The 113,421-nt window shown below is 47.7% G+C and overlaps 4 protein-coding genes and 1 long non-coding RNA gene across 60 annotated transcripts; 2 read left to right on the top strand and 3 right to left on the bottom strand.

Annotated features, from left to right (window-relative positions):
* Positions 1-407: 407 nt before the first annotated feature.
* HEPACAM (hepatic and glial cell adhesion molecule) lies at positions 408-25,422 on the top strand. Of its 17 annotated transcripts, none has more exons than XM_074015544.1 (9): positions 8,924-9,049; positions 12,020-12,150; positions 14,785-15,000; positions 19,639-19,980; positions 20,698-20,979; positions 21,273-21,366; positions 21,858-21,931; positions 22,221-22,288; positions 23,231-25,422. In XM_074015544.1, exons 5-9 carry the CDS (start codon positions 20,847-20,849, stop codon positions 23,531-23,533), a joined length of 672 nt encoding a protein of 223 aa, XP_073871645.1. In that variant the 5' UTR covers positions 8,924-9,049; positions 12,020-12,150; positions 14,785-15,000; positions 19,639-19,980; positions 20,698-20,846; the 3' UTR covers positions 23,534-25,422. The 17 variants fall into 17 exon arrangements, with proteins under 17 accessions (XP_073871638.1, XP_073871637.1, XP_065385250.1 ...); XM_074015542.1 differs by having other exon boundaries at positions 22,218-22,288; XM_074015539.1 differs by having other exon boundaries at positions 21,858-22,087; positions 22,218-22,288.
* LOC135967156 (uncharacterized) lies at positions 1,079-10,379 on the bottom strand. The gene is made up of 2 exons (XR_010581055.2): positions 10,151-10,379; positions 1,079-1,411 (listed from the first exon to the last, which is right to left on the bottom strand). It is a non-coding gene; the product is annotated as an uncharacterized lncRNA (long non-coding RNA).
* Positions 23,761-25,411, bottom strand: HEPN1 (hepatocellular carcinoma, down-regulated 1). Its single transcript, XM_074015545.1, is given in 2 exon segments — positions 23,761-24,842; positions 24,845-25,411. Coding segments are annotated over 2 exon segments (276 nt in total). The 5' UTR covers positions 24,914-25,411; the 3' UTR covers positions 23,761-24,635.
* A 15,168-nt stretch (positions 25,423-40,590) lies between the features above and the next one.
* Positions 40,591-54,204, top strand: ROBO4 (roundabout guidance receptor 4). Of its 13 annotated transcripts, XM_065529175.1 has the most exons (19): positions 40,591-40,698; positions 40,793-40,849; positions 41,145-41,474; positions 41,716-41,873; positions 42,069-42,189; positions 42,475-42,602; positions 42,703-42,931; positions 43,196-43,308; positions 44,018-44,186; positions 44,364-44,549; positions 44,678-44,720; positions 46,655-46,791; positions 46,895-47,158; positions 50,596-50,703; positions 50,934-51,075; positions 51,220-51,456; positions 51,611-51,969; positions 53,176-53,382; positions 53,510-54,204. In XM_065529175.1, the coding sequence occupies exons 3-19, from the start codon at positions 41,150-41,152 to the stop codon at positions 53,530-53,532; spliced, it is 2,949 nt and encodes a 982-aa protein (XP_065385247.1). In that variant the 5' UTR covers positions 40,591-40,698; positions 40,793-40,849; positions 41,145-41,149; the 3' UTR covers positions 53,533-54,204. The 13 variants fall into 13 exon arrangements, 3 of the variants coding, with proteins under 3 accessions (XP_065385247.1, XP_073871633.1, XP_005580097.3); XR_010581053.1 differs by lacking the exon at positions 40,793-40,849 and having other exon boundaries at positions 53,201-53,382; XR_012423851.1 differs by lacking the exon at positions 40,793-40,849 and having other exon boundaries at positions 50,934-51,083.
* A 2,855-nt stretch (positions 54,205-57,059) lies between these two features.
* ROBO3 (roundabout guidance receptor 3) lies at positions 57,060-73,158 on the bottom strand. 28 transcript variants are annotated; one of them, XR_012423849.1, is made up of 28 exons: positions 72,853-73,158; positions 69,459-69,785; positions 68,979-69,136; positions 68,475-68,595; positions 68,240-68,378; positions 67,815-67,942; positions 67,404-67,528; positions 65,983-66,154; positions 65,447-65,652; positions 65,147-65,228; positions 64,676-64,841; positions 64,302-64,468; positions 63,639-63,760; positions 63,222-63,447; positions 62,885-63,006; positions 62,440-62,611; positions 61,982-62,301; positions 61,379-61,402; positions 61,254-61,296; positions 60,905-61,044; positions 60,435-60,629; positions 60,130-60,268; positions 59,751-59,963; positions 59,174-59,325; positions 58,941-59,051; positions 58,569-58,730; positions 57,913-58,097; positions 57,060-57,287 (listed from the first exon to the last, which is right to left on the bottom strand). XR_012423849.1 is itself a non-coding variant. In XM_045370814.2 (28 exons), exons 1-28 carry the CDS (start codon positions 73,010-73,012, stop codon positions 57,182-57,184), a joined length of 4,374 nt encoding a protein of 1,457 aa, XP_045226749.2. In that variant the 5' UTR covers positions 73,013-73,158; the 3' UTR covers positions 57,060-57,181. The 28 variants fall into 28 exon arrangements, 26 of the variants coding, with proteins under 26 accessions (XP_045226749.2, XP_045226744.2, XP_073871623.1 ...); XM_045370814.2 differs by having other exon boundaries at positions 57,913-58,186; positions 60,905-61,080; positions 62,116-62,301; XM_045370809.2 differs by having other exon boundaries at positions 60,905-61,080; positions 62,116-62,301.
* Positions 73,159-113,421: the final 40,263 nt, after the last annotated feature.

The following is a 113,421-nucleotide window of genomic DNA, read 5'->3' as shown; positions in this document are numbered from 1 at the left end:
CTGGGATAGTGTTCTAGTCTCCTTGCTACAGTGATTGATCCAGAGCTGTGCATGTGACCTAAGCCACAGCCTTTTGCCAAGATTATTTTTTAACTAGCTCCATCAAGAGTCTTCTTCTCCTGCCTGCATGACAAGCTGCACTGTCCAATATGTTAACCACTAGATACGTGTGTTAAGTTTAATTACAATTAAATGGAATTTATAATGTATTTCCTCAGTCCCACTAGCCACATGGGCTAATTAATGGCTACTATATTTGGCAGTACAGATACAGCATACTGCCTTATTTCCAATTATTCCTGCTCCCTGAAAAATTTTCTTACATAATGCAAGAAATTCTTCCCTGTTTGTTTCAGATAGCTCCAGTTGAACTTCAGGCACTTACAACCAGATGATCTTGACAAATCACATTCCTTAGTTTGCTGGGCAACAAACCAGATGCAGAATCTTGGAGGCCTGACTTTGGCAAGAATCTTTCAACTAGACAAAGCCAAATCCTGTAAGTACTGCAACAAGGGGAAAAATTGGGGGCTGTCTTCAAGCCACCTCTGCTAACAACTTAGCTAGGGCCTTCTTTGAAGAAATGTGGTTCCTCCCCATGTTGAATCCTGTGTATCACAAATCTATCTTCTTAGTGTCCCTGGCCTAACCAGTGGGGGCTCTGTTTCCCTTGCTGACTCAGCTTTGTTTTTGACGGTCCTGTCACCTGCCTGATCCCTTTTCTCACATCTTGTTTCAGAACTCTCCTTTCCCTACTTAGTTTTTACTTCTGGGCCTGACTGAAGGCAACCTCTTTCAGGGGTACAGCATTATGAACACTAGATAGGAATCACAGCTCAGTCTAGGCTGTGCCAACTTGTAAAATGTAAAGGCAACCTCTTGCAGGCGTACAGCATTATGAACACTAGACAGGAAGCACAGTTAAGTCTAGGCTGTGCCAACTTGTAAAATGTGTGACTTGGAGCAGGTTATTTAACCTCTCTAAGCTTCACGATCCTCCTGGAAAAAATGAAGAAAAAAAAAAATCCCACTGCATAGTGTTGTTAGAAGGTTAAATAAAAAATACTCTAAAAGATAATTTGTAAAGAGCAATGCAAATATTTTATCAATTATACTTGCTTATAGATGTAGGCGCAGCCTTCCCGGCTATAATATATTTCAGCTCCTAGACAGGGATCCAGGGATCCTGTCGTCTATTACTTTTGAATGTGCCGCCTTCCTCCTCTTCCACATCCCACCACTCTTATTAATGTTTGGAACATAGAGTGTTCTTCACACAGTAGGCAATTATCAGATGCTAGCCAGCTGATTCCCATTTCTGAGCCCCCCTCTTTGGTAGGAGGGTGAACAACGGCAGAGGGTGGCGAATCCTTCCCCTGACACGGTTGGTGGGTCGACACCATCTGAGGATCTAGGAGAAGGGAAACAATGAAGCCTTTCATGAGTTGGGGTGTAATTTGTGGCTTCCCCATGATTTTTCAACCTGTTTGTATTTGAGCACTGAAGCTTTACAAGAACAGATCTCCAGAGACATTCTCCAGAATGTCCTTGCTGCATCTTAAGTAGGTCAGCAAAAGCTGGATCTTTCCAGCCCTTTAATGCCAATTAATTTCTCCTCTTTGTTCCTCTGGAGAGTGGCTGAATAGAGCACGTTTAGCAACCATGGACACAAGCCTGAGTCCCTCTCAGTTTCTGAAGGGGCCGGAATTCTATTCAAAAATCAAATATTTACTCTCAGTATAAAAGACTTTGATGTTCTCCTGTTTTCAGTAGAGAAATGGGAGCACCTCCTTGCTGCCCTTCCAAAATTTACCCAGGACCCCATGCCACCCCCGGGATCATGTATTTCTCCCAACAAACTCCACATCTTGTGGAGACACCATATCTCCGCAGAACCCTTTTCATCTGAGTAACTCTTCATGTTTACAGAAATCTGCAGCCAGCAAAACCAATGTTCAGGATGAAGGTGCCTTTTGACTCCATTTCTACTTTCTATTTGATATTTTTCAGAGGCCCCCAGAGTAGGACCACCTAGGAGAACTTTAGAAAGAAAACAAATAGAAAAAAAAGGTTCTTGGAGGGGGGCCATTCCTCACTGTCCAGGCATACAGAAAGCTTGTTTTGTTCCGAAGGGAGCTGGCTAATCTGTCTCTTATTCAGAGGTTGCTGTAGGAGCTGGGGCCTGCCTCCTCTCAACACAAAGCCTCATACAAACTCGTTGTTTCCCAGGCAATGTGCTGCAGCTCTACAAATTCTCTGACTGGTGTTTGCCTCCCGTGTCCTCTGTCCTTTAGGAGAAATCAAACTTATGGTAGAGACAACACCAGTACCATTTGCGTATAGATTTATACAACAAAAAATAAAAATGAAAATACCTTCATAACTAGGCCAGGCGTGGTGGCTCACACCTATAATCCCAGCACTTTGGGAGGCCCAGGTGGGTGGATCATGAGGTCAGGAGTTCAAGACCAGCCTGGCCAAGATGGTGAAACCTCATCTCTACTAAAAATACGAAAAAAATTGGCCAGGCGTGATGGCGGGCACCTGTAGTCCCGGCTACTCAGGAGGCTGAGGCAGATAAGTGCTCGAACCTGGGAGGCGGAGGCTACAGTGAGCAGAGATCATGCCACTGCATTCATTCCAGCCTGGGTGACAGAGCAAGACTCTATCTCAAAAAAAAAAAAAAAGAAAAGAAAAAGAAAATACCTTCACCAATACCAGCAGGTCCAAGGAGTGGGGAGAGAGGGCCGATTCATATCCAGAGCTTAGTCAGGGAGTAGGTCCTGGACAGTAAAAGCTTATACCAGGAGGAGGACTTCCTACTGGTGCATTAGGGGTTGGTCAAAAGCTTTTTTGGTGATCAGTCTGGGATCTAATCCAAATTCTGCCATTTAACAGCTATGTGACCTCAACAAGCTGCTGACCTCTCAGAAGTTTGTTTTCTTGTTTGTAAGATAGGGTTGGAAGAAATAAATAAGCAAATATATATATATATATATATAGTGGTTAACAGTGTCAAATGCAGAGTAGTACTCTCTCTGTCTCTCTCTCTCTCTCTCTCACACACACACACACACACACACACAGAGAGAGAGAGAGAGAGAGAGAAACAGAACAGGGAGGTAAGAAGCCTCAGAAATTAACCTCTCCTTACCCCTCAGAAGCAGCCCCTTACCTCATATCTGATGGCAGTTGGTGGATAAATACCCCAGCTCCCTATCCCCTAGGAGGCATATTCTTTACTACCACCCAGGGCTCGCAGGAAGAATAAGCTGTAGCTGCCCACAATAGTGATTTACTTTATATGCAGCCTTTACTGGCTTCCTTTCCTTCCAGTTTCATTCCCCCAATATACTACCTGGTTCTGCTGCAATTACCTTTTGGATAAACTATTTGACTTCTTGACTTAGGATTTGCCTCTGAGGAAACCCAAATTAAGATACCAATATTTCTTCAAATTTTTGAAGGCCTAGGTTTTCAAGATCATCCCTGACTCCGTTCTCCTGCTTCAGCTGAATTAGTCAGTTTAGAGCTCATTTCACAGTTCTACATATGCCGTCCTTTTTCCATACCATGTTGTACCAAACCTAGAACTCAGTCCTCTTTGTCAGTATAAATGCACACATGCTAATTGTATTCATTTTCTATGCTACATAACAAGTACTGCACATTTAGCCGCTTAAAACAGCATACATGTATTATTATTATTTGAGACAGGTTCTGGCTCTGTCACCCAGGTTGGAGTGCAGTGGTACAATCTCAGCTCACTGGAGCCTCAACCTCCTGGGCACAAAGGATCCTCTCACCTCAGCCTCCAGAGTCACTGGAACTACAGGCACACACCATCATGCCCAGCTAATTTTTTGTATTTTTTGTGGAGACAGGGTTTTGCATGTTACCCAGGCTGGTCTCCAACTCCTGGGCTCCAGCCATCTACCTGCCTCAGCCTCTCAAAGTGCTGGGATTACAGGCATGAACCACCTGGCAGAATACATTTATTTTCTTACAGTTTCTTTGGGTCAGGAGTTCACGCACAGCTTAGATAGGTCTGCTGCTCAGGGTCTCTCACCAGACTTCAATTAAGGTGTCAGCTGTCCAAGTTCCTTTCTGAAGCCTGGTGGCGGGGGGCCTCTTCCAAGCTCATATGGTTGTTGGAAGAATTCAGTTCCTTGTGGTTGTAGCGCTGAGGTTCCTTTTTTTGTTTTGTTTTTTGTTTTTTTTCCTTTGCTGGCTGTTGACTGACAGTTGCTCTCAGCTCCTAGAGGAGGCCAGCAGTTCCTTGCCACAGGGGCCTCTCATGCCATGGTAGTACACTAGACAATCTCTCTCTGGTTTATGTCTTCCATGTTGTAACCTAATCAAGAGGGTGCCTATCCCATCACCTTTGCCATATTTTATTGGCTAGAAGCACACACACATACTGCATTTGAGTGTAGTAAAGTTTTGAAGAAGAAGTTTTCTTCAAGTTGAAGTTTTGAAGAAGACAAAGGAGGGGAGGTATACAGTGTAACAATGCAAGCTGCTCTTAAATTTTCTTCAATTCCCCACCATCCCCTCTTCCTGTCTTCATCTCTCTTCTCTTTGTACTTTCCTTGCCCCCAAATTCCTCTTTATTTCTAACGAGGAGCAATTTATCTTTGTGTTCCTTGACTCTTAATGCTCAAGATCTTACCTTCTACTTCATATGGCATATCAAGGTAACTTTCTCGCTAAAGAAAATTTCCTCACTCATAGGAATTTTGGTGCCATTAGTTGGAAGGCTTTTTCTCGTTCTGCTACCAATAATGATTCAGGATTTAGTGGAGGAGACAGATACGACTCAATTAATAGCAGGAAGTGAATGAAGGGGAGGAGGAGGCATGCTAAACATAAAAGCCACCACTGATGGGATATTATTAGTAAGCGTGGTTTCTAAACCTCTCTTGTAGTATTATCATTATTCCCTGGAGACAGAGGAACAGGCCAGGTGGGTGGGGACACTCTTACTTCTAATAGTAGAATTACTTAAAATGGTACTTATTCACATGTCATTCATGTGTGTGTTATTTTTTCTTGCCTTTACTATTAAGTAATTTTTAAATGATTTTTGCTTGTTCATTTGTTTTTAAGTAACATTGGGAGTCCAGGGTCCATCAGTAGATAGCCGTTTACCTTTGGGCAAATTACTTAACCCTGCTACTCCTTGGTTTCCTCATCGGAAAAAATGGAGAAGTGAGACAAGGTTACCGTAAGTGTCTCTTGCTGCACAGTGAGTCCGCTGCTCTGTGACTGTTACAAGACCTTCAGTTCTTGGAAGACAGAGTTCAGTTTTACAATTTCTTAGCCTCCTTTTTCGTTTGTTTGTTTATTTATTGTTTTGGCCTGCTGTCACAGAGGTTTGCATCGGATGGTGATTCGGTTAAAATCACTAGCTTCTTCCTCCTTCCTCCCATTCTAGAGACAGATACTTCTGAGTTTCTGCTGGTGGTGAATTTGTGTTGAGGTGCTCCATCTTGAGCTGCAGGGGCTCTGTCTGGGTGCTCAGTGCAGAGGTGTGAGGACCAGCAGCCAGGGCTGCCGCTGTTGCAGGGGAGAGAAGTCGATTCCAGAGCCCCAGAGGGGTTTCCAAATAAGGAGTATTCTGAAGCAACTGTGTGCAGCGAAGGGGCCAAGAGAACTGGGCTACGCTGCTCAGAAGAGGACAGTGCCCTCAGAAATGAATCTGTCAGAGAGCTCAGGAAAGGCAGGGCCGTGGGCCTTGGCTGAGCAAGGGATGACTGCCATCAGTCAAGCAGTTTGCCGACACCATTGTTGGAGCTGCCTCGTTATGCAGAACTCAGAATTGGGCCCCATGGGGAGACCCAGAGGAATGAAGAATTACGTTCCCTGCTCCAGAAAGGCTTGCAGGCTCATGAGGAAATGGCCACAATAACCACACTTTCTGATCCAAAAATTGGACATGTGGACTAACACATATAAATATATTTTTGACATTAAAGAAATGTGACATTAATAGTCAGAATATCCCTTTAAAAAAATAAAACAGCCAGCATCATCAACAATTACATGAGACAGACACACTCAGAGGAAAAAACTCAAAGAACACAAGGAAGGATAACATAAGGTGAGCCAAGACAGCTGAGATAAACACTCTGTGTCATGTGTGAGGCTGTTACTTTATGTTTCTGTAAGTCAATTGCCTACTGGATCAGTGTCCCCACTCAAAGTGAGCCCCGGTTATTTCTGGGAATTCCCAAGGGGTGCCTCATATGTGTCCATAAACTGTAGCCTCACTCCCTTGCTCACCCCCCTCCCCAACCTCCAGTTGTCCAGCTGCTTGAGAAGCCCCTGTAAAGGAACTAAGGCAAGGGCTTATCCATTCAATATTTGGCAACTGCCTGTTGAGCACCTACTATGTGCCTGCCCTGTATTCGGTACTATGGACAGAGAGACAAATAAGACAGCTCTTAAATCAAAGAACTCTTTGTTAGGAGAGAAAGGCACATAAGTAGATGATTAGAAGTTTCTAAAGGCCTACTCATTCACTGGAAGCAAGATTGCAAAATTGCTCCTTGTGCATTCAGACGTACAAAGGAAAGGGAATGCTTTTATGTCTTTGTAGTTGCTGTGATCTTCCACATGAGCCTCTCACCCCCCAGGGTAGCAGAGGAAAATATCACTCCATCTCAGTAAGCCCAGTCTGATCCAACCATTTTCACACTGTCTTTAGGTAGCTCAGTCTCTGCTTGGACAGCTCAGGCAATTGTTCAAGCAGTCTTTCCAATTGTCCTCTCCCAACACCAGCTCCTCTCTAATAAGAGTTGGGGTAACCTTGTGGCTGAAGTAACCTTGTGGCAACAGAGGGAGATGGTGTCTGTGGACCTGTGTGGTATTCTCAGGTTTCCCACCAGTCTCTACTCGGAGTCAACATTTTTTCCTGGCCTGGTGAGCTACCTGAGGCTCCCAGCACAGCAGTAGGTGGCCCCAGCTGTTGCCTCTGGCCTCAGAATCCCCGTACATGGCAGTGCCTTTGCTCAGTCTTCTGCTTCCTGCCAGTTCTTTATCTTCTCGGCACTTCTGAGTCTCCTCAAGGGCTTCTGGAAACCTAGAAACCCTTGCAAATTCTGTGCAGGTATAAAGAGCCACCTCTGGGGCAGGGAAGTGGGGATATTGAGAACTTAGGTCCTCTTAGTCTCCCTCTAGCACATTTTTCTTTTCACAGTGCTTCAGGATAACAAGGGCAGACTTCAGGCTTTCGATTTTCCAAACACCGCATCCTCCTTTTACTCCCATCCGTAAGCCTCAAGGCCCAGCTATCACAGGCAAAGGGGCCATTTATCTACACTCCAGAAGGACTCTGAGATCCAGTCCACAGGCTGATCTATGATATGTCAAGGGGTAGATAAAAGAAATTAGAATACTCTTTTGTCCCTTACAAAGACTGGCTAAGCCTTTCATCTTACTATAGACTTTGAAATGCTATTTTAAATGTCAGAAGCCGCATATTGACTCTTTCTTTTTGTGTACTGCTATAATAACATTAGCTCTTCCAGTGGAAGAAAGGTGCCTTGAGTTGTCTAGGGAAAAGTCATAAACACCAAAATGCAAAAGGAAAAAAGAATCCCCTTTGTATATTTCAGAATGTTTTCGGAGAGTTCTGTGAAGTTCAGTGCCTCCCAACTCTTCTCCCTCTGCTGAGGCTCAGAAAGGCTATGTAATAATGCTTCAGTTCTGGAAAGTTGACCTACTCAGGCTTTATCCAGTATGTAAAAAGAATATTCAGAGAGATAATTGCTGCATTTACAAAACCAAGACCAGGGTTTAGGGATGATCAAGAAGGAAGTTGTGAAGTTTGGTATCCCAAAAATATAAAGATCCCAGCATGAATGAAAAAAGAAACAAGAAAAGGCAATTTTTTAAAAATTTAAAATGTCATCTCTGTAACAAAAGATTTGCTAGGTACTCTTCTGTACCAAATCTTCATCAATCCTCCCAACAATTCCCCTCAAGAAAGCTATTATTTTCCCCATTTTACAGATGAGAAATTGGAGGCTCAAAGAGGTTGCAAGCCCATCCCAAGATCACAGTTATTAGGCATCCATTCCCTTGGCCGCCCTCATGAAATGATGTGAACACGTGAATGGGGGTCAGAGTAGAGCTAGGGTGTTTCTCCTCTTCACAACCTTGAGACAGGAGCGGAAAGCTAGGCTGTTAAGCTGATAATAGAACCCTAGGATGCTGGCTATTAGGACATTACCTTCATTTTGCTCTGACATGTTCTAGAAAATTGGCTGAAAGCAGGGGAATGAACAGAGTGGCTTCTAGAAAGAGGTCTCCAGCATCTATGTGGTTCTATGATAGAAGAGAAAATTCCAAGCCAGAGAAAGACAAGTGTAAAAATAATAGAATTCAAGCTGTTTTCCGGTCTTCTTCCTTTGGGATGGAACAGGGGTTTTCCATTTCTTCAGCAATTCTCTGGAGTCTTTCACTTCCCAGCTTTTTAAAAGCTCTTCTCCCTCCCTTTTCAGAGCTTATTGGAGGTCTGTCCTGGCATGTACCCTCCTCCTCAGGGAGAAGGACTGTGAGGTGGAGACAGGGTAGGTTGGGACACAAAGTCCAGTTAAGTGTGTGTCCCAGCTCAGTGCTCTGAGCCCAGATCCTCATCTCCCCAGGTAGTGGGGCTCAGCACCGACAAGCCGAACTGCTGGGCTGCCGGTGTCCCCCATGTTGGAACCTGAGTTGGAGATTATCTCCTAAGCAGATACCCGCTTCCAAACTGGGGATGTAGGGCTAGGAAACTAGAAAATGCCAGGTCTGAGGGAGAGGAAAGAACAAGTCCAGCAATACACAGAGCTCTGTGTATTCAGAGGGAAGTTGGCAGGGTTGTGTTCGGGCAGAGAAACTCCGAGTGGTACAAAGGGGACGTGCCCAGAGTGGAGAAATCATGCTAATTGTCTCCACTAGAGCTGGAGAACGCCATCCAAAATGAAGAGAGAAAGGGGAGCCCTGTCCAGAGCCTCCAGGGCCCTGCACCTCGCTCCTTTTGTCTACCTTCTTCTGATCCAGACAGGTAGGAGGCCAGAGGGTAAGAAAGGGTCTGAAGAAAGGACCCGGGGCTTTTGCAGCAGAGGGAGGGGAGAGTGGAGGGCCTGAATGCCTTTGGGGCGGGAGTGGGGGAGAGCTCAGCTGCCGTGGGAAGCATCTCAGGGAATTCAGGCATTAGTGTTGAGCATATTTCTTTATTCCGTGTGCCTCCCGCGCGGCCCCTGCCCCCTTCCCCCAAAAGGCTGCATGACTTTGGAGCTCCCACGGCATTCAGTACATTAGATGGCGGGCACTGGGCCATTTCATATGGGATGACTTGTTGGCGTGGGCCAGTCCGGCATTCTTTCCAAGGGATTGTGGTGGGGCTTGAGGGGCGGGGGTAGGGGAAATCTTCTTTTTGTACCTCCCCAGTCCCCGACTCGGGCCTCTCTGAGTGTGGAAGAGTAAGGCAGATGATAGAATCTTTGGAGATAATGAGCCTCCTAGTGTGGGATAGCCATACCCACCTATCCATAATTCACTCCACTCCATAGCTGCTTACCTCCTCTACCGCCCCCTACCAATCCTTCGAGAAGTGATCTTATTTAAGTATACCTATTTATGAGTACATACACATATGCGCGCACACACACACACACACACACACACACAGTTACAGAGTGCTGAGGAATTCACAACTTAGTGGGGCAAAGAGATGCAGAGATCTTTTTACTAAACTGCAGGAACTATCGTAAGTCAATTATGCAGAGAATGCAAGCAATCAGAGAAAGGTCACCTACCCCATCCGGGAAGGTGGTGCTGGTGGAGGGGGGGTTGATACGGTAGGACACAGGGTGTGGGAATATCAGGGGGAGGTTTTCTGGTAGAAGGAATGTGTGCACTGAATTTTAAAAGATGGGGAAAAAAGGTAGGAGTATAAGTGGGTGTTAGGGTTGGGAAATGAGCAAAGGTCAACAGCTTGAAATAACATCAAGTGTTTAGTCGGAGCCCAGCAGTTCATCACTGCTGGAGAGAAAAGCATGAATTGAGTTAGGCAAGAGCTTTGTAAACCAGACTCATAATCTGGGGGTTGAGAGGTGGGGGAGTGAGCGGTTTTTAATTTGGGGACTGTCGGGGTTACACATACCTTTCAGATAGCTTACTCAGTCTGCAGGGGACCATTGCAGGGGAAACTGGAGGCAAATAAAATAAGAAAGGAAGTTTGCATTCATTTTCTAGGATTCCTGTAACAAAATACCACAAACCGAGTGGCTTAAACAATAGAAATGCATTATCTCAAAGTCCTGGAAGCCAGAAGTGGGAGATCGAGGTGTCAGCAGGGCCATGCTCTCTCTGAAGCTTCTAGGGAGGGTTCTGCCTTAGGGTTCTCGCCTAGCTTCTGGTAATTCCTTGACTTGTGGCAGCATCACTCCAGTCTTGGTATGGCATGCTCCGTGTTTGCATGTCTGTGTCCACATTTCCCCTTTTTATAAGGACACATACTAGATTAGGTCCACCCTACTCCATTATGATCCCTTCTTATTAGATCTGCAGTAACCCCATTGACAAATAAGATCACATTCTGAAGTACTTGGGGGTTAGGACTTCAACGTATGAATTTGAGGAGAACACAGGTCAAAAAGCTATTGCAATAGATCAGGAGAGAAATAAGAGAAATAACATGGACTGAAATTATAATAAAGATAGAGGGAATGAGGCACGCTGAGAAAATGTTTTAGAGGTAAAGTCAGGAGCTAGTGACCTGTAGGAAGTAGGAGGATTTAGGGAGGGAGGGAGGATTGCTGTGTGAAACCTTAAATAAAAAAATGAATATCATACATGTTTAGATTGAAATACCTATGAGGCTTCCGTATGAAGATGTTACATAGCCTGGAGTTGGGTGGCAGAGAGGTCAGGGTTGGAGAGAGGTATTTGGCAGCTGTCAGGCCATAGGTGAGAGTTAAAACAATAAAAATAGATAATATTACTTAGGAGGAGAAAAACATGGGATGAAAATGAAACATCATGTAACCTCAAGATTTGTAGAGGAAGGCAGAGGAAGAAATGCCTATTAAGGAGACAAAGAGGGAACAGTCAGAGAGACAGAAGGACTAGAAGCCTGTGGTACTGTCCAGAAAATCAAGGGAGTTGAGAGTTTTCAGGAGTAAACCAACACCACTGAATGTGACAAAGACCTGAAAGAGCCCATTGGATAAGGCAATTAAGAAGTTACTGTTGGCTTTGGTGAAATGACAATGAGCTGAAGAAATAACGAGAGCTGAAGGTATGGAGATAGTGAGTTGAGAATAGGAATGACACAAATATACAAAGCAGAGATGACCCTAAACTCTTTCTGGTCATCAAATGGTAGGGAAAAAATTACAGAAAGATCACATCAATCAGTAAGACTGGGACAAAACAAAAGGTGATCAAGGATATTGTATGTGGAAAAATGTAACTTAGTAAATACATCAAAACATTCTAAATGTGGCCAGGAGTGGTGGTTCATGCTTGTAATCTCAGAACTTTGGGAGACCTAGGCAGTTGGATGGCTTGAGCCCAGGAATTCGAGACCAGCCTGGGCACCATGGTGAAACCCCATCTCTATAAAAATGTAAAAATTAGCCAGACCTAGTGGTGCACACTTGTAATTCCAGCTACTCAGGAAGCTGAGGTGGGAGGATTTCTTGAACCAGGGAGGTCAAGGCCTCAGTGAGCCATGATCATGGCACTGCACTTCAGCCTGGGTGACAGAGCAAGAACCTTTCTCAAAAAAAAAAAAAAAGTTATAATGTAAGTTATGCTGATAGGATATTAGTTAATGACCTATGATAGATAAGAGGTAAGTGCTGGGAGAGGCCATTGTACTGCTGTGGACTAAAGAGTAATAAGAGCTGAGATTCTAGAAGGAATCCCTCCCATCCCTAATATATTATTTAGGAAAATGTCTGCTTCTGGGAACAATAAATTCCAAAATTTAAGTTCCTGGCATTAACTATGTGATAGTCCATTGTAGTTTCAGACTAGGCCTGGGAAGAGGAAGGACTCTACTCCATGAAGTTTTTCAGGGACCAAGCCAATGGAGCCCTATCAACTTTGACATGCGCTTCCAAAGATCACCATGAGGTTTATCTTCTTTTCTTCCAGGTAGAGAATTTTATTTTATTTTTTTAATGGAGAGACATACTACAAGGAAGACTTTGCTAAACAAGGTCTGTAAGTGATATGTATCACTTGCACTAGTTCTCTTTGCTATGACTCAGTCAAATGGCCATACTTCACAGCAAGGGAAGCTGGCTGGGAAATGTAGTTTTTAAGATTGGCACTAAAGGGGAGACTAGACCATGTGGCCCTGGCTCCCCAAGATTTACCTTAATCTTGTACTATGGCAGACACTACCAAGCTAGCCCTGAGGCGTCACAGAGCACACAGTCTTTAACAGTCTGGCCCTGACATGGACAAATGAAGCTTTTCTAAATTCATCATTTTTATTTCCCAATTTTTAAATTCCAATTTATGAAACGTTCAAATAAGAATTTTCTAGAGACCAGGACATTAACTGACAGACATAGGCACAGCATGCCATAAATCTAGGTAATCTGATTTCCATGGTTTTATTGTCTGGAATACAAGAGATTCCATCCTCTAGGCACCCAATAGAAACAAGTCTCTTACCTGGGTTCCATGCTCTTTAGCCCCAAGTTCACCCCCACATTGCAGGTGCTGTCATTTTTAAAATTGTTTATTAAAAATTACATACAAGAAAGTACATTTAGCATAAAGATACAGTTTGGTGAGCCTTTAAAAAGTTAACAAACCCATGTAATCAACCCCCAGATCAAGAAACAACATTTTGGCACCTCAGAATCACCCTCATACTATCTCAGTTACTACTGTCTTCCCTCTGGGATTATAGTGGTATCCTAACTTCTAATGCAAATTAATTTTGCATGTCTTTCTATAAGTGGTATCATATGTATTCAATCTTCTATGTCTGAACATCAAGTTTGTAGGATTCATCTATGTTGTTGTCTTAGTTTTTTTGGTCTCACTGCTGTATAGTATTCCATTGTATGAATATGCCACAATTTATTTCTCTATTCAACTTTGATAGACACTTTGGTTGTTTCCAAACCAACCCAACCAACTTAGCCCTGTTGGGGCTTTATGAATAGAGTTGTTACTATTATACATCCTATAATGGTACATGTCTTTTGGAGAACAGATATGGGCATTTCTTTCGGGGATACACCTAGGAGTAGAATTGCTTAATTATAGGGTATTTGTGTGTTTAGCTTTCATAGATATGGCCAAACGGTTTTCAAAAATGAATGTATCAGTTTACGCTCCTATCAACATGTATGAGAGTTTCAGATGATCCATATCTTCCCAATAATTGTATTTTCTTTTTCTCCTTTTGGCCATCCTAGTGGGTATGAACCAGTATCAAATTCTGGTTTAAGGTTGGTATGATGGCTCACATCTGTAATCCCAGCACTTTAAGAGGCCAAGGCATAAAGATTGCTTGAGGCCAGGAGTTCAAGACCAGCGTGGGCAATGTAGTAAGACCTCTTCCCTATAAAATTTTTTTTAATTAGCTGAATGTGGTGGTGTGTTCCTGTAGTCCCAGCTACTTGGGAGGTTGAGACAAGAGAATCTCTTGAGCCCAGGAGTTTGAGGCTGCAGTGAGGTATGGTCATGCCACTGCAGTCCAGCCTGGGAAACAGGGTGACACCTTGTCGCTGGAAAAAAAAAAAAAAAAAGTTTAAAATTGTATTTCTATTAAAATTAATGTGCCAATTTTCCTATTGTGTTGTTTTAATTTCTTTAAAATTGTGAACTTGTGGGAGTTTAAATTATATATTTTGCTTATGAGCCTTTTATAGTATATATGTATTGCAAACATCTCCTCCCACTTTATGGTTTGCCTTTCATTTTCATAATAGTATCTTTTGATGAACAGAAGCTCTTAATTTTATTGAGTCTAATGTATCATTTCCTTCTTTGATGGTTACCACTTTTGTGTCCTTTATAAGAGATCTGTGTCTGCCCTCAAGTCAAGGACGTAGTCTGTTTTCTTTTTCAAACGTTGTTGTTTTACCTTTCATATTTAGATCTGCAATCCATCCAAAGGTAATGTTTGTGTAAGGTGTGAGGTAAGGGTCAATTCATTTTTATCCTACATGGCCCAGCACTATTTTGTGAAAAGAACTTTTCTCCCTGCACTGCAGTATCACCTTTGTCATCATTTGAGCAATCATATTTAAGTCTGTTTTCAGATTTTCTATTGATCTATTTGTCTATCTTCATGTCAAGATCACAAAGTAAACCTCCTGGGATTTTGATTGGCATTGTATTAAACTGTAAATTAGTTTAGGAGAATTGACAGCTTAACAAGAGTGACTGTTCCAGTCCACAAACATGGTAAATCTCTGTGTGCCATCTTGATACCTATTAACTAGGTACACATTCCTGAACATCTACACTCCTTAGATTGTAGATAAAAAGCTACCAGCTCCTTTCCTTCTGGATCCCAAAAGCCTTCTTCACAGCTTCTGTTTCCTGGTTTTCTCTCACATCCCTGAATAACTGGCGCTTCAAATGACTTGTAGGCCTCAACAGGATAACAACATAAGAATACAACACAGCAGCCCCAATATCCACACAATAAGTGATGCACCTATACAGTAACAGCAAAGGAAGGGGGTGGTTTTCTCAGATCCTCATTAATTAGGAATAATATTAAAAACCAAAAGCAGAAACAATATGTTTTCCTTTTAGGAAACCGAGGTGTTCTGCCCTTGGATTATTAGATGCAGTTCTGGCTACCACACCATAAAAGGAAATAATACAGTTGGAGAAAGCCCAAGGAAGGGTATCTATGACGGCCAAAAGGATGAAGAGACTTCTTTGTGGAGACAGACCCAAACTAAACCAAAAACTTTTCAGATGAAAAGGGACATGGCAGCAACCTTTGGTGTTAGGAATATGGATAAGGTGTGTATAGACCAAGTCCTAGAACACATATTTGGCACTACCCACATTGGCACTTTTAAAAGGTAAATTTAAGACAAATACTGGCGAAAGGAAACTTTGGCTCAGCAAAGGGAACACATAAAAATGAGTGGATGGTGATTTCTCTAAGGGACTACCCTATTAAGAAAAGCCAAGGCTATCTGCAGATGCATTCTTATACCCTAAAGTTTGACATTCCCCAGCATCACAGCAGCTCAAAATCCTACCTGAGGAGTGCCCAACAACCTACTCCAGTACTGCATTGTTGAGGTTGATAAGGTACAACTTGCTGAGCTCTCATTTCCTTTTCTTCAGCCTCTGGTGGGAACAGAAACTTTCTACATTATGATGCCTTGGAGACAATGATTAAGTTAATCGCTTCTCAAGGTTGAACGGTCCTAGTCCTTTTATTTCCACTCTGGACCTTAGTTGTGAGCTATTTCCTCATTTCTGTGTCGTGCTTTGGCTCCTGTCCCAGTTCTCTGTGTCCCTTGAAAGTTGTGGAACCCTGAACTTAATACAGAGCATGATTTTGGCTACAGTTTTTGGGAAACTGTGTTTGCTCAGCAAACTGCTCTGTCAGCTTTCAAGAAAGACTCCTTCATTCACTTATGAACACATGTGATACACCCTTTTGACCCACGGACATGCCCATGTTCACAGGCATGATGAGGGGACTTATCTAAAGGAGGGTAAGGCCTCAGGCAATCTGTAGGCCATAACTCCTCCAATATTCTTATCTAGAACAAATCTACTTTAAATGGGCAGAAAGGCCTCAGGGAGAAATAGATAGCGAAAAGGCTCCTAGGACTTTGGATGGGACAGGAGAGCGTGGAAGCCAGGAAAGCTCCAGGAGGCCACAGAAGATAGAAGCGAAAGGGGAAATCCCTTCTACTTGTTTTTGAGGTTGTCACTGTCCAGACTGTAGAAGAAGGAAATGAGAATCCTCAAAGTTTGGTGCTTGGGGTCATTATACCTGTGAAGCCCGAATATCTGAGACAGGTCTCAGTTAATTTACAAAGTTTATTTGCCAAAGTTGAAGACGTATGCCTGTGACACAGCCTCAGGGGGTCCTGATGAGATGTGCCCAAGGTGGTCAGAGCACAGTTTGGTTTCATACATTTTAGGAAGACATTAGACATCAATCAACATATGTAAGACGAACATTGGTTTGGTCCGGAAAGGTGGGACAACTCTTAAGTGGGGAGAGGGCTTCCAGGTCATAGGCAGATAAGAGACAAATGGTTGCATTATTTTGAGTTTCTTTTTTTGATTAGTCTTTCCAAAGGAGGCAATCAGATATGCATTTATCTTAGTGAGCAGAGGGGTGACTTTGAATAGAATGGGAGGCAGGTTTGCTATAAGCAGTTCCCAGCTTGACTTTTCCCTTTAGCTTAGTGATTTTGGAGCCCCAAGATTTATTTTCCTTTTACACACCAATTTACTAAACTCCAGGATGCCTCTGCATATGTAACCCTCACCTACATAGCATACTACTGCACATTGGGTCCCAAGAAAGGAGGTAGATGTTCCCCAGCTATTTGATCATCACCCCAGTGGCCTTTAATAAAGCTCATGACTTTTTTCAGGACCACCTCTTGTTATACATACCAAAGCCTATTTGCCTACTCAGGGAAATTTGAAAGTTTGCTTTTCTAAATCAAGCCATGCCTTGGACCTAATTTCTTAATCACAAAAATTAAGAATTGGAAGAAACCTTATGGATCCTGTGGTCAAATGGACTTTAGTCTGATGCACAGAGCCAGGAGGGATTCCTAGTTGCTCCTTAGGTTATTGAGGGGGACAGGACTCATCCCCACCACCTCTTCTACCAAAGCAGGTGAGATGGAACCATATTTCATTTGTCCGTTTTTATTTAAGATTTTGTGGGAAGAAAGTATCATTAATTTTTAAAAGTCTGAAAATAGTTTATGTTGTTCATTTTGCTTGCCCCAAATTAAGATTTTCATTCAACAGCAAGCATATGATATTCACACATTCAGCTTTAATCAGTAGAGCTGTCTCTTCTGCTTTATTTTACTTATTTATTTATTTTTTGAGATGGAGTCTGGCTCTGTCGCCCAGCCTGGAGTGCAGTGGTGCAATCTTAGCTCACTGCAACCTCCACTTCCTGGGTTCAAGTGATTTTCCTGCCTCAGCCTCCCGAGTAGCTAGGATTACAGGCATGTGCCACCACGTCCAACCTGTTTCTTCTACTTTTAAGGTTTTATCATTCTAACATTCCTGGCAGGTAGCGGATCGTAGAATGTCAGAGCTAGGGCCAGGTGTGGTGGCCCACACCTGTAATCCCAGCACTTTGGGAGGCCAACACAGGTGGATTGCTTGAGCTCAGGAGTTCAAGACCAGCCACCTGGGCAACATGGTGAAATCCTGTTTCTACAAAAAATACAAAAAAAAAAAAAAAAACTAGCCAGGCATAGTGGCACATGCCTGTGGTCCCAGCTACTTGGAAGGCTGAGGTGGGAGGTTCACTGGATCCTGGGAGGCAGAGGTTGCAGTAAGCCAAGGTCGTGCCACTGCACTTCAGTCTGGGTGACAGAGTGAGACCTTGTCTCAAAAAAAAAAAAAAAAAAAGTCAGAGCTAAGAAGGTCCCTAGAGATCTTCTGGTCCTGCTACTTCAATGTACAGAGGAGGAAGCTGAGGCCCAGCAAAGTGTAAAAATAGCCAGTTGGGCTTTCCTTGGCCATTTCCAAAGATGAGGAGCTTACTACTTAGCAAAGCACTTTTTCCAAAAATTGATCTCATATGTTTAGTAAATAAAATTTGCTTTGATCTTCACCACCAACCTTTTAGCTTAATTGCCTCTTGGTTTGGTCTGGCCCTCTAAGCACAAGGAGAGAAATAAGGAATGAAAAGGTACAGCTCAGTTTCCTCAGCACTGAATGGCAGCAGCAGCAGAGTGAGAAATAAGGGTGAGAAAGCAAGAGGGAGCTTCAGAGGGAATGACTGCCAAAGGAAGTGGCAGCGGGTGCAGAGGGACTGAGAATCTGGCATGTATGTGCCTGTTCAGCTAAACTCAGCTCAGCTCCCAACTGGCGTCCTCTCCAGAAGACCCTCCTTCGGGTGGTAGGATTGCTCTGCAAGGCTAGGTGACGTCAAATAGCAGTGTCTTTTCAGGTCCCAAAGCTCCTAAGAGGTCTCTGAAATGCCCTCTGGATAGGGCATCCATTGGACAAGTGGTAAAATCCCAGAATTACAGGGCTGGAACAAACCAATGAGACCATCCAGCCTACTACTCCTTTTATCTATGGGAAATCTGAGCTCCAAGGAGATGGGACCCTCCTAAGTCACGTATCAATAATAGGGCCCAAAACTCTGCTCAGTTTTGTGTTCTGTCTGCTATATGACAATGACAAATATGCATATTGTACTTTCCAATCTTGTGAACTTGATAAGGCAGTTGCTGTTGGGGTTTTTTTGTTTTTGTTTTTTCTGAGATGGAGGAGTCCTCTGTCACCCAGGCTCGAATGCAGCAGCACTGTCTCAGCTCACTGCAACCTCTGCCTCCCGGGTTCAAGCGATTCTCGTGTCTCAGCCTCCCGAGTAGCTGGGATTACAGAAGCGTGCCACAATGCCCAGTTAATTTTTTGGTATTTTTAGTAGAGACGGGGTTTTGCCATGTTGGCCAGGCTGGTCTCAAAGTCCTAACCTCAGGTGATCTTCCTGTCTTGGCCTCCCAAAGTGCTATGATTACAGGCGTGAGCCACCGTGCCCAGCCTTGTTATTATTATCCTTATTTTACAAATGAGAAGAATGAGGCTTAAAATGATTATGTACCCAAATCCACATAGCCAGTAAGAGGTAGGTAGAGCCCAGCCTGAAAAAGCTTTTCTGATTCTCAGCTCTTTGTTCTGCCCATCCCAAATCCCTCTTCTAGGGGTCCAGATTGGGCTGGAGTTTGGGTGAATTCCGAAAACCACCTTCCTAGTTGCAGGACTGTTCTGCACTGAGTGGGCCTAGTAAGACACTACATGCATCTGCAAAAAAGACAAGGGAGGCTCCTGGTATAACTAGAAAGTGGTCAAGTTGTCTTCAGGCCCCTAAGCTTTCCCTTTACTGGCACTGTCTCATGACCTACTCCTTTCTTTGTGAATCTGTGTTCCGTGCTTTCTCCATCTCCTCACCCTCCCAATCCCCAATCGAGAAGATCTGACAAATTCACCCAGAGGTCTAATGACTTATAAGCTTCATGGGGGTAGGGATTTTTGTCGGCTTTGCTCATTGATATATCCGAAAGACAAAGAAAAGTGTCTGGCAGATAGGAGATGTTCAATATTTTTACGAATGGAGCTCATAGGGTGTGGGTGTGCTAGACTCTTCCACAAGAGAAAGGCAATGGACAAAGTGCCAGAGAGGCAAAGGGCCAGGTAGAAGAAGGACTGAAGGCCGTGAGATGGCTGTGAGAGAGAACAAAGGGGCAGAAGTGCACAGAGCTACTATGGGGGAGGAGATAGCACCCAGGCTTAAGAAGCCAGGATTGGCAGGGAGTGAAGAGCCAGAGGGCGAGGCTTTGGGAGATCAGAAGACTTAAAGTTGGGAGTGGGCTAAGGAGCCCAGGGTCTGACGCTTCCCTCTTCCTCATGGGCCTCTGTTCACAGACCCCCTGGAGGGGGTGAACATCACCAGCCCTGTGCGTCTGATCCATGGCACCGTGGGGAAGTCGGCTCTGCTTTCTGTGCAGTACAGCAGTACCAGCAGCGACAGGCCTGTAGTGAAGTGGCAGCTGAAGCGGGACAAGCCAGTGACCGTGGTGCAGTCCATTGGCACGGAGGTCATCGGCACCCTGCGGCCTGACTATCGGGATCGTATCCGGCTCTTTGAAAATGGCTCCCTGCTTCTCAGCGACCTGCAGCTGGCTGATGAGGGCACCTATGAGGTTGAGATCTCCATCACCGACGACACCTTCACTGGGGAAAAGACCATCAACCTTACTGTAGATGGTAAAGTGCTCTGGCAGGGAAAGAGGCAAGACTGGCAGGTGGGACTGGGGAAGGGTCTGCCCAGCGCACCAGCTAGACCAAGGGAAAACCAACCCAAAAGGCACTTGGGAGCTGAGAATGAGGCAAGTGGATGTTAGAAGTTGGCAGACAGGCACAGCACAGCTAACATGTAGAGTGATTGCCATGTGCCAGAAACTATTCTAAGTGCTTTGCATATGTTGACTCACTTAATGCTTATAATAATCTGGGGATAGTTAATATCATCATCCCCATTTTGCAGATGAGGAAAGTGAGCTACTGAAAGGTTCAATAACTTGCCCAAGGTCACACAGCTAGAAGTGATAGAGCCAAGATTTGAACCTAAACAGTAGGACCCAGGCTTAGCCCAACTAAAATATCTTCCTGGCTGGGTCAGTTTAAGACATTAAAGCCCAGGGTTCATGGGAAGGCATTTAGAAAGAGGGAATGAGGGCAACGCCATGTCTGCATTGTTCAGCATTGTACCCACTATGCCTAGTTGGTGCTCCATAAATAATCAGTGAAACAAATGAGTAAGTGATGGGAAAGGACTGGACTTAGGATGTCTGAAGTCTTCTCAGCCCACAGATTGAGTTGGAAGGTAGCGTTAAAGGTGTGTTCGAAGGCAAGGAGCTAAAAAGGGGAAGGGAGACACTTCTTAGCCAATGACTCACAGGCTCCCCCATTCCTGTGGCTTAGTGCCCATTTCGAGGCCACAGGTGTTGGTGGCTTCAACCACTGTGCTGGAACTCAGCGAGGCCTTCACCTTGAACTGCTCACACGAGAATGGCACCAAGCCCAGCTACACCTGGCTGAAGGACGGCAAGCCCCTCCTCAATGACTCGAGAATGCTCCTGTCCCCGGACCAAAAGGTGCTTACCATCACCCGCGTGCTTATGGAGGACGACGACCTGTACAGCTGCGTGGTAGAGAACCCCATCAGCCAGGGTCGCAGCCTGCCTGTCAAGATCACCGTATACAGTGAGTTTTCCTGCAGGCTTTCCTTTAGGACTCAAAGCCCCAAGAGGCAGGTGACCATGAGGGACTGAGGACATCCCAGAGAATGTCACTGGGAGGAGGGGGACAGCGATAGGCCAACTATCCATGGAGGACACCAACAGGTGGGCAGTGGGTTCTGTGCAAGCTCCACCACCAGCATCAGCAAGGCATGCAGCCTGGGGCTCCCCCTCTCTTGCGTCCATGGCAGAAGTTCTGCTTACCACACCTTGCCCCTTTGAAGTCCCTCCTGCCTCTCTGCTTCTCTCTCTCCCTAGGAAGAAGTTCCCTTTACATCATCTTGTCTACAGGAGGCATCTTCCTCCTTGTGACCTTGGTGACAGTCTGTGCCTGCTGGAAACCTTCCAAAAGGTCTGGGTAACTCTCCTGAGCACCTGAGTCCTTCAATCCATCCCAAACCTATGCCTTTCATCCCAGGGCTCTGCATCTCTTCCCAAGAGGTCCATTCTTCCATTGTGTATGCAACAGCATCTTGTGCTCCCAAGCCCCCACAACCACAGCACCAGTAACAATAGTTTTTTCGCTTGCCAACCACCTTTTCTGGGGCCAGGCACTGTGGCTGTGATTAGCCGGCTACCTTTTAAGTATGATTATCTGCAGTTTAACGGATAATGACACTGAGACTAGGATTGGTTAAATGACTTGCCCACAGTCACAACGCTAGTGACAGACTCAAGGTGCAAAGCTAGATGTGATTCATTCCAAAGCTCATGAACTGCACCCAGCCCATCTTCCTGTCACAAGGCCTCTTTTATGGCCATCAGATCCCTCCCTGTGTCCCCGCTAGATCTTCTGCTCATGTTCAATAGTTCGGCTCATGGTGGGGCTGGATTGATTCACAGGAAACAGAAGAAGCTAGAGAAGCAAAACTCCCTGGAATACATGGATCAGAATGATGACCGCCTGAAACCAGAAGGTGAGCTCCCAGCCACCCATTCACCCATCCCATCAACACTCAGATCAGTGGGCTGCTGGGAAAAGGCAGAACTGGGCGACAAGGAAAACAGCTCTGCAGGGACCCTTCCCCCACCAACTGCACGAAGACTGCAGAGGAGGGAGAGGTTTGGCCAAGGTAGGAGCCAGGATATTCAGATATGTTGGTGGAGGTTGTGGCGGGCCATTTGGGAAGCACAGAGAGTAGGTGCCGGTTGGTGGGGAGAGTCTGTACCTGGGCCAGCCACCCACTTCTCTCCCCTGTGCAGCAGACACCCTCCCTCGAAGTGGTGATCAGGAACGGAAAAACCCCATGGCACTCTACATCCTGAAGGACAAGGTGAGCAGCTCTGGGCTGGGTGCCCAGAAACATGCAGTGAGCCCCTCCCACATGCCTGGTTCTAGGGAGCCATACTATATTCCTATCCCTTTATAGCAGCAGTCCCCAACCTTTTTGGCACCAGGAACTGGCTTCATGGAAGAAAATTTTTCCATGGATGGTGGTGGGGGTGGTTTCAGGACGAAACTGTTCCACCTCAGATCATCAGGCATTGGATTCTCATAAGGAGCGCGCAACCTAGATCCCTCGCATGCGCAATTCACAATAGCGTTTGTGCTCCTATGAGAATTGAATGCAGCCACTAATCTGAGAGGAGGCGGAGGTCAGGCGATAATACAAGCCATGGGGAGTGGCTGTAAATACATATGAAGCTTTGCTCTCTGGCCTACCGCTCACCTCCTGCTCTGCCGTTCTGTTCCTAACAGGCCAGAGACCAGTACCAGTCCTCGGCCTGGGGGTGGGGACCCCTGCTTTACAGTACTCAGAATAACCCTGTGAAATATTTGTGTCATGCACATTTTAGAGATTAGAAAAAACAAGGCTGTGAGATTAAATGACTTGCTCAGGATTAAACAAATCAATGAGTGGCAGATCTAGGTTTCAAACCTAGGTCTTTGGACACCAGTTCTGGTGATTTTCCCAGTATTCCACAACTAACTCTGTCCCAGGTTGTCCACGATGGGTAGAAAGAGGACAGTAAAGGGGAAAAGCACTCAAATCATCGCATTTCAACATTTACTGAACACCTATTACGTGCTAGGAGGCCCCATGCTCAGTGTGGCATATCGCCAGGAAAACCAGACCTGCCTGCAGCCTTCCAGGAGGTGGGCGTGCAGAGGGAAACTGGGTCCCTCCCCTCAGAATTCCAGCAAGCTCTAACACCAGGCGCGCTCCCAGGCTGGGCTGACTGTCCCCTGACCCCTGCGGCGCGTGTCCTTGCAGGACTCCCCGGAGCCCGAGGAGAACCCGTCCCCGGAGCCTCGAAGCGCGACGGAGCCCGGCCCGCCCGGCTACTCCGTGTCGCCCGCAGTGCCCGGCCGCTCGCCAGGGCTGCCCATCCGCTCCGCCCGCCGCTACCCGCGCTCCCCAGCGCGCTCCCCAGCCACCGGCCGGACGCACACGTCGCCGCCCCGGGCCCCGAGCTCGCCCGGCCGCTCGCGCAGCGCCTCGCGCACACTGCGGACTGCGGGCGTGCACATAATCCGCGAGCAAGACGAGGCCGGCCCGGTGGAGATCAGCGCCTGAGCCGCCTCGGGACCCCCTGAGAGGCGCCCGCGGTCTGCGGCCAGCGGCCCGGGGGGAGGGCTGGGGCTGGGAAGCCGGGGCGCGGCGCACTAGGGGATAGGGGAGGTCCCGGCGGGGCGCGGGTGTCTCGGGTGTGGACGCGTATGAGCATGCGCAGACGGAGGCGGGTGCGCGGAGGCGGCAGTGTTCAGGTGGTGAAACCGGGGAGCATTTGCTTCCGATTTACAGGCTGTGTTCTCACTTGGTATAGGTTGTGCCCTATTAGGACCACATAGATTATTAAATTTCTGGCCCAACACCCAAAAGCGTTTTATGGAAACTAACATCAGTAACCTAACCCGCCCGTGACTATCCTGTGCTCTTCCCAGGGAGCTGTGTTGTTTCCCACCCGCCACCCTTCCCACTGAACAAATGCCTGAGTGCTGGGGCACTTTTTTTTTGGCAAGCTCAGATTAGAGAGGCCACTTTCCCAAAATCCACAGCTGCACGAAGCTAAGGAGAAGCCAGATGCCGGTTACTGGGTGTGCAGGGGCTGTTCTGAGCTGGGGGATCATTGTGAAGGCCTTCTTCCCTGGGCACCTGGTACCTGGGGACCTACGAGGTGGTGAGGGAAGGGTACAAGTATGTTTCTTTTCCCTCTGACCTAGGCCCTAGCAAGGGCAAAGAACCCGAACCTGCCAGCTTGGCCTCCTCCCAGAGCCTCCCTCAGAGGCATGTCATGCCAAGCATTCTTTCTGTCTCTGTTCATGAACAGAAGAGATGGATGGGCTTATTCGTATAGAGAAGTGAATTCCACTTACTCCCCTGGCCCAGAAAACTAGACCAAGTGAGGAACTGTTTTAGCTCATCTAACTTATACATTCGTCCTGGCTTCCTTACAAAACAAGCCTTTCAAACAATCATTGTCCTCAGGAAAGTTGTTGAGCTTCCTCCAGCTGTGAGAATAAGTCCTAATCTCCAGAAAAATGGTGGGGGGAGGAGGAGGCTTATTGCTTCCCAGCATTTCAGGGGAACATGATCCAACCCCTGGCCTCCTGCCACCCCTCTGCCCTGCTCCCACATGCTCGGGTCCCAGGGCACAGAACAAGGGCAGACTCCCTAATCACACTAACATCAAAATAAAGAGACTGGGCCGCTGTGTAGCCAGGACATGCCCATGCCACCACCTATTGAACAGTTCGTAGGAGTGGCAGTAATCTACTGTGTCAGGAGAGAGGGCAATTACCAATCTGAAAGAGAAGGAGGCCCTCTGTGTATTCCATCCCCTCCTCCTTAATGCCTCCAAGGGTCCCTGCATCCCTGGCCCATTCCCAACTTCCTAAACTCTAGCTCTGATTCTCCATCATCCCATGGAGCTATTCCAAGGCCCCCGTTACCCATCACCTACACACCAGGTCAAGTTTTGTCTCAGCCCCAGAAGCACTGACATTTCTAGTTTGCCCCCTCTGCCCTTACCCCAACAGCATGCCTGTCTCAGCTCCCTGTCCCTCGGCACTTCCCCAGGCTCATTTGAGCAGGTGTGCCTTCGCAGTGCCCCTAAACTTCCCAGGTGCCTCATCCATAATGAGATAATGAATGTAGGGGAAAGTTTCTCAGGAAGGTGGAAGAGGCAGCAGGACTTGGAGAAGGAGTACCTGCTGGTCAGCCTTGAGATGCACAGGTGAAGGTGAGGGTGAGATGAGAGCATGCTATACCTGGTGCTGAATCCCTGAGGGGCCAGCTTCCCAGGCTTAAGCCAAATCTGCCTTAAATTGGGGGTGGGGAGGGGTTAGTAAGGAATTGGGGTTTGTTTGTTTTTGTGTTGTTTTCATCTTCATCTTTGTATTACTAGCATCCAGCAGAGTGCCTAGCACATACTGGATGCTCAATAAACTTTTGATGAAATGAAATGACAACTTTATTCCACGTAAACAAGGGTAACAAAACAAGCTGCTTAAATACACCAGTCATTTCCCGTTTTTTCTTCTGCTTTTCTTTCACATCCTTTACCCTCTTTCCAAACCCCAAATTGTCCATTCCAGAATCACTTACCCATTCATTCATTTGCTTATTTGGATGTTCTTTTATTTATTCAACAAACATTTGTTTATCTACCATGGACTAGGCCCTGTCCTAGACACTGCTGATACAGCATAACTATGTCAGGAAGACAAATCAGTAAACAGATGATTACAATATAGTGTGTAAAATGCAATGGCGGAGGTAGATACAAGGTGCTCTGGAAGCATGTAGATTAGATGTCAGCAAAGGCATCTTGGAGAACAGACCTGAGTTGAGTCTTTCTTAGAAAGACTTGTTAATCTGGTTTTCAAAAGTATGAGAGGACACACTCCAAGCAGAGGGAGAAGCATGTATAAAAGCTTGGAAGTACAAGACATGATGGGGGGAATTCAGCATACTGAGCCTAGCAGTTGATGAAATTATTTCAGGAAAGTATGCAAAGTAGAAGGTGAAGAAAGCTGCAGATAGATTTCTGAGGACATCAGTATGTGTAGAAAGGTTAAAAGGACCTCCCCAAGAAGGCTAAAAAAGGCACAGCCAGTAAGATAGGAGAATATATAGGAGATAACTATACCACACAATCAAAAGAACAAAAGAGTTTCAAGAAAAAGGGAGCATTCGGGACTGCATGGGCAGGGGGCTTACGTATGAAAATAAGTTAAAAGCGCATGTTAAACTTGGCAACAATTAAAACATTGAGTGACTTGGCATAAGTAGTTTCGACGTGTAGTGGGGGTTAAAGCCAGATTGCAATAGGTAAAAAGTGATATGTGGAACTTCTCTGCTAAATACTTGAGACTAGATGTTTGAGAGGTCTTCCTGTTTCAAAACAACTAGGTCCTGCTTAAATGATATTTGTTTTGCATTGCTGGCTTCAAGAGATGGGGGAATTTTTTTTTTTTTTTCCAGATGGAGTGTCAACACTTGTCACCCAGGCTGGAATGCAATGGCGCAGTCTAGGCTCACTACAACCTCTGCCTTCCAGTTCGAGTGATTCTCCTGCCTCAGCCTCCCAAGTAGCTGGGACTACAGGCACGTGCCACCATGTCTGGCTAATTTTTGTATTTCTGGTAGAGACAGAATTTCACTATGTTGGCCCGGCTGATCTCAAACTCCTGACCTCGTGATCCGCCCACCTCAGCCTTCCAAAGTGCTGGGATTACAGGCGTGAGCCACGGCACCTGGCCAGAGATGGGGAAATTTTTAAGCAGCCAGAAGTAAAACAAAATTTAAAAGCACAGTGAGCTCAAAGTACTTAGCACTCATTAAATGTGAGATTACCAAGGGAGGTGAAGCAAGATGGCTGAATAGAAGCCTCCACTGATTGTCTTCCCTGCAAAAACACCAGATTGAACAACTATCCACACAAAAAAAGCACCCTCGTAGCAACCAAAAATCCAATGAGTGATCACAATACCTGGTTTTAACTTCATATCCCTGAAAGAGGTGATAAAGGTAAGAAAGGCAGTCTTGAATTGCTGACACCACCCCTCCCTCATCACCCAGCAGCTGCCGCATGGAACAGAGAGAGAATCTCTGCACTTGCAGGAGGAATAGTGCAGTCATTGTGGGGCTTTGCGTTGGAACCCAGTGCTGCTCTGTCACAGCAAGAAACAACACCAGGCAGAACTCAGCCAGCACCCACGGAGGGAGCATTTAGACCAGCCCTTGCCAGAGAGGAATTACACATCCCAATGGTTGGAACTTGAGTTCCAAAAAGATTCACGACCATAGGTTGAAGTGCTCTGGGGTCCTAAAGAAACTTTTAAAAGTCTGTTTAGGTCACAAGGACTGCAATTCTAGGGGGAACTCCTGATGTTGTGCTGGGCTTGAAGCCAGTGGACTTGGGGGGCATATGATCTAGTGAGACACCAGCTGGTGTAGCCAAGGGAGTGCTTGCATCATCCCTCTGCCAACACCAAGCATCACAGCTTGCAGCTTTGAAAGAGACTCCTTTGTGTGGCGTGAGGAGAGGAGCAGGAAGAGTAAACAGGACTGTGTATTGCAAGTTGGATGTCAGCTCAGCCACAGTAGGATAGGACATAAGACAGAGTGCTGAGTCCCCCATTTCAGGCCCTAGTTCCCAGACAACATTTCTAGACACTCTGGGCCAGAAGGAAACCCATTGCTTTGAAGGGAATGACCCAGTCCCAGCAGCATTCATCACCTGCTCACTCTAGAGGCCAGGGACCCTCAATAATTTGCAGGAAGAACTTGCCATTGGCCTTGGGTGAGACTAAGAGACATGTTGACTTCAGATGTCACCAAGCACCTTTCCAGCTGCAGTGGCTATGGGAAGGGGCTCCTTCTCCTTGAGAAAAGTAGAAGGAAGGATAAAGGGGACTTTGTCTTGCAGCTTAGGTACCAGTGTGGCCTCAGTGGAGTAGAGAACCAAGTGAGCTCTTGGGGTCCCCAATTCCAGGGTTTGGCTCTTCAATGGCATTTCTGGACCTGCCCTAGTGGCCATAGTGGAGTCCACTGCCTTGAAAGGAAAGTCCTGTGCTTGGCAGCATTTATAAGCTGACTCAAGAGCCCTTGATCCTTGAATGAACATCAGCAGTAGCCAGGCAGTATTCACCGTGGGCCTGGGGCAGTGGTGGCCAAGGGGAGAGACAACTCTGCTTGAGGAAAGGAGAGGGAAGAATGAGAAAGACATTGCCTTGGGCTTGGGTACCAGCTCAGCTGCAGTAGAATAGAGCACCAGGTAGATTCCTAAAGTTTCTCACCCCAGGTCCTGGCTCCCAGATGGCATCCGTGGACCTGCCCCGGACTGTTGGAAACTTGGCATCCTGAAGTAATGGATACAAGCCTGGTTGGCGTTGCCACCTGCTGACTCTAGAGCCTTAGGGCCTTGAGCAAACATAGGCGGTAGCCAGACAGTGGTTACCACAGGTCTTTGGTGACACCTGGTGCTGTGCTGGCTTTGGGTCTGACTCAGCACAGTCTCCATTGTGGTGGCCACAGGGGTACATGTGTCACCCTTCTTCTAGCTCCAGGCAGCTCAGCACACACAAAGAGAGAGAGAGAAGGGGGGCAGAGAGACAGAGAGAGAAAGAGAGAGAGAGAGAGAGAGAGGAGAAAGAGAGTGACTCTGTTTTGGAGAAAGAAAAGGAAGAGAATAAGAGTCTATGTCTGATAATCCAGAGAATTCTTCTAGATCTTATCTAAGACCATAGGTTGGTATCTCTTCAAATCTGCAGGAGCCACAGTGTTACTGGACTTGGGGTGCCCCCTAATGCAGATACAGCTGCAGTCACCAAAAACTAAATCACAACACCCAAGTTCCTTTGAATACCTAGAAAGCCTTCCCAGGAAGGAAGGGTACAAACAAGCCCAGACATCAATGAACATTCACAAGCATCAAGACCGTTCAGGAAATATGACCTCATCAAATGAACTAAATAAGTAACCAATGACTAATCCCAGAGAGAGAGAGAGAGACGTGTGACCTTTCAGACAGATAATTCAAAATGGCTCTTTTGAGGAAACTCAAGAAATTTCAAGAGAATGCAGAGAGGAATTCAGAATCCTATCAGATAAATTTAACAAAGAGATTGAAATAATTTAAAAGAATCAAGTAGAAATTCTGGAGTTAAAAACTGCAATTGAAATACTAAAGAATGCATCAGAGTCTATTAATAGTGGAATTAATCAAGCAGAAGAAAGAATTAGTGAGCTTGAAGACAGGCTATTTGAAAATACACAGTTATAGGAGACAAAAGAAAGAAGAATAGAAGAGAATGAACGTATGCCTATGATATTTAGAAAATAACTTCAAAAGGGAAAATGTAAGAGTTTTGGGCCTTGAAGAGGAAATAGAGAGATGAAGGTAGAATATTTATTCAAAGGGATAATAACAGAGAGCTTCCCAAACTTAGAGAAAGATATCAATATTCAAGTGCAAGAAGGTTACTAAGCAGATTTAACCCAAATAACATTAACTCAAGACATTCAATAATCAAACTCCCAAAGGTGAATAATAAAGGATTCTAAAAGTAGGAAGAGAAAATAAACAAATTACATACAGTGGAGCTTCAATATGCCTGGCAGCAGACTTCTCAGTGGAAGCCTTGCAGGTCAGGAAAGAGTGACGTAATATATTTAAAGTGCCAAAGGAAAAAGAACTTTTATTGCAGAATAGTATATCTGGTGAAAATATTATTCAAACATGAAGGAATTCAAGACTTTCCCAGACAAACAGAAGCTGAGAGATTTCATCAACACCAGACCTATCCTATAAGAAAGCTAAAGAGAGTTCCTTAATCTGAAAGAAAAGGACATTAATAAAAAATAAGAAATTATCTGAAGGCACAAAACTCAATAGTAATAGTAAGTACACAAAAAAACAGGATATCATAGCACTGTAATTATGGTGTGCAAGCTACTCATATCTTGAGTAGGAAGACTAAAAGATGAAGTGATCAAAAATAATAATTATAACTTTTCAAGACAAAGACATTACAATAAAATATAAGTAGAAACAACAAAAAGTTAAAAGTAGGGGCATGATGTTAAAGTGTAGAGTTTTTATTAGTTTCTCTTTACTTATTTGTTAGTTTGTTTATGCAATCACTGTTAAGTTGTCATCAGTTTAAAACAATAGGTTATAAGATACTATTTGCAAGCCTCATCGTAACTTCAAATTTAGAAACATACAACAGATACACAAAATATAAAAAGCAATAAATTAAAACATGTCATCAGAGAAAAGCACCTTCACTAAAAGGAAGACAGGAAAGAAGAAAAGAAGAAGACCATGAAACAACCAGAATAAAAAATAACAAAATGGCAGAAATAAGTCTTTACTTAACAATGATAACATTGAATGTAAATAAACTAAACTCTCCAAACAAAAGAAGTTGAGTGGCTGAATAGATTACAAAATAAGATCCAACAATTCCTTGCCTTCAAGAAACATACTTCATCTATAAAGACACACATAGGCTGAAAATAAAGAGATGGAAAAAATATTCCATGCAAATAGAAACCAAAAAAGAGCAGGAGTAACTATACTTATATCAGACAAAATAGATTTCAAGACAAAAACCATAAAAAGAGACAAAGAAGGTCACTGTGATGGTTAATACTGAATGTCAACTTGATTGGATTGAAGGATGTAAAGTATTATTCCTAGGTGTTTCTGTGAGGGTGTGACCGAAAGAGATTAACATTTGAGCAAGTCAACTGGAAAAGGCAGACCCACCCTTAATCTGAGTGGGAACAATCTTATCAACTGCCAGCATGGTCCGAGTAAAAACCAGGCAGGAGGATTGCTTGAACCCAAGAGTTTGACACCAGCCTAGACAACATGCCAAAACCCTGTCTGTACAAAATATACAAAAATTAGCCAGGCATGGTGGTGCACCTGTGATCCCAGCAACTCAGGAGGCTGAGGTGGGGAGGTGGGAGGATCACTAGAGCCCAGGAGGTAAAAGTTGCCGTGAGCTGTGATGGCAGCACTGCATTCCAGCCTGGGCAACAGAGCGAGAACCTGTCTAAAAAAAAAAAAAAAAAAAAAAGTAACAAGATTGAAGCTGTAATGAAACATTTCCCACGAAGAAAAGCCCAGGACCCAATGGCTTCACTGCTGAATTTTACTAAATGTTTAAAGAAGAACAAATACTAATCCTATTCAAACTATTCTCAAAAACAGAGGAGGAGGGAATACTTCCAAACTCATCCTACCAGGCCAGTATCACCCTGATACCAAAATCCAACAAAAATGCAAAAATGCAAAACAAACAAACAAACAAACAAAAAAACCACAACCCTACAGGCCAATATCCATGATGAACATTGATGCAAAAATCCTCAACAAAATAATAGCAAATTAAATTCAACAACATGTTAAAAACATGATTAATCATAACTAACTGGGATTTATCCAAGGATGTTTCAACATATGCAAGTTAATCAGTGTGATACATCATATCAACAGAACGAAGAACAAAAACCCTATTGTCATTTTAACCAACGCTGAAAAAGCATTTGACAAAATTCAACATCCCTTCATAATAAAACTCCTTAAAAAACTGGGTGTAGAACAAACATACCTCAACACAATAAAAGTCATATGATAGACCAACAACTAGTATCATACTGATGTGGAAAAACTGATAGCCCTTACCCTAAAATCTGGAACAAGAAAAGGATGCCCACTTTCACCACTGTTATTCAACATACTACTGGAAGTCCCAGCTACAACAATCAGACAAGGAATGAAATAAAGGGCATCCAAATTGGGAAGAAAGAAGTCAAAGTATCCTTGTTTGCAGATGATATCTGGACAAACCCAAAGACTGCACCCAAAAAAAAAAAAAAAAAAAAGAGCAAAGTGACAGAATACAAAATCAACATACAAAAATCAATGGCATTTCTATATGCCAACAACAAACAATCTGAAAAAGAAATCAAGAAAGTAATCCTATTTACAATAGCTACAAATAAAATAAAATATCTAAGAGTTAAGTTAACCAAAGTGAAAGATATCTACAATGAAAACTGTAAAACACTGATAAAACAAATTGAAAAGGACACACAAAAAAGGAAACATATTCCATATTTGTGGATTGGAAATATCAATATTGTTTAAATGTTCATACCACCCAAAGCAATCTACATATTCAGTGCAATCTGTATCAAAATATCAATGACATTCTTCAGCCAAAGGTATCCTGAGCAAAAAGAACAAAACTGGAGGAATCACATTACCTGACTTAAAATTATAGTACAGAGCTATAGTAACTAAAACAGCATGATACTGGCATAAAAACAGACACATAGACCAATGGAACAGAATAGAGAATCCAGAAACAAATCCATTCATCTACAGTGAACTTGATTTCTACAAAGGTGCCAAAAAAATACATTGGGGAAAGGACAGTCTCTTCAATAAGTGGTACTGGGAAAACTAATATCCATGTGCAGAAGAATGAAACTAGAACCCTATTTCTCGCCATATATGAAAATAAAATTAAAATGGATTAAAGACTTAAATCTAAGACCTTAAACTGAAACTATTACAAGAAAATATTGGGGAAACTCTCCAGGACATGGGCTGGGCAAAGATTTAGTGAGTCATAGTTCATAAGCACAGGCAACCAAAACAAAAATGGACAAATAGGATCACATCATGTTAAAAAAAATCTTCTGCACAGCAAAGGAAACAATTATCAAAGTGAAGAGAAAATCCACAGAATGGGAGAAAATATTTGCAAACTATCCATCTGGTAAAGGATTAATAATTAGAATACGTAAGGAGCTCAAACAACTTAACAGGAAAAATGTCTAATAATTCAATAACTTGGGCAAAAGATCTGACTAGACATTTCTCAAAGGAAGACATACAAGTGGCAAACAGGCATATGAAAAAGTAATTACCGTCACTGATCATCAGAGAAGTGCAAATCAAAACTACAATGTGATATCATCTCACCACAGTTAAAATGGCTTTTTATCCAAAAGACAGGTAACAACAAATGCAGGAAAGGATGTAAAGAAAAGGAAGCCCTTGTACACTGTTGGTGGGAGTGTAAATTAGTACAACCACTGTAAAGAACAGTTGAGAGGTTCCTCAAAAAACTAAAAATAGAACTACCATAGGATCCAGCAATCCCACTGCTAGATATATCTTTCCAAAAGAAAGGAAATCAGTATATCAAAGGAATATCTGCACTCCCATGTTTACTGCATTACTATTAACCATAGCCAAGATCTGGAAGCAACCTAAGTGTCCATCAATAGATACATGGATAAAGAAAATGTAGTACATATACTATATATATGCAAGGGAATACTACTCAGTCATAAAAAAGAATGAGATTCAGTCATTTGCAACAACATGGATAGAAGTATAGAGGTGATTATGTTATGTAAAATAAGTCAGGCACAGAAAAATAAACTTCATGCATTCTCACTTATTTGTGGGAGCTAAAAATGAAAATAATTGAACTCATGGAGATAGAGAGTAGAATGATGGTTACCAGAGGCTAAGAAGGGTAGTGTAGGGTAAAGGTGGGGAAGTGGAGATGGTTAAGTGGTACAAAAATATAATCAAGCAGAATGAATAACATCCAATATTTGATAACACAACATGGTGACTACAGTCAACAACAATTTATTGTACATTTTAAAATGACTAAAAGGGTATAACTGGATTATTTGGATAAAGAATAAAAACTTTTATGGGTAAAAGGTAAATACCCATTAACCTGATGTGATTATTACACATTGTTTGCCTGTATCAAAATATCTCATGTACCCCATAAATATGTACACCTACTATGTACCTACAAAAATTAAAATGAGGCTGGGCACAGTGGCTCATGCCTGTAATCCCAGCACTTTGGGAGGCCGAGGTGAGCAGATCACGAGGTCAGGAGATCAAGAGCATCCTCGCTAACATGGTGAAACCCCATCTCTACTAAAAAACACAAAAAATTAGCCAGGCATGGTGGTGGGCGCCTGTAGTCCCAGCTACTCAGGAGGCTGAGGCAGGAGAATGGTGTGAACCCGGGAGGAGGAGCTTGCAGTGAGCCAAGAATGCGCCACTGCACTCCAGCCTGGACAACAGAACGAGACGCCGTCTCAAAAAAAAAACTAAACTAAACTAAAATGAAAGAAAATGTGAGATAACCCGGGGCAAATATTTGTATTAGCATTATAATGGAAGACTAGAATTTGGCCAATGGCAAAATGCAGTGTGTTAGGCCATTCTTGCACTGCTGTAAAGAAATACCTGAGGCTGGGTAATTTATAAAGAAAAGAGGTTTAATTGGCTCACAGTTCTGCAAGCTGTACAAGAAACATGGCATAGAAATCTGCTTCTGGTGAGGGCCTCAGGAAGCATACAACCATGACGGAAGGTGAAGGAGGAGCCAGCACATCACACAGCAAGAGCAGGAGCAAGAGAGAGAGGGAAAGAGGTGCTACACACTTTGTAAAAACCAGATCTTGAGAGAATTCGTGAGGACAGCACCCACCCATTTGTAAGGGATCCACTCCCATGACCCAAACACCTCCCACCAGGCCCCATCTCCCACACTGGGGATTACATTTTCATGTTTAGGTTTTGTTCCCCACCCAAATCTCATCTTGAATTGTAATCCCCACAATCCCCATGCATCAAGGGAGAGAACTGGTGGGAGGTAATTGGATCATGGGGACATGTCCCCCATGCTGTTCTCATGATAGTGACTGAGTTCTCACGAGATCTGATGGTTTCATAAGTGTCTGACTGTTCCTTTTTCACGCACTTGCTCTCTCTCACCTGCTGCCATGTGAGATGTGCCTCTTCCCTTTCTGCCATGATTTCCTGAGGCTTCCCCAGCCATGCAGAACTGTGAGTCAATTAAACCTCTTTTCTTTATAAATTATCTAGTCTTAGGCAATTCTTTATAGCAGTGTGAGAACTGACTAATACATACTTCAACATGAGATTTGGAGCAGATGAACATCCAAACTATATCATGAGAGAACAAAATTAGTTTGAAAACTTAGTCTTGAAAGTTCTGTGGTATCACTTCTACTATATTCTGTGGGCCAAAGCAATTCACAAGGCTAGCCCAGCTTCAGGGGGCTGGAAATAAATTTTATTCTTCATGAGATAGGAAAAAAGCATTGTAAATGGATATGCATCAGGATGGTAGGGATTATTGCAGCTATCTTTATGGATAATCTGCAACACAATGTATAACAAGTAAGCTAAGAATACATATAGCAAAATATGTGTAAAATCTATATATTGTGATTTATAAAACTTTATTATAGAAGTTTTGTAAAGTAGAAGACCTAAATTTAAAAAGAGGTATACATGTTCCTGAATATGAAGACTTAAATGCTAGTTCTTTCTATAGATTCCAAACAATTCCAATAAAAATTTCACAATATTTTCAAAGAACTTAACAAGCAGAAGACCCAAGAATAGCCAAGACACTCCTGGAAAAGAAAGAGGGAGGAGAAACACCCTACCAGATAGCAAAACTTATTACATCTCTAGTAATATACAAAGTGTGGTATTCATGCAGGAATAGACAATAGGCTAATGAAACAAGCTATGTATACATGAACATTTGATGTATGAATAAATCATAGCAGGTCACTGAGATTAAGCTGGGATAATAGGTTACCATCTGAAAAAATAGATCCCTACCTTAAGCCATATAAAATAATCAATTAGTGATAGTTCAAAAATCGTAGGGTAAAATGTTTAAACTTTTAGAAGAAAATGTGGAATAATGTATTTACTTTAGTGTAGATTAAGTCTCAAAAAAAAATAGAAAGAATACACTAAACATAAAAATAAATATTAATAAATATATCTACAGTAAAATTAACAATTTCTGTTATATTATAAAGAAATAAAATATGAGATCAAACTTGTTTTTAAAACATCTTTACTCCACAGAGAATTATTACCCAGAATACATAAAAACTCCTAAGAGTTATTGAGAAAAAGACAAATAAGCAATAGAAAAGTGGGCAAAAGGTAGAAGTAGATATTTCCCAGAAGATAAAACCTAAACTGTGAGTAAACCCTTGAAAAGATGCTCAGCTTCATTATTTTTTAAACAGGCAATGCAAATTAAACAACTATAAAATACCATTTCTTCTAGTAGACTCACAAAAATTAAGAAGTCCACCAACTGCTCTGAGGACATGGCTCAAGGATGTTGTTACAATTGACTTGGAAAACAATCTGCTAATTTCATCTGAAGTGGAATATTTGTACTCCTCAAGACCCAGATATTTCTACTCCTACTTTTATTTTCTAGAGAAACTCTTAAACAGTTATACTAGGGGACATATAAAATAAAGATTCAGAGCAGCACTGTTTATAATAGAAAAAGAAGAAAAAGAACCACTTGATATACCACACATACAAGAAAAAGAACCAGTTGGTATACTACAAAGACACTCCTCTGCAAAGAATCATTGCATGTCCTTTCTTCCCAACAGCACCCAATTTTGAGTGAAGCCTCACTTCCCTGGACTCTCCTCGAAATCACCCAATCAAAGCCCAAATCCTAGAATAGGTTCTTTCTAACAGCATTCTTACTGAGATATTCCATAGTTCTCCATGGCATGCACTCTCTCAAGCTACAAGGAGTAAATCAACTTGTTCAACAATAGGTATGTTCCTGATGGTCTTTGACTGGAGGGCATTGACAGGGTGAACACAAAGAACAGTAACTGATCTCCCCTTCTTCCTGGACATGTGAGAAAATGGTTAAATATTGATGTCAGAACTCCTTGAAATCTCCAAGTGGGCAATGTTTAAGCTAGGTGTGACCCATAGTCATTGGTGTCGAGAAAGTTGAGAAAATGTAGGATTGAGAGTATTCAATGTGATTTTAGATTCCAGGCACCTAAAATCACCCATGATGTTGATGGGACCAGAAACTAGGGAATAGAAGTTGTAGAGTGAAGTGGCCTTAGGGCGAGTTTTCCAGCCAGCTAAGAGGAAGTCATTACTGTCTTCTCTCTTGACTCAATTTCCCTCCAGCTGTTGGCATCTTGGAACAAACATGAGAATTTATAGATTGAGACCAAGCAGACTCAAGCAAAGAAGGGGAAAAAACAAGAAGGCAAAAAGTGTGAGTCTCAAATCCACAAAGAATATCAAGGGGTAGCTGGTATTGGCTATGGCTGTGTTGGTCAGGCATGCTGATCCCAGAACACTCAAAGGACAACTCACACCTATCTAGTGTTTTCAAAGAACTTCCATGTCTACTGTATGTAAACCTCATGCAGAACAGATGAGGGAAGTGGGACTCAGAGAGGTTATGTGACGTACTCAAGATCTCTCTGCCAATAAGAGGTGGAAGCAGGATCTCAACCTCAGTGTAACTGACTCCAAATCCCACCTGAGTTTATCCCTTTTTCTCCACCAGCTTGGCCAGCAGGAGTCTCAGATTGCATCTTCAGAGATCACAGAGCAGAAAGCCAAAGAAGCCAGGAGCCAGAGATTGAAGAGAAGTTTCCTCTGGAGATTTGCTCAGAAGGGCACTTGGTACTTCCCCTCTCTTCTCCCTCTTACAAGCAATGCAGGGGGAGTTAGAAAACACAAAACACTGGAACTAGGGGTGAAGGAAGGCACTGCTTAAACTGGTCACCGGGACTGCACATCACCAGAGCCCCAGAACAGAGCTTCCCTGAAATAGCAATTGGAGGCGGCTCCCACCAAGCCACATCATCCCCATGACTCATGCAGTCGGCTCTTCCACAGTTTGTGGAAATGAGACAATGAGGATGCGGATGCGCCGGGTTGCTGGAAATGAGCCGGGCAGTCTCTGGGAGCCATCCAGACATACCCTACTGTTGGGAAGTCCCCTCGGCCACCACCGCATGTCACTCTGAGTGCCCTGGAGAAAAAGTTCTAGTGTCCTGCAGGAACAACTGAGGAATCTGCCCCTCCAATCGCCTTCAGGTGTTAGCACCTGGTTCCCCAGAACCTGGGAGTAGGGCAAGGCTGTGCTGAAGGTGATCTCCAGGCACCGGGCGTGTGTCCGTGGGGCAGGGGCCATTCCTCAGGCTGCGGGAGCCTCTGGGGCTCTGTCCCTGCGGTGCACACAGGCCATCTCACCTCTCCTTTCTCACCCTGCTGAGGACAGGGCTAGTGATGGATTGGAATTCCTTTGAAACTTGCCTTATTTTCCCCTGAGGGAAACCTACCATCTTTCTGCATTGTGAAGACTGGAGTAAAATCTAGTTGGCATTAAAGCGTTAGCGAGCCTTAATTAGTCTCCCCAGGTCCAATGTAGAAGCAGAGGAGTCTAAAGGCAGACCGCTGACAGTGACATTCTTGGGGAGCTGGCAGTCAGGGAGTCAGACAGTCTTGGAGACTCTGTACCTGGGAAATCCCAAATTGGCCTTCTGTGCAGTAAATCCTCCAGTCCCACCACATCCTTTCCTGTCTCATCCTCAGCTGACTCCAGTGTCCATATGAATCTCCCCTTCATCACTCTGGCCTCACAGATCCTGGACCCCATAAACTTGACTCCATTCTGCCTGCCCCAAAATAAATACACAATGTTGACTCAGTTTTGTGGATCACTCTTAATGCGCCAGCCACTGGATGTCAGTGGTTCTGTGCTTTATGTGTTTCATTACTTTATTCCTCAAGGTAGGAACTACTATTATTATTTCCATTTTACAGAGAAGGAAACTGACTTGCCCAAGGTCTCCACAGAAGCTTATTTCATCCAACTCTGAGCTGAATGCGGACACATCCTGTGGGAATCTCCCAGCTTGTCCCAGAGGCTCTGAGTCCTTCCTGTCTCCCACTCTACTCCAACTTCTGGTTCATCTGCTCCTGGGGAAATGGACCAGGGTGTTACAATCCACCCCTGCTCCACTTCACTCAGCCTCCCCAGCCTGCAGCCCCACTGCCCTCTGTCCTCAGCTTCTTGCTGTGTCCTGAGACTCCTGGGGTTTTCATTCCTCTCTAGCAGGTGGCAAATGGATAAGGATTGGGATCCAGGGATAAGATTTAAATAGAGGATTAAGGCTCTGATTGGAGTTATGGTTAGTGTAAGGACACACCCACAGAATTTGGGATAGGAATTGGGTCCAGAGAACAAAAACTGGGATTTCAGAATTAGAGGTGTTAAGGGTAGTAACATTCTGTTCCCTGGCCCCAATTCCTATCCTTCCAGCTCTGCCACCCTATGACTTTCACTCTGCCTATTCTTTAGCCTCTGCGAACGCCCCAGTTTGTAGAGACCAGGGTGTTTCCTTGCTCCAATTCTGTCTTTGTCAGTCTTGGTCTGAGTTTGAGAGGAAAGAGGAGTGAAGGAGCCTTCTACTTGACAGGCTGTTAAGCTGTGGCTGGCACTGAAGCCAGGATGGGAATGGGGAGGGGGGAAGGGAGGGCGTCAGCTGGGTTAGGGGCCCTGCAGAGAAGCCAGCCAGGAACAATTGGGAACAAAGGCTGGATACTCTTCCGCTGAGCCCCAGAGCCTGGCCTTGGCCTTCCGGGAACAGCTCCAGGAAATGGCTGAGATTCCAGATTTGGAAGGAAGAGACCGGTAAACACGAGCTGGGATCTGAGAGGGGAGTGTGGCCTCTGTCTAGGTTGTGGGTGAAAGGGGGCAGCGGGCAAGAGCCGACATTGTAGGCTCAAAAGCTGCAAGGCCTGCCTGCTACAGACATGGACACAGGCTCTTGGGACTGGAAAGCCTCTTAAAAGGTCTTTTACTCCAACCGCCTTTCAAGGGCCTGAAAAATACTCCTGCCGAGGATCCTCCAATAGTTTCAGTGATAAGATGGGCCTAAAAACAAATACACAATGTTGGCTCAGCTTTATGGATCACTCTTAATGCGTCAGGCACCAGATGCCGGTGGTTTTATCCTTTATGTGTTTCATCATTACTTTATCCCACAAAGTAGGAACTACTATTATTATTTTACAGAGAAGGAAACTGACTTGCCCAAGGTCTCCACAGAAGCTTATTTCATCCATCTCTGAGCTGAATATGGACACATCCTGTGGGAATCTCCCAGCTTGTCCCAGAGGCTCTGAGTCCTTCCTGTCTCCCACTCTACCCCACCCCCTGGCTCATCTGCCCCTGGGGAAATGGACCAGGGTGTTACAATCCACCCCTGCTCCACTTCACTCAGCCTCCCCAGCCTGCAGCCCCACTGCCCTCTGTCCTCAGCTTCTTGCTGTGTCCTGAGACTCCTGGGGTTTTCATTCCTCTCTAGCAGGTGGCAAAAGGATAAGGATTGGGATCCAGGGATAAGATTTAAATAGAGGATTAAGGCTCTGATTGGAGTTATGGTTAGTGTAAAGATACCCTGTAAGAAATCCCCGACTAGATCATGAGATAAAGCTTAGCGCTGAAGTTAGGGTCGGAGGTTACAGCTAAAGGGTCGAGGTCAGAGAGTTTCTCGCCTCTGGTCTCCTCCCAGTTCTCCAAGGCACTGAGGGCCAGGCAGGAAGCATCGGTTTCCTCAAAGCCGCTTCCCTCCTGGGGCAGAGTCTCGGTCACAAACAACCACCACCAGCCCACCCCGCCCCTCCTTCCCTCTTCGCTGTGAGCTCAGAGCAGCAGGACAAAGTGCTCGGGACAAGGACAGAAGGCTGAGAGTAGCCATGGGCTGTGGAGGAGAAAGCCTCCGGGGGTCCCGGGCTTCCCGGCCTCTGCTGCTCCTGCTCATCATGGGTGAGTTGCTCTCCCTCTCCTGGCCCATGCTCCCTCCATCCAAGGCCTGCTCAGGGCAGAAGAGGCCTGCTGACTGCTTGCTTCCCTTTTGCAGTGGGGGGACCAGAGATGAGAATGATGATGACGATGATGATGATGATGATTAACGTGTGTAAGTGTATGTGTGTTTGTGCGTGTGCGCACACGCCAGAGATAGAGATAGAGAGAGAGAGAGAGAGAGAGAGAGAGAGAGAGAGAGAGAACATACTATGCAAGCCCTGGTCTGGATGCTGTGCATGCTGGCCCTCTCTCCTACCAGCTAGCTCGTTCTTTGAGGGGCAGCCTTCAGTAGTTCAGAGTACAGGTCATCTGGCAAACTCGCACACAAGAGAAGACAGATGAGGGGGTGCCAGGAATTTGGGGTGTTGCTGATGATCAGACTGGGCTCTGCTCCCTTTCCCTCCCAGGAGGCATGGCTCAGGACTCCCCGCCCCAGATCCTAGTCCACCCGCAAGACCAGCTGTTCCAGGGCCCTGGCCCTGCCAGGATGAGCTGCCGAGCCTCGGGCCAGCCACCTCCCACCATCCGCTGGCTGCTGAATGGGCAGCCCCTGAGCATGGTACCCCCAGACCCACACCACCTCCTGCCTGATGGGACCCTTCTGCTGCTGCAGCCCCCTGCCCGGGGACATGCCCACGATGGCCAGGCCCTGTCCACAGACCTTGGTGTCTACACATGTGAGGCCAGCAACCGGCTGGGCACAGCAGTCAGCAGAGGCGCTCGGCTCTCTGTGGCTGGTGAGGTCTGGGAGGGGAGCTTCAGGGTGGGGCAAACCTGGGTGGAGACATATGAATTGAATGTTCAAGGGAACATCTGAGAGCAGAGGCCCGGGCTGCAAGGCTTGGGAGGGCAAGCTGGGGTGGGGCTGGCCCAAAATGGGAGGCCAGGAAGGTGGGCAAAGCAGAAGGGGGCAAGAGTGATAAGGGAGGGAGAGGAGGCCTGGGCCCTGCTCCCTGTCACCTTCCATCCTCTCCACAGTCCTCCGGGAGGATTTCCAGATCCAGCCTCGGGACATGGTAGCTGTGGTGGGCGAGCAGTTAACTCTGGAATGTGGGCCGCCCTGGGGCCACCCAGAGCCCACAGTCTCATGGTGGAAAGATGGGAAACCCCTGGTCCTCCAGCCCGGAAGGTACACGGTAAGTGTGGCCCCCTCTCCCACACTTCATCCTGGCCTGGGCAGACCTGGGCACACCCTGAGGGACTGACCTGCCCTCCAGCCCCGCATCCTCCAGTAGAATTTAAGGAGGGGAGAGCAGGGGGACCTCAAATTTCCCCCCAGCTCAGAGCCCCTCCCCACGTAGGAGACTTCACAGTGAACCTGGCCCTGACAGGTGTCCGGGGGGTCCCTGCTGATGGCAAGAGCAGAGAAGAGTGACGCAGGGGCCTACATGTGTGTGGCCGCCAACAGCGCAGGACACAGGGAGAGCCGCGCAGCCCGGGTGTCCATCCAGGGTAAGGACAGGGGTCGGCTAAAATCAGGGCCAGGCTGCGGGCTCCAGTTAGGGTGGTATGTTCTGGTTTGGGCTAGGGTTAAGGTATGTGGGGTCAGGGTCAAAGTGCTGGGGGTCTCATGTAGTGGGAGGTTCCCCCCTGCTAGAGTAGAAATCGGAATGCTCAAGACCTGGAGACTCTGGGAGTTCGGGTTCCCTGGGGTTCCTCCCTGGCTGAGGGATGTTCCACACCTCAGTTCTGTCACTCCGGCCTGTAGGCCCCAGCCCAGCCCCATCCTCCCCCCAGAGCCCCAGGACTACACAGAGCCTGTGGAGCTTTTGGCTGTGCGAATTCAGCTGGAAAATGTGACACTGCTGAACCCGGACCCCGCAAAGGGCCCCAAGCCTGGACCGGCTGTGTGGCTCAGCTGGAAGGTAAGGGCCAGGTGCTAAGGGTGAAAGCCAGTCCAGAGCTCAAGAAAGGGCTGTTCCTGAGTTCTCTGACCCCTCGCCCTTCCTCGCAACTCCTTCCCAGGTGAGCGGCCCTGCTGCACCTGCCCAATCTTACACGGCCTTGTTCAGGACCCAGACTGCCCCGGGAGACCAGGGAGCTCCATGGGCAGAGGAGCTGCTGGCCGGCTGGCAGAGCGCAGAGCTTGGAGGCCTCCACTGGGGCCAAGACTATGAGTTCAAAGTGAGACCATCCTCCGGCCGGGCTCGAGGCCCTGACAGCAACGTGCTGCTCCTGAGGCTGCCGGAAAAAGGTCAGGGCCTGATCCCTTTGGAACCCAACAAATATGCCCTCTGACTCCTTCTTATCTGGGGGCCCCTGGACTGTTCTGCTTCAGTCTTGGGGGGAGATTATGGGTCCTACTCTGGAACTCCCTTCTGCCCTGGCCAGGCCAGCAGAGCTTCGAGAGGCTTCTTGTCTCCTTGGTGGGGTTCTGACTCTGTGTCCCCCATCCCAGCTCCTTTCCCTAGCGTCTTCTCCCTCAGAGCCCCTCATAGCCTCTCTTCCACCCCTCCAGTGCCCAGTGCCCCACCCCAGGAGGTGACCCTAAAACCTGGCAATGGCAGTGTCCTTGTGAGCTGGGTCCCACCACCTGCTGAAAACCACAATGGCATCATCCGTGGCTACCAGGTACCCCCACAAACTGACATAGCCCTTCTTAGTGCTGCCAGGACATCTCTTTTCTCTAGAGTTCTGCATACCCTTGCTCTGTGCACTGAGAAAGGCACCTGGGCAGAGAAGCAAAGAAAACCTTCTTTTGCTGAGCAAGGACCCACTGTGCCAGACCCTGCCAAGCACTTGACCTCCCTGATCCCGTTTCACCTCACAGTCCACCCTGGGGTATTATCCCCAGTGTACAGACATGGAAAGTGGGCCTAAGGCCACAGGAATAAGAAACAGACTAGATCAAACCAGGCTGTGAATAAGGGAGTGGTGCTCAAAGTGTGACTTCTAGAGCAGCAACATCAGCCTCACCCAGGAACTTGTTAGGAACACAAACCCTGAGATCCTTTCTCAGGGCTAATAAATCAGAAACTCAGAGACGGGCCTGGCAAACTATACTTTAGCAGGCTCTCCAGGTGACTTGGAAGGCTGCTGTTGTTTGAAAACTACTATGTTACATGTATTTTAGCAGATTGCTTTTGCCTTTCTTCTGTTCATCTAGAGAGAGGTAGCTCTCACTTGGCTGGGAGAATAGGAGGGGAATAGGAAATTGGGTGCATTCCCCAAGTGGATGGCAGGGCCGAATAACCACATCCCTGGAGTCTGATCTGCAGACAAAGGGCTTAGCTTCTGGGATGGTGCCTGGGGCAGCTGTTCACCTCTTCTTGTGCCTCAGGTCTGGAGCCTGGGCAACACGTCACTGCCCCCAGCCAACTGGACTGTGGTTGGTGAGCAGACCCAGCTGGAAATCGCCACCCGCATGCCAGGCTCCTACTGTGTGCAAGTGGCTGCAGTCACTGGTGCTGGAGCTGGGGAACCCAGTAGCCCTGTCTGCCTCCTTTTAGGTGAGAGCAGTGCCCACAGGCCCGCCCTACCCTTCAGCCTGCATCCCGCCTTCCTCTCTCCCTGCTCCTGCCTCCCTCTCTCCCTGCTCCTACCTCACACTTCCAGCTCTTCCCCCTTGCCTGCCAGGCCCTCACTGCCTCGACTCCCCCTCCCCCTGAGCTCTGCATCCCATACAGAGCAGGCCATGGAGCGAGCCACCCGAGAACCCAGTGAGCATGGTCCCTGGACCCTGGAGCAGCTGAGGGCCACCTTGAAGCGGCCTGAGGTCATTGCCACCTGTGGTGTTGTGCTCTGGCTGCTGCTTCTGGGCACCGCTGTGTGTATCCACCGCCGGCGCCAAGCTGGGGTGCACCTGGGCCCAGGTGAGATTCTGAGGGGTCCCACACATATACAGGCCTCCTCAGCATCCAGTCAGACTGGTGCAGGGGCTTTGGATCTCTGGCCAGGTGATCCAGCCTCTGGATTTAGCCTTCCTCCTGCCTTCTCCCAGGTCTGTACAGATATACCAGTAAGGACGCCATCCTAAAACACAGGTGAGAGGTGAAGGGGGAGGTCTGTAGTAAGGGAGGGTGGCAAGGGACAGTGGAGCTGCAACAGAGAAGAACGGAGGACTAGTCGACCTGCCAGGCAGTTTGGGACTCTCGTACATGAATCTCTCCTGTAACTCCAACTGAGAGTTCATTTCTCTGTCATTAATATTCCTATCACACCACTTGACAGACTAGTAAACTGAAACTCATAGAACTTGAGTGACTTTGCTCAAGGCTGCCCAACTAGAGACTGGCCTTCTGAATCCCCAGTCCAGGGCTCTTGTCACCCCACCTCTCCTGCTGCCTAACCCTGCTAGGTGGAGAATAATCAGCATGAGACGACCAGCTCGAATGTCTCATCTTATGTGTGCACCCAAGGTCTACCAAGTAGTGCTTTTGCACTCAGTAATTCTCTCACTGAGCCATTGTGCCCGCATCATAATCCACCCGCAGCTACAGCAGAGGCTGTTCGGTGCCTACATCATAGATTCTTCCTCACTGTTCTCAAAAACAGGATCTGCCCATAGGCCCTTCTGCTTCCGGTATATTTGGCTGCCAGGACAAGTCTGCAGTTTTGGGACATCGTGCTGATAGAGAACACATCCTTCTTGCTCCCGTTCTCTGAGTTTTGTACTAAGTAACCGCTTCATCTCTCTGTCTGCTTTCTTGGCTCTTTATTTCATTAGATCTCCTCTGGGAGGCTTCCCACTCCAGGTCTGCATCTATCCACAGAAGTTACTGAGCACCTACTGTGTGCCAGCACATCCAGGCCTAGAGCTGCCATTTCACTGTCAGGTCCTCAGCCCAGAGCAGGGGTCCAAGCCGGCTGGTGTTGTGTTCTGACCTTTTCTGAGTTCACTGTCTTCTTTCTTTCAGCTACCTCCTGGCTTTGTCTGCTCTGCCCTAAGCTTTCCCTGGCTTCCCTGGGAACTCCTGCTCTGTCCTGGAGGGAGATTCCATTCTGATCTTTGGTTCATTCATTCCTTTGGAATAGCCTCCACCTGCCAGGATCTCTCAGTGTAGGCAGAGACAGGCATGAGGGGATATGAGTGCAATCCTGTACTGGCCACGCAGAAGTGGGTACAAGACACATGGAGGGGGTCAATGTGGAAAAACATAGGAGAAAGAAGATTCCACAGTACCCTGACAGTAAGAAGAGGGTGGAGGGAAAAGCAATGAAGCAGCAAGTAATAGCCAGATATGTCCATAGGGAAAGACAAACCATTTGTTCTAGCTCGGGTATAGGGTGAGAGATGGGTCAGAGCAAAGGATATAGTTAGGGAGTTGGAAACCAGACCAAGGAGAGTCCTGTTAGCCATGCTAGGTCCCTGGGTTCTACCGTGGTAAATGAGGGGCCGTTGAAGGTCTTATGCAGAGAAACTCCTTGCTCAGATCCCTGTTCTTAAAAGATCACTCAGGCAGCCAGAGGCCAACATCCATGGAGCAAGCTCCTGCTCTGCTAGCTGAGTGATCTCAGATTTCCCCCATTTAAACTCAGACCATCAGCCTTGAGTGTAGAAGGTCTTATTGTTACCATTTTACAGATGAGAAAACTGGGGCTTAGAGAGGATGTATTTACCCAAGTACAACAGATGTACATACCCAAGCTAAGCTGTGACAGATAGGGATTGTCAAACCAGATTTGTCTTCAGGTCTTCTTTTCACCTCAGCAAACATAGCTGTCTGTCATTACTACCTCCCAGCTCTGGGTGACTTGGATTTCCCCTCATCCAGGAATAGAAAGGGGTGCTGAGTTTGGGGGATGGGTCAGAGATCTTAAGGAGTCTGTGAAAAGCTGAGAAGCAGTAGTAAGGATAAAGCAGATACCACCAACTCCTTGCCCTCTTCTGCTGCCCTCTGAACAGGAGGTCTTGGCCAATAAGGTTCTCACTTCTCCCTGTCTCTCCCGGCCTCACCCCCTCCCTCCACTGCCCCAGGATGGATCACAGTGACTCCCAGTGGTTGGCAGACACTTGGCGTTCCACCTCTGGCTCTCGGGACTTGAGCAGCAGCAGCAGCCTCAGCAGTAGGCTGGGGGCGGACCCCCGGGACCCGCTAGACTGTCGTCGCTCCTGTGAGCATGCTCAGTGGGGGCAAGGGCCTAGCTGGGGGCAGTGATCCCAGGGATGGAGAGTGGGACATGCTCACCATAATTCCTCCTGTCATTTATATCACAGTGCTCTCCTGGGACTCCCGAAGCCCCGGCGTGCCCCTGCTTCCAGACACCAGCACTTTTTATGGCTCCCTCATCGCTGAGCTGCCCTCCAGTCCCCCAGCCAGGCCAAGTCCCCAGGTCCCAGCTGTCAGGCGCCTACCACCCCAGCTGGCCCGACTTTCCAGCCCCTGTTCCAGCTCAGACAGCCTCTGCAGCCACAGGGGACTCTCTTCTCCACGCTTGTCTCTGGCACCTACAGAGGCTTGGAAGGCCAAAAAGAAGCAGGGTAAGGAGAGGGAGAATAGACGTAGCCTGAGCTGGTGGTAGAGGGGCCCAGGAGTGGGAATGTGATGGGAATGAGACCTCAAAGCCTGGAGTGAGGTGAACCTCCATACCCTCCTTCCATTCTCCTCTCCAGGTGGACACAAGACCTCTTTCTCCTACCACCAGAGCACTCAGCTAGGGGTGCAATAGCCTCAGCTTTTTGCACTGTCCTCTTGTTTCAGTTTGGCTACACCAGCAGTGAGCCCTAATTCTGCAGTCAATTCAACTCAGCAAACATTTAATAAGCACCACTGCATGCCAGACATGGGGAACACAAGAGATACCAGATACAGCCCTTGACTTCTAAGGGTTCAGGGCCTAACGAAAGTGCTGACTAGCATACAAGTAATGCTAGAGCCTAGAGGAATGTGACCAGTGCTGCCACGAAGCCTCAGGCTCCCATGAGTTCATCTCCTGGTGTACTATATACAGGTGTGCTTGGGCACTGACTTCCAACTCACTTCTCAGAGAGGAATGGGCATTTCCTTTCTGGAGAGGTTTCTCTCCTGACTCCCAGCTGCCTTCTTTGACTTTCCAGAAAAAAATAATTATAGCCTCCATTTCTTGATCAATGACTATATACTGGGTGCTTTACTTATATTTGTTACTTCATTTAATCCTCACAATAGATTGGCTGGCTACTATTTCTCTGATTTTACAGACAGGAAGAGGGCCAGAATGATTGAGTTACTAGTTCAAACTTCTGCAAGTAATTAGCTACAGGACTCAAACGTGAAGGCAGGATAGTCTGCCTCTGAGGGCGATTCTGAGTCTCTCTGGAGCTCCCTCAGGAAATCTGATTCTCTCTTTGAGTATTTTTTCCTATTTCTGGCCTGCAGAACATTGGCCTGCACTCCACCTGCTGTCTTCTTGTGTCTTCTGTACTGATAAGTAAGACCTAACAAGTGTTCTACAGCCAAGTCTTTTTTTTAAAGTGGATTTAATCCAACTTTTAACAAGACAAAGATAGATTAAGATAATTAAGAGCTTGTTCAATATCCAGAATTTTATGACTCTAAATATCAGTGAAGCTGGCATTCTTACCAGCTTTGCCTCAGAGCTATTGGATTATAAATCCTTGGTGGTAATGAAACACCAGATAAAAAGAGGTTGAATAGTCTCATTTGAAAAACAGCCTTCCCACGAAGAACTACACCGACTTTAATGGAAAGGATAGCCCCTCATAGAACAGTAATGCTACTGGAAAGAGGTGAGTGGTTTTCTACAGCCAGTTCTTAAGAAGGGTTCCAATTTGGAGATGAAGCTTCCTAGCCTGTGGTTTACTTCACTCCCTGTTTCTCCTCACTCTAGCCCCATCTCACCACTGTCCCCAGGATAGGTCAACCGCAGCAACTCCTTGGCTGGTGGACACTAGATATTCTACCTCTACCTCCCAGGACCTCAGCAGCAGCAAGATCATGCTATGGTCTTCTGCAGAGCCATGGAGCTGATTCTACTGCTGTTTCTTCCTCTTCTAAAACTGGCAGCCTCTCCCATTGCCCCCCACTCCCCTTTATCTGCTTGTTCCTTTTTCTTATTATTTGGCCTTAGTTGGGGTTTCTTCTCTAGTGCTGATATCCTCACAATTGCAGCCTCCTGTCTCTCGTCCATCATAACAGGTTCTTAGTTCTGCTCACTTTGCCAGATACATGCACTGAATAACCTCATTCATTCATTATTTTATTCAAACAAATATTTATTGCAATTTGGCCAATGAGTTTCAACCTTTCACCTTGATAACATTTTTCTTGTATAGTTTATTCAATTAGAATTGAAACTAAAGTCCAAGTAACTCCAAGCAATGTAGGAGGATGGCTTTTGTTACCAGGGTCCCTTAGAGGAAGTGAAACAGGCTAGGATAAAAGTGGCCTTTTCCAGGCCTGGCTGTTTTCTTTCCCTTTCCACTCAAACCAGTCAACCAACTTGTGCTCACATTTCTGAGCTTAGTCAAGAAGCCAGGCACTAGACAAGACGAAGCTGATGATAGCAGAGTTGGCGCACCAACCCAGAAGTTGGCTCCCAGGACTACCTGGGTCATATGAAAGCTATAGAAAATCAACAAAAACCAAACAGCCAAAGTACCAAAGGAAACTTTGATGGAGGGAGTCTAGTCATTGATGAGTTTCCATCCCAAAGGATCAGAAGGTCTGGCCACTAGTACATAAATGGGGTCTTGGTCAGTGCCAAAGCCTGGCTCACTTCCTTGCTCTGAAGCTGCCCATAGTGGCCTCCAGATCTCTGATACGAGACTGACTAGATAGCTCTACCCTGAGGGTCCTGCCTAGTCCCTGGTCCACCAAGATGGGAAACCCTTTCCTAGTTGGGCTTCTGGTCATGGGACACTAATCTAAAGGCTGTTTCTTTTCTCCTTTGATGGTCTTCAGGTTCCTGGTCCTGGAAAAATCTCTTTCCTCTATTACCCTATTCCTGTCTGGCTTAAACTTAGATCCCTTTTGCATTCTGGCCTGACCAAGAAGCATGATCACAGGTCACTGCACACAATTGGGGCTGTCTCTTTCATTTCCAGCTTCTCCATTGTGAAAGTTCACTCAGAGCCCTGTCTCTCCACTGCCCATGTGGCCAGATGACAGCTTCCATCTTGTAGGTGATTCTTCCCACATTTCTGGTATCACCCATGCATTCGTTCTTCCATTCAACAAAAAGTATTGAATAGCTATGGGCAGGGCATTGCCTCCCTGGCAAAGACCAATACCTTTTCCTACTCTGAAGTTCCTCTTCCTACTAGCCAACTGTCTCCTGTCACAGCCGACATTGTGTGTCGATCCCTGTTTTTGTCTTACTCACTCAGCTCAACCTGACAGTCTACCCCACCTTTCAAGTGAGAGACAGTCGAGTTTCCCAGAGCAGGGCTATCCAGAGCCATGTGAGATACTTGCAATGTGAGAAATGGAAATTCATAGATTCTCTCCAAGAAAAGAAGGAGTATTTTTCTTACTGAGCCAAAATTCATGAGAGTAGCAATGTGAGGGTATAGAGATCAGGAAGATTGGAATGAATACAGTCAAGGAAAAGGAAGTTGTTTTTTAAAGTATCTATCAAGGCCAAGAACTTGCACAATCTGTTTTACTTAATTGTCAAGACCATCATTCAAAGTGGTTGTTTACACATGAAACTGGGACTCAGAAAGGTACATGGACTGCGCTGAGGTCACACAGCTGAGCTGGGCAGGTCTTTTGACTCCAAGCCTAGTGCTCCTTCTACCCTATCGCAGCTGCTGGATGAAGATGGGGGTGTGGAAGGGATTCAGGGGGGTTTCCCTCTCTTTTCTCTGGGTTCCGGGTCCTGCAGGCTGAATTGAATAAGACTGAAGATGGAGACAGCAGCTGGGGTCTGAATGGTCCATCCTGGGCCCCGCAACCACCAACCCTTTCTTTGCAGAGCTGCAGCATGTCAACAGTTCCCCACTGCTCCGGGGCAGCCAACCCTTGGAGCTCCGGGCCTGTGAGTTGGGAAATAGAGGTTCCAAGAACCTTTCCCAAAGCCCAGGTGAGAGAAGGTCCCTGAAATGGAAGTGAAGGGGCGAGATAGGGTGTAGGGGTGCAGGGGCTCACCAGCCCAGGCCCCTCCCACAGGCTCATCCTCCTTTCCCTGAGGAGGCTGATGAGGGTTGGATGGAGTAGGGGACAGGTAGCTAAGGGGGCTGGTGGGGGGGTCGGCAGGCTGAGCTCCAGAGCAGATGGAGATGCCAGTTCTCACACCAGGCTTCTATTCCCCAGGAGCTGTGCCCCAAGCTCTGGTTGCTTGGCGGGCCCTGGGACCGAAACTCCTCAGCTCCTCAAATGAGCTGGTTACTCATCCTCTCCCTCCAGCACCCCTCTTTCCTCATGAAACTCCCCAAACTCAGAGTCAACAGACCCAGTAAGAGGGTATGGGGTCCGGAAGCAGGGCTGGGAGAGAGGGGGTGTGGGGAGTGTGTACTGGGATTGGACAGGCTGGGGAAGGGGAGAAAGGACTTGAAGAGCTGTACTAACCACTGTGCCGTCACTCTCTCACCCTGATCAGGCCTCCGGTGGCACCACAGGCTCCCTCCTCCATCCTGCTGGCAACAGCCCCCATTCCCATCCTTAGCCCCTGCAGTCCCCCTAGCCCTCAGGCCTCTTCCCTCTCTGGCCCCAGCCCAGCTTCCAGTCACCTGTCCAGCTCTTCACTGTCATCCCTGGGGGAGGATCAAGACAGCGTGCTGACCCCTGAGGAGGTAGCCCTGTGTTTGGAACTCAGTGAGGGTGAGGAGACTCCCAGGTGAGTGGCTTGAGAGATAGCCAAAGAACTACAGAAAAGCTACGGGAGCACGCGCCTCTCCACCCATTCCGCCCTCCCTCAACTGGGGCTTTTCTGCTACTACAACCCCCATTCCACCCAAACCATTGCTGTCTCCCCTTTTGCATCTCCCTAGGAACAGCGTCTCTCCCATGCCAAGAGCTCCTTCACCCCCCACCACCTATGGGTATATCAGCACCCCAACAGCCTCAGAGTTCACGGGCATGGACAGGACCGGAGGAGGGGTGGGGTCCGAGGGGGGAGTCTTGCTGTGCCCACCTCGGCCCTGCCTCACCCCCACCCCCAGCGAGGGCTCCTTAGCCAATGGTTGGGGCTCAGCCTCTGAGGACAATGCTGCCAGCGCCAGAGCCAGCCTTGTCAGCTCCTCCGATGGCTCCTTCCTCGCTGATGCCCACTTTGCCCGGGCCCTGGCAGTGGCAGTGGATAGCTTTGGTTTTGGTCTAGAGCCCAGGGAGGCAGACTGCGTCTTCACAGGTAGGTGAGGTCTCCCCATCTTACTCCTCACTCATGCCCCTCGCCTTTCTAACAACCATCATAATGTCATCGTTGTTAAAACAACTAGTTTTATTGAACGATTACTGTATCTCAGGTACTATGATAAGTGCTTTGCATACATTTAATATTGAAAGTCTATGTGGAATATTCTTTATCCCTCTTATCCCAATGAGGAAACGTTAAGTCAGATAGTTTTATTAGTTTGCTCAAGGTCACCCACAGAACAAGGACAAATTGTCCAATTCGTTTGTTTTTGTTTTGTTTGTTTGTTTGTTTGTTTTGCCCAGGCAGTGGCATGATCTGAACTCACTGCAACCTCCGCCTCCCAGGTTCAAGAGATTCTCCTGCCTCAGCCTCCCGAGTAGCTGGGATTACAGGCACCTGCCATGCCCAGCTAATTTTTTTTGTACTTTCAGTAGAGACGGGGTTACATGTTGGCCAGGCTGGTTTTGAACTCCTGACCTCAAGTGATCTGCCCGCCTCAGCTTCCCAAAGTGTTGGGATTATAGGCGTGAACCGCTGAGCCTGGCCTAAATTGTCCAGTTCTAAAGGCAGCCAACTGTAGGTCCATTTTCCTGCCTCTAGGACTCCCCTCTTACCCTGACTTGAGTCTCCATGAAAGGCTGCTCCATCCTCTTCCAATTCCATCCTCCTGCCCTGTCAGTGGCTGGGGCTGAGGAGCCACTGGGCTCACCCCTGACATTCCCAGCAGAGTGGGACCTTTATCTCCATGTCAGTAGAAGGTAGTGCAGGGTCCTGGCTGCTTGGTGTCCCTTCCCCACATGCACCATCAGATCCCCCATCCCCATTTTACTAACCCTAACTCTACCCTTTGCCCCCAAGAAAAACAACCAGGATTGTGCTAAATGGGAGGGCAAGGATTATCCAGGACAGAGGGGCCCATGATGGCAGAAGAAGAATGCCCAGGGAATGGGGATGTGCAAGGACAGTGCAGATAGAAGGCCAGAGCTGGGCTGGGAGGAAACAGTTCAATCACTTCTCCCTAAAGAAACAAATGGATCAGGCCCCTGGGGATGTGGCCTCTGGGACTGATGGGCTGAGTTGGGGCTAGGTTATGTTTAGGGCTGGGTACATGCCCTGAGCTGGTCCTAAGCTTCCTGTACTAAACTGGCCTCTAGGGGCTGAAGGTCAACCCCCCACAGACACCTCTACCCTCCCTGACAGATGCCTCATCACCTCCCTCCCCAAGGGATGACATCTTCCTGACTCCCAACCTCTCCCTGCCCCTGTGGGAGTGGAGGCCAGACTGGTTGGAAGACATGGAGGTCAACCACACCCAGCTGCTGGGAAGGGGGATGCCTCCCTGGTCCCCTGACTCTCGGATCTCTTCCCAGAGAAGTCAGCTCCACTGTCCTGTGCCCAAGGCTGGTGGTGAGTGTCTGTCTTCCTGGCTAATGTGTCCATCTTGACCAGAGGGCCTCTGGGAAGAAGCCAGGAGGAAGCCTGTCATTGGGGAAGGGAGATAAGGAGCAGGGAAGATAACTCCACTGTCCTTCAGCTTCTCCTGTAGATTACTCCTGAACTGTGTCTCTGAGACTGCCCAGACGGGAATCAGAACCACTTCTCCTGTCCACCCACAAGACCTGGGCTGTGGTGTGTGGGTCTTGGCCTGTGTTTCTCCGCAGTTGGGGTCCACCTTCCCAAGCCTCTGGACACTTCTCCCTCCAGGATTGTGAAAACAAGTGAAAACAAAATTAGAGCAAAGCTGACCTGGAGCCCTCAGGGGGCAAAACATCATCTCCACCTGACTCCTAGCCACTGCTTTCTCCTCTGTACCATCCACTCCCACTACCAGGTCGCTTTGGCCTGAAGAACAGCCCAGTCTCCTGCTGTCCCCACCCATTTGGATCATAGGAAGTAGAGGAGCCAGAGGTGCCTTCATGGAGAACAACAGTGGCTGCTGGGAGAGGGCTGTGGAGGAAGGAGCTTCTCGGAGCCCCCTCTCAGCCTTACCTGGGCCCCTCCTCTAGAGAAAAGCTCAACTCTCTCCCAACTTCACCATGTAAAGAAAATAATTATGAATGCCACTGAGGCACTGAGGCCCTACCTCATGCCAAGCAACGGGTTCAAGGCTGGGTCTAGGGAGGATGTTGAAGGAAGGGAAGTGTGAGACCGTAGGTCCAAAGCACCGTCCTTGTACTGTTGTCACTATGAGCTTAAGATATTTGATATCATAAAATGGTCAAGACTTGAGTTCTGTGAGATCATTCCTCGGAGCACCATTTTTAGGGGAGCACCTGGAGAGATGGCAAGAGTTTCCTGCGTTAGGTAGGGATCAGGCATTCATTGACACTCAGGGAGAACACATTTCTGTTCTGCAATTAAAGGAAGAATAGGTTCATCCACCAAATTTTAAGCAGAATATAGGAAGGGCAGGGGTAGGAAGTTTCAGGGTCTGCTGGTCCTGGCAACTTATATTACCGCCAGGTCCGGGGCCCGTCTGCCTGCGCACAGTGAATCAATCACTGTGACAAGTTTTGCAAAATAGGAAAGATTTATGTGCAAGACTGCTGAGTGAGGACGTGGGAGAACAGCTCTCAAATCCACCTCCCCAAGATAAGCCTTAGGGATATTTATGGCTGAGGGAAGTGGGATAGTCTAAGGCATGGGGAAGGGTGATTGGGAGTGGGGAAAATTTAAGTAATAGGTTCGTTCTGCCCAAGTGTAGTTGGGGTTCATGGCATTTCATAAGGATATATGTGTAGAAAATTGTTGTGCTGGCTGGGCACGGTGGCTCACGCCTGTAATCCCAGCACTTTGGGAGGTGGAGGTAGGCAGATCACAAGGTCAGGAGATTGAGACCATCCTGGCTAACACGGGTGGTCCCCGTGTTAGTAGAAACCCCATATCTACTAAAAAAGAAATACAAAAAATTATCCGGGCATGGTGGCAGGCGCCCATAGTCCCAGCTACTCAGGAAGCTGAGGCAGGAGAATGGCACGAACCTGGCAGGTGGAGCTTGCAGTGAGTGGAGATTACACCACTGCACTCCAGCCTGGGTGACGGAGAGAGACTCGGTCTCAAAAAAAAAAAAAAAAAAAAAGAAAGAAAAGAAAGAAAGAAAAGAAAATGGTTGTGTTGTGATCTGAGGGTGGAGTTTTTGGCCCTCTGATGTCAAAAGGCCACCCCTGGAGTACTTGCAGAGGTCTAGTTGAAAGGTCGGTGGTCTCGATCGGTTTGTGCTGGACAAGAGCTGTCCCAAGTTCCTGAAAAATGACTGTAGCGCCATTCTCATGGTGACCTATGAATGTTATCCATAAAGTAGCCGGTGAAGATTGTTTCCTTCAGCTACCAAAGCCTTGTGCGTCATGGAAAAAGGGAAAAACCAAAAAGCAAGCAGGCCAGGCCGACTTGATCAAATTAACCCCTTGATTTCACCCATCCTGAGGAGACAACTGCTTTCAGCCATCCCAGATGGTTTCTTAAAATAGACAAAGTTGCTAAACTCCACAAAAGGCAGAAACACCTGTCACAGTTGGCTTGGGAACACCCTTCAAAGAAAAAAACAGAACAGAGAGACGAACCTCCAAGCAGGACTTCCAGGGCCTGAGCCACAGGAGGCGCTGGAGGGCAGGCAGGCCTGCATCTTCCTCCCTTGGCGGGAAATTTCGGTCAGGGGCAGAATCCACAAGTTGGTGGAGGGGATGCTACAGAGCATGACAGGGCCGCAGGAAGCAGAGCTTAAAAGGAGGTACTCATCCCTCAAACCCAGCAGCTCTACTTGGAGGCCACTGGGAGTTGAGAGGCTGAGTGAGGCAGGACCATGGGGACTGGGGGCTTCCTGAATCACATTAATCAGAACAGTCTGGGCCAGATTTTTGTGGTCTCAGGAGGAAGAATCAGTGTTCCACATACACATCCGTTCCTCTGTATTTGCTTTTCGTTTTCTGGATTTTGTGAGGCGGTGGGGGGTGGGGGTTGTTTTGGGTTTTTTTTTTTTTTTTTTTTTTTTTTTAGCTTCCTGGTAAAATTCCTTTTGAAAACATTCCAACCCTGTTTGCCAGACTGAAAGGGACAGAGAGATTTGTACACTTATAGGTCAAAGGGGCAGACGAGGTCAGGGCCTGGGCCTGGAGGGCAGCCGCCAAGCCCAGAGAGTCCAGGGAAGTCACTGAGTCAAGGGTAGAGCAAGTGAGAAGGAACAAAACCTCAGGTCACCAGTGAGTACACGGGATGCGGGGCAGGAGGTGACGAGGACCATGGCAGTCACCACAAAAAAGTCTTAACAGTTCTGTGCCTGTCAACCCAATCACATCTGGGCCCAGCAAGAGGTGCCTGTTTGTCCTCTGTGACGGAGTCAGAGGGTTTGAAAAAGCATGCTCTTCCTTCTTGCCTGGGGTTTCTCCCATAAGCTCCTCCTTTCTTTGAGTTTTTCAAGATAGTTTTTTGTGAGGGGTGTATTTTCTTGTGGGAAAGTAGATCCCAGAGGAGGGCACTAAAGAAGGGCCTGGCTTGACCTTCCAGAGGTAGAACATGTGTCTTATTACTGGGCATTTGGAAAGTCTATGGTTGTAACTCGGGGACAGTGAGCTTCTTACTCCTTTAAGAAGCAGGACAGTACAGTCCCCACCTAGTGTTTTTTCGTTTTTTTTGTGTTTGTTTGTTTGTTTGCTTGTTTGTTTGTTTTTGAGATAGGGTCTCACTCTGTCACCCAGGATGAAGTCCAGTGGCACAATCATAGCTCACTATAACCTCTAACACCTGGGTTTAGGCAATACTACTGCCTCAGCTTCCCAAGCAGATAGAATGACAGGTGCACACAACCGTACCTGGCTAATTTATTTATGTATTTAGTTAGTTAGTGTGTGTGTAGACACAAGGTCTTGCTAGGTTGCCCAGGCTGGTCTTAAACTCCTGGGCTCAAGTGATCCTCCTGCCTCAGCCTCCTGAAGTGCTGGGATTACAGGTGTGAGCCATTGTGCCTAACTTAGTACTTTTGACAGAGTGGAAAGGGAAGCAGAAGCTACCAGTGTGTGCTGATATATAGGACCCTGTAGTCGCCTTCTTCCCAGCCTTCTGCACAGAACCAGACAGACATGGCCCCGGGCTCTGATCAGACTCTTTTTATTGTTTTGTTTTTTATAAACAAGTCTCAGGTAGAAAGAGAAAGAAAGGGAGGAGCTAGCTCTCTGCCTTCTCAGTCAATTGAAATCGTGGAAACCAATGGGCTTCAGTTAGCCCCACTCATCACTGCTGGGAGGGAAAAGACATCCCTACTACCCTTCCCTGTGGCACTCCTGATATTCTCAATGCCCCAACAAGGGTCATCTTGGTTCCTAGGGAGACAGAGAGATGCTGTTTTGTAAAACCCTGGCCCAGGGCAAACAAGTCCAAGAGGGGTTCGGGCTTTCTCTCTCCTAACCCAGTTCTCCTATGGTGACCCAGACTCCTCGATTATGTATCATCTTGTCCTTACCCCTTGTCATTTCTTTTGTTTTGTGTTGTTTTGTTTGAGACAGAGTCTCGCTCTGTCGCCCAGGCTGGAGAGCAGTGGTGTGATCATGGCTCACTGCAGCCTTGACTGCCCAGGCTCAAGCTATCCTCCCACCTCAAGCCTGCAGAGTAGCTGGGACTACAGGAGCACACCACCACGCCCAGCTAATTTTGTATTTTTTTTTTTGTAGAGATGGGATTTCACCATATTGCCCAGGCTAATCTCGAACTCCTGAGCTCAAGGGATCCACCCGCCTCGGTCTCCCAAAGTGCTAGGATTACAGGCATGAGCCACCACACTCAGTCCCCTTGTCACTTCTACAGGATTCCTCCCTCCCCCTCACTCTCTCGATCCCCTCCTTTTGACACTCCTCTACAAGCCCTTGCCTACCTTCCTGTTTTCCTTACCCCTTGGTCCACCCTTCCCTAGTCCTCTCCCCTCATTTTTCTGCAATCTATAGCCCCTACCTCTCGGCGTTTCTGTCCCGGCCTTTGGCTCTGGCTCCGGCTCCGACTCCGGCTCCGGCCAGGGCCCCGGGATCCCCTAGAGCTGCTGGAGCCCCTGGAAGAGTTGCTGCCAGCCGTGGAACAGGTGCTGGTGCCCTGGCCCCGGGAAAGGAAGCTCGGTCTGCTGTACGGGAGCCAGGCCTCTTCTGCAGCACAAGAGCGAAAGGCAGCCGGGTGCAGGCAGGGAGCAGAACTTCCCTGTCACCCACCTGCCACCCTGACCACAAGCGCAGCTCTGGAAGAAGATGGAAGGGCAGGCACAGAGCTCAGCCAGCCTGGGGCTGAGGAGCAGCAGAGTGCCTGGCACATGGCCTTGACATCACGGGTACTCAGAACACTGCGGGGAAGCTCCCAATCAGAGGGAGCCTTGTAGGGAGCGGGGACAGAGCACCTAGACCCCAGTCCTCTCATCTGGGCTTCCATCCTGGGAATGAACACAACTTGGGACTTCATGGGATTGTGCTCAGAGAGAGCTAGAGAGACAGGGGAGTTTGATGTGGATCAAATGCATGGACCTAACTAAAGGGAGGGCTGAGCTGGTCTACTATCAGACCCCAGTCCCAAAGCCCACAGTCTCTGGTGGCAGCAGCCCTCCTGCCTGCCCTGGCCCTGCTTACCATCCGGGTGGGGACCCCTCTGGGCTGCCAGGGGCATGGCCTGTACCACTTTCCTCTCTCCACTGCGCTCCCGCTCCAGGGAAGACATGCTGCCTGCTGCCCTCAGCTCTAGGGCCCAGCTCGCCTCTTCCTCTGGCGGTGGCAAGGGTGGTGGGGGCAAGTCTGGGGAGGGAGCTGTTTTCAGTGGAGCCTCCTGCCACTCCTGTCACTATCTTTCTCTTACCTGCATTCCCTGGCACCAGGAGGCTGCCAACGAACAGCCCAAGATTGGGGTTCACCTGTTCCCTCCTCCAGCCCCCAGAGTGCACCCTTGGTTTCCTGCCTGTCCCCCCACCATTTCTGTCACCATCTCCCAGGTGCATCCTCCCTCACCCCCAGGACTGTTCTCCCTCCTGTAGGGAAGAGCCTTGGGTTTCTTCCGGAATCGAGCACGGGGTCCTTGAAGTGGGGGAGTCATCTCCCCATTCCCCTGCCAGGTTCTGCCTGTAGCATTAGGAGACGGGAAGAGGAACGGGTAAGGGCAAAGATCAGGAAAGGGGCCTAAGGTGAAGGGGAAGCAAGCACTGGAGGGGGTCAGGGGACAAAAGGAGGTTGTACAGACTTACCTGGGGCACTGCTGGCTATGCTAGGGGCAGGACTGGGGCTGAGGTGGGGCAAGGCTGCAGAGCCAGCACCCAGGCCAGCAGGCCTCCCTTCACGGATGCCCAGCATGGGCTGGGATACACTGAGAGGGGAACTCGGCCCAAGGGGCACCCTCCTGCAATGACAGGAGGCCTCAGCATCTGTTCCCTCCACAAAACCTGAGTGCCTACTATGGGCCTGGCACTGTGGTAGACACCCAGCCTAACAGATAAATGAGACACAACCCGTCCCCCCATAAGTCCTCCCAAGCTAGAGAAGCATGAGGAGAGCCATATCTGAAATGTCTCAGGAAGCTTGCTGACCACTCCAGCGAGAGCCAGTCTAATGGGCATGAGAGATCTTGTCAGCCTCCCTATTCCTGTCCAAATTACACTTCCACCCTGACACAGCCCTGAGACTTCTGTACCCCAGATCCATCCATCCATCCATCCATCCATCCATCCATCCATCCATCCCTCCCTCCCTCCCTCCACTCAGTCATCTACTGAGTAGATATGTGTAGAGGGCTTGCAATGAGTGAGGTACTATATACCTCCCTACCTGGGCATCTGGTGGAGATGGGGCATGTCAGTTGGGGGCTGGGGAGGGTCAGGAGGTGAGGGGGTAAGAGTGGCTGTGGACTGCTGTCCATAGGAGGGTGTGGGAGAGGGGGTTTCCCTTCGGGATGGAGTGACCAGGCACCCTCCACTGGAGCTGGGCTCCGTCAGGTGGCTTCTCTCAGGCATTGGCGGGCACCACTCCTCTGGCTCTGAGCTAGTGTCAAAGAGGCAGAAGAGAAGGAAAGGGCTGAGTTGCTTCCATACTTTCCCTTTGGCCTCCCTGCTGCCCCTTCCCCTTCCTCTGCCGGCCTCTCTGCATCCCCCAGCAGCCCATGGTCTGGCCGCAGGTGTGTGGGCCTGGAAGCAGGGAGCATCCCTACCTGCCCTCCAGCTCCTCCTCGGGCCCCTCTAGGCAGCTCAGTTCACAAGAAGGAGGAGGTGGGGGCAGGGCTTCTGGCCAGTTGAGAGAGGGCATCTGCACAGGTTTCCCCAGAAGCTTCACTCTGCCTCCCTTGGCTCCTGAGGAGAATAGGATGGGGACACCCGGACAACAGGCAGGAAAGAGCCAGAGATGAGACGGGTCAGAAGGAAGTGCCAGGCTAGGTGCTAGAGGGTCAGGGAGGAGGATCCTCTTTGGGAATACCCTGGTCAGGGCTAAACGGGGTTTCAGGAGTTGGAGTCATACCACTGTCCCCCTGGCTCCACTCTGGAGGAGCATACTGGCTCCAGGGGCCCGCATCCCCTGAGGGATGTTGGGGGAAGCCCCCATGGAAGGTCTGCAGCTCCTCCCCCGCTGGGTCAATGGTGCTGTAGACAGGACCCTCGCCCGGGGCGGCCGTGCCCCGGGCCGTCTGAGCCAGATACAGGGAGATTCCTGCTTCTGCAGAGAAGGAGGGAGGCCCGGGGGACAGAGACAGAAAAATAGAGGACAACAGAATGGAGGGCAAAGGGAGATCCCACGGGATCAACTTTGTCCTCCACACAAGCCTTACATCCTAAACCAGGGTGGAGGTAGGTCAGAGAGGCTCCCCCAGCTCACATCCTCCCCAGGGACTGACCAACCTCAGAGAGACTGGGCTCCCAGGCGCCCTTCAGTTTGCCCCAGTAGTCGGGAGAAGTGTGCTGAAGCCAGATGAGGGAATGAGAACTCCTCACCATTGTAATATCTGTCGTCCGGGTCAGGATTGCTGGGGCAGCAGCTTCCCCTGGGTTCCTGGGCTGAGGGGCTTCGAGATGGGTGGGGCCACGAATCTGCCAGCCATGGGTAGGGGGCGGGGCCAAGGCCCATGGGTGGCCTGAGTGAGAGCAGGTGAGCGTTGGGGACGGAGCGCCTGAAGAGGCCAGCAAAGGAAAGGGAGGTGGCGATATTTGGGAGTCGCGGGACAGTGGCGGTGGCGTTGGGGTGGGAAGTGGCCATGCTCCCTCCACCTGGGGCGGCAGCGGGGAGGAAGAAGAGTGGCCTCTCGGTGGAGGTCATCCTGGGGAGATGGGCTAAGAGAATTACCTGGAACTGGCTCCAGAGAGGCCCTCTGAGTGCGGGAAGGACACTGGGGAAAATGAAGGGGAGAATGTGTGAGAGAAGGGCCCTTCCTGGGGGGTCTGAACCCCAATGGGGCAGAGATGGCTTACCTGCCGGTGTGTAGGCAAAAGAGGCTTCCAGAAAGGAACCCGTGGGAGAAAGAAGAGGGGAAATGAGGAGAAGGGTCAGAAATACCCCTATACTTGTCCACTCCTCGGCCCCGGTCCCAGTTCCACCACTCAGGCTACACCCTGGATCGATTTCATCAGAATTTCTGGGGGGTGGGACTCAGGTATCGGTATTTTTCTCAAGCTCCCCAAGTGATTCCTATGTATAGCCGACCGAGATTGAAAACCACTGACCTCAGACACCTCAGATTCTCTCCAGAGACGTCCCTTACTAGGGAGTAGCAGAACTCGGGTCGCCTCTTTTCAGGGAGCCCCGCCTTTCCATTCAGATCCCGCCTCTCAATTTACTGCCTGGGATCCTGGCCACACCCCCTCTAGCCAGGCCCCGCCCCCCGCCCTTGGAGTGGGCTTTCCGTCCGCGAACTTGCCCCTTCTTTATGGAGACGGTTGCAAAGCCTGGCCTCCTTGCGGCGTCTTAGGGGCAAAAGTCACCCCTCTCCTCAGATCAGGTCCCGCCCCGTCTTGGCCCGCAACTCTTCCCAGTCCTGGCAGCAACTCGAGCCGCCCCGCGTATCCCACCCCTACCCAAGAGGCTGAACTCCAGGTGAGACCCCTTCCTCCCGACCCGGTCCTCACTCGCCAGCGGCTAAGCCCCTGCCCCTCCCCATGGCCCGCCTGGCTCCCTCCTGGCTCCGTCCGCTCAGGGGCCGGGCGCTCACCCGTGTAGTGGCTGAGCTCTTTGCGCTGTTTCCGGCGCCGGTAGAGGGCGGCGCAGAGCCCGAGCAGTAGCGCCCCGCAGGCGGCGCCGCTGCCCGCGAGGAAGGCGGGCTTCCGCAGCACCCTCGCTAGCCGCTCCGCCAGCCCGGCGCCCACCTCCAGCCCGGGCTCCAGGTCCGGCGGGGACGCTGTGGGGGTCAGAGAGGTGAGGGGAGGAGGGGCGCGAAACCCTGGAACTGGGAAAGAGTCATTCTCGACCTGGCAGGCACAGCTACCCCAGTTGGGGGCTTGCCACGATCCCCAGCACTGCCCTCCGGTGGACTCACGCAGCTGCACCAGCACCGGGGCACTGGCCACGCCCACGCCTGCGCTGGTGGCCGCCGCGACCAGGGTTCGATAGAGGAGACCGGGCACCAGTCCTCGGAGCATTGCGGAGCGTGCCCCGCCTGCTGCAGACCGATTGAGGTGAAAGCGGCTCTCATTGCCCAGGCACCAGATCTAGGGAGGCCGAGTCCCGGATTTAGAGTCAGAAATGGGGTTCTTAGCCTCACCGGCAAACTTAAGGCTTCAAATGGTAGAGGAGCCTTAGACAGATGTAATGTAATTCAACCTGGAAACAACACTTGGAAACCTCTCTCTTCTCCCCTAAACTCATCCCCAACCCTAAAGCCAAACCTATAATAGATTTCCTCCACCCTAATTCTAGCCACTAGTTCCTCCCTCTCCCTCCCAGCCTGGCCCTCCCATCCAGTCCCTTCTCAGTCCCTCTACCTGGTACTCCGTGATGACCCCATTTTGCTGGGAGGGGAGTGGAGGTTCCCAGGTCACAGTGATACTGCTGTTGCCATCACCCCCCAAGGCCACCGCCACTCCCTGGGGGGGGCCACTGGGGGCTGGGCCAGGGTAGAGCATGGTGAGAAGGACACAAATAGCCATTGCAAGCTGCCCCTCCTACCCCAACATTCCCTGTTCTTACATCTTAGGGAACTGAGAGCCATTCCTCCTCCCCACCCACTCACCCTGCTCTCATCCTGCAAATTTTCATCCCCCCTCCACCCCCACCCTTTCTTCCCGCTTGTCCATCCATCTGTTCGGTGGCCCTCCTTACCCTCCTCAGGAATGCTCCTGGTCACAGAGAGGCTTTCAGCTCCCAGCCCCTCCTGGCCTTGGGCTTGCACCTTGATCTGGATTTGGGTCCCTGGAGGGAGTCCTCTTAGCACAGTGCTTTGCTGGCTTGGGGACTGTAGGTCCAACATTGTCCAGCTTCCTCTGTCAGGGCCTGCTACCCTCCAAGACACCCGGAAACCTTGCACCAGCTGGACTGGGCCATCCACCTGTGGGAGACAGGACAAGGCACACCAGAGGGGGATGCTGGGGCCATACAGGCCCTCCAGGCCCAGCCCCTCCTCCACTCATGCGGCCTTCCCCAGCCACTCACTTCCCACTCTCCCATACTCACACTTGGAGGCCCTCATGTGCCTCATAATCTTCCCCACCCTGAATCTCCTCCCCATACCACACTCACAATCCAGGACACCTGCAGGGTCCGGGGTCCCAGCACTATGGGCTCCTGCAGGCGCACAGCCACTTCAGCCAGTCCCTGCTGGCCTCTCCATGGGTCCTCCACTGGCCTAGAGGGACTGCTGTCTGTTGACCAAAGAACCCACTCAGCAGAGGCCACCAGGGACAGGGAGACACGACTGAGAGTGTGTTCGTGTCCTACCTCTGCCCTGCTCCACTTAGTAGAGCACACCCCATGGTCAGGAGGGGACTGGTCAGGGCAATAGCTTCCAGATGTGGGCCTCGGTGTCCAGCTAGCATAACTACACATGCATCCTTTAAAGGCCTCAGTTCCTCATCTCTAAGATGAAGATGGCCCCTCCATGGTCCCTTCTGGTCTTAATAATCTATATTATTTATGGGTGAAAGGCTCAGAAGTCAGAAGCTGCCAAAATGCATGAATACCTCTCTCTTTCCTTCTTCCCTCCTCCCCTCTCCCTGCCTTCCTCCTCCCTTGTCTCTTCTATGAGAGGCAAATGTGATCTCCTATTCCAGGCCGGGCCACCAGTATAGACCTGGCATAGCAGGAAAGAACTTTATGAACTGCCATGGTGTCATGGTTTTGGGGGAGAGGGATGCTCTACGATGTAACATTTCATGCCCATGAGCCCAGGGACTCTGACCTTACCCTGTGTACGGACAGGCTCAGAGACAGGGCTGGGATCACTGAGGCCCCAGGTTCCCACTGCTCGAACCAGAAACACGTAGATGGTGTTGGGCTGCAGACCACTGACTGTGTGTGTCTCCAGCTGCACGCCATCTGCCACAGTACGCCACGTGTTGCCAGCTGCTGGGCTACAACAGGAAGGAGATGACAGGGTTGCCTAAGCCAGGAACTCCCAACCTGCCTACTCCATCTCATCCACTCTCTATGAACCACCATTGTGTCTTCCCCTTGGGAGAGGGTATTGGAGAACCCCGCCTCACAATAGCAAAGACCCTAAGGGTATAGGATCCCCTCCTTTTAACTCTCCAGGTTTGCGTTCAAAACTGTCTCCATACCTGAAAGCCTCTATCACATAAGATGTGACTGCAGCCCCAGTCTGTGGGTTGGGCTCCCAGGTCAGGGTAATGCTGTTCTTGGTGATCTCAGTGACCACTGGCTGAGAGGGTGGCCCCGGAGGGGTACTGGGTTCTGTAGGGGGGTCTGGTGATACTCCCCAATCTTCTGCAGTGGGAGATAATCTTTAAGTAGAAGGATAGGAAAAGGATAACCCTAGTGGAACCTGTCTCCTTCCCAGGGGAGCTATGGAGCTCTGAGCAGTGGTGATGGTCAGAGTGGGCTATAGTATACGAACCCCTACTCACATCTGCCTCCCATGGGCACCACTACTGTCCTCCTCATCCTCACCACCGTAACCATGGCATTTGTGACATAAAGTTAATCCCAGAGTTTGAGGGGGTATTGACTCCTTGTTGAAGCAGGTTTGGAGGAAGGTATTATCAAAATAAGGGAACAAAGAAAAAACTCACCCCGCATCTTAAGCCAGCCACTCCATGTGGCTTCCCCTATGGAACTCTTGGCCACACAGCTGTAGAAGCCCATGTCCATCTCCTGTAAGAGAGGGCAGAGCACTGGCAAACAGAGTGCAGCAAGATCCAGTGAGGGAGTGGAGGCGGGTAGCAGAAGGATGGGAAGATGTTGGACACTGGGTGCTCTGAGAGAACAGAGGGGTAAAGATGGGGCTACAGGCCCAGTGAGTACTTACTTGTGTAAGGAATGTGGAGCAGATAGCCATTCTCAGCTACTAGGGCCCCAGGGATGACACTCACCTGCACGTTGGCAATGTACAGGGTACCGTTGGCCATTGGCTTGAACTGGAGGTCATCCCCCTGCAGCCACTGCCCATCCTTCTTCCATCGGACACTGGGTTGAGGGTTCCCAGTCACTCTGCATGGCAGCCACACGGAGGAGCCAAGCACCAGCGTCTGATTGGCTGGTCCCTGGAGGATGACAGGAGGCAGCCCATCCAAAGAGGCTGAGAGAGGAAGACCGTGTGCACCTCAGGGGAGGAGCTTAGGGCCTGGCGGCCAGCCCCTTGTCCTCATTCTCCACTCCTTCACCCTCCCTCCCCCACCCTCCGAAACTTCTGGTGATCAGAGGGGGCTTTGATAATCATCTAAGTCTCTGCCCAGGACGAGCCATTATTAGTGGCTTCTGCTGCTGGTTTCCAAACTTCAAGGACATGCCTCAGGAACACACCTTTCCTCTTGCAGACATAGTATATAGACTCCAAGAGAAACACACCACTTTAGGCCATTATTTCCTCCCAAGCCATGGGTCCAGCCCTATCTCCATGGGCACGTACCTCCTTTTATCTGCAGCAAGGCCTTGGCCAGGATGCTGCCAGCCACACTGACAGCCTGGCACACATAGTACCCAGCATCCCCACGCTGCACCGCAGTGATGTTGAGTTGGCCTCTTGGAGAGACTGAGAAGCGCCCTGTTGGCTGAAGTGACTGACTGGGGAAAAGCAGGACCTGGAGACAGAGCAAGGAACCAGGGTAGGGAATGAGCAGGCAACTGGGCAGGGAGAGGTTCCCATTCCTGTCAATCTCAAAATTCAGAGAATTCCTAAGATTCTAGTTCATTGTCTGTCTCCAGCAGTGATGTGACCTTGGGCAAAGTAGTTAAATTTATTCACAAAATAAATCAGGGAATTGTATTCAACAGTTTCCGAGTCTACTTCCCAGCTCTGTGACTTACTAGTTGGGAAACCCTGAACAAGCTATTTAACCTGTTTCCCAAATTTGACGTTTAGAGGATAGTTAGAAAGATCACATGAAGGAATCATATGAAAGTCTTCTAACACATTGTGGTAAACACATTCCTCTTCTTCCTGCTTTAACGATTTTCATTAGATAGATCCATGGAAGATAATCCATTAGATTAGATAGGGAGGCAGGTTTGGGCCTCAGGATAAAGGGCGCCATGCCGAGACCTGACTAACACCTGCTTCACCCGCTACTAACCATCACCGTTTTTATTCGGGTGAGAATCTAATTGGAATTCAGCAGTCCCAGGTGCTAGAAAAGATGTTAGAAAATTGTGGCTGTCGATTTGGAATGAGGTAGCAGGTTGCCTTGTTTTCCAGCAGAGTGGAGCTTGTCATACTTATTTTATCTTGCTGACCCTGTTTCCAGTAGCAAAATTCCTACCCTTCCTTTAGAGAGAGTTATTTATGTTGTAACTTCAGTTAATGTTCATTCTGCTTCTGGATTTTGAGATTTGTTTGCAAGGTTCAAAAGGAATGACTGTGAGCTCTCCCTTGTGAAAGTCCCTTGTGGCCACTATAAATAGAAGAGCAAGTAATTTTCTACCCTGAGCAGCTTTGGTTCAATAGTGTTTCCAGAACAGTGTGTTATGTCCAAAGCCAAAGCTCAAGGCGTCTAAAGGAGGAGAGAGAAATCGAGTTTGTTACATCCTCAGGATAGCCTTGCCAGAAACAGAAAGATTCTCTAAGAAACTACCATCCAGGACTCTTCTCTACCACCTAAGTGTATTATTATCATTTATTAAAAAGTGTCCCAATGTGTTCCAGGCCTTTTATATTCATTATGTTATTTAATCCTCTCAAATAACCTGCAAGGGTTTCTGGGGGCTCCCAAAGATAAAACAGAAGTCCCACAGAGAAGTTTGCAGAATGTAGAGGGAGGGAGGCTGAGCTGCGGAGGGAGGTTGAGCCACAGAGGAAGGCTGATGGGAAGCTCCTTGGAGATGGCCACCCACCTGACTCCCCTCCTTCTGCCAGAAGATGGCAGGTGGGGGGTTTCCTTTGGTCTCACACTGGAAAGCCACGCTCTCTCCAGGAGCTGCCATCTGGTCCTGGGGCTGGGTCACCAACTGGGGTGGGACTGGGAAGGGAAGATGAGAAAAAGAAACAGGGAGTCAGAGGCACTAAGAAAGGAGACTGCAGGAACAGGAGAAAGAAGCTCCAGCTTAGCTCAAGTGTATAGGAGCAGATATCCATCTCTTCCTGCCCAGCCTGTTTAGCGTTCTCCTCCTCCCACTCCTTGCAGAAGTCTCAGGTGTCCCACCCACATGCCCTGCTCTGCCCTTTCTCCCTCAGTCTCCTGCCAACCATCCTCCTTCTTCCCTCCTACCATTCCTGCTGCAGGCAGTCCCAAGCACAGCCCTCACCGTGAACACTGAGGGAGCCAGATGCTTCAGCGCGGCCCACACTGTTCTCCGCCACACAGGTGTAGGTTCCCTCATCTTCGGCACTCACAGGCCCAATCCAAAGGCTGTGGTCACTCCGGATCTCATACCTGCTCCACTCCCCACCCCAGGCTGGGTTGGCCACAGCTATAGACCCCTTCTCTCTCCCCCAGGACAGACACCAGGGTCAAGGTACATAAAGACAGGCAGGACCCAGCAGGGACAGAAGCTGGTTACCCATGGACAAATCAATGGAGGTAGGGACTGGATAGGACTGGGGCCACAGGCTCTAGGGAACAGACTTCTCTGTGCTCTCAAGTGACAATGTGCCTGCCTTCCAGTTTTCTAGGGCAGAATAATCTCTTGATCAGGTTGGGTCTTCCTATAGGCAGAAGAGGGCCTCTCACCTGCCTGTGGGCAGTTCCCCATCCTCCTTGCGCCAGTGTAGACGAGGTGGGGGATCTCCCTTCACCTCACATAGGAAATTCACAGGGGCATCAGCCAGGACCACCTGATTCACTGGTCTGCGCAGGAATGAGGGACGCTCTATGGAGTGGTAGTGAATGAACAGTCAGGGTGTCTGTAGGGCTACTTACTCTCCAGGCTACCTGTTCCCATAATTTCAAAATTCCCTGTGCCTACCCAGGACCACGACTTCAGCTGCCGCACTCTCCCGTTCTCCCGCCATGTTGGAGGCCACGCACACATACATGCCTGCATCGCTCTTGAGTGTATGTGACATCATCAGCTTCCCTCTACGGATCTGCAGAGTAATAATGGTAACTTTGGTCCGTTTCAGCTATCACAGTGTATATATATATATATATGGTGTATATGTGTGTATATACATATGTATAGTTTATTTGATCCTCACAGCAAGCTGATAAAGATGGCCAAGGAAGCTGACCCACGTATCACATGGGAAGTTCCTGGGGCATCATGCCCCGCCCCCTTTTTTATACCAATTCAATCTTCCTTATCCCTCACTGTATTGTTGACTCTTAGTCTCTGGTGAACTACTTCCCTGATCTCAATCTCCAGCCTTGAAACCTCCAAGGCCCTTCCTGGGCCTTTGAGCTTTGTCCCAGGCCCCTACCCTATTTCCCCTCTCCTGGTGGGATCCCCAGTCATAATCCCGCCCCTCACCGTGATCCTTCCTTCCTCTTCCTTGAGTCTTGCACCGTCCTTCCTCCAGGACACGGAAGGCTCCGGGTGGCCGCGGGGGGGCGCGCATTCCAGTACTGTTGGCTCCCCCACTGCCACCACCACGTTTCCAGGAGACTGCCGGAAATCCTCACGGAGGACTGGATGGGGCGGGGGGCGGGGAAGAATAAGCAGGGTGTAAAGTGACGTAACTGGCTGAGTACACAAGGAAAGTGTTGTCTTGAGAGGGGGTTGATCACCGCAGACTGGAATTCGTTCCCAGGTGAGAAAATACCAGCCTGGAGTCAGATCCACCTCCTTCTCTGGCCGTGGTGTGGCTATTAGAGATCAAAGGTCGCGGTCCCAAAGGAGGATGCTGAATGGGCTGAGGTCGTTGAGGCTGGTTCTGGGTCTGATTGCCCAGTGCCCTCCCGCCTACCCTGGGCTGTGGAAGCAACCAGCTGACGATCAGCTGACTCTCACCTGCCACTTCCAGCGAGGCGTTTCTGCTCGCTGCTGCCCCCAGGTAGTTGCGAGCCACGCAAGTGTAGACACCTTCGTCCGGCCGCGCGCGGCGCCCGTGCACGATGCGCGGGAAAAAGAGGGCGCCGCTGGGCAGCAGCAGGCGGTGCGCACGCGGGTCCTCGCGCACAGTGGCCACACGCGCCCCGTTCTTGTACCACTCAATGTTGGGTCGGGGTCGGCCCTCAGCGCGACAGGGCAACGTGGCGGGCTCGCCTCGGGAGACCAGCAGATCTGGCGGCTGCTCCACGATGCGGGGCATAGCGTCCTCCGGTCCTACCGTTGACCCTGGGGACAGGGGGTGACGCAGAGGGCTCAGACCCGGACATTGTGGGGGCAGATTGAGGCTCCAGAGGGAAAGATAATCCTCTGGTCGTCCCTTCTCCTGTGCTTCTCTGCTGGAGCTCAGTCCCCGCCCCCACCCCCACCCCCTCCCCGCCTACCCTCTCCCTCTGCAGGATCCAATATCTCCCTATTGGCAGATGTTCCGCATTCCTGGTCTCAAAAGAAGATGCCTACGGACAGGCTGGTTAGTAGAGGAATCGGGACATAAACTTCTAGGCCGGCTTTCTGGACCACTTAGAGACCTCCATCTCCTCTCCTGCCAAGTTTAAGCGGGAGTGGCTGAACCACCACTTGAAGAGTAGACCCCTCCCTCACTTCCTACCCACTGGTTTCCATCTCCTACCTGCACTGGTTCACGGATCGTCTTTGCTCAGTGAACGACCACAAACTGTGCACTGGAGCCAACAATTGGTGACCTCTGCAAGGTCCCAGCCCAGTGAAATTGGGAATGTGGACTGGCCTGGGATCCCTTATGAAAGGGAAGACGGGAGTGATAGGGCCGGGACTAGAAGGGCTTGTCAACCTGGATTCTATGAGTCGCACAGAGTCCTTCTTACTGACACCCCGGATAATCATGCTTCATTTCAAGTGTCCTGTGAAATCACAGGAATTGAACTCAAAGAGCAGTAGAAATATTAGTAAGTCTCCTTTTCCTGAGAGGTGCATAGTTTCCAATAGATTAGCCTACTGATTGATGTTCCTCTACTTTCCCTGCTCACTCGAATCAGTTCATCCACATATTCTATCCCACCTGTCACTTGGCCTGCAGACTTTGGCCTGTTTCGCCTTCTGCACTAGGGTTTGGGATCCCGGAGCCTGTTATACTCCGGCAGGCTCAGCCTCTAGTCCAGCCAACAAAAGTGGATTTGTAACCCGTGGCGGCCAGTAGGTGCCACTGCAGCCTTGAATAATCTGGTGTAAAATAACCAGGGACCACTTCAAGCATCTGTTCTGCCCGCTGCCCCCTCCCCTCCTACCCTGTTCCAAAATCTGCAGGAACCTCCCGGTTCCAGCCCACGTGTGAGTTGGGTTTCATTTCCGCCCCTCCTCTTAGAAGTTCTGTTGTAGACAAAGCTGGACAGGCTGACCAGTGCTGGGGCTGCCCTGAGAAGTTTATTTTAATTGCCTGTAGTCAAGAAGATCGATTTCTGTCCCACTTGAGAGAATAATTTTCTCCATCTCCCTTCCAATTGGAAATCTCTGCTTTTCACCCGTCTCTTCTCCTCCATCTCCTCCCATTCCCAATTTTGGAACACCCCGTGGTGAGCAACACTGGAGTGACTGAGAGCTCAGGTGTTGGTGTTGAACCAACCAGGGCTGGAATCTCAGACTTTGACCCTTCCTAGCTGTAAGAACTTGGGCAAATTATTTAACTTCTCTGAGTCTTAGTTTCTTTATTTGTGATGTGGGAGTAGTGATAGGGTTGCTCTAAGACCATAATGTATGTAAGGCATTGGGGGATAAATGTTACTACTCTGCCATTATTTAAGGGCTTGTATTCCCAGCATATGCACCTTATCTTGGCTCCTACAGTCTCTACCTGAATCGAATTCTACCAGACCCCAATATTCTTTTTTCCCCTTGGTATAGCCCTCAGGTGTAAAGGAAATAGACTGATCTGTTATGGCTAGGTTTTGCTTCATGCTGCTTTTGTGACGATTAGGGCACCATTCACTCTATAAAGCATTTTCTCAGCGGCAAAATGTGTCTGTCAACACCTTCCTTACATACCTCACTAAGTTTTCGAGCTTAGATGAGACCAAGTATGGTGAAAACACTCTGTAAAAGCGCTAAGTGAGCAGAAGCGGGACTCTGCGGGGTGCCAGCGAGAAGGGGTCTGTGCTTAACCTCCTGGGAATCTAGGAGGGTCAAGAGGTTGGAGAATCGGGCTCATCCCCCATCGTCTTCCTCCCCACTCCTTCCATACGGAACACACCCTTCTGGTCGGTCCTTTCCCCCTAATTCCTGTAGACGCAGCTGCAGGCGCCCTTTCCCTGGAATTTCCCCCTACCCTTCCCGGTCTCAGGAGATGCTTCGACTGCAGCCTAATGAATAGCTAATGGCCATGCTAATGAGGCTCTGGGGCTCCTCCCTCAGCACCTGATGTGTCCTACACATAAACACACACATATTGCCCCGGTCTCCTTTCTCTCCACCTTCGAGTCCCCAGCACAGTGCTCGTCACTAGACTCGAGTGGGTCGAGGCAGAGGGATGGGGACCGCGTGCACCTGGAGGGAACCACACGCGAAAGCGCCCGGGAAAGCCGGGGTTGCCGATGCTGCAGGCAGGGGGCGCGCTCCGGCCTCTCCGAATGCTGGCGGCGGCCGGCTCCCGCAGCTTCCCCGCGGCGCTAGGGGAGAGCGCGCTGTCCCAGTCATTTATTAATCGCCGTAATTAGCGGTAACGACCTCGCAGCCAGCTCCGCCCGCCCGCCACAGCTCTGCCGGGGTGGGCCGGCTGAGAGTCCCGCCGCTGAAAGACAAACTTCTAAGTTTCCTTAAAATGATCGCCGCCCCTGTCCCCTCCGTAGCAAACACATCCAGCATTTTGGCTTCCTCTGGTCCTAAGTGAGTTCTTGGGAAACTTCGGGATTCCGAAGACCAGCTGCCTGGGTGGGTCACCGAGTGACCCGGCTTGGCCGAGGCCGGCGGGAGACCGTGCCCCCTCCTCTGCCCTCCCTGCGCTGGGCCCGGGCCTTTCTTAGCTCGGACTTCCCTGCCCGTCACCAGCCACGGTCTTCTCACCTGGGGTGGGCGTTGTAGGGGAAGGGAAGGAGGTGTAAAAAGACTCAGTAGATATCTTCTCCCAAGCCCTCGACCTCCCGCGGGTACCCCCACTCAGGTGCTCCAAGCTCCAAATTATCCCTTAGCCCCCAAGACCCAGGGAGGCGCTGGGAGGCGCCGCTCAATCCTGGACCTCGGGACAGGAGTGATTCTCCTTCTCTTCCACGCCGCCCTCTCACCTCATCCCCATCCCAGGATCCCATATCCCCAAGAGGCAGGGACTCACCGTTGAGTGAGGGATCGCCGGGAGGCAGCAGGGTGTGGTTGAGCGCCGCCAGCGAGGAGTTGAAGCCCAAGAGTAGCTCGCTGGAGTTGGAGATGTCCCCGGCCAGAGAGTCCGCGAACAAGTTCATCTGCAGCAGCGTTTTCAGCAGGTAGCGCAGCATGGTTCGACCCAGCTGGGATCGGGGCGGGGGGCTCGGGGCCCAGCCCCTGGGTCTGAGACCCGCGGGCCGGGTGCCGTAAGCCCCTCCACAGCCTCTGCGCGCTGCGGCAGCCACGGTGCCGCTCTCCTGCCGGCTCGCCTGGGTACGGTCGGTGCCTCCTCATGCCCTCCTCCTTCCCTCGTCCTTCTCTCCACCCCCCAGTGCCGGAGTCCCCTGGGAGCTGGGCAGGCGGAAAGCAGGTGCCACGCCGATCACGGCGTAATTAAGGGATTAATCCACCTCCCTCCACCCTCCCACCCCTACCCCTACAGTCACTATCCGGGCAGGAGACTAGAGTAGCGTGGCACGCGAGTTGGAGTCCCCGCCCCGCGCCCCAAGTCTAGCGTTCTGTTCTGGACGCAGCGAGAGATTGTCCCTTCTTTCTCAAAGCACCTAAGATGAAGGATGAGGCTCTGTCGAACTCTGCCCTTCTGCCCAACTTTAGAACAGGAGTCTGTCCTCTCTTTTCCCTAACCTTATGGAAACTGAGGCAAAGCGCAAGCAATGCTCCTTGCTGCCAAAGCTCTGACTTCCATTCCCTCTCAAGTCTAGGGATTTGGCGACGGAAGTGCAGGAGACTGGGGTGGTTTGCAGCAAGAGTTGGGAGCAGGAAGAGAACTCCAAGACAGGTCCACCTCTCTGCCCTCTGGTCCTCTGTTCTGCAGCCTGGAGGCCAGGGGATGGTGCGGCGCGCCCTGACCCGGGAGTCCTGCTCCAAACGCCCTAATCTAGGAGTTCCTGTAGGAGACCGAAAGCCAGGCAAACCCAGGCAACTGTCATGTGCTTGAATACTTTTACATTACTCTGCTTTGACATTTTTTGTTAAATTGTTTTACGTTTTTGAGGAGACTGAAATGGAACCAAGGATTCTAGGATAAAAACAAAGATAATATTATTTTTGTAAAGGCATGTGGGATTGATGCAAAATTCGTGCAAATCTGTTCAAATCTGATAACAGTCGTCCTTACTGGGGGGCGAGAAGAAAACCATGCACCCCCCTCTCGCCTCCCACTTCCAGTCGCGGTCTGCTTCTGACTTTTCTGGGGTTCTTTCTACCTGAAGAGCCCCCAGTAGACTGGAGATGGCTTTGGGGTGTCTAGGAAAGAGAGAGGACGGGGCATTCCTAACCTGAGGTAAGGCCCTGCTGATTGAAAAGTCAGTGCCTGAGTTCTGGCTCAGCCATCAGCTCCGGGATGAGACAAACTTCATGGGGCGACTGCTTCTGACCCCAGAGGGATGGGTGCTATACAGTCGCAGACTCGGGAGTAAGCAGAATCAAGAATTGAAGTATTTCAGGCAGAGCTTGTTGAAGGGAACCCGAGACGTTGTCAAGGGGTGGGGGGCTTCTTCCAAGCCTCCTTCATCAGTCCAGGCCCCTGTTTGTGAGCCTCCAACTATGGGTGTTTAGGTGCCTTCCAACCCTAGCAGCTCTGGGCAGGACGTAGAAAGGCTGGAAGCACTGAGTGTGGGGGAAGGGGGGAGGTGGGAATGAGGATGGGGCCGGATGGACCCCCACCTCCCCGCAACGCAGCGCCCTGGGAACTGTCCTCTTCAGCACCTCATCTGCCGGTGCCTAACTAGGGCCCTGGAGGCCCCACAGAAGACATAGATCCGAGCAGACCCTGAGGCTGAGGACTGGGGTAGGTGAGAGACGGGTTAGAGACACATCCTTTCAAAAGCAAGAAGATACTAAGAGATTTGACGCCCCTCCCTTCATCGCTCCAGGGTTGGGTGTTATTCAGATAAGAGAGAAGGTAAGGGATATATTTCCTACCCGAAATCTATTCCTCAGGAATGACCAACACGGAAGTGGGTTCTAATCCTACGTTTGCCAAGTACAAGACGTCGCCGCTTTGGACCTCAGTTTTCCCATCTGTTAAGGAGGAATTGGAGTGCTTGATCTACTCTGACCCGTGAGATTCGAGGCTCCGGGGCCCTTTGCTCCGCCCCCTGCTGACCGCGGTCACCTGGGTTCCATCACACCAGCAGCTGAACCGGGATAGAAACCCCGCGTCCTGGCACCAGGCCCTGCTCTGGGGCGGAGGGGGCCAGAAACCCTCCCACCATGCGGCTCCTGCCCTGTCCTAATCCCCTGATTTGCTCCCGGCTGGCCTCTCCGCAAACACAGGACCTGCCAGCGTCTAGGGGCTTGTCACCCTGTTAGCGGATTTGTTCCCGGAGACGCGCAGTTAATTGGCCCTTTATGTGGGGATCAGGGCGTATTTGCTTAGGGTTCCCTGAGCGGAGGCGCGGCTCAGCCCGTGGGCAAGGCTGCTTCACAGTCCCTGTCATGTGGGTTTGGAGGCTGGACAAACAGCGGGGCCACTCTCCTTTCCAGGAATCTGCTGTCTCTCCTACACCTCACCTCGCCTGGGTTCCCTCTAATTTTCACTCTCCACTTTTTCTTGTTTCTCTCTGTTCCTTCCTTCTTTGCACTTCTCTGTATCTTGATTATACTCTCCTTTTAAACCAAACTCAGACCTAAGCCAAGAGGGCTGAGTTCTCCCAACTGGGGACATCACAGAATAAATACCTCCCAACTATAGCCCCTCCCTTTTCCTCCTCATTCTCTAGTGTCCCCTAGGGGGGACATTTCATAGTCCCCTCCCTTTTCCTCCCCATTCTCTAGTGTCCCCTAGGGGGGACATTTCATAGTTCCCTCCCTTTTCCTCCCCATTCGCTAGTGTCCCTAGGGCCCTGGGCTGGGCAGAGGGCAGTGGAGAGTGGACAGAGAAGGCCGAGCAGAAGTCACACCTACCAGCTCCTCTGCAGCCCTCTCCGCACCTTCCCTTCTTTACTGAGGGTCAGATCCACAGCCTAGAAACTGCCCCTGCCCCTGTCCACATCCAGCTTCTCTCCTGGTTACCCCCATAGGCAGTTCTGAAATGGGGTTGCCTCCTACTAGTCTCCTCGTTGCCTGCTCTACCCTCTGAAAATTACCAAGACAACTCTTTATCCTTTTGCTGGAGTGGGCACGCAGCTCATTGCAACTATGTCCATTTCCTCATTTGTCAACTGTAAGGGCCTGTACAGCACCTAAAATACTGAACAGGTGCCCTGCAATTGAAGGAGCCTCAGCCAGGGTCCATTCGCTCTGTTGACTTAAAAATTTCCAACTTAGGCTGGAGAAAGAGTCAGAGCTGAGTTTAGAGCCCCTCGCTTCTACCACCTCAGGAAACTGCTTCTTTCCCAGAGTTTTACCAACAATACATACAGTCCAGACTTTAGAAAGGGTAAGAAAAAGAAACAGAGGTTTTGAAGGAGGGTTGGCAGAAGGAAGAGAGAGTAGCAGGAAGCAAGGAGGATGGGGTGAGTTGAATTTGTAGAGTTAAGGGCTAAGTTTGTTCTGATAAGGTTATAGCATCTGATGGGAAGAAGTGTGTGTGTGTGTGTGAGTGTGCATGTGCGTGTGTGGGTTCACAGGTAGAGCCCTAGAAAAGAGCCCTGGGCCAAGAGTTGATGAGGTCATATGGAAGAGGAATATTTCTTTCCTACAGTGGTATTTTGGGTGGGTGGATTTGCAGAGGAACATGGGAAATGGGAAGGGCAAGTGATTATGAGTAAGGCAGGAACCCTACACAAGAGTGGTGTTTTGGGAATCATGGGCCTCTAAAAGGACTCTCCATCCTACCACCGCCCCCCCCCCCCCGTGTGTGTGTGTCTGTGTGTGTGCATTCACGTGCTAGGGCAGAGAATAGCTACCCCAGGCTAACTTCCTTGGCCTAGTGCCAGCATATCAGCCAGAGAATGTGGCTGGGAATTTTCAGTGGCCAAGCTGGGGCCATATGGGGAGGCTTCTTGGTGGTCTAAAGCCTGCATGCCAGCTGGTAGTGGATGAAGCTGCTGGCATGCAATTGCCCAGGAGGGCAGTCTGAAGACAACCCCCCATTACTACCACTGCCTCCCCCCAACGCACATACACACTGTCCAGTCCATTTTCATCCCCCCAAAGCCTGTAGCCTCTCATCACTCTCTGCCTGGACCCCTTCCCAGGGCATTAATAAATATTCAGTGTGAGATTGTGTGTGTTTGTGTGTGTGTGTGTGTGTGCTGCGAGGGGGACAAGGAAATAACATCTGCCCCTTACCCCCACTAGGGTATGCCTGTGAATGGCCCAGCAGGGCTGCTGGCTTCAGAGTCATGATGCCAGGGGGCAGTGACCCAGCCAGCAGGGGCCAGAGAACCAAACAGGAGGGGGAATCAGAGAGCAAAGAGCAGGCACCCAGCTGGAAAGCAGACAGCAGGAGCCTGCCCCTGGCAGGAGCCAGAGTGTGTTGGCTCAACCCCTGTAGCTGCTGAGATAATAAGCCAAGGCCCCCTGCATGAGGGTACCTCTTTCCCCACAGGGTTCCAGTGGAGGAGACTACGGGGAGACACTTTGCAACACGCTCTACCAAGTCTGGAAATCTGGAGGCGACTGGGCAGAAATGTTCACATCCCGATACAGATATGACAAAGGCCAGGGAGAGCAAGAGCTTTCTTGGTTCTTTTTATAAAACTAGATACAGAGCAAGCTTCCATAAATATACCTTTGGTGACTATACCTAATTAAATAGTTAGTCCTCACAACTGCCCCTGCAGAGCCCACCAGACTTCTCTGTCCCTCCTTTTGCATTACAGCCGCTGTAAGAAAGTAGCAAAAACTACGTGGCCTAAAACAACAGAAACGTATCCTGTCACAGGTTAGAAGCCTGAAATCAAGGTGTCAGCTGGGCCGTGCTCTCCCTGAAGGCTCCAGGGAGGGATCTCTTCTTGCCTCCTCCAGCGTCTGCTGATTACCAGCAGTGCTTGGTCTTTCTCTTCATCACTCCGTCTTTGCCTCTGTCTTCTCATGGCCTTCCCTGGGTGTGTGTCTCGGTGTCTCTTACCCCTTCTTATAAGGCCACCAGTCATTGGATTAGAGTCCACTTTAATCCAGCATGACCTCACCCTAACTAATTACATCAGCAAAAACCCTCACTTTCAAATGAAGTCACATTGTGAAGTTTTGGGTGAGTAGGAATTTTTTTAGCGGGGGCAATGCATTTAACTTAGTGTACCTTATTTTCCTGTATTTCCTTCCTCTTCTGCTCTCTCCATATTCTGATACTCTTCCAGGGGTCTATTATATGAGTTGTTAAAATATTCTTGTAATGATAATTATAATGCATGCTCAGGGAAACATATTCAAGCAGTATAAGAAATTATAAGATGAAAAGTCTAAGTCCTCACTCCATCATTAAGTCCTTCTTTATCCTACAGATCCAGTTGCCTGGGTAGCTACCACTGGTTTCTTGTGTGTCCTTTCAGATTTTGTATAAAAAGCATATATAAGCATATGTATCTCTATTCCTTCTATTTTTATTTATTAATATATTTTTTGAGACAGGGTCTCACTCCGTCACCCAGGCTGGAGTGCAGTGGCACAATCTCCGCTCACTGCAACCTCCACTTCCCAGGTGCAATCGATCCTCCCACCTCAGCCTCCCGAGTAGCTGGCACCATAGGCGTGCACCACCACACCCAGCTAATTTTTCTTATTTTTTTGGTAGACACAGGGTTTTGCCATGTTGCCCAGGCTGGTCTTGAACTCACCTTGGGCAATCCACCTGCCTTGGCCTCCCAAAGTGCTGGAATTACAGGTGTGAGCCACTGTGCCTGTCCTCTCTATTCTTTTAAAGTAAAATTAGCCAGGCATAGTAGCACAGGCTTGTAGTTCCAGCTACTTGAGAGGCTGAGGCAGGAGAATCACTTAAGCCCAGGAGTTCAAGACCAGCCTGGGCAACACAGTGAGACCTTTGTTTCAGTTTATTTGTACTGTTCTGCAACTTGCCTTTTTTAACCCATTGATATTTTTAGGACATCTCTTTATATCAGTTCATGTATCTCCACCTTTTTTACTTTACTGGCTGCCTAATATTCCATTCCATAGGCTTATTGTACATTTGTAATCAGTCCCCTATTTATGGAGGCGTAGGTTGTTTCTGGCTTTTTGTTTTACAAACAATGCTACTAATAAACATCCTACACCTGTATCTTCATACACATCTATAGCTGCAGAATAAATTTTAAAAGGTGAAATTATAGAGGCAAATAATAGCTAACAACAGCTAATGTTTATTGAGTGGTTCTATTAGTTTCTTCATTCAGCAGATGTTCACGAGGTACCTACTGTGTGCCAGACAGTTCTGGATGTGCAGGCTATCAGGAATGAGAAAAATCTGAGCACTTTACAGGCATAATCTCATGTAATGTTCATAGGAACCATGTGAGGTAGGTACTATTATTTCCAGTTTTCAGATAAGAAAATTATGTCTAAGAAAGGATAGCAAGTAAAGTAACTTTACTTAAGTAACTGCCTAAAGTTATATAGCGAGAAGTATGTGCATTTATATATATATGTGTGTGTTTTTGAGGTGGAGTCTCACTCTGTTGCCCAGGCTGCAGTGGCTCAATCTCGACTCACTGCAACCTCTGCCTCCCAGATTCAGGCGATTCTCTTGCCTCAGACTTTTGAGCAGCTGGGATTACAGGCGCATGCCACAGTGCCTGGCTAATTTTTGTATTTTTGGTAGAGATGGGGTTTCACCATGTTGGCCAGGCTGGTCTCAAACTCCTGACCTCAAGTGATCCGCTTCCCTTGGCCTCCCAAAGTGCTAGGATTACAGGTATGAGCCACCGATCCCAGCCCCGTTTAAATTTTTCATATATATCATCACATTGCCCTTCAAATGGTGCCACAATTGACAGTCCCACAGCAGTGTATGAGAGTCTCTGTTTGCCATGACCAAATATATTTTTTTTTATTTTTTACAATTAAATAAATATGTATTTAATTACTGTAACATCTATATAGTTAACTCTGAGTGAACTTGAGCACATTTTCATATGTTTAATGGGCACTCACACATTTTTTCCATGATTTGCCCTCTTTTGTCACTGAGGAAAATTTGTTATTTGTCTCATGTGTATATGTTGAAAATTCCCCGCAGTTTGTCATATAATTTTTGACTTGAAAATATTTTACCAGATTTTAAAAAACAAAGTCAAGTGTATTAATGTATTTCAATATAGCTTTTCAGTCTGTTTCATGCTTAGACTTTCCTCATGCTAAGATTACAAAAACAGAATCTTTACTTTCTTCTAATAATTTCTAAGGTTTGATATTTTGCATACAGATCTTAGATGCATTTAGAATTTATTTTGGTATGAAGAGTAAGGTAAAAATATGGTTGTTTCTTAGATAAGCGGTTGTCCCTGATTCCTTCACTCATCTGCAGAACCACTTCTCTTATACGCTGAATTCCTATTTGTATTCCTAAATGTGAATAGGAACCTCTGTTCTGTTAGTTGATCTGCATGTTATTACCCATGACAGTTATTACTTAACTGTTCAATTATTATAACTCTGTAGCATAGTTTACTATCTGATAATTTCCCTTCATTACTCTTAATGTTTAGATGTTCTTTGGCTATTCTCATTTTTTTTCAGATGTCCCTAATTATTTTTCTATTACGCTTTAGGTCCTTGAGCTGGAGCTGCAAGGTAAAATTTTAAAAATAGTAATAATAAACAAAGCTATAGGAAATATATATATATATGTATGTGTGTGTGCGCATGTATGTATGTGTGTGTGTGTATATATATATATATATTTTTTTTTTCTTTTTTTTTGAGACAGAGTCTCACCCTGTCACCAGGCTGGAGTGCAGTGGCCCAATCTCAGCTCACTGCAAACTCCACCTGCCAGGGTCAAGCAATTCTCCTGCTTCAGCCTCCCGAGTAGCTGGGATTATAGTTGCCTGCCACCACAGCCAGCTAATTTTTGTATTTTAAGTAGAGACAGGGTTTCACCATGTTGGCTGGGCTGGTCCCAAACTCCCAACCTCAGGTGATTCGCCCACCTTGGCATCCCGAAGTGCTGGAATTACAGGCATGAGCCACCATGCCTGGCCTATTTTTGATATTTTTATTGAGTTACACTGAATTCATAGATTAAGAAATTTGACGTGTTTACAATATTGATTCTTTTCAAGAACAAATTATGGGCTGGGCACGGAGGTTCATGCCTATAACCCCAACACTTTGGGAGGCCGAGGAGGGCAGATCACGAGGTCAGGAGTTCGAGATCAGCCAGGCCAGCATAGTGAAATCCCGTCTCTACTAAAAACACAAAAAATTAGTTGGGCATGGTGGCGCGTGCCTGTAATCCCAGGTACTCAGGAGGCTGAGGCAGGAGAATCACTTGAACCCAGGAGGCGAAGGTTGCAGTGAGTTGAGATTGCGCCACTGAACTGAAGGTTGGGCAACAGAGAGAGACTCCGTCTCAAAAAAAAAAAAAAAAAAAAAGAACAAGTTATTTATTGAACATCTACTCTGTACCAAGCACCTTTTAAGGCACTGGGAATACATGAGTTATCAAAATAAACAAAAACTCCCTCATGGAGCTTACATTCTAATGGTACTACAATTTAGCAGACAATAAAAAAGATAAACAACTCAAATATATAATAAGTTAAAGAGTCATGAGAATTATTTGGTAGTGGCATGAGAAACTTACATTTACATGGGATTCCCAGAAGCAGCCTCATTGAAAAAATGACATTTGAATAAAGCCTTTAAGGAAGTGAGAGAATTAGCCATGTGGCTACCTTAAGGAAGAGTTCTCCCAGATAGATGGAACAGCCAAAGCAAAGGCCCCGAGACAGGAGCATAAAAAGTTAGTTGGAGGGAAAAACAGAGGTGGAGTAGGGTGAATAAGAGAAAAAGATATCAAGACTGGGGTAATTACGTAGGACCTTGTATGACATAATAAGAACTCTAGCTTATTTTGGGTGAAATGGGATTCCATGGAGAGAGATTTGAGAGGAAGAGTGACATAACCTCACTTATTTTAATAGAATTTCTCTGGCTGCTATGCTAAGAACAGACTGAAGAGAAATCTGAAGAGATGAAGCAGGGGAAGCAGTTGGGAAACTTTGGCAAACTTTTGCAATACACACGTAAGTGATGGTGGTGTTTTAGATTAGGGTGGCACCAGTAGAAATGGGAAGTACCTGGATTCTGGATATATTTTGAAAATAGAACTGACAAAATTTTAGTGAGATGGAGAAAGCTAAAGGCACTGTAGGTTCAATGGATAATATTAGGAACTCAGTTGGGGGCATGTTAAGTTAGAGATGCCTGAAGTTCCAGGGAGTAGTCTTGGCTACAGGTGTATAAATTGGAGCATCCTCATCATATAAATGGCATATGAAACCACAGAAGTAGGTAAGATCACCAAAGAAAATTTTAAAAATCGACAGGTCCAAGGACTGGGCCTTTGGGTACCCACACATTTTGAATTTAGGGAGTAGAGAAGGAAGAATAAAGAAGACTAAGAAGGGACCCGAGAAATAAAATAAAATCTGGGAGAGTGCGGTGTCCTGGAAACTCAGTGAAGAATGAGAAAGCAAGTGAAGGAGGAGGGAGTGAACAATAGTAAAGTGGAGTAAGACCAACTAGCGTTACCGACTGGATGTCAGGGTCCCCTCAAAATTCAGATGTTGAAATCCTAACCCTCAGAGTGATGGTATTTGGAGATGGGGCCTTTGGGAGGTGATTAGGTTATGGGGGTTGAGCCCTCATATATGGGATTAGTTCCCTTGTAAAAGAGGCCCCAGAGAGCTCTCTCACATCCTCTACCACATGAGGGCACATGGAGAATACAGCGTCTATGAACCAGGAAGCAGGCCTTCCCCCACTGAATCTGCTGGCACCTTGAGTCTGACTTCCCAGGCTCCATAACCATGTAAAATATATATTTGTTGTTTTGGCCAACCAGTCTTTGGCGTTGTGACAGCAGCCCAAGCAGACTGAGACAGCTAAGATGAAGACTCATTGACTATTGAATTTAGTAACATGATGTCCCTGTTGACCTTGTTAAAAGCATGTTTGGTAGATTGGTGAAAGCAAAATCTGACTGGAGTGGACTTAACAGTAAATGGAGGCACAGAAGTTAGAGTTTTGGTGAAATGGGAAGGATATTTATAAAGAGATAGTTGAAAAAGAAATGCGATCAGGAATTAAAATGAGAAAAACAACCTCGTGTTTATATGCTAACTAAAATTAGGTCATTGAGAGGGAAAACTTATGATACAGAGAAGAGACGGGAGAGTTGCTGGAACAATATGCCTGGGTAGGACAGGTGATGGGGTCTAGAGCATAAATGAATGGAGTCAATGAGCCAGGACACAGATATTTCATCCACAGTAATGGGACAAAGGATAGGGTGTGTGGACACAGACACAAGGAGGTGGTAAGATGTGGGTCTAGGAGCCAATGGGAGTTCTCTCCTGATTGCATCTCTATTCTCCATGAAATAGGAAACAAAATTACCAGCTAAGAGTAAGAATAGGTGAAGAGGTGATGACTGTTTGAGCAGAGAGGAAAATATCTGACAGTCAGGAAGGAAAGCAGGACAGTTTACAGATATAGAAATATAGTAAAATTGGCTGGGCATGGTGGCCCACACCTATAATGCCAGCACTTTGGGAGGCCAAGGTGGGAGGATCACTCAAGGCCAGGAGTTTGAGACCAGCCTGGGCAACATAGTGAAATCCTATCTCTACAGAAAATTAAAACATTAGGCATGGTGGCATGTGCCTGTAGTCCTAGCTACTCGGGAGGCTGAAGCCAAAAGGATCATTTGAGTCCAGGAGTTCAAGGATGCAGTGAGCTGTGATCACACCACTGCACTCCACTCTGGGTGATGGAGCAAGATCCTGTCTCTAAAATATATATTCCTAAGCAGCATTAGAGGTCTGCTTCAGGTTAGTGATCACAAATTAAAAGTGAGACCAGTGTGCATGGTTTTGCACTTTTCTGCAGGTACATTCGGTTGCTTGGGTGCAAGTGAAGAATAGGTAGAGAGTTCGATTTGCCCAAGGTTGTGGGTTAGCCAGGCAAGCTCAAAGACATGAGAGACAGGTAAGGAAGTTGAAGATGTAAGCAAGAAACTGATTCTGATGATTGATCATGGGAATCTAAACTGAATAAGGAGATAAGTGGAGCCATGAGTCAATAAATTGAAGGAGCAGCAGTGAAAAGAAAATTAAATCAGCAGAAAGAAATTGAGATCGATGGGTTGTTTTGGTGTGGCCTTAGATTTGTTGGAATTGGAATACCAGAAGAAGTGAACTGGAAAAAAATATGAAATAGTGACTAGCTTGAAACTGACATCATGCAGAAGTTCAGTTACTGGTTATGACAGTTTACTAGGGTATTATCGCAGGAATGAATAGCTAAGGTAGAGTAGACAACAAGATTGTGGGAGGAGAGGAGGTCACAAAACTAAGAAGCAATGATATTAGGTGAATCATCACAGTACGCTTTGAGGTAATCAAGAATTAGGGCAGGGGAAGAGTTGGTGACAGTGAAATGAGCTGAGAGGTAAGCTCTGCAGGGAACGAGGTACAATGACCCCAGGAGGAGGTAGTCAGTGGCACTGAGACAGCAGATAGTGTGTCTTATGACATTAGACTCAAAGATGGGAAGTTTTTAGGGAGGGTGAAGGGAGAATGGTTCAGATTTAACAATGAGGAGCAAGGAGGATGCCAACCCCACTAAGTCCAATAGCGTAGTTATGAAAGATGAAACAGCTACCTTGTTCTTATAGTCTTTAATATTTTTTAAATTTTCATAATTTAGATCTAGATCATTTCTTGCTATGTTTATTCCAATAATAATAAATATTATTTTTGTGTTACAATTGTAAACAGGATCTTTTTTTGTACTCTTTTTAGCTTCTCCATACCCCTCTTAAGCCCTGAACCCCAAACTGAACATACCACTCCAGAATTGCTGAGAAGGATTTCATCAACCTTGTACCTCTGCCCATCTCCACTGTGACTGTCTTAGTCCAGGTTCTCACCAAAGCCTCCTAACTGCCTGCAGTCCACCCACTACACTGATGCTGCAAGGAGTTGCTATATATTTGTTCAACTCCCACGTAGTTAAGCACCTACTAAGTGCCAGACACTGAGCTACATGCCTGTCTCTAATGTTCAGATCTCATCATGTCACTCACCTACTTAAAAATTATAAGGGTGGCCAGGCGCGGTGGCTCACACCTGTAATCCCAGCACTTTGGGAGGCCGAGGTGAGCGGATCACAAGGTCAGGAGATCTAGACCATCCTGGCTAACACGGTGAAACCCCGTCTCTACTAAAAATACAAAAAATTAGCCGGGGCGTGGCGGCGGGTGCCTGTAGTCCCAGCTACTCGGGAGGCTGAGGCAGGAGAATGGCGTAAACCCGGGAGGCGGAACTTGCAGTGAGCCGAGATCGTGCCACTGCACTCCAGTCTGGGCGACTGAGCGAGACTCCATCTAAAAAAAAACAAAATTATAAGGGCTTCTTTCTACGTCCTGTAGGATAGACCCACACAGGTGGTACACAAGTTATCACCATAGTCTGGGTACTGACTGCCTTTCATCCCAAATCTACCCCTTTGGCCATTTTTTTTTAAGACAGGGTCTCACTCTTTCACTCAGGCTGGAATACACTCTTTCACTCAGTCTCAGCTCACTGCAACCTCCATGTCCCTGATTCAAGCGATTCCTCTGCCCCAAACTCCCAAGTAGCTGGGACTACAGGCCTGCGGTCACCATGACCAGCAAATGTTTCTATTTTTGGTAGAGACAGGGTTCCACCATGTTGGCCAGGCTGGTCTCAAACTCCTGGCCTCAGGTGATCCACTAGCCTACGCCTTCCAAAGTGCTGGGATTACAAGTGTAAACCACTGCAACCGACCCCTCTTTGGGTATCTGTATTCCAGCACCAAACCACCTTTTTTCTTGACTGTGTGGTACTCTTTGTACCTCTATGCCTCAACTCTTTCTCCTCCCTCTTCCTGAAATGCCTTCTCCTCTCCATTCTCCACTTTCTGAATTCTTTTTATTCCAGCAATCCAGTGTCAGTTAACTAACTAGTGACTCTTTCCCGACCCTCTCAGACTGTGTGTCTTCCCAGACCACTTGGTTTATTTCCCTCCTGCATAACTTGATAAGCAATGTTTTGATTGTTTGCTTACATGTATATTTTCCCCATAAGCTTCAAGTTCCCCATAGAGTGCGGGGATTGTATCTTATTTGTCTTTCATCCCTGGTGCCTAACACAGTGTGTGGTTTATAGTAGGTGTTCATTTAACATTAACAAAGACATGAATTTTCATATATAACATGAGTGTAAAGTTGCTATTGTGAGGGCTGTTCCAAGTGCTGTACATGTATTCTGTAAAATAGAATGAGTCTTCTGATGAGCCGAGCAGAGGAGGTTGATTTTATAGACAGAAAAGGGCTGAGGAAAGCAGAAACAGAAAATAAAAAAGCAGATTGATCTTTTCAACATAACTTTTCTTGTAAAGGTGAAAGCAGAGGGGACTTCCTTATTACACCTGCTAAAATTGGTCAGTTGGGGATTTGGCTATTATCTGTCTCTCTCTCCCCACTGATTTCCGGGAAAGTCAGATGAAGACCTTAGTTTTTGGCTGGTTGTGGGGAACTTCAGCCTGAGTAATTGCATTTTGCTTTGGTCTGTTGGGTCTAGTGCAGGAGCTCAGTCCAAACCAATGGCCTCCTATACATTTTATTTAACACGCACTTAATTTTCCAATAACTCTAAGACTAGGACTAATTATTATCCACATTTTGGGCAGTCACGGTGACTTACTCCTGTAATCCCAGCACTTTGGGAGGCCGAGGTAGGCAGATCACTTGAAGTCAGGGGTTCGAAACCAGCCTGGCCAACATGGTGAAACCTCATCTCTACTAAAAATAGAAGTAGCTGTAATCTCAGCTACTTTGGAGGCTGAGGCAGGAGAACTGCGTGAACCTGGGAGGTGGAGGTTGCAGTGAGCTAAGATTGGGCCACTGCACTCCAGCCTGGGAAACAGAGTGAGACTCTGTCTCAAAAAAAAAAAAAAAAAAAAAAAAAAAACCACAACAAATCCACATTATATAGATAAGGAGACTTAGGCACAGAGTGGTTAAATAACTTGCCCAAAGTTACTTGGCTGTGACATAGAACATCCAGGATTTAAACTCAGGCTGACTGTACACTTGCATGCTTACTCAATAATATACGCCACATCTCTGTGAAAGACTTGCATCTGTATAGCAGGTATAGCAGAAGGAAGACTCCTCGACTCCCCCTTCCATACACATTCTTCTTTTACGTATGTTTCTTGTAACAGAATGCCTCCTACCATTATATTACTGAATGTAATCCACTAAGACCTCTGGATCTTTTTCTGTCATTCTGTTTTTAGTTTCCAAATCCCTTAGTCCCTTGCACCTACCCATATTAAACCTGGTACTCTATGTGTTTGCTCTTTCACTCTCTTAAAAAAAAAAAAAAAATCAGCTTTAATTTCAAACTCTTTTTGTGTGGCAGAAGTTTATTTTTTTTAACTGAGGTAAAATACACATAATTTACCATCTTTACCATTTTAAGTGTACAGTTCAGTGGTTATAAATATGTTTATATCATTTTTTTCCCCTTTCATTAACTTCCTGCCCGCTTCCCAGCCTCTGGTAACCACCAATCCACTCTGTATCTTCATGAGATCAACTTTTTTAGCTCCCACAAATGAGTAAGAACATGTGAGATTTGTCTTTCTGTACTTGGCTTATTTCACTTAATATCATGGCCTCCAGTTCCCTAGATGTTGTTGCAAATGACAGGGTTTTATTCTTTTTTATGGCTGAATAATATCCCATTGTGTATATGTACCACATTTCCCTTATTCATTCATCCACTGAAGGGTACTTAGGTTGATTCCGTATTTGGCTATTGTGCATAGTGCTGCAATAAACATGGGAGTGCGGGCATCTCTTTGTATATTGTTTTCCTTTCTTTTGGAATATATATATATATATATTACACACACACACGCACACACACACACAGGGTAGTGCTATTTTTCGTTTTGTGAGGAACTTCCATGCTGTTCTCCATAGTAGCTGTACTAATTTGTATTCCCACCAACAGTATATGAGTGTTCCCCTTTCTCCACATCCTCACCGGTGTGTTATTGCTTGTCTTTTTGATACAGGCCATTTTAACTGGGGTAAGATGATAATAAATTGTGGTTTCAGTTTGTGTTTCTCTGATGATTAGTGATGTTGAACATTTTTTCATATACCCATTGACCATGTGTATGTCTTCTTTTGAGAAGTGTCTGTTCAGATCTTATGCCCATTTGAAAATCAGATTATTTGGTTTTCTTTTTCTATTGAGATTTCGAACTCCTGATATATTCTGGTTAGTAATCTCTTGTCAGCTGGCTAGTTTGCAAATATTTTCTCCAATTCTGTGGGCTGTCTTTTCACTTTGTTGATTGTTTCCTTCGCTGTGCAAAACTTTTTAGCTTGATGTAATCCCAGTTGTCTGTTTTTGCTTTGGTTGACCATGCTTTTGATGTCTTACACAAAAAGTCTTTGCTGAGATCAATGTCCTAGAGAATTTCCCCAAAGTTTTCTTCTGGTAGTTTCATAGTTTTAGGTCTTTAATCAATTTTGATATGATTTTTACGTACGGTGAGAGGTAGGGGCCTAGTTTCATTCTTCTGCATATAAATATCCAGTCTACCCAGCACAATTTATTGAAAGAACTGTCCTTTCCCCATTGTATGTTCCTTGCACCTTTGTAGAAAATAAGTTAGTTATAAATGCATGGATTTATATCGGGGTTTTCTATGCTGTTTCATTGGTCTATGTGTCTTTTTTTATGCCAGTACCATGCTGTTTTAGTTACCATAGCTCTGTAGTAAACTTTGAAGTCCAATATGGTAGTATGATGCCTCCAGCTTTGTTGTTGTTTTTAGAATCTGGGTCCCTGTCATCCAGGCTGGAGAGCGGTGGCGCAATTACGGATCACTGCAGCCTCAAGCTCCTGGGCTCAAGGGAGTTTCCCGCCTCAGCCTCTCAAATGGCTGGGACTACAGGCTTGTGCCACCATGCCTGGGGTTTTTTTCTTCTTTTTTGTAGAGAGGGAGTCTCACTATGTTGCTCAGGCTGGGCTCAAATTCAAATTCCTGGCCTCAAGTGATCCTCCAGGTTTGACCTTCCAAAGCACTGAGATTACAGACATGAGCCACTGCACCCGGCCCTGTTCTTTTTGCTCAGGATTGCTTTGGCTTTTCAAAATCTTTTGTGGTTCCATAAAAGTTTTAGAATTTTTTTTATTTCTATGAAGCATATCATTAGCATTTTGATAGGGATTACTGTATTTGCCATTTCTTTAATTCCTGACACTTTTCAGTCTTAAGAAGGTCAGAAATGCACTCTTCTTTATTTCTCTCGTCTTAATCTCTCTCTTCTCTCTCCCTTTCTCTCCCACATCCCTCCCCCACACCAATTTCTCTCTCTTTCTCTCTCTCTCTCTCTCTCTCTCTCTCTCTCTGTAGGTGAGGATCAAATTCACAAAGGAAGGGACCAATTAAGATCTTCAAATCCCCTACATCCTACAAAGGATGTCCCACTTTTCAATTAAAGAGGAATATTCCCATGCCTCTAATGATTTCCATTCAGAGGGAAATGCTTTTGTGTTAAATGCGTATATGAAAGGTTTTCCACCTGACATTACTGAGTCTTTATTGTTCTGTTTCTGTGTGCCTGTATGTGTGTTCTTAGATTTGTTTGTATTCATTGAATATTGGACCTTTCTCCACTATCTGCAGGGATCCCTTGCCCCTAAAGTCCCTCCTTCCACTGCCTCACATTGATCTTTAGTTTCTTGCCCTGTAAGGGGCTCCTTTCCACTGAATTCTGGATCTCAATTCCTTTCAGTAAAGGCGACTCCAAGATCTCCCTGGGCTCCCACAGAGAAACAGAGTCTGCCCTGGGAAAGTCCAGCTTCACTCTAACCTCACTCCCCATCTACACGGTGAGATGCATCTAGGTTTTAAGGGCATAGAGAGAAGTCACCATTCTGACAAGTCATGGGAAATACTCCCTCTCAACTTCCTTCCTTTTGTGTGTCCCTCTCCATTTCTTATGGCTTCTCTTCCATGTTCTCTCTCCTCTACCCCCATCCTGCTGCCTGTTTATTTTTTAAGCCTTACCTCCTAAATCCTGATTGCATAGCTCATAAATATTCAGCATCTCCTAGGAGGAACCTCTGAACAGTATATCACCACCCAGCGTTGTTCCCTCCTGTAATCAGAAATGGGGCTAGACTTTTCTCAGAGTCACTTGCCTTCAATCCCTGAGCCCTCCTCTTATCAGGATGAGGGCTTTATTTTCCTCTTTATGGTCTTAATCATAAAAAGATTCCTCACTGTGACTTTGGAGGCCAGTATGGATTCTAACCTCCATCATCTCAGGGTCCTATATCTCTAAATGTGAAAACTCCCAAATATTCCCTGATGAGAAAGTTTACCTATTCCAAGGCAATTACTCTGGCATTAGAAGAGGAAAGGAAATAGAAATGAGTCTAGAGTTATAATCCAGGTGGAAAAATTATAAGCACTGTTCCTGGCACATAGAAGATATTCAGTAAATATTTCAATTATGCTGAATGATTTCCAATGTGCCTATGAAAAAGATGGAATGAAAGATAAACCAAAGTATAAGCGATGGTGGAATCAGGTGTGAGACAATGTATACAACTTTTCCATCTTTCCTCCATTTTTGAATATTTTGTCATCCTAATTAATAATGGAAAAATATACAGTTATCATTTAGAGAGGGTGAAGTAGAGGAAAGTGGGCAGGCAGATTATGGCTGGCTCCCCTTAGCACCCCAAGCTCCTGCCTCTGTGGGCGTCGTAGAGCAGCCCAAGGCCGCAGAGGCCAGAGTCTCTTCCCCCCACTGATTTGGCACCAGAGCCAGCAAGGCCAGTTGTTTGTATTAGGGCGAAAGAGGGAACAAAGAGGTGGGAATAGGAAGTAAATGCAGAGAATCAGAGAAGTGTGGTTTCTTTGCAAACATCCTCCCCAAACCTCTCTTCTATGATGTTTTAAACAGATGTCATCCAGGTTTGACTCAAATCCTTCCAGAGGCAGGGAGCTCGGAACCTGATGGAGGGTGCCTAGGACAAGGTAAGGCAGCTCCCACAAACAGCAGGTCTTCTCTATAGATACCTGCCTCATCTGTTGGGCTAGTCCTGCCTCTAAATAATTGGTTCAGAAATGAATAGGAAGAGAGACTGGGCACAGCGGCTCACACCTGTAGTCTCAGCACTTTGGGAGGCTAAGACAGGTGGATCACTTGAGGTCAGGAGTTTGAGACCAGCCTGGGCAACATGGTGGAACCCCGTACCTACCAAAAAAAAAATTAGCTGGGCATAGTGACGTGCACCTGTAGTCCCAGCTACTTGGGAGGCTGAGGCAGGAGAATCGCTTGAACCCAGGAGGCAGAGGTTGCAGTTAGCAGAGATTACACCACTGCACTCCAGACTAGGTGACAGAGCAAAACTCTGTCTCAAAAAAAAGAAAAAAAAAGTGTATGAGAAGAGAGAGCAGAAGTGGAAGGCAAGATATAAGGAAAAGAACATCTCTTGGTATAAGATTAACATATTGGTTGAAACACTAAAGGCTGAAGGTCGAGCTCATTGTTTAACTTGCCTTTAGCCATTTCTGCTCAAAGTCTACAAGAGGACTGAGGCTGGCAGAATTTGGGGGTTGGCTGTGTAGCAGTGACTTGGGCCAGTATCCAGAAAAGCAGCTGCATAATCCCCATTTAAATCCTATTTCGGCACAATTTACGTTGGAGATGGGAGCGGGGACTATTCCATAGAGTTATTTCAGAAAGACCAGGGATGCTGTCAGTGGAAGCTGTGAAAGTGTCTGTGTGTGGACGGTGGAGACAGGGCCCATGTGTTTTGGGCTCTATTAACTATCTCCCTCCCATCCATCACAGCCTCCCCCCGGGCCTCCACAGCCCTGGCAGCTGGGTCACCCCGGGGAGGCTGGGCTCGGGGTCCCTAAAGGGAGCTAGGCTTCAGGCAGAGCAGCGGAGACACATGTGTGCTGGGCTGGGTTGGGGCCGGCACCTCATTGAGAAGGGGGCTCTCCAAGCTGGGCTTCATTAGGGCAGTGGCACTAATAGGGAGGGGGTCCTGGGGGCTGGGCTGACAGCCAGTTACTTGCTCGTCTGCATTATGGATTAACCCATCTGGGCTTGGGAGATTGGCTCTGAAAGGGGCACAAAAGGCGGGGGGCGTGACCACAATCACACACTGAATTATCCCGTCTGAGCGCAATTGTCCACCAACAAACGGGGCCTCGGGATGGTGACCCCCTTGGGTTCTCTTCATCCCCCATCCCCATAGGGGATGCCCCATAGGAAAAGCCGGAGATAAACTGCTGCCTGGTTAAAAAACAGGGTTTGGGGCAAGGAGGACAAGGATGCCATTCCAGAGAGACAAGGAATTTAGGAGAGAGGAGTGGAATTTGAGTTTCAGCCAGAGAAGCCAGGAGCCAAGCAGTTCTCCCAACATACTTTTTGACTTCAGCCGTCTACCTCAGAAACAAAGAATGACGTAAGAATCACACCTGTCAGGAATACCAGGCAGAATCCCGGAGCAGAGGGGCTCAGTCTAGGGGAGAGGCATGGGAAGGATCAGAGTCAGGTGTCTCGCATCTCACCCGTCACCCCCTCTGAGGCTAATTGATTCCAGACATGAATAAGGGGCTCTCATTTGGGGTCTTGAAGGACCCCTGCCCTGCTCTGGCATCTCTGATGCTCTCCCAGTGGGAGTGCCCCAACCCCTCCCCCACATCCTCCTCCAGGAATAAGACCCTGTGCGATGCAGGGTGATGGAGGGAAGAACAGGAGGGGGCAGCAGGCAGGGGGCCCTCTCCTCTGCCTAATCCTCTCATTACCATCTCATAATCAGAATCACGCTTTCGATGTAAATGGGGATGTTAAATATTGGTTTCTCTAGACACAAGCTCCTTTGGAGAAAATTATTAATGCTCCCCCTTTTGCCAATACTGGTGGCCCCCAGAGTGTAGGGGGGGATGGTGCAAAGTATTACTGAGGGCTGGGGGATTCAGAGTCAGACTGGTGGGAAGGTGGAAGTGTCTGACTTCCACGGGGGTAGACTGATTTGTTTTCAGTTGGCCTGGGCAGCCTCAATTTCCCTGATTCAGCAGAATAAACTCATCCAGAGGAAATTGGCTCATTTTAAACTCATCAAGCCTTGGTTGGAGCTGATTGACTCCTGGTCTCAAATCATTCTCGACTGGAGATCAATATGGAGTTGTAGATCCCAAAATCAGATTACTAGGGGAGGGGAAAGGTATTCACTGGAGAGCTCAGGCTCTTTGCCCTGTTGCCCATTGCTAGAAACTCCTGGCATGTCCCAGGGGAGTGACCTGCACTCTCCAACCAAGGACAAAAAGTGACAATGTCCTCTCACATCCAGAACTTCCTGTTTGCCATTTCACAGCAGTCCTGCAACATAGGGAGAGCAGCTACCATTCCCAACTGGCAGGATGAGGCTCAGAGTGGATAAGCAACTCACTCAGGCTCACACAGCTGGTAGATGACAGATTCGTATGGTAACATGGGTCATCTGAGTCCAAACTCACCCTCCTCCCTTTGCACCATGCTCTCTCTTAAAATTCGGGCTACTACTCCTCTGCTACTTGTAGGGAGATGGAGACCATTCGGTGTGTCAGTGTTTTGACCACAGAAGAGTGTGCATTGGGGGTGCGTTGAAGGCGTGGTGGTCAGGTCAGGCAGAGGTCACTGTCAGCTCTACTCTGCTCCTGCGGTTAGGACACGAGGACTCGGACTGCTGGAAAAGCCATCACCCTGCCTGTTCTCTTTGTTCAGTGGCTCCATCCCTCACTGCATTGTCTGAACTCTGGGTTCAGAACTGAGAGTGAATGTGAATCACAAGAGTCTTGAGCTCCCGGCCTCAAATGATCATCCTGACTCAGTCTTCCAAGTAGCTGAGATTACAGGCATAAGCCACAGAGCCCGGTGAGTTAATATTAATAGCAATAATAATTGCTTCTTCTCACATTTGCTTAGTACTTTACAGTGTACAAAGTCCCTCTCTGGGCTGGGCGCGGTGGCTCATGCCTGTAACCCCAGCACTTTGGGAGGCCAAGGCGGGCAGAACACTTGAGGTCAGGAGTTCAAGACTAACATTGTGAAACCCAGTCTCTACTAAAAATACAAAAAATTAGCTGGGCGTAGGTGGTAGCCGCCTGTAGTCCCAGCTACTTGGGAAGCTGAGGCAAGAGAATCACTTGAACCCGGGAGACGGAGGTTGCAGTGAGCCAAGATTGTGCCACTGCACTTCAGCCTGGGCGACAGAGTGAGACTGTCTCAAAAACAAAAACAAAGACCCTCTCTCGATTTGGGGATATGATTTGATGCTCAAACCCCGCCTTTGAGAACTAGCACCGCAGCATTATGCTAAGGACAGGACGCAGGTTCTGGGATCAGCCTGTGTGTGTTCACTTCCCGGCACAACTGCTTATTAGCTGGGTCATTCCTGGTAAGCAGCAGTACGACCTCAGGCAAGTTAAGTCCCAGCTCCCTGCCTCAGTGTCCTTATCTCTGAAGTAAAGACGGTAATAACACAGCCTACTTCCTAGAGTTGTTGGGAAGAATCAATAAGATTATACACGCCAAGTGCTTAGTGTCTGGCGCTCACTAACAGTCATTTTTAGGGCGGGTAAGGAGTGTGATCCCATCTTACAGACGCAGAAGCTGAGGCTCAAGGGACTAAGTAACTTGTCCAAGGTTACTCGGTTGGCATGGCAGAGCTGATCCTTAATTCGGGTCTGGAACGCAATCTGCAGGTGGTCTGGGACCCGTGCCCAAAGTTCCCTGAGGAGAAAAGGAAAGGGGCGGTCTCCTGAGGCCCTTTGTTGTGTTTCAGATGGCAAGGCAGGCTCTTTTGCTGTTTAGCCGGGTTAGCCACACGCGGAGGAGACGGACTCCACTGCGGCCGGCGTGACTTGGGGCGACCCCTCTTCCCCCGCCCCTGGGCTTGAGGCGGCAAGAGGAGCCAGGGGCACCATGTGGCTTGCGCTAAGCCGCTACTAGAAAGAGAAGGCGGGAGATGCCTTCGGAGGGCCCCCTCCAGGGCCTTGGAGAGGCCTTCCGCGGCTCAGCTCCCTGCGTTTAGCTTTCTCCTCATTAACTCCCCGGCCTCATTAATCAGCCCCGATGAAATGCGCCCCCGGGAACGCTGCCCGCCCGCTCCGCACTTTGGCGCTTTAATTATCCTCCCAGCGGGAGGAGGCGGGGTTGGCGAGGCTCTGTGTCTGTGTGTGTGTGTGCGCGCGCGCGCGCGAGCGTGTGTGTCCGCACACACACACGCGCACACACACACACGCACACATGCATGCACAGGTCCGCGGATGGCCGAGACAGGCAGAGCCCGGGTCGTGACCTAGCCAGGGCTGCAGACCCGGCTCGCTTCCCAGGATATTACCTCAGCCCCAGGCAGCCCTAATGTCTCCCGGGCATCTGCCCAGCGAGCCTACTGCCAGGCTGTCATTTGCATCAAGTCCCTTCCCTTGCAGGGATCCTCTTTCTCTCCAACAGTCCACAAACCTTCATCTCTTTTGTTTAACTTCACTGACTAACCAAATCCTACTGGCCTGCACCTACTTTGCCCATCGGAAACATGGTCGGGAACATGGTCTAGGAGTTGGAGACACAGACACAGCCCCTGTCAGGCCTCAGGAAGCTCCCACACCGGCCAGGAGGGAAACAAGTGAAAAAACAAACCAAACAAAGAACAAAACAACCCTTCAGTGGCAAGGTCCTCATCTTAAAGGGAGCACACAATGCTATGGACGTGCAGAGTAGGACACGGAATGCAGTCAAGGCTTGCCAAAAACGCTTTTCCCAAGATCAAAGCCTGGAGTGGGACTTAAGCTGTAAGTGGGAGCCAGCCAGTGAAGCAGTGGATGTTTAAAGGAGTAAATAGCAAATACAGAGAGGACATAGCATAGACAAAACTGTGTGCACAGAGCCCTGTGGGTATTCTGTCCAGCTGGAGGACAGGGTTGTGACAAGGAGACAGCATGAGGTAAGGAGCTAGCCATGGTAGAGCCCAGGACATGAGAAGCCTTGTGTGCTGTGCTAATGTTGACTTAGATGTAACCTAAAGGCAATGAGCAGTTAGTGACGGATTTTAAAGCCAGAGAGTGACACGGTTAGACATATGTTTTAGAAAACCTCATTGCGAGTGAGGAGGATGAGTTGGAGGGGGACAGGAATGGAGGAAGGGAGGCTAATTAGCAGGCTAGGTGGCTGATTGGATGTGGGAGGCAAAAGAGAGAGTGGAGTCTGGAATATTCCCAAGTTTCCTCTGCAAGGTGTGTTTGGAAATGGGGAGGAAGGTTATCCTGAAGTGGTCCCAGGTCTCTGGCTCAGTTCAACTTGCAGGTGAGGCAGAGACCAGCTGATTTTCCCTGTTTGCTTTACCCTTGTCTTGGTAGGCAGCCAGGAGACTTGTCTTCCAGTCTCAAGTAGGTAAGCTACTTCATCAGCTCTCTCATCTACAAGGTGAGAGACTTGGATGGGATCTGGTTTACAGACTTACTCCTGCAGGGCAGAGGGTCCTGGGTCTAAGAAGATCAAAGCATGCCAAGGCAAGAATGAATGCCTACTGAAGGAGGCAGTGCTCCTCAGCCAAAGTCTGCTCTAGTCTTGCTGGAAAAAGGGTTCAAGTTTGCCAGATGTTCTACAATAGAAGCCAGAGGTCAATGTTTTTAATATGACATCTCCTAATTTTAAAATGCCCAATCAAAATTTACTTGGTTTGAAACACATGAGATATATTAGTTCATAAGTGCTTAAAAAAAATCATTGGTTACCATTAGGGGAATCTGAGGAATAACCTCATTACTCTGATAAATAATAAGGGAAAGAATCAAGCATTTATCCTGCCTTTCCTATTTGACATGTACCTCTGCATAAACAAATCATTGATGACAGATACTCTTTAAAGAAGTATTCAAGCTCATAAATGAAGAGTGAATCATAGAACTAGACTGTCACAACTTGGCAATCCCTAATGAAATAATGGATCTAGACAATGGTCGTTACTGACAAGCAGACATTACTTCTGATCGAATTAAACTATGGTCTATGAAATATTCTTGAAAAAAATCAAGCATTAATTGATCAAGCCTCTATATCTAACAACCAATTTACAGGAAATATAGAGGTAGAAGAACATGTTAAATAGCACCATGGGGATACATTTAACAAAATTCAGACTGTGGAAAATTCTACAGAACAAATGATCTGGTTTATTTAACAAATAAATTTCAAGGAAAAAAAGAGATTAACTGGGGGATTATCAGATTAAAGGAGAGAATGCACTGTGGAGATTCATTTGGATCCCAATTTGAACAACAATAAAGAAAAATAAGACAATTGGGGAAGTTTGAACATTGACGATATATTTGAGGACAAGGAATTATTATTTTAGGTGTCATAGTGATATTATTATTATGCTATTTAAAAGAATTCTTATCTTTTAGGACTACTTTTTAGTACTTACAGAAGAAATGATAGGATTTCTGAGATTTGCTTCAAATTCTGGAGGAGAGTGGGAGAATAGATGAAGGAAGATTGCCTTTGAATAGATTAAGTGCTGAAATTGGGTGGTGGGACTATGGGGGTTCATTATAGCATTCTCACCAATTTATATATATTTATGATCCACAATATGCTATTATTCATGATAGAAAGTTTAAAAAACACTTTATGGACCAAAATGTGTTGGTGACCTGGATTTGGTCCACAGGCTGCCAGACTGTGGCCTCTAAATCTGATGACACTTCAGCTTCCATCCAACTGTAAATTGCCCGTGAGTCCAAACCATCAGTGGTGGGACTCCATATTACTAGACTTTGATTTCCCAAACCTTTTTTCTGGTCCCTTTTCAGGTCCTTTCCCAGAGGTTCCCATCCCACAGGGAACGCGATAGTGTGGCAGAGCATTAAACAAAGCCACGACGACCAGCCAGAGTTCCCTGGGACGGAAGACACCAGACGATTGGGGTGCTTAGGACTGGGATGCTTGGAGCAGGACGTCTGGAGCTGTCACAGACTAGCGCTGCTCCTCTATCCAGTTCTCTCGCCTCCATGTTAAAGATATACACTGCATCCGGCCAGACCCACTTTTTACCTGAGCATTCCAGAGACCAGGCAAGGCAAAGGCTTCTAGTACCCAGGAAAATAATAATAATAATAAAAGACTGAAGCCTCCCCTGCGGATTTCGGGTTAGAGAAGAGGGTGGTCAATGTCGGGGAGACAGAGTGATTGGGGCAGAAGAGGGGAAAGAGTGAAAGTCCTCTTATCCGAAGGCACGTGAGAAGGACAGTGCTGCAGACGGGCACGGAGCTATTTCCGTGCGGTCTCTTGTCTTATTGCATGCCCCCAGCCCCACGCAGTGAACAACTCTGGCACGTGTCTGCGGCGCTGGCTGCTCATTTAGAAACCAAGGGGCCAGCTCGCAGAGTGCATCGCGCGGGCTGCCGCAGAGGGGACGCACAATAGGCAATCAGCGGCCGCTGGGCGGGAGGGGAGGGCGCTGGGGCGCTGCCGGGGGCGCTGCCGGGGGCTCCAGCAGCCTGCGCGCTCCACGGACGCTTCCGTTCCTCGCCAGCCCCGGGGCCTCTTATTGTTCACTGGACCAGCTCCTGTTAGTCGGACTGGCGCTGGCGTGGGGGATTTGGCTAGAGTCGGTCTCGGCGGCTGCCTGGCCCGGGGTCCTGCGTGCAGGCGCTCCCTCCACTCGCCAGCGCTCCCACCCAGGTGTCCGCGTGCGCCGATTAGGCGGCCCGCCCGGCTCCCGCCTCCTCCATCAGCCGCTAATGGGCCGCCCTGGGTCTGGCCCCAGCGCTATTGTGTGCGCGTGGGGGTGACGCCGGGTCTCCACGGCGCGGTGGAGGGTGACCGCGCGCCGCTGCCACCCCGCTTCACACCTGCTCCCCGCCCCCAGCCCCGGCCGCGCGTCGGGTTCCCTCCCTCCCCGCGGGAGGGGTCTCAGCTGGGGCTGCACTTGGTAAAGAGGCCGTGGAGAGGCCGGCGGCGGCCCAAGGAGGAGCCATAAATTTGGAGCAGATGCGGCCTGACAGTCACCCAGCCCGGGGAGGTGGGGGAGGGCTCTGCGCCCCTCCCAGGCCGCGTCTTCTGGTTTGCAGCTGAGTTAGATGGATTCCAGGCGGAGGTGACTCGGGACTTTGGACACAGGGAGCCTGTGCTCCTCACGCCCCCACCTCTGCCGACCGCCCATTGTGTGCCCACATGCCGGGAGAAGGAATAGGGGGCAGAGACATGCCTGCATTCGCTTATGACTTTCCCCCTAAAAAGAGTCGTTTTTCAGTAGAGACTTGGACAAAGTCGGCCACCCTGGCTCTGAGTTGGTGCTTTTTGACAGCAGCCAAAGAAAAATATGGAAGATAGTAGAAGCAAGCTTCAGCTGTTCATTCTGCACTATTTATTAAGTGCTTGTTTTGTGCTAGAAAGGTAAGGAAGCACAAGCAGACAGGATGGGGGAGATGGGAAAAGGTGGCAGAAAAAATACCAAGGACTAATACTTGCCGTTCTGTAAGTATTGTGTGTACTGTAATTCTGCACATTTAAACAGTATTTTCCTTTAGAAAGTAGCGTTTCCTCCAGCAGAAACGGAGCGGGGTGCAGTGTCTTGGGGGTTGATGGAGTTCGTTCTCAATCCAGGTATCCCATCCACAAATATGCGTGTGTCAGGGGTGCTTTCCACGGATCTGGAAGGGAGTGAAGAGAGTTGGAGCTGCGCCCAGGTGGGGTGGACACAGCCCTATTTATCTTACCTGCTCTGGTACTGTAGCGATCCTTCTCTAGTGTCGCTTGAATCGAAGACTGAGTCTCCCATCTGAAGATCTTGTGACCAAGGGTGATTGAGGGGTCAGTGTCCACAAAGCTGGTGCCGAGTTGGCAAAAACCTCTGCAACCTCCCTTTGTGGCTCTTCTCTGCTCCCTCTAACACTCTGGGCTGGGCTGGGTAACTAGATTGGCTTCTAGGATCCATTGCCTCTCCCCTTAGCTCCCACTCCGACAAGTCTCCCTGGTCTGTGCCCACAGGATCACCCAAAGACTAGAGCAAGCTTGTGCAACCCGCGGCCCACAGGCGGCAGGCAGACCAGAACACCTTTGAATGCAGCTCAACACAAATTCACAAACGTTCTTAAAACGTGATGAGGTTTTTTGCAAAAACACATTTTTAACTATTGTATTTTATGTGTGGCCCAAGACAATTCTTCCAATGTGGCAGGGAAGCCTAAAGATTGGACACCCCTGGACTAGAGGTTCACAGCTTGCATGAACATCACCTGGAGGCCTTATGAACTCTGCCCTACAGTTTCTGATTCCTTTGGTCTGGGGTAGAGACAGAGATTTTGCATTTCTGAACGTTTCCCAGGTGGTTACAGTGGTGATACTGGGGGCCACACGTTGAGAGTACTGGCCTACAAGGAAAGGAAATTAGGAGTAGGCGAAAAAAGGAAGGAGCTGAAGTCTTCAGTGCTGGAGAAGGTTACTGGAAGCTGAAGCTGTCCAGGGTACTGGGGTATCTTCACCCTCTGTGAGGGATCCATGGGCCAAATCCACAAATAATTGTGGACATATTCCAGAATTTGTATTCCAAAATTTGGGGGGGGTAGTGTGTGTGTGTGTTTCTGGAGACTTAGCACTCCCCCTAATGGCCTCAGATGATTCTGCACTCTCCTCAGCCTTTCAACGCGAAGCAAGAATTACTCTTACTTTCCCAGCCTAACTTGGTTATCCACTCCCATCTCTTTGTCACTGATGGAGCAGGTACATTGTCTCACACATTTGTTTGCAAATTGATGAGCATAGATTTTTTTTTTTGCACAATAGTTTCTGTACTAATGAATGAATTAGTGCTTTCTTTCCTCTTTAGGAGAACCTTATTCTCCTAAAATCTCCCTTAAGTCACATTGGAAGTGTTGTAGGTGGTTCCACCAGTGTTCTAAAACACTTCAAATGTGATTTAAGGGATTGAGTTCCAGATGGTTGCTTAAAAATTCTCCCCAAGGTGTCGGTGCCATTGTCATCAGTTGGGAACTTTTGGCTGGTGGCAAGCACAACCGAAGTCAGAGGTTAAGGTTGGGTTTGCAAAGTAGAATTTTTAAGTGTGGTATATGGACAGATTAGATGAGAAAATCAGGTGGCATTTTATTTTTAACCACCAGGTGGCAGACCTAACCTCATTAATGAGAATCATCCCTAGATTTAAAGCTTGGCCTGCATTCTACTTTTTTCACATATGAGCCAGGGCAAAAGAGCTGTTCCTCTACTTAAATGACTCAGAAATTGGGGTAGGGAGAACAATGCTTGAAAATATCTTTGTAACTGCTGCCACTGTACTTGAATAATACCTTGAGCTTCCTGATCCATGAGGAAAGGGTCGCTGAAACTTTTTTCCTTCTGAAAAGAGGGAAAAGATATAGATGTAACAAAATTGGTTACCTAAGAAAAATGCAAGGAATCGAACTAACCAGAGGTTTCTGCCACCACCGCATAAACACATAGCAGCCCTAAACAGCTTTACAGCCACGTGGCTTCCTTCGCTTGCAGACCGTCTGGCAGGCACCCTCTTAATTCCTACCAACTGAATTCCTACCACCCGAGTTCTTTGTTCTGTCGCCCATATTGAAATTTCCTCAAACTAAAAATGAAAGCTTTATTCTAATTCTGGAATCTACTCAGGGCCTTCTTACTAAATTTAACTTGCAGTCTGTGGACATGTGGTTGATCTCTCTTTATCCCAAATGACCTTGACCTTCAGATCATAGTCAACGTATAAATTAAATTTAACCTAAATCATATAATAACTATAGCAAGGGTTACACACACACAGCAAGAATGCAGGATGGGCAAGGTGGCTCATGCCTGTAATCCCAGCACTTTGGGAGGCCAAGGTGGGCGGATCACCTGAAATCAAGAGTTCAAGACCAGCATGGCCAACATGGTGAAACTCTATCTCTACTAAAAATATAAAAATTAGCCAGGTGTGGTGGCATGTGCCTGTAGTCCCAGCTGCTCAAGAGGCTGAGACACGAGAATCTGCCTGGGAACCTGGGAACCTAGAACCTGGAAGGCTGAGATTGGAGTGAGCCAAGACTGCACCACTGCACTCCAGCCTGAGCAACAGAGTGAGACTCTGTCTAGAAAAAAATATATATACACATATATATGCACATATATACATATATAGATTATATATGCATATATATACACATATATAGATTATATATCTCTCTCTCTCTTACAGGAGGGGTCAATGAATGTTTTGGGAGAAGGGCGGTGAAGATTTCTGTTCTACATGCCTTTCTTATCTCAGGTCTATGTTACAGCAAGTACTGACAGTATAGTAGCTTTCTCCACAATGTCAAGGTCAGAGCAGATCTATATCTTACATAGAAGACAGAAAATTGACTATACCAACATCAGGTCCTCTAGCATAGGTGGGACATTACCTTTTTAGCCTGCAGGGCTTAGTACTACTTTCAGCTGATTGGCTTTAGGCCTCTTCCTCATTTTGGAGAGGGCAAATCTCAGGTGCACATTGAAAATCTTAACTAAGTAAAACCCTCCAGCCCAGAGTGCTTCTCTGCATTGGGCAATTCACTTTCACTGCTACAGCTGCTTTATACACTTTAAATGCTTATAAATACACTAACAGACAGAGCCTATGGGAAACAATGCAAGAGGATTGAATAGTAAGTATTTGGTTTTTTCTATGTAGTTTGTTAACAGAATCAGTCAAAAAATATGTTTATGGAATGCCCACAGGCTACATAGCATGGTACTTCACCCTTCATTGAAAATCCATTAAAACAATCACTGGGTCATGCTTGGAAAGTTTTTCCACAAAGGAATTTTCTTTAGTTGCTGGGTTGACAGGAACTAATTTAAGATGCAAAACTAACAACTCCATTTGAACTAGCAAGCCCTTATGTAAACTACTACAAATGATATGTTTGAATTTATTTGCACGTGTGCCTGTATAGATGGACTTAAAAGCCAAAGACATCATGGTATTAATATGCATATAAGGAAAGAAGAGTTTTAAAAGTTAGTGAATCATCTTCTACTAATGCTTGGTAAATGTTTACCAAGAAGGTTGCGCCCTGGTTATAGGCCGGCAATGACCACCAATAAATAAAACTGTTTTCACCTCTATAACAGTTACAGAATGTCATTCCTTCTTGCCTTTCATACCAGGAAAACTAGGCTGAAAAAAAATCACTTCTTTTTAATCAAGGCAAAAACAGACTCATCCAACTAAAAACCAACCTTTGGTGTTTGAAATTAGTTTATAAACATAGAGAGAGTTCATTTTTTTTATTGTTTTCTCCTACCGCTAACTTTAATACTTTAACAACCTTTTTTAGAATACATATATGTATATATAATTGGTTCTGTCTTCGCTAAATCATTTGTTTAACAAAGAATTGTTATTACTTACTTAAGGCACTGGTATAGAAAATGTACCCCATTTCTTGCAAATCTTGCATGTTATGGGGTCTTGTTAAGTGTTTCCAAGTTTAGTGGAATCACCACCATTTCTACCCCAGTCCATATTTTTAGTTCCAGATCTTCTCTGCAACCACTATCCCAATCCCAAACCCTCTACTGTACTCCCTGTCTTCTTAGTGCAGGAGGAGAAAGAAAGAGCAGGGTTTGGCAGAGGGTCTTATTCTACCTTAAAAGAAGGATATACTTTCCGTCAAACAATAGAACTCTGACTGACTTAAGAAAAATACAGTAGTGTAAGTTTAGACCCGAGGTCAGATAGTCCTGGAGCCAAAGCTCAGATTCATCACTTAGCAATTATGTGATTTGCTGCAAGTCACTTAACTTCTCTGAGCCAAGGCTGCTTTTCTCACTTGTAAAGTGAAGCTTAAATAATACATGTGAAAGGCTGGGTGCGGCAGCTGCACCTTAGTCCTTGCACTTTGGGAGGCCAAGGCCTGTGAAGCCCTTGAGCTCAGGAGTTCAAGACCAGCCTAAGCAACATGGCAATACGCTGTCTCTACAAAAAATACAAAAATATGCTGGCTGTGATGGCATGTGCCTGTATTCCTAGCTACTTGGGAGGCTGAGGTTGGGAGTTCGAGACTAGCCTGAGCAACATAGTGAAAACCCATCTCTACAAAAAATACAAATATGCTGGTCATGGTAGTACATGTCTGTAATCCCAGCTATTCAGGAGGCTGAGGTGGGAGGATCGCTTGAGCCCTGGAGATTGAGACTGCAGTGAGCTGTGATAGTGCCACTGCACTCCAGCCTGGGAGATAGAGTGAGACCCTGTCTCAAAAAAAAAAAAAAAAAAGCACATGAAATGCTTAATGTCTGCCCTGCTACAAAGCATCGGAGAATAGAAGTTATTAGTATCTACCGGACCCAAACCTCTGCGAGAATAGAAGCCTGCTTCACTTCTGTTGCTTTGGGCGAAACTTCACCTGTGATGAAGAGAGTACGTGTGTGTGATACTGTGAAATATATATTTGGTCTTCTCCTATTTCCTGACATATAGCTCCCCAAATGCTTGGAATCTCTAAAGCAACAGGAGTCTTTTGTATGCTAATAAGATAACTAGTGGCCCAGCTGTGATTAGAGGGCTGGGACTTTCAGCCCCACCCTCCAACCTCTAGGGAAGGGAAAGGATGTGAAGTTTGGGTTGGTCACCAGTGGTCAATGATATAATTATTCATGCCTACATAATGAAGCTTCCATGAAATCCCAAAAGGACAGAGTTTGGGGAGCTTCCAGATAGCTGAACACGTGGAGGTGACTGAAGGCTGGTGCCCTGGAGAGGGCATGGGAGCTCCGCGCCCCTTCCCTGTGCATCTCTTCCAGCTAACTCTTCATCTGTGTCCTTTGTAACATCCTTTTAATAAATGGGTAAGTGTAAGTAAAGTGTCTCCCTGAGGTCTGTGAGTCAGTCTAGCAAATTAATCAAACCCAAGGTGAGGGCCCTGAAAACCTCAATTTATAGCTGCTTGGTCAGAAGCACAGGTTACGACCTGTGCTTATGACTGGCATTTGAAGTGGGGCAGTCTTGTGGGACTGAGCCCGCAACCTGTGGGATCTGACTGAGCCTGTCTCCAGGTGGAAGGTGTTAGAATTGAATTGGAGGACGCACAGCTGGTATCTGCTGGAGTTAGAATTGAACTGGAGGACATACAGCTGGTATCTTCAGTTTTTTGTTTTTTCTTGCCTCTTTAGTATGCATGTGCAAATACAACAGAAAACTCATTGATAGCTAAGTACAGTAGCTAGCACCCGTAATCTCAACACTTTGGGAGACTGAAGCGGGAGGATTGTTTGAGGCTAGGAGCTTGAGACCAACCTGAGCAACACAGAAGGAAAGACCCAGTCTCTTTAATTTTTTTTTTTTTTTAATCAGCCAGGTATGGCAGCGCATGACTGTAGTACCAGCTACTCAGGAGGCTGAGGCAGGAGGATCACTTGAGCCCAGAAATTCCAGGCCGCAATGAGCCATGATCGCACAATTGCACTTCAGCCTGGTGACAGAGCAAGACCCCATCAAAAGAAAGAAAGATGGTGAGAAAGAGAGAAGGGGGAGTAGAAAAGAAAGGAAGAAAGGAAGGAAGGAAAGGAAGAAAGGAAGGGAGGCAGAAAAGAAGGAAGGAAAGGAAAGGAAAGGAAGAAAGGGAAAGAGACAAAGAAAGAAAGAAAAGGAAGGAAGGAAGGAAGGAAGGAAGGAAGGAAGGAAGGAAGGAAGGAAGGAAGGAAGGAAGGAAGGAAGGAAGGGAGAGAATTCTCGTTGAAGCACCAAAACCAGGATACTGCATCATAGGACTTATTTTTCTGGGAAAAAGCTGTGTTTTGAGCAGGATAAAAGATGACCAAGATCCTTTGCCTTTCTCTAATTTTTGATCAATTGAGTTGGATCCTTTCAGAGACGGACACTGAGACAAGCATTTGAGTGCAAGGAGTTTCTCTGAGGAAGATCACCCATAGGAAAATAAAGGTGTGAGAAGGGAAAGAAGCCAATAGAGGGTAAACTGTGGATATCTGGGGCTTAATTCCTTCAGGGAACTCTGGGAGAGATGGTTTAGGATGCACCTCAGAGTTTTCCTACCTGAGGGGCAAGGAAGTTGGGATATTTATCTACCAACTCTTTATCCATCATTTGTTAAGATCTGCTTCTAGGAGCATTAACAGTTGCAGGCATGGCCTTGCCACAAAACCCCAGAGGCCAGTACTGCAGCTTTCCTAACAGAGCTTGCAAGAGACTCTGTGTGGCCTACATGCCTGCAACAAGTACCTCTAGCACCATGGAATTGCCAGGCGCGTGGCCCAAGCAGAAAGGCCACTTAAACTGCAGCTAGAACTTACTGCGGAGTGTAGTCTTGCTCTGGGCCTCCCTCAAAATCCGTAGCCTTCAGAGTTACCCAATACATGGGTGGGAGCAGTATTCAAAGAGGTGTGTTGCTATCTCCAAAATCCAAAATCCCAGCAGTACCATACCTCTCAGTGGTAGAAAAGCAAGGTACAAGAATTTGTCCTCACCCGGGGATGTCTTGGCATACCCCAGACAACTGGACCCCTAAAAACTTCACTGATATGGTAGGCCCTGAGTCATTTTAGGGTTTATTTTCTCACCTCTGGTGATACAATTGACATAATGCCATCAAAATAGGGAAACTGCATGGAGTTCTGGGGTAAATATCAAGAGAAGCAAGGTCTTTTGGGCATTATTTTGAGACTGCTCTTGGAAAAGACCTTTAAGATTCTCAGAAGCCGTGACTGCAAGGTTCCTTCAGACATTGCCTTAAATCATTCAGAGGTTTTCACAGGGGCTCTCACAACCATTCCCTTGATGTGATTTTTGGTTTTAACTTTCAGGAAGTGAGGTCTTGCTCTCTTGCCCAGGTTGGAATGCAGTGACTCATCATTGCTCACTGTAGCCTCAAACGCCTGGGCTCATGCAATCCTCCTGCCTCAGTCTCCCGAGTAGTTGGGACTACAGGCACACACCACCACTGATTTTTTTTTTTTTTTTAGAAATGGGGTCTCCCTATGTTGTTCAGTCTTGTCTCAAACTCCTGGCCTCAGGCAACCTTCCTGCCTCAGCCTCCCAAAGCACTGCCATTACAGGCGTGAGCCACCATGGCTGGCCAACTTAGACTAATTTTTTACCAGCTGGGAAAACAGAGGATAAGAGACAGTTATGTTTTCCAAACTAGCAAATCCCTGGGCTTCTGTAAATCCTCTAAACTTTGCTTGTAAGCTGAATGGTTCCTTCCTTTGCTCATCTCTCTTTTCCTGTGTGTTATCATACACAGGAGAAGCCAAGTGGCACTTTCAACATTCTGCCTGGAGATCTCCTTAATCATGTTTTTAAAACGTTATTAGGTCCTTTTTTTTAATCTTTCAAGTTTCCCCGGAAAACATTTTGCCAGTTATTCCAGTGACAACATAACACAAGTTGCCCTTTCTTCAGCCTGCAGTAACTATTTTCTCACTGCCTTTCCAGCTCCAGCAGCTGTTGGTTCGCCATTTCTCCAGCCTCTGCTCACAGCTTACTTGGTGCTTTTCCAGCCTCTAACCACCAACTGGTCCAAGGGCAGAATTCCAAGAGAAGGAGAGTGGAAGCTACAAGCCTCTTGAGGTTAGGCTCTGGAACAACATCAACTTCTGCCACACTTTATTGGTCAAAGCAAGACACAGGGCCTCTCCAGATTCAAGGAGTGAGGAAATTGACCCAACTCTTTATGAAAAGAGTTGTAAAATAATGGAACAATGTTTTTCAATTTGCATTAGACACCTTTTCACTAAAACATGGATAGATCTATAGAATAAATTCCTAAAAGTGAACTTGCTGGTTCAAATGCAAATATGTATTTGCAATTTTGTGATGTATTGCCAAGTCACCCTTCACAGAGGTTGTACCAATTTTGAATTTTACTACCAATATATGGGCGTGCCAGATGACATTTCCCCAGACCTCACAACATCATGTGTTATCCAGAATACAGAGTTTTCCCTTTGCTCATATGACAGGGAAGAACGGCATCTCCCTGTAATTTTAACTCGTCTTTCTCATATTATGAGTGAGATTGGGCATCTTTTGTTTAATTAAGAGCCAATTACATATTTTTTCTCAAAACTGGCTACTCATAAGTTTGCCATTTTCTATTTATTTTATTGGCTTGTTATCTTTCCATGCACTCAAGAACTAGCATATGTTAGGAGAGGGATATCTGGATACCAATTCTGGGACACGCTCTCAAGACTCTGGACTAAAAGTTTCCTTAGATAACCAATTTTAGTCTTGCTGAGGTCAACAAATTGTCTCTTCCCCTGGGAAAGGCCAACAGTATGAGGAGAATATAGTAGCTTAATTAAATAAAATATGGCCAATTTCACTCATTGTATGCAAAGTTTACTTACTTCAGACCAGCTCACTACAAAATAAGAGGTTCCCATGATCACCCTCAGGTTCAATAATTTTCTGGAATGATTCACAGAACTTGGGGCTGACAATTTTAGTTTTATTATAATGACAGGATACAAATTAGAACAAGCCAAAGAAAGAGACACATATGGCAGAATCCAGAGCTAAGAGTGTCCTCAGGAATGTGTGGCAACCCAAAAAGCTCATTCTAGTTTTGATGTCCAGACTCTCTATTGAGGCTTCAGTAGATAATAACTCAATTATTACATGGGTATAATTGAGGGTGGCTGGAATTGGCTGAACACAATTTCCCACCACCTTCCCTCCCTGGAGGTCAGGCTGATTTCACTCCTGTAACTCAGGAAATTTCAAGGGATTCAAGGGAAATTTCCAGAAGCGGAAACAAAGGTCAGACCTTTCTTTGCATAGTGGTAATTCTTCACTACACAAATACCAGTAGTTTTTCTTTGTTTTGGTTTTTAAATCTTAATTTAAAATGTATTTTTCTACAAAAATTAGCCCAGTGTGGTGGTGCACCCATAGTCCCAGCTATAATCCTTCAGAGACTGAGGCACAAGAATCGCTTGAACCTGGGAGGCAGAGGTTGCAGTGAGCCAAGATCATGCCACTGCACTCCAGCCTGGGTGACAGAGTGACACTCTGTCTCAAAAAAATAAAATAAAAATAAAAATAAAATGTAGTTTTCTTACATAGTAGCACAAAAAACAGCCAACACTTGCCTTTCACAACTTGTGTGGTCAATCCCATGTACTTTTGATACGTTTTGGTCCATTTCTGAGTTGTATCTTTTTCCTTAAAGGACTGGGGCATATACAACTCCCATGGAAGGTCCCCTTCATTTTCCCTGTGCTAATGTGATGGTGTACAAAGTCTTGGAAGGGACAGAGTGTCTTTCATATCCTCTCCACCTTCCTTTTCTGCAATTTCCAATAACCCAATCGCCTTCCTTGTGCCCTGTGCACTTTTTTCACTGTCGCCAGGTCCTCCGCTGCTGCTTTTCACTCTTAGCCCTTGCTGGGGAGAGCACCGTTGAAACTTTACCAGGTTACCATTTTCGCCCTACTCTCAACTAGTTATCTGCATGAAAAAACAATATAGCGAACTCTTTTTTTTTTTTTTTTTTTGAGACAGAGTCTTGCTCTGTTGCCCAGGCTGGAGTGCAGTGGCATAATCTCAACTCACTGCAACCTCCACTTCCCGGGTTCAAGCGATTCTCCTGCCTCAGCCTCCCTAGTAGCTGGGATTACAGGTGCCCACTACCATGCCTGGCTAATTTTTGTATTTGTAGGAGAGATGGGGTTTCACCATGTTGGCCAGGCTGGTCTCAAATTCCTGACCTCAAGTGATACACCCACCTCAGCCTCCCAAACTGCTGTGATTACAGGTGTGAGCCACCATGCCCAGCCCAATATAGTAAACTCTTAATGTTAGACTATTGAAGTCTGATAAAGATTTAGTGTGTTCTCCCTTTCAGGTATATTTGATTTTGAAAAAGAAATTTTTGGCTGGGCGTGGTGGCTCAAGCCTGTAATCCCAGCACTTCGGGAGGCCGAGACGGGCGGATCACAAGGTCAGGAGATCGAGACCATCCTGGATAACCCGGTGAAACCCCCGTCTCTACCAAAAAAATACAAAAAACTAGCCGGGCGAGGTGGCGGGCGCCTGTAGTCCCAGCTACTCGGGAGGCTGAGGCAGGAGAATGGCGTAAACCCGGGAGGTGGAGCTTGCAGTGAGCTGAGATCTGGCCACTGCACTCCAGCCTGGGCGATAGAGCGAGACTCCATCTCAAAAAAAAAAAAAAAAAAAGAAAAAAGAAAAAAATGTTTGTAAAGCACATGGGGATGATTCTCTAATTGCAGAATTTCAGGCCAGAGGGGAAGATATATTTGACAGAGGTCCTGATGAGGGAGTGAACCATGTGGATATTTGGGGAAAGGTGTTCCAGGCAGACAGAATAGCAAGTGCCAGGGTTCTGAGGCAAACGTGTGCTTTACATACTCTCGAATCAACAAGCAGGCCAGGGTGGCTAGAGCAAGGGAGGCGGCAATAGGAGATGAGGTCAGAGAGGCAACTGGATTATTCTGATTGTTTGGGTGAAAGTAGACTGCAAATGTAGACGATGTAGACTGAAGATGTAGAAGAAAGTAGACTGAAGCTGTTTTGCACAGAAAGATCAGTTAGTTGGCTCTCAGAATAATCTAATCAAGAGAACATGGTGGCCAGAGGCGGTGGCTCATGCCTGTAATCCCAGTACTTTGGGAGGCCAAGGCAGGTGGATCACCTGAGGTTAGTAGTTTGAGACCAGTGGGCCAACATGGTGAAACCCCATCTCTACTAAAAATAAAAAAATTAGCTGGGTGTGATGGTGCGTGCCTGTAATCCCAGCTACTCAGAGGCTAAGGCACAAGAATCACTTGAACCTGGGAGGCAGAAGTTGCCAAGATCGGGCCACTGCACTCCAGGCTGGGTGACAGAGTGAGACTCCATCTCAAAAAAAAAAAAAGGGAGTGGGGGCAATAATGGTAGTGGTGACTTGAAACAGCAGTGGATGCTGTGAGAAATCCAGTTTAGAATAAATTTTGAAGGTAGAGCCACCAGAATTTGCTGATATATTGGACATAGAGTGAGAAAGAGTCAATGACAACTCCATGGTTTTTAGTCTGAGCAGCTGGAATGATGAAGAGGATGGGAAGGAGCAGATTTGGAGGGGAAGACCAGGCAGGAGCTGTTTTGTGCACACAGTTTAAGAATCCCATTAGGCAATGTGGAGCTGTCCGGGAGGTGGCACATTATATGTGTGCAGTTTGGAAGAGAGGCTTGGCCTGGAGATATAAATTTGGAAGCAATTAGCATGTGGATGAGTACTGAGAACTGGGAGACTTGTGCCCTCGATGTGGCACCATTCCCTGGGGTGATCAGCCGGCTACTTGGTGGCAGGTTGATTATACTGGACCTCTTCCATCGTGGAAAGTGCAGAGGTTTGCCCTCACTGGAACAGACACTCCGGATGTGGGTTTGCCTATCCTGCACACAATGCTTCTGCCAAGACTACCATCTGTGGACTCACAAAATGCCTATCCACTGTTATGGTATTCCACCTAGCATTGCCTCTGACCAAAGTACTCACTTTACAACTAGAGAAGTGTGGCAGTGGGCTCATGCTCATGGAATTCACTGGTCTTACTATGTCCCCCATCATCCCAAAGCAGCTGGATTGACAGAATGATGGAATGGTCGTGTGACAAGGATCCGCTTTTTACCTGAACTAAGGAGAAAGTCGTACAATAACATTGCCTTTCCAGAAATGATTCTTCTTCTCTTTTAACCAAAACTTCTTGAAAGCAAGGAGGGACTGCTGTGTCCTCACATGGCAAAGGTGAAAGGGCAAAAGAATCTAGCTAGTTCCCGCCAGCCTTTTTATAAGGGTACTAATCCCACTGCTCTCATGACTTAATGACCTCCTAAAGGCTCCAGTGCTGCAGGTTGAGACTGGCTGGGGCTGGTGTCGCACATGATAAAAGAATTTACCAAGACAGTTGTGGGTAAAGGAAGGCAGATTTTGGGCCAGGCACGGTGGCTTATGCCTGTAATCCCAGCACTTTGGGAGGCCGAGGTGCGCGGATCATGAGGTCAGGAGTTCAAGACCAGCCTGGCCAACATGGTGAAAGCCCGTCTCTACTAAAAATACAAAAATTAGCCGGGCATGGTGGCGCATACCTGTAATCCCAGCTACTTGGGAGGCTGAGGTAGGAGAATCTCTTGAAACCAGAAGGCAGAGGTTGCAGTGAGCCGAGACTGTGCCACTGCACTCCAGCCTGGGCAACAGAGCAAGACTCTGCCTCAAAAAAAAAAAAAGGCGGCAGATATTTTAGAGAAAGTACGAAGATACATTACAAGAGTGCAGCAGGCAGCACAGCAGAGAAGGTAGCAGACATATTTGGGAACAGACCGATATACTGTTTGCAGCATTTCAAGGTGAAACAGCTGAATTCTAGAGGACACAAACTTGACAAGTAAGTTGAGATGCAAGTGCTGAAAAGGAGAAGGGCTCCTCATAACGAGGCGGCACTGAAAAATGACATCCGAGGTTGAGATGTCAGGGAAGGTGAGGGAGAAGGAGCAGATGGAGTAAGTGTAATTGAATGTAAAAGTGGTTTGTCAGGGGAAGAATGTGTGGCCTCAATCAGTCCACTGGGTTGGAGAGAATGGAAGAGAGTAGAGGAAGGCTGGTTTCGAATGTCAGAAAGTCAGTGGGGCCAGAGAATTTGGCCAAGCACATCTGACAGGTTTGGCAGAGACTGGGATCCCGAGAAACAGTCAGGAAAGCTTGGACATAAAGAACTTCAGACCATTTAGAGAAATCATATCAGAAGAGGTCAAGCTGTAAAACAGTATTGGAGACAAGGGTCCCACCCAGAGGCCAGGCCTCCTGGTCTGGAAATTTATAAAGTGGCCATTTTGTATTACATGAGAAAATTAGGTGTTTCTTTCTGAGAGTCTGAGGGTCAAATTTATCCCAATGCTTTAAAATGCAGCCCAGGGGTGAGTCTGAGGGAATGGAAGGGCTCTGTCCCATAGTGGGTCCAGGAAAGAATCTCTGCTGGGGACACGAACCACAGTTTTCTTGGGGGCATCCCACTGAGGGAAAAGGGCTCCCCTCACGTTCGCTGAAGGACTCTGAGATGCACTTTCCAAAGGGGAGGCCCACCTACCGGAAAGGATCTCCTGGCATTAGGGCCTTATGTTAGACGAACACTGGGTGAGCAACCCCAGGTCAATGCAGGTACAAACTACACTGAGTGCTCGATCCAGGTGCCAAGGGAAAAGACTGAAAGAAAACTCACCAACCCAGTGCTGTTTGGGATCACCTGGCTTAACACATCTGGAGCTGGCTGGTGGCTGTC

The sequence above is a fragment of the Macaca fascicularis genome, chromosome 14, assembly GCF_037993035.2.
Source record: "Macaca fascicularis isolate 582-1 chromosome 14, T2T-MFA8v1.1".
NCBI lineage: Eukaryota > Metazoa > Chordata > Mammalia > Primates > Cercopithecidae > Macaca > Macaca fascicularis.
The sequence above is the reverse complement of the archived record's forward strand: the minus strand, read 5'-3'. Positions and strand labels throughout refer to the sequence as shown.

What these genes read in the sequence shown, in the direction of transcription:
- ROBO4 (XM_005580040.4), top strand. Translation starts at nt 40,629, where the DNA reads ATGGGCTGTGGAGGAGAAAGCCTCCGGGGGTCCCGGGCTTCCCGGCCT. An exon ending in CTGTGTGGCTCAGCTGGAAG is followed by an intron (nt 42,603 to 42,702) that starts GTAAGGGCCAGG and finishes ACTCCTTCCCAG; the next exon opens with GTGAGCGGCCCTGCTGCACC. An exon ending in ACTCAGAGTCAACAGACCCA is followed by an intron (nt 51,076 to 51,219) that starts GTAAGAGGGTAT and finishes CACCCTGATCAG; the next exon opens with GCCTCCGGTGGCACCACAGG.
- ROBO3 (XM_045370814.2), bottom strand. Translation starts at nt 73,012, where the DNA reads ATGCTGCGCTACCTGCTGAAAACGCTGCTGCAGATGAACTTGTTCGCG. An exon ending in CGGCGATCCCTCACTCAACG is followed by an intron (nt 69,786 to 72,852) that starts GTGAGTCCCTGC and finishes CCCTGTCCCCAG; the next exon opens with GGTCAACGGTAGGACCGGAG. An exon ending in GAGGGGTCCCCACCCGGATG is followed by an intron (nt 58,187 to 58,568) that starts GTAAGCAGGGCC and finishes ATCTTCTTCCAG; the next exon opens with AGCTGCGCTTGTGGTCAGGG.
- HEPACAM (XM_065529176.2), top strand. Translation starts at nt 8,965, where the DNA reads ATGAAGAGAGAAAGGGGAGCCCTGTCCAGAGCCTCCAGGGCCCTGCAC. An exon ending in TGCTGGAAACCTTCCAAAAG is followed by an intron (nt 21,367 to 21,857) that starts GTCTGGGTAACT and finishes ATTGATTCACAG; the next exon opens with GAAACAGAAGAAGCTAGAGA. An exon ending in TCTACATCCTGAAGGACAAG is followed by an intron (nt 22,289 to 23,230) that starts GTGAGCAGCTCT and finishes GTGTCCTTGCAG; the next exon opens with GACTCCCCGGAGCCCGAGGA.